General features: G+C 44.7%; 2 protein-coding genes across 10 annotated transcripts; one reads left to right on the forward strand and one right to left on the reverse strand.

The window, feature by feature from the left end:
* Positions 1–3,153: 3,153 nt before the first annotated feature.
* P4HA2 (prolyl 4-hydroxylase subunit alpha 2) lies at positions 3,154–82,279 on the forward strand. Of its 8 annotated transcripts, none has more exons than XM_010338919.3 (16): positions 3,154–3,289; positions 4,981–5,147; positions 56,789–56,887; positions 57,584–57,680; positions 58,063–58,214; positions 61,022–61,159; positions 64,555–64,794; positions 65,759–65,952; positions 67,105–67,281; positions 70,792–70,862; positions 71,117–71,216; positions 75,998–76,051; positions 76,656–76,721; positions 79,422–79,490; positions 79,888–79,984; positions 81,803–82,279. In XM_010338919.3, the coding sequence occupies exons 2-16, from the start codon at positions 5,126–5,128 to the stop codon at positions 81,871–81,873; spliced, it is 1,647 nt and encodes a 548-aa protein (XP_010337221.1). In that variant the 5' UTR covers positions 3,154–3,289; positions 4,981–5,125; the 3' UTR covers positions 81,874–82,279. The 8 variants fall into 8 exon arrangements, with proteins under 8 accessions (XP_010337221.1, XP_074237722.1, XP_010337233.1 ...); XM_074381633.1 differs by lacking the exons at positions 3,154–3,289; positions 4,981–5,147 and adding exons at positions 48,061–48,084; positions 54,186–54,292; XM_010338931.3 differs by lacking the exons at positions 3,154–3,289; positions 76,656–76,721 and adding an exon at positions 76,547–76,606 and having other exon boundaries at positions 4,983–5,147.
* PDLIM4 (PDZ and LIM domain 4) lies at positions 5,579–20,761 on the reverse strand. Of its 2 annotated transcripts, XM_010338966.3 has the most exons (7): positions 20,552–20,761; positions 15,250–15,401; positions 11,349–11,430; positions 6,814–6,992; positions 6,441–6,604; positions 6,010–6,127; positions 5,579–5,886 (listed from the first exon to the last, which is right to left on the reverse strand). In XM_010338966.3, exons 1-7 carry the CDS (start codon positions 20,642–20,644, stop codon positions 5,682–5,684), a joined length of 993 nt encoding a protein of 330 aa, XP_010337268.2. In that variant the 5' UTR covers positions 20,645–20,761; the 3' UTR covers positions 5,579–5,681. The 2 variants fall into 2 exon arrangements, with proteins under 2 accessions (XP_010337268.2, XP_039328932.1); XM_039472998.2 differs by lacking the exon at positions 6,010–6,127 and having other exon boundaries at positions 5,730–5,886.
* Positions 82,280–143,561: the final 61,282 nt, after the last annotated feature.

Below are 143,561 nucleotides of genomic sequence, written 5' to 3' on the forward strand. Positions count from 1 at the left end.
GAAAATGATAAACCAGAAAGTTACATGAAGAGCAAGTCAGGGGTCTGCCTAGGGTGCAAGACAAGAAGTTGGGTAGGAATGAGTTGTCCAGGATAGCACTGGGGTGGACATAGCTGGGCAGGGGCACCCAGAGGTAGAGGGGAGGTGGGGCACTCCCCAGCTGGGCCAAAGAGACTCACGCCCACAGGCCAGGCTTCTGGGCATCATGGTGCCATGCAGGTCACAACACTCCTCCCACCCATCCAACTCAGCTGTTCAAGGGCTGTGAGCCCAGGGCCAGGCTAGCATACTCCCTAGAGGGGCTGGGTCCTTGGCCATGAAGGGAGGGCTGGCTTGAATCTGCATCCAGGCCCTGCCTACTCTCACTTCTTTCTTTGATTCTCTGGGGGAAGGTAGCAAATAACAAAGCTTGTCACTCAAGAGATTCAGAAAGGACTCTATTTGTGTTTCAACTTCCTTGGAGGGTCAAGGAAGCCCGCAAGAATCTTGAGGAGAGCTTGATGAGTTTAGACTTACAGATCAGCACCATGAGAGTTACAGGGCATGAGTTTGGTTTGTGTACCTCGTGCAGCCCTGTGAGCTGGGATTTGGAATTTAGACTCTGTCTTAAGGGCAGTGAGGAGCCATAAAAACTATGATAAACAAATTGACAGGGAATTGCACTTGAAAAATCTCCTTTAGGGCCGGGCGCGGTGGCTCAAGCCTGTAATTCCAGCACTTTGGGAGGCCGAGGTGGGTGGGTCACGAGGTCAAGAGATTGAGACCATCCTTGTCAACATGGTGAAACCCCATCTCTACTAAAAATACAAAAAATCAGCTGGGCATGGTGGTGCGTGCCTGTAATCCCAGCTACTCAGGAGGCTGAGGCAGGAGAATTGCCTGAACCCAGGAGGCAGAGGTTGCGGTGAGCCGAGATCGTGCCATTGCACTCCAGCCTGGGTAACAAGAGTGAAACTCCGTCTCAAAAAAAGAAAAACCTCCTTTAGTTGTTATGTGGAGAAAGGATTGAGGGAGGGGCCAAGCAGGAGACAGGGAAGCCAGGCAGAGGCCATTACACTGTTCAGCATGAGATGGTGGTGACTGGACTGAGGAGAGTGGGCTAGTTAGGAATTAATTAGGGATGAATGCAGTCATGCTTGCTAACTGGTCTCACTGTGTCAACCTTTGCCCCATAGGGTCTATTCTCCATACAGCAGACAATGTGATCCTAGTTAAAGCATAATTCCAGGTCATCCCAATCCTTTGGCTTCTCATCTCAGGGTAAAAGTCAAAGTCCTTACCATGGCTGTAGGAGAACAGCTTGTTGCATGCCAAGAATTATGCTTTTTTTTTTTTTTTTTGAGACAGGGTCTCACTCTGTTGCCTAGGCTCAAGTGCAGTGGTAAGACCATAGCTTGCTGCAGCCTTGAACTCCTGGGCTCAAGAGATCCTCCCACCTCAACCTTCTGAGTAGTTTGGACTGTAGGTCCATGCCACCACATCTGGCTTATTTTTTTTATTTTTTGTAGAGAGGGGTCTTGCTATGCTGTCCAGGCTAGTCTCAAACTCCTGGTCTCAAAAGATCCTCCTGCTTTGGCCTCCCAATGTGCTAGGATTACAGGTGTGGGCCACTGTTCCAGGCCATGACACCATGTTGAAGAAATCACCCTGATGAACCCGTACATGCCAAGATATTCATCAGCGAGGTCTTTAAACAATGCCTATAGCATAGAAAGCTTCATAAAATGCTTATGTAGCCTCCCCAGCGGTCATGAGTCTTGGCAAGAAAGTGTGAAGACGTGACCAGCTGCACATGTTTTACCTAAAAGCTTGCTATATAAAGGATACTTTCTGGATGGCTGGTGTGAAGAGGATCAAGTCTTACAGCCACCTGAGACAGCCCTTCTGTTTGTAAGTCCCTATCATATATTTCTCTCTGAGAAACTGGATTTGTCAACTTCTTTGGCTTCTCAGCTCCCTCGGCCTTTGGATTTGTATAGCCCTGCTAGCCATGGAACAATGGCTTACAGGGGCCAACACAGGTAGCCTTCTCCCTCTCACATCTCTCTGATGACCTCATCCTCTACTACCAGCCACCTCGCTTACACCACCTCAGTCACTGCTGGCCCAGGGCCTTTGCATTTCCTGAGCTCTCTGCCAGATACCTGCACAGATGCCATCTTACCACCTCATTCTCTGCCCCAATGCTACCATATCTGTGAGGCCTTTCCAGATTCCCTACATAAAGAGACTCCCTTATGCTCTACTGTAATACCTTCTTTCTTTCTTTAATAGCGCTGCTGATAGTCTGTGCTTATTTTACATGTTAGTTCAAAATGTTTTCCTAGTGTGCAACACAATGCCTGGCACACAGGAGGTTAATAGATATTTCTATTTTTTGAGACAGAGTCTTGCTCTGTCACCCCAGGCTGGAGTGCAGTGGTGTAATCTTGGCTCACTGCAACCTTCACTTTCCAGGTTCAAGCAATTCTCCTGCCTCAGCCTCCTAAGCAGGTGGGACTCCAGGTGAGTACCATCACACCAGGATAAGTTTTGTATTTTTAGCAGCAATGGGCTTTTTTCATGATGGCAAGGCTGGTCTTGAACTCCTGGCCTGAAGTGATCCTCCCATCTTGGCCTCCCAAAGTGCTGGGATTATAGGTGTGAGCCACTGTGAGTGACCTTTTAATAAACATTTAGTTGACTGAGTGAGTTGAGGTTAAGGATGCAGGAGGGAGCAGTTGCCCTCCAAGAGAGCAGTCCCCAACCTTTTTGGCACCAGGGACTGGTTTTGTAGAAAATTTTTCCATGGATGGGGGGCGGGGATGGTTTCAGGATGATTCAAGTGCTTTATTCCTATTATTATTATTACATTGTAACATATAATGAAATAATTACACACTAACCATAATGTAGAATCAGTGGAAGCCCTGAGCTTGTTTTCCTGCAACTAGATGGTCCCATCTGGGGGTGATGGGAGACAGTGACAGATCATCAGACATTAGATTCATAAGGAATGTACAGCCTAGATTCCTTGCTTACACAGCTCATAATAGGGTTTGTGCTCCTAGGAGAAGCTAATGCCGCTGCTGATCTGACAGGAGGTGGAGCTTAGGCAGTAATGCAAGCACTGGTGAGTGGCTATAAATACAGATGAAGCTTTGCTGGCTTGCCCGCCACTCACCTCCCACTGTGCAACCTGATTCCTAACAGGCCATGGTCCATGGGCCCGGGAATGAGGACCTCTGCTCCAGGACTTACTTCCCCCTGACAGCTTAGGCAGAATGCTTGCAGAATCCTGATGTGGAAGGTGAAGTGAAAGGTGGTGGGAGGAAGGGAAGCCCGGTGTATATGTGAGTGTGTGTGTGTGCTCATGTGCCTCAGTCTGGGTGCTTCTCCAGGACCCCTGTAACTCCCAGTTCCTGGCCTAGATGGAGCCTGGGCAGGACAAAGGTAAGTCTGAGTCAGGGTCTAACCAAAAAGGTAAGAAGTTGTGCCAGAGGCACCAGGCAAAACTGGAAGGGATGGGACAGAGGGCATGTGAATGGGAACTATTAACTCTGCCTGGGAGTTAATAGTTATAATCCCAGCACTTTGGGAGGCCAAGATGGGAGGATCACTTCAGGCCAGGAGTTCAAGACCAGCTTCACCATTATGGCACCCTATTTGGGTGTGGTTGCAGGGAATGTGAGTGAGAGCATGTGTATGTACTGTGTGTGCACGCACCTGTGCAGTGCCACAGCGGGGCGCCCTTGGGGCCTTGCCGTGCACACTGCCTGACCCCCTGGGGAGCAAAAGGAGACAAGGGCCAGACAGGGTCTGGGGTTACCTGCAGGACCAGGACCCTGCCTTGCCTCACTGCTCTATGAGCACCTGCCCACTGTGCTGAACTGTGCTCCCTCAGGGAAGGGAGAAGGAGGCAAAAGAAGTCTTTAGAAGGAATCTCTAGCACAAATTTAACCGTGAACAGAAGATCTATGAGAAGAAAGGAAAATAAAAACTTAAGCGAAGGCAGACACAACATCTGAATAAATGCACAGTAAGTGCATATCACAGTCTGCCCTGGAGGAAAAGACTAATGCCAGTTCTTCCCAAGCAAGTCTCTAGATTCAGGGTAACCCTGTCACAGTTCAGAAAGGTTTGCTTTTCCAGAGCCCGAAGCATGCAGTCTCAACTTCTGACAACTGGAAATGTATAAGAATACTTCAATGTGTTTGTAAATGACCAACAAGGAGGAGAGATTGGCTATTAAACTCAATAGTAACTATACAGAAACAGGAAAATTGATCGGATAACTAGAATCCAGTAACAAAGATTAGTACAAAATTAGGAAAAGTTCCTACCAATCATTAAAAAGAAGTTAAGCCTCAGAAAAAATGAGTGAAAGGTGGGTAACTTACACAAGAACCACTCTTTTGAGAGTAAGGACCACTCTGTTCCCTTAGTGCTAGGCACCCAGCAAACACACCATAAATGCTCAATGACTGAATGCTCATCACTGGTAATCAGAGAAATGCAAATTAAAATAACTGCATAGGATATTTTACTTAACAGACTGGCAAAAAATGAAAAAAGAAACATCGTGAGTTGGGAGGAGCACGAGGAAATGGGTACTATCTCATGATGATGATGAATGTGAATTGTAACAGTTTTTTGTGGTGTGCCATAGCACAAAATTGAAAGCAGCACAAATGTGCATTACTCTGGGCTCACTAAATATGCACTAAATAAAACAAGTCAGTTTCTTGTCCTAAGCAAGTAAACTAGAGGGTAGATCCACGCGACCTGGAGTCTAGGACACTCCTCCAGTGTCAACAGCCACAATTCACCGACGATGTGTGCAGCCGGGGCGTGCAAGGCCGAAGGCAAGCCACCACGCGGTAAATGCGGGACTCTGAGAAGAGGTGGAATTTATTTAGAGGAGAGAGCCTTTTGGAGGGAAAAGCAACCCCTGGGCAAGTGTTCTTTTCTATCTAAACCTTCCTTCTCATCTCTGTCTAGAAAATTAAGGTCGCCCCCTGGTGGGGTAGAGAGGAAGGCGAAGAAAAGGGGGTCTTGGAGGAGAATAAAGTGTACGTGGGTGGAAGAAACCCGAAGAGAGAATGCCAGGAAATGTGGACGCCCCGCGGTGGCCCGGCTGATCTCCATGCTCAAGTCACGCTTTCCAGGTGAGTGACCGCTCCTGAGGCTGCCAGGGGCCGCCTCAGCTAGTGCCAATGATAGCCACAGAGGTCTTTCTCGAGCTCCCCCCACCACCTTTGCACACACAGCCCCCCCCCCCACCCCCACCGTGTAGAGTTCCTGCCTTCCGCATCTATTAGTTCTCAGCTAACACCTTTCCTGGCCCCACCCTGGTCAGACCTCCTGTTGCCGCGCCACACGCAGCACCCCAGACCTCGCCTTTGTCTTCATATTACTAGAGCTGCCCCATTGTGATTCAGGTCTGCCTTCCACCCAGGCTGTGGCCCTCTTCAGGGAAGTACGGTGCCTGTCCTGCTCACCACTGCACCCAGAGCCCAGGACAGGCCTGGCATCTGAGCAGATGCTACTGCACTCGGAGCCATGGCCCGCGCAGGAGGGTGGCAGGCTCGGTGGCAGGTTCAAGGCCGAGCAGAGGAACTTTATTAGAGGGACAGGGCGAAACATATTTACACGGGCCGAGCAGGGACCTTAAGAAGCAGGGGCGGGAGCGGAGTCCCAGCTCAGACGAGTTCCACCTTGGCGTTGGGGTACACCGCCACCACATCGTAGCCCTCGGGCGGCTTCACGCGCGCCTTGGCGTGACTCTCACAGTAGAGCCGCTCGTCCAGAAAGAAGTAACCACGCTGCTTGAGGTTCAGGCCGCAGTCGCTGCACATAAAGCACTCGGGATGGTAGAGCTTGTCCCGCGCCTTGACGATGGTGCCCCTGATGAGGGGAAGGAGAGAGGACAGCGTCGAGTGACTGCCGGGTTCGCGACGGCGCCCGGCGCCCGCATCCAGGGCCCTGGAGGGCTGGGGTCCGGGAGGGGCAGCGGGGACGGGTACTCACACGATGCCGTGGCCGCAGCGCGTGCACTCGGGCAGCCCCTGCAGGCCGCTCAGCGGAGCGCCCAGCTTGCCGGCCGTGGGCTTGAGGTTCCGGGGGCCGCCAGGCCCGTGCCGCTCTCCTGAAACCCGGAGCGTAGATGGCATGAACGGGGTGAGGAGGTCAGAACTCCATGTCTGCGGGGTGTTTTGTTGGGCCCCGTTTCCGGGGCCATCAGCACTGAGACTGGGGAACCGGTTTGGCGGTCGTGGGGTGAGGGGCAGCGACAGGGAGTGGAGTGGGAATCAGGAAGCGACGCGTAGCAAGGGTGTGGGACCGGGCCGCAGAGACCGAGGAGGGCGGGTGCTGGGAGGCGGGATGTGGCGTCGCCAGGGGGCAACCAGGGCACCGCAGGGAGGGGGAAGGCAGGTGGGGACACGTGGCAGGAGTCTTACCGCCCTCGCCGGCCTCCAGCATGCCCTGCAAGTAGCGGAAGGAGCCTGACTGCTTGGGCTCCGCGGCCACGGGCTCTGCTGGCTCCCGTAGCATCCTGTACACCTCGGAGCCCAGGTCGACTCTGCAGTCCCGGCTCCGCGGGAGGCCCCTGGCTGGGTCAGCGCTGGGAGGGAGAAAGAGATAGAAGAGGGACAGGCATGCAGTTCCAGCTTTCACTATGCACTCAGGGTCTGGTGAGGCTTGTGAGTCAGAATGCAACCAGCTGAGACCCAAGGATCAAGTGTCAGGGGTCAGGATGGGACAGAGTGAGATTTGAGGGATCAGGGGTTAAGATGGGTTCTGGGCATGGCACCGAAGGCATCTCTGTGTTACCTGGGGGGTGGAGACACATGCAGGGTGCTCATCTGGGCTGGCAGGGTGGCCTCGCTGCTGCCATTGTGAGGGACTGGAAAGTGAGGGGGTTGTCTGTATGGAGATCCCAGGCTTGGTCTGCTATCTTCTGGCCCAGTCCCGGTGCCTGAGGGCCGCCTGCTGGTTGTTGGACTGCCGTCCTATGAGACAAGAGGCCTAAGGCACTGGGAGATCCTCTGACCTCTGGCCATTCCTTGTCCACCCCACCTCTACCCTGCTTTGCTGTGCCAGGTGGTGGATGTCAGCTGGCTACCTCTGCTCTGGCACCTCTGGCCTGTGGTGCTCAGCCAGGGAAGGGATTTCCAGGGAAGGGCAGGGCCTGGGGACTGGTTCTGCCCTTGCAGAAATGAGAAATGTCCTTAGAAAGTCAGACACAAAAACCTGAGCAGCTCAGACTCAGCCTGGACTTGTGAGCCCTGAAGTGGTTCTGCCCACCACCACTCATGAAGGGATAGTACTAGGGCAGGCCTATCCCAAGAAGCCTTTTAAGGCCAGGGTATGTGGCCTCCTGGCAGAGGTAGTCCTGGTGCCAAGCCTTCTCACCTATCTGAACTGTGGTGGATACTGGGTGGGCCCATGGCTGGAAACTCGAAAAAGGTAACTCCTGTCCTGCAGTCAGGAAGGGCCCTTGATTGTTGTGTGTTCAAGACCCTTTGGGCAGGCTGAGGCTCAAGAATGCCATTGTGAGGTCAGCCCCTTCTGGGCCTGCACCTGTTCCCCATTTCCTGCTTTCCAGGCCACAATGAGAAGCCTTCTGCAGGCACAGCAGATGAGCGGCAGAGATCAGGCTAGGGCTCAAGTCTCTCTACCTCACTACCCACAGCCAGCCTGGTGCTCATGGCTGAAACACTTTGGGGAGGAGTGCTCTGAACCTGCCCCCTCAGACATGAGGAGAGGGCAGTATCTCTGTGCGTATGGGTCTGAGTGGGGACTGGGGATCTCTGTCCCTGTAGAGTCCAGAGCTGTGCTGTTCCCAGCTTGCAAGTGCACACAAGCACACCCACAGCAATGTAAACAGAGGCATGCATATTCTCACAAGCATGTTTTGAAGACACACACACACATGCATAAGGACAACACATATGCACCTGCAGGTCTATTTAGACACTGCTAACCACACATACATGCTTACATAGACTTGGAGCCAGCACTGGTCACCCTGGGGATGGCCATGGTGGCCTCCATGGCTGAGACTGGGCTGGCAGGCAGAGCAGCCTGATTTTAGGGTGATGCCTGAGTCCAGGCCATGGGGTTGGTCTTAGCCTCAGCCTGGGAAGGGACATGTAAACCTCCTCTCTGCTCTACAGTGTGGACAGGGAGCCCAGTGTGGACAGGAAAGGATGCCTATCATAGCAGGAAGAGCCCTGGTTTGGACTTAGGCAGCTCTGAGGCTTAGTTGAGCCTGTGGGGTTCTGCCCTGACTGTCTCCTGCTTTTTGCAGGGTGGGAACTTGGGGAATGGGCAGACCAGCAGTTGGGTGGGACCCCTCCGTTTCTCCTACCCCAACAGACAAAGAGCAGGGTCTTTCTGCCCAGGTGGCCCCCATCAATGCAGCAGCAACAGGAAGACTCCTATCCGCATCAGACCCATCAAAAGCCCCTGAGAAACCTGAGCGCTCTCACACATGTGACTGTGGAGCAGGCAGGCAGGCAGGGCTTGCCTCTAATGGGTACCAGATGGGCTGTGGCCAGTGGGGGTGGGGCTGGGCCTCCAGGCAGAAGCTTCGGTGGGAGGGAGGAGTCGGAGGGACTGGGACTGGGAGGAAGGAGGCCCTCACTTACTCCTACCCAGCAGGGTGCGGGGGTCCATTGCAGGGCCATCAGAGCCATTGCCCCTCCCATGGCCACCCATGCAGCTGCCTCTTTAGGCCTGAACTCAGTGGCTAGGACACATATGGTTACCTCAGTTTTAGTTTGAGTCCCAGAGTTATCCCCTAACTGGGCAAGTCACTTCACCTCTCTGAACCTGTTTCTTTATCTATGAGCTGGAGAATGTACTGGTCTCCATGTCAGGTTCTTTGTAGAGATGAAATAAGACAATTGCACAGTGCCTGGCACAAAGCACATACTTGTTGGATGAATGGCTTTCAGGGGAATTCCTGAGCCCACAGTCCTGGATTTTCCCCCTCTGTGGGTGGTGCGCCTCATACCACATGCTCCTCCACTCTGAGTACCAGTCTGCTGCCTACTTGGTTGTTGAAGCCTTGGTGGATTTTTCAGCAGAATGGAGGTACCTACCTGCTTTGGGACACTCAACTTGGATGGAGGCAGGCACTGAGTTCAGATGAGCAGGTGCCATCTCCTAGAGGCTCAGTTCCAGCTCTCTACTGGTCTGGGGAGGACAGGCTGAATGTGCAAGGACTACCTGCTCCACCTGGCTTGCTTCTCCCCATCACCTGGTTCTGAGCATAATTGCCACTCCCTCCAGAAAACCCTGCCTTATTACTATCCTTCCTCCACCCTGGGCTGTGCCAAGTGCCTCCTGTGTTCCCACAACAGGCCTGGGAGAAGGAGCTTCTCCTATGGCCCCATGGGGAAGGTGGTCCTGAAGCTCCAGCTAGCCCTGTCCCATCCCACTCAGGGATGTGTGCCAGGGTACCTTATGCTGGTCCTAGGGCCAACTGTGCTTTCCTCCTCCTCCAATGGCTCCAGCTCGCTCCACCCCCTCCCCAACACCCCGACTCAGGCAGAGGGTGGGAGCAGCATGGGGACAATGGGCCCTGTGTCTGTGTTAGCAAGGACTCAGCCCTGCAGGGGCGGGGTGGGGTGTTTTTGTCACCACCCATGGAGCCCATGACCTTTTAAGTACAAAAGTGGGGCAGCAGCTGAGGGGCTGCCCTGGTGCTTGGGGAAACTCCCTCCTTCTCCAGTCTGAGCCTCTGGAAGCCTGGTCTTCAAGGGAATCGGTGAGAATAAAGTGCGGGGGCAGGGGGAGTTGCTCTACAGTCACCAGCACCCCAGGCCCACCGGCCCTGAGCCTCTCCTGGAAAACTAAACCCCCTCCCACCCTGTCCTGTCCATCCTGGCACTGCTGCTTCTGAGGGAGGCTGGGCCTTACACATGAGCTTGGGGCCCACACCATGCTGCTCCCCTCTGCCTGGCCCATGGCAAGCCTGGCTTATTTGTCTGTGCCAACATCTACCCCTGCCCCTAAGGTCTGGGGTCCGTGGGGCCACAAGAGCAAGTTTCTGAGACACAGATATGGCCATGAATCCCTGAGGTCCAGGATAGAGAAGCCCAAGAACCTCTCTGCAGCCCTGCCCCACCACCTCATCTCTTGCCTCTGTCCTGTCATTCCTCCCATCTTGCCCTCCCTTCCCCTGGACCTTTCTTTTCTTTGAACCTGAGGTACAAGACCTCACCTCTGGGCCACACTTCCTCTTCCTGTACCCATTTGCCTGCCTTGCCCTTCCTAGGCCTTCAGGTCTTGGCTTCAATATCCCTTCCTCCAGGAAGCCCTCTTTGACTCCTTGTCTGAGTCATGTGACTACTCTGGGATTCTTTGGTCCCTGGCTTCCCCTAGCCCAGAACTTCTAAGTACCTTTCCCCTGCCAGAATGGGGACTGCCTGGCAGGTGGTAAGCCTCTGGCTTCAGGGATGCCAGCCAGGCAGGGTAGGGGATAGGGCAAGATGGGATTGTGGTAGAAGGTGAGGGAGAAGCCAGGGCACATCCTTCCCTCTGGTTCAGTGAAGCCTCTCCCTGTCTTGGCCCCTTTTCTTCCAGGTTGAGAGAGTGGACAAAAGTATGCCTGGAGGCCATGGTCTTACATGCTGGGACCAACGGTTCTGGCTCTATCACAGACATCCCAGTCTCCTTACCCAAACTCTGTGGCCCAGAGATGGCTCTGGATACCTCAGTCGTTCCCCACTTGGCTACTCCTCATGCCGTGGCAAAACAAGGCCCTAGACCAGCCTGGCCCCCTCACTCTTCTTGAGGACAGGGCCAGAGATATGACTTCTGTTAACACACAGAAAGGTGACTGGGCAGACAGGCCTGCATCCTGAGTTCTGCTAGAAGCACCACAGGATGGCCAGCAGAGAACTTCAGGCTTGGATAGGGCACCCAGAGGAGTGTCCCATAGCCTGAGGTCACTCCATGGCCTGAGACTGCCACTAACTTCTCCCCCTAACTTCCCCCCCACCTGCTGCAAGCACAGTGACTTCTTCCTGGTCTGGCATCACTGGGCACCAGAGTAAAGTCCAGCTGGGTGTGTGATAACCCCAACCAAGGCCTAGCCCAGCTCCTGGCCATCATAAGCACCTTGGTCCAGAATCCAGGATTGCCTGGAGTAGAGACAGAGCCCACGACAGGTGCTCATCTGAGGAACAGGGAATGGGGTATGGGCATGTTGCAGAGAAACCTTCTGCATCAGTCTCTGTCTTGTGTATCTGAGAGCCCCAGTGAGGAGACTCATTGTAGGTGAACCTGCATGCTGTCCTCTCTGCCCTGGGCTCACTCAGCCAGGCCAGGCCAGGCTAGGCAGTGTTTGTACATACCTGGGCCTCAGGGTCGATGTGGATCCTGTGTGCCTGAGCCTTGCTGTCATCAGGGGCACTGGGCCAGCTCCTGCCCTCAGGCCTGCAGCAGAAATTGTGATGGTCAGATATGTTTCCTACCATGCCCACCATGCTCGGGAGCCAGGATCAAGATGGGCTGAGCTCTGGGCTAGTGCTCTACAGGTAGAAAGACACCACTCCAGTGCTTTCCACTGTACCACAATGGTGACTGTTGTGGCAATGAACCACAACACTAGATCTGCCATCCTCCTGGAGCAGGGCTGTATGCTTCCATCCCCAACAGCTCTGCCCATTCCCTCTCTGGTCTTGTTCCTGGAGATGTTGCAACAGAGGCTCTGCAGCTTCCCCACACTTCCACCCTCTTCGTGGCCTAAAGAAGCTCAGCTCAAAGACCCCCAGCTCACAGCACGGCAAGCCAGGCCTCACACATTGACCAGCTAGGAGCCTATCCACTCATCCCCTGGGTATCTACAGCCTCTGGTGGGCTGTGGGGTCAGGCTTCCATCAGCCCTGGGAGAGGTGGAATGGAGGCTGTGAGGGGTGTGTCTTTCCTTCTGCTGCTGCCTCCGGCAGAGTCATCAACGAGTCTGCCCAGCCCAGATGGGAAACAGGCCATTAGGAAATTCCTGCTTCGCCATAGAAACCAAAAGCCAAACACCACTCAGGAGGGAGAAAAACATCGTAAACCTGCCATAAGCAGGGCAGGCAGGCCAAGAGGCTACATGCCTGGACCCCAGCCCTGTCACTCAGTAGCCCTGTGAGAAGGCAGGCCGGGAAGGGGCATGGACCCTGGACTGGCAGGTGGGTGTGAAGACAGGCTGGTTAGACCAAAGGGGAATAATGTTCTCCAACTCACCCCAAGAGGCCTCCTGAGGCTTCTCGAGGTATCACTACTGATCTGGCAGCTTACCCCTGCCTCTCTGCCCCTTCAGTAGAGGGTTTTAATAATCTGTCTATGCCTATGGTCCATACTCACTCTGTACTTCCTCGCCTTTGCCCATTCTGTAGTTCCTTGCAGGCTACCTCTCTACTCTACAGCCTTCCAGGCCCTGGCTGATAGAGCTCTGCTGCCCTAGGGCAACATCAGCCCCATGGTCTCTGTCTCTAGTCCCCTCAACCAGGCTCCCAAGTAGCTATTCTAACTCACAGCTCTAACTGTGGCCTCTACCTACTTGGAGCTCCTCTGGGATAAAGCTGAGACATCTTGTGTGGCTATTTGGCCTTATACTTCCTTGAAGTTCTTCTCAGAAGAGCAGTACAAGCCTGAGGTTTAAGGGTCAGAGGGCACAAAGTACCCAGAGCCATTAAGGTGGCTCAGTGCATCAGATCAGAATGAAAGGCTTAATCATGTGTCAACCCTCATCCCAGGCCGGGCGCTTAAAACAAAATGACAGCCAAAGGGTAGGCCGTGCAAAGGTACGTTGGACCACATGTGATGGACAACAGGGACTCTATTGGTGGCCTCACTGTTGGAGTTGATGTCAGGAAGGTCCTGGACCAATAGAACACGCCTAGGAAGTATGGTTTTGCTTGGATTGTTGGATGCCTGGCTTTGGGCTCAAAGCAAAATAAGTTCAGTGGGAAGCTGGGCCTTTGATACACTTTTCATTCTGTGGGGAAGTCTGTGGGGGATTAGAGCTCTCCGTACACAAGAGGGCACATAGGGAAGCTGGTTTTCAGTAACCCTGGGAGTGAGAGCACAGAGTAGCTCACTCCAGCCAGCTCACCAGGCTGATTCCCTGCAGAGCCCTTGCCGTGAATCTGTGTGTTGCGGGGACGGGGAGGAGTGTCTTTGGGGCCCAGGCATAGGTCCTGGCATAGCAGGCAAGATAGGGAGCAGAGTCGGAAAGCTTACAAGTGGGAAGGTGTCCAGGAGAAGAAATATTGGCTCAGAGGGTCAATGTGGCCCTCATATCTTGATCCCCCAGAGTCTGCATGTGTGAGCGCTGGAGATGGAGGCTGCAGGGCAGAACTCAGATTTTCACTCTGACTGAGCAGGCCTGGCACATCATCGTCACTCAATGTCCAGTTCACAAAATAGTCCCTAATTTTGATTGAGGATATTATGGGCTCAAGAGATTAAATCACTTGCTGGAGCACAGCATAGTTCTCTCTCCCTCTCTCTCCTTTATGGATAATTTTATGTGTCAACACAGCATAATTCTCAAACCAGCTCTGTGATAGTAGAGAATGTGCTCTTATCTGCTCCATGGCCAGTGACATTTTGGGGCTAAATGTCCAGAGTAGAACAGGTCAGTGAACCTCTGGCTCCATCCATGCTTGGTTTGGAACAAAGGACAGGGGAAGGAAGGAAGGAAAGAAAGAGGGGGATCTCCACCCCACAACCCTCCGCTGACATTATATGCTCTGGGAAGCTCCTGACTCAGGCCCCCTCTCAGGCACTCCTCCCCACTACTCCACTACGACTAGGGCTGCCCTTGTTCAGCCACACAGAGTCAAGGCTGGAGGTGAGTCAGGGGCCAGGATCCCAGCCAAGTGGAGAGGCTTCAGAGGCCACTCGTGGGCAGAGTAGTGCTGACATTTCCCCCATCCAGCCTGTATCTCAGTGTGGAGGAGGGTGATGAATGTGATCCATTTATGGGAAAGGAAACCCAGGCTCATAGAGGTCATCTGGGCACCTAAAGCTCCAGAGGCTGGATGAGGACCAGCTTTGCTGAACTCCAAAGCCGGGGCATCCTCACCATGTGCCAGGTAGAACATATAAGGTCGTGAACTTGCAGCTGGGCCCACTCAGTGCCAAGGGCACAGTCAGGGGTCCTGACCCCAACCCAGACCTGGCCATGGGCCAAGCACAAACAGAGGCTCCCTCACAGGCCTTTCCACTATGTTTAATGGCTCCAAGCCAGTGGCTCACCTCCCACCCTGCCAGCTCAGAGGCATGGTTAGCTGTGTTGTGGTTTGGGGAGGCTTTGCCTACACCCTTCCACAGGGGGTTGTGAAAGTCCCTGTCAGCAGTGAACATGGCAGAGCTGATAAGTTATGCCTGATTTCTGTGGATCGAGGTGGGGCTGGGGGGTGAGGAGATCCCACTCAGCCAGGCTTAGGCCAACTGCTTCTCAGAGATGAGTAAAGACCCAGGACTTGAGCAAGGTTAGGTCCCCTTACCTAGTCCCCTGCTGGACCTTCCATCCCAGGACCATTTATGGGACACAGATGGGGCTTGGCAACCTGCTGTCCTCCCCTTTTTGATAGGCTGCACAGCATTACACAGTCCATAGCAGGAACTTTTCCCAAATCCAGATTTAACCAGGGAAGAGGTGTGGGCCATGGTGGGGACAGCTGTGGGGCTGGTAGGAGTGATCAGCAGCTAAGTGAAGGGTCTGTAGACTAAGGAGAAAGCCCTGAGGTCAAATTTTGCTACCCCACTCCCTCTCTGTGTGACTTTAAGCACCTTCTAACCTTTCTGAGCCTCACTTGTCTCATCTGTGAAGTGGAGACTATAGTAGGTTTTACCTTTTTTAAGTTGGTAAATGAGGGTTAAGTGAGGTGTTGCACAAGAAACTACTTTGAAATGGTCATCAAGCTGGTCACTCAGGGGAGGGGAAAGGACTGAAACAAATGCCCCAGAGGCTTTTCAAGGTCTTATTACAGTTGCCTGCAGCACTTGCCATTCAGTGCCCCAACACACTTCTAGCCTAAATTAAAAGGGTATTTCTTCCCTTCTTAAGCCACCTGCAGCTTTAAACAGTGTCTGCCAGGGCCTCATGAAAGTGCTATTCCTTAGGACTGTGTCTGGATGGAGCACCCCGAAGCGAAGGCAGAGGGGCTGTGTGAAGCTGGGGCTCACCCAACATGCTGGCTGCCCATAACTGCCCACCTGGTCCCTCAATCCTCCCAGCCCAGCCCACCCTGCACATACCTGCTCACAGAGAGTGTGAGGTGATCGTGGCAGCCCTTGATGCGGTTCTGTGCCTCCAGGTGTGTCATGAGCTCGGTGCTCTCACCATTGATGGCCTGGATCAGGTCTCCTGGGCACAGGGCAGCCAATGCAGCCTTGCTGCCAGCATGGACCTGCGGGCAGACAGGCCAGATGGCTGGGCACAGTCATGATGTAGCCTTACTGTGGTCTCTGCTCTAGACCTCCTCCAACCTCAGAACCTAGCCAGGGTGGCCTGCCAGCAGCATGGCCTATGGATGGGCAAGCTGAGAGGCTGGCTGAGGTCTCCATGTAGCCTGGCTGCAGCTTTGCTGGAAATACCTCCAACTCCAGCACCTGGAGGCCTCACAGGGCATGGAGGTATATGAGAAGGGCTTCCTCTGGGCTCTTGCAGCCTAGATATGTGCCCAAGGACATGCAGGAGACACAGAGACACATGGAGACATATGTGCTCACAGATACATACAGAGCATGGACATGTCACAGATACCCTACACAGACAAGGCCCCACCCAGACAGACTATACCCCTTGACCTAACATTCAAACCCTTAGTGACCTTGCCTTCCTACTTACTTGATCTCGTCTCTCATCCCCACCTCCACACCCACATTTTGTCCAGACCATCTAAATGTCTTTGGGAGGCTTACAGGTACCATATGTCGCTCACCTCCACACTTCTGCAAAAGCTGATCTCTCTACCTGGAATACTCTTCCTTTGACTCCCACACCCTCATCCTTCAGGTCTCAGCATAGACGCCACTTCCTCTGGGAGCCTCTCTGGGATCTCACTACCCTGTGTGCTCCCACCTTTCCCCCTTAAATTGCTCATGTTAATACTTCATTATAATTAAAATGGGAAGGTCTGCTGGGTGCAGTGGCTCATGCCTGTAATCCCAGCACTTTGGGAGGCCGAGGTGGGCAGATCACGAGGTCAGGAGATCAAGACTATCCTGGCCAATATGGTGAAACCCCATCTCTACTAAAAATAGAAAAATTAGCTGGGCATGGTGGCAGACGCCTGTAGTCACAGCTATTCAGTAGGCTGAGGCAGAAGAATTGCTTGAACCAGGGAGTCAGAGGTTGCAGTGAGCCAAGATCGTGCCACTGCGCTCCCGCCTGGCGACAGAGCAAGACTCCATTTCTAAATAAATCAAGGGAAGGTCTGAACATCACCTTCCTGGGCAAGTCCAGGGCTATCCAGTTCCAGTTGCCAGCCTGGACTTGGGGGTCAGAGTTGTACCTCTACTTCTCCTGTAGGACAGGAACTCAGGCTACCTCAGTGCCACTACTGACCCCTCAGGGTCAAGCAGTGTTCACATTTGGAAGCTCTTACAATGCTGGTCAACTAAAGAAGGGTAGGACGGGGGTGGAGTTAGACTCACAGAGAGACCTACATAAGCAAACCAGGGGAATCTAGGCAATAGAGCACCCCTCATCCTGCCCTGGTCCCAACATAACCTTTAGACATAGATTTCCTACCCAGCCTCTCCAGCTAGTGCCCAGCTGGTTCAAGAGCTGCCAGTGACCCCGTTCTTTTGGATGGGAGCTCCTACTGGTGGGAACTCCTGGAAGCCCACGCAGGCTTAGTTCAGCCAGGTCTCAGTAGTGAGTAGACAAACCTGACGTGCTGGCAGCTCCTTGGCTGGAGGCCTGGTGTTGGCACTGCCCAAGGTGACCTGCCCTGAAGTAGGCTGCCTCAAGGAAACGTTCTGAAGCATGACACCTTTAGCCAACCATCTCATCATTAATGTTTACTTGTAGGGCCTGGGTACCTGTGCAAGCCTGTCATCCTGGGGGAGATACCCACTTCGTACCATCCCACCCTCCCCTCAAGGCCCTCCTCCGGCCTCCTCCCCTTCATGGATACTTGCCTTGTGCCAGGGCCTGGGCTCCATGCTTTACCCATAACTAGCTCACAGCAACCCCTCAACCACCTGGTATGGCAGAGGCTGTTCTTGTCTCTATTTTACAGGTGAAGAAAGAGAAGCTTGGGGGAGGGGTGCCCTGCCCTAGTCCCCACACCAGAGAGAAGTCTTTCTTTAGGGGGCGGCTAATGGCGGCAGGATGACTCAGCCAGCACAAGGGGTACATTCAGGCTTCTGTGGGTGGAGGAAGTTTCTTGAAAGCAGGGGTGGCTGGGATGCTGCCAGTACTACTGAGCTAGGGGAGTTCCGGTCAGAGAGGGCATGAGGCCAGGAAATTGTGACTGTCTCAGCCACCTTTACATGCATTATCTCATTAATCCTGAAAGCAAGCCTATTTCCTAGATGAGGAAACCGAGGTCCCGAGAAGCACAGAAGGACAGTTAATTGATAAAAGACTGAATCAAGATATTAATCCAGGCCACCTGGTTCCAAATTTAAAACTGTGCTCTTAACACCTGTACTTTTCTTCCAAAAGGGGTGAGGGAAGAGAGAGTGTCCCAGGGAGAGACTGTTCCAGGCAGAAGGACCAGCATGTATAATGGCATATCTGGAGAGAAAGTAGAAGGAGGGTTGTATGGCCCAAGCATCATTAGTGAGGGGAGAATGAAAGAGATGAAGTCAGAAAAGAGGCAGGGACCAGATCTTGCAGAGTCTTGTACACCTGGGTGGGAAGCTGGCATTTCTCCTGGGTGGCTGGAAACCATGGAGGGCTCTAAGTAGGGAAGTCACAGGACAGAGTGGAGTTCAGGCTGATCCCTCTAGCACCTAAGTACAAGATAAACAGAAAGAAGGAACAGAGAGAGGAACAGTGAAGTAAGGTGGGCGGCAAGGGCATGAATCAGCCCCTCACCGGTAGTGGCTGCATTCCCAGACCCTGCTCCACCCAGCCTAGATGTTGTGGGCTGGGAGTCCAAGTCAGAACCAGGTGCCACATTGTTCCGTACAGTCACAGCAAACTCCAGACTGCCTGGATTCCTCCTGTCTCCACTCTGCTTCTCTGGGTCTATTACATTAGCCTCTCTGTGCCTGTGTCTCCATCCGTGTAAGGCCAGAGGGAGTCCTTACTTCTAAAGGCTGCTGTAAGGACTACTTGAGAAAATCAGGGCATGTAAAGCCCCCACAGGAGGCTGGGCATAAGGTGGTGCTCATTCCAGGGACTGGTTCCCGGGAGGGAGCTTTTACCAACACCCATTAGGGTGGGGCCTGGCACACCCTGGATGCTTGGCCGAGGCCAGCCATCATTACAGCCCTCATTGCCAGGTCCTTGGGGCCGAGTGAGGTGGGGCTTGAACACATCTTGGAGCCTTTCATCTCCCACTGAGGGGAAGGAGCCCCGGATGATGTTCTTGGGGCTCCCCAAGGCTTCACGGGCTGAGACTGCAAGCCCCCAGTTCTGCTGGGCCTATAGCCTCCTCCCTGTCTGTGTGAGGCTGGCCTTCCCTACCAGGTCCGGGATAGGAGAGGCCCTGGAAACAAGGGAGGGGCTGGATCTTGAGCCCCCTTGGTGAAGACACTCCCACATATCTTCAGTCCCTGTAGACCTGCGCTGGAGGTACCTGCTAGGCAAGCTGCAGCCTGTGCCTCTCCAGTGCTGTAAATCTCTCCAGATCCCACCCAAACCCAATCTCAGCCATCCTGGCTCCTTGGGCCTGAGCTGCTGCTGCATGACTTTGGGGGACAAGGGAGGCTCTTCTTGGCAAACCCTCTCTCAGACTGCCTGCCTGCCTGAGGCCTGCATCCCCAGTCAGCTCCAAACAAGGCCGTTGCTGCTGCTGCTGCCGCCGTAGCTAGGGCTGTGACGTGTGGAGGCCTATCCTCCGCGGGCAGGCAGCCGCGTGGGCAACAGATGTCTCAGCTCCCTGCCGCCTGCAGCCGTCAGCCGCCGCCACTGAGCCTGTCAGCGGCCTCACACCCAGGGTGCCTGGCCAGCCGGCCTAGTGTCCCCACCAGCCCCCTCAGTGGACACACAGCATGACACACACAAGCAGACACAGAGGCTTGCGCATGCGTATACACACACACACACACACACACACACACACACACAGCAGGAATCCCCGTAAGTGGGAGATGAAAGGCTCTGGGATGTGTTGAAGGCCCACCTCACTCCACCCCAGAGACCTGGCAGTGAGGGCAAATGTGGGAAGCCTCCTAGGACAGCTGGGCCTGCCTGTCACCCTGGCTCCCAGAAATGGGATTCCATGATTCTACGCTCCACCCGGTGCCCACCCCCTCCCAAGAACTGGAGAGAAGTCTCTGAAAGCCCAGCCAGCTCAGCCCAGCCCCCATTGCAAGAGGTAGCAGTAGGGTGGAGTAAGGTGCTTCTCTGTGACTCTAACATAGCCCCCAAAGACAAGATCAGCCTGTGTGGGAGCAAGGGATGGCCCTCAGATCGTCCCAGGTCATCTCCTCTGCTCCTTCCAGACTGAGAGCCGCCAAGGGCAAGGCCTGGGTTCTCTCCTCTTCTGTCCCTTAGGCTGGGACTCCCAAGGACAAGGTCTGAGTCTTCTCTTCTGCCCCTCCAGATGGGCCAGGATCCTGTCTCCCCTAGACAGGGACCCCCTCAAGCAGGGCCTGAGTCACCTCTTTCACTCTTCTGTCCTCAGAGCAGCCACCCTCCAGGGCTGTGCCTACTCCTTTTCCTCCTCTGTCCCAAGCTTGGGGCAAGGCAGGGCCCTGGGAAACTTGAAGAACTGGCCTGAGGCTATCCCAGCCCCTGGCTTTGTGTTGTCTTGCGGGGAGGGGTCTCACAACCTCACAATTAAGGCTCCCTTTCCCCTGGAAGCCGAAAATTCCTCCTGGTCACTTCTCCTTAGGGTGACTGAGGTCATGAATGAGAGACTGACTCACATCAAAGTGGGAAGTGGATGGACCTTTCACTTCTCAGATTCAGCGAGGATCCCAGACCTCCCAGGGTCACCCAGCTCTGCAGGCAGCGACCCTTGATAGGGGAGGGGGTGGGGGCTCTAAATCATTTTGCCCCAGATCTTCAGGCAGGGATGAGTCTGAAAAGTTTCTGGGCCTCTGTAGGGCTGCCTAGCCCCCGGCCCAACTCCGCCGGTCTTTCCCGGGTCCACAGCGGCTCCCCGCAGATGAGGCCAGCGCAGAGGCCGGTGCGTGAACTCTTGGGGAGACTCTCCGCGGGATCTGGCAGGCAGGCCCAGCGCGGGAGGAGGGCGGCTGGGGCTGCCTGCCCTGCCTGGAAGCCGCCTCTACAGCGTGCGGGACACCCAGGCCAACCCTCCGCCTTCCAGCCTCGGATACCTAGGATACCTAGGGGATCTGGGTCCCGGGCGGACCGCGAGGACCCGGTCTCAGACCCGGGACCGCTCTGCCGCCCCGCAGCCGCCGGACTCACCCGCGAGATGGTGAGGGGCGCGCTGAAGTCCCGGCCGCCCACCAGGCGGAAGCCCCAGGGCGAAGGCCCGCGCAGGGTCACGGAATGGGGCATCGCGCGCCGGAGCCGCAGCCGGAGCCTGAGCCGGACTCTGAGGAGCCGCCGCCGCCGCCGCCGCCGCCGCCGCCGCCGCCGCCGCCGCCTGGACGCCGCGCCCCGCCCCCGGCCCGCCCGGTCCCGTTCCCCTCGGCCCGGCCCCCGCCCCCGCTCCCGGCGCGCCCGGATTGGCCCCGCGGCCGGCCCGACCCTCCCACTTTGGGGGCTCTGAGGACCCGCCCTCAGTCCCGGCTGCCTGCAACCCGGCACCCCCAGCCAGCTCTCAAAAGACCCCAGGGTTTGGACGGCCCCGACGGCCTGGATCCTGCTTCAGGCCTCAGATCTGCAGGCGGCGGACGCAAACCCGGCTGCGGACACCGGCCCTTTGAAGTCCCTTCTAGGGGCGGTGCTCCAGCCCTAGGAGGGATTGGGGGGCCCACTTAGGGATGGGGCTGCGCCCAGCTCCGGTTCTCGTCAGGGGTGCTACTTGCAAACCTGCGGCCCATCCTGTCGTGTGAGGAGCCCTCTGAACCAAGGGCCTGCACAGCACTGGGTCAGAGACGTAGATCCAAGACGACAGCAGGTGGCGCAGAGCATGGGAGTGGACGCAGAAGGGTCCTCAGGGTAGTTTGTGGAGGCCAGTAAGGCTTCCTGGAAGAGAGGGCCCCTGACTTGTATCTGGAAGCAAGGTGTCCCTGCTTCCCCAGGACACTCAGGCCTTCTCTTGCTGCTCACAGGCTCCTTGCAGGCCACCTCCCTGTCTGCACAGCCCTCTCCCCTCGTCCTTTGCCAGGAGCTTTGTTTCCCCAGGTCTCCGGAGAAAGGAGCAGCTGGAGCACCTGGGGTAGTGGCTGTGCAGTGTGAAGGGAAGAAATATGTGCAGCTCTTCAGTTTGGGCTCTTCTCTCTCCAAGGTCTTCTCTCCATTCCCAGCCATTATCCTCCTGGATGTCCTTGAACAGGCACTGCAGGCACCATGGCACCACCACCCACCCTCTGGCTCTCCCGGCACTTCTGTCTGGCTACATCAGGGAGACACCATTTGCTTCTCCAGACCCTGTGGGGGCCTTTAATTTAGCCCAAATCCCTAGAACCTCTGCTGCCTTTTAGCCAAACTGTGATAAGGGCCCTGTTCTTGGGCTCCTCACAGGTGGTGGAGTGAGATGTGTCCACTGGGTCTCTGCAACCCCCAAAGAGGCAGACTACTTGAGAGGCACAAACCTAGGGCAGTCCAAGGAAGGGAGGGGCCCTTCAGGATAGAATGTGGGTGCCTCTGTGGGAGGCAAAATGCTGCTATCTGTTCAGCTGGGAGAGAAACGTGGTGTGTGGTAGTGGTGTGTAAATGGGAGTGTGGTGATTTTGGGGTGTCTGAATCCATTAGTGCACCAGCCATTGGGCTGTTCTCCATCACTCTGTGGTGTAGGAGGTTTCTGCTCAGTCCTATGCAGACTTGGACTCTACGTAGACAAAGGTGGAAGGGCCAGCAGGAGAACTGGTCCCTGCATGGTCTCTCTAAAGTCTGTAGGCCAGAAGCTCCCCAGCACTTAGACCCTACTAAATGGGGTAGAAAGTGGGAGGCAGCCATCCCTTTCACTGGCTGTCCTGAGAACTGGGTGTACAACATGGCCTGTGATCAGAGGTCCCTTAGCTGGACTCCAAGAGTCCTAGTGAATGTAAACAGTGCAGAGCTTTGCTGAGGGGAGGGGATCCTCAAGGGTCGGCATAAGATTCCACCCAATGCATTCCACAGTAGATTCCTGAAACTCCTCTTTCGACATTGCTTGCTTCCCCCAGTTTTATACCCTCAAAACTGCCCACACTGCTTGCTTCCATCCCGAAATTCCCTCATTACCTATTTACTTCTGTCGGGGGAAATGTGAAGTGGTCCTCCTGAATATGACCTTCCTGGCCCCTCAGTCTCTGGGTAGTGTAATCCATCTCCAAAGGTTCTGTTACAGGGTTGGGGGTGAAGGCAGGGTGGGGACTCTGGAGGACGTTTTTTAGAATCTGGTCCATTGACTTCCCCATTTCATTGTGCAGTGTCTGGACAGACCTGGAATGATCCAGGTCCAGGCCAGTCATCCCTCACATGGGTTCGTGATGACATCCTTGACTTAAGAGAACATCAGGTTTACTTCTGACTGTGCCTTCACACAGGGAAGATACCAGGGCCAGGTTGTGTACCTGGAGTTTGGGGGTGGCCCTTGTTAGGGGCCATAGTATGAACCTACTCCTAAGGTACCCTGAATTCTAGGCAGCAAGTCAGACAAGCTGCAGATTCTGTGGCTTCTCCAACTCTCCCAAAACTTCTTTATGGAAGCCCTCAGATTTCCTTTTCCCCTGTAATGGCCTTAGTCTTGGGAGATTGCTGTATTGCTGAGACCCTATTATGCTGGAGTACCAAGTCCTAGGGCAGCCACAGGGTCTGGAAGCCTTCTTCAAGGTGGGGATGTGTTGTGGCCAGGTCACACCTTACCTCTGACCTGGTGGCCTTCATGTATTTACTGTATTCCCATCAGGCACCTGTGCTGCTGGGAATAACCAGACTGCTTATTTCATGCATTCTTCTTCTGTGCATAAACACGTATTGGGTGCTTTCCATATGCCAAGTCCTGCTCAGGGCTGGGTCAAGGCATCCATAAGGGCAGGGGCTGTGTTTCTCTTATTTATTTATGTCGCTCCAGCACCCCGCAGAGAACTTGGCACACAGAAGGCATTAGAAAACATTTGCTATTAACAACACCACTGTTAATAAGAATTATTATCTTAGCTTACCTCTGGGACATGACCCAAGGGAAGGAAGGGCGGACATGAGGGGGCTTAGGAAGGTGAAGAATTCTGCTCCTGCTGCTTCGAGGCCACACCCAGTGGTTCGGCATGATGCCCAGGTGTTCTGTGTGTGGCCAGGTCTGTCCAAGGCCAGGGGAAGTCACAGTGCTTTTTCCTCAATGAGTAGGCAGGGCTGGCAGGCTCCAGCAGAAGCAGACACCCTTGGGAATACTGCTGGGCCTGAGCCTAGAATGAGAGGGAAGGATTGGGATAGGAACAAGGGCAAGGTCAACCTGGAGGACAGTCTAGGAGAGTGCCCAGAGTTGATGTAGCCCTGAGTGGGGAGGTGGGGTGGAGCTAACGCGGCAGCCCATATTTGAGGATACCTTCCCGTGGGGCCATTGGGGCTAGCCAGAGAGTTCAGCTGCTGACCTAGCTCAGACCTGGCCTAGTGGCCTCAGGTCTCTAGGTAGAGTCTGCTCCATTCAGACTCAGCTCCTTGAGGCCAAGACGTCGATTCTTCAAGGCTCAGAGCCCTTTCCCCAACCAAGAGCCTGGATTCCAAGGGACTCTAAAGCCTTGCTTGAGAGTCCCTTCTTCCTGGAATGCCCAGTCCACTATACTGAGCACTCCAGGGCCTTAGAAAGCAGCCAGAGAGAACTTAGATGCCCCTGTTTCAGTGTGACTTGTTTGGCCAGCTCTACCCAGGGGTCTGCTCTCCTAGAAGCCTAATGGTCAAGGCCAGGAGTCCTAGTGGTGGAGAGGAAGCAGTCGATAGTAGGGCAGAGCTGGATAGAGGGGGCTGTGTGGGCCCCCTGCAGGGCTAGAACTGGGCCTTAGAGTGATAGGGAGTTAAGACAGGACCACCCTAAGCAGGGGTCAGGACTCTGGAAGGGGTAGAGGCAGCCAGGGGCATGGGCACTAGGCAACATCCAAAAGGAAGGTCTGAGACAGTACAGCCTGTAAGGTGGACTGGGGTCTGATGCCTAGCATATCTTGGAAGGACAGGACTCAGTCAAACAGGCAACAAAACTGGTCTTGGAACTGTGGTTGGTGCAGCAGAACACACAGGAGGACATACCTGTGGCAAAGGGCGTTTCCCAGCTCTAGTTTTGTGCCATTTAATCCCTCAACAAATACTTATTGAGTGCCTGCTATGTGTCCAGCCCAGACCTCATCAACTAACCTGGGGGCATGGTGGGGATTCTCCAAGCTGCCACACCTCTCTGGGGGCTGAGATGCTAGAGGCTCCGGAGGGGGCCAGTCTCCAAGGATCCAAACAGGGACAAAGCTGACTCTGCCAACTGGCCAGTAACTCTGCCTGGTTACTGGCCCTGAACCAGATTCCAGGGCAGACACAAAAGCAGAACCAACTCTTAAGAAAACTGAGCCTGGGGGAGGGTGTGTGACCACCACACACTCACAGTTTCAAGTGGTAGGTCTGGTGTTTTAGACCCTGTGTTGGTGCCTTTGTGCCGTGCCCCTTGCCTCAGGGTCAGATGTGTCTCAGCTGGACCTGCAGTCCCCGTCAGCACCCCTGTCAGACCTGCTCTGTATCTGTTTTCACAGAGAAAACCAGTCTGTTCTGGGACCCAACAAAGGGGCTGCCCAGATTTACCTATCTGGGCCCAGAGAGGCCTCAACCCTGAGGCCTGGGAGTAGAAGGGTGTTGGGAGGAGTGGCAGCTCACACAGGGGGATGACAGGTGGGAGAGCTGGAGGAGGCTCAGCCCAGCCCCAGCTAGGAAGTGACAGAACAGGCTGCCCATGGTGGCAGTGAGGCCCATGTGATGAAGCCTTTCACAACTGGGCCTCAGGAAGGCAGCTTGGAAAAACACCACAGCCTCGCTCCTGCCTCAAGGAGACCCTCATCCTTTCACCCCTCCCACTTCTCATTCAAGCCAGGGGGTGCAGGCAGCCTGCCTGCCATCCCCCAGTCTCCCCCCAGCATCAGATGTCCCAAGTCTACCTGTAGTTCATAAATAGAGGCCCAGCCCGGGTATCTTCAGGTTTCCAGTTTCTCCTGACAGCTGGAGGCTTCCCTTCCCTTGCCTCCTGGTGTCTGTGAGAAGAAGGTGCCTCCATTTACAAATCAGCTCCTCCAGGCAGAGCAGCAGAGGGATCCGGGAAGAACTGCACTGCGCACTCATTCTACCCCTGGATATAGAATGTCTTGGCGATGGCCTGACCATCACTGTGTCTGGACGAAAACAGGGGTATAAAACGCTTTGCTTCTCAGCCCGGTAGAGCGAGAGAGAGAGAGATAGAGAGATAGAGAGAGAGAGAGAAAGAGAGAGAGAGAGAGAGAGAGAGAGAGAGAGACGCCGCTGTCAGGTGCAAGTATGGCTCAAGCAAAAGTGCAGGGATGACAAGGAGACAGGCATGGATGCAGCCCAGAAATCCAGTTAACTGGGGCTTCCCAGACATACGCTATCACTCATCTGTCAGCTGGGCCCTGGACTCATGGCCCAGCTTTAGCACATCCACAACCCACACATCCACAGAAACTCAAACTTAACAGTGGCCTGGCCAGGACAGTCCAGTCTTAGACCTGAGGCCTTTCCTTCTGGGACTGACATCCAGGGCTACTCAGAGGGCAGGAAGGGCCCAGGCTGCTTCCATATTGCTTCTTCCCTTTCTCCTTTCCTTTCTTCTTCTTCTTCTTTTTTTTTTTTTTCCAAATACCAGCTAGAATGAGCTTGTAGCACTTTCATATTTCTAGGTTCCCAGTAAAATAAAAACGGAAGAAATGTGAAAATAGTGTTTCCAGAATTATGGCATTTGCTACTTATGCTTTGTTCATTTATTCATCAGACATTTTTAAGAGCCTCCTATGTGTCAGGCACTGTTTTAGGCCTGAGTGCTGAACTATTAAGTCTTAAGTATTTTTTTATTTATTGTTACTGTCTTTTAAAAAGAGATAGGGTCTTACTATGTTGCCCAGGCTGGTCTTAAACTCCTGGGCAAAAGCAATCCGGCTACTTCGGCCTCCCAGAATGCTGGGATTACAGGTGTGAACCACTGTGCCAGGCCTTAAGTCTTTATAATACACATTTAAAATGGATAGCCTCATTTGGAAATAACTTCGAAGATTTAAATTGCAGTCTTGCTGGTTCTTCTTCTCAGGAGGGACCCACATAGCCCCTGATGCCCATGATTTTCTCACTGGTATAGATTAGGCCTCTGTCTCTTGATCCTGAGGGGTCATGGGGGCTGTGATTCAGATTGGCAGAGGTGGTAAAGCTCTCCTTAGGAGTCCAGCTAGCATAGGCCTGTCGCTAGTCTATCCTCCTCACCCCATCCTTTCTATCTCTTACAATTGGCCCTCTCCCCTGCAGTGCCAACTCCTTTAGTCACTGATTGGTCTTGGTGAAGCGCACTGCCCAGTGGTGACTGAGTCACAGGTTGGCAGGGGCTGTTCAGGCTGACCTCACCTCTGGGCCTGGCCATAGGACACCAGCTGTGGCCACCTGGTATGAGCCTGGCTGCCTGTGTTGCTGGGAGAGTCGGGCAGAGCCATGTCACTGAGTCCAGTAGCTGCCAGCTGGCCCAGAGGTCTGGGAATCCAGGTGCAGGGGGCCATAGGGATTAAAGTCGGAAAAACCAGATCCGGGACTGTAAGGGTGAAGCTGGGCTGAGGTTGCTGGAGGCTCTTGAGAGAATGGATTGGAGCAGGGCCCATGAGTCAGCCTCATGTCCTGGTTGGCTATTTTCTTGGCTTCTAAAAAAATCAAAATTCTTTCTCACTTCCCCTTCCAAGGCTAGGTCCATAGCTGTGTAGATCCAGGACCTGCAGTAGGGGGTTGGAGGCAGAGCTTTCAGTGGGAATGGAGCCGAAATCCTCACACCTTGCATCTCTCATACCCACCCACAATGGTAAGAGCCTTTACAGGACTTGAGCTTCCACCAAGAGGATGCCTGATCACGTGCAGCCTGTGAGATCACCATATTAATGGGAAGGTAGGCTTGCTTAGGAACAGTGGAGGCTGTGCCTCTCCTCCGGGAGAAACCAGGAACTCTAACAGAATGTATAAGAGAACTTCTATGCATGGAGAGTTAAACAAGAAGCTGTCTCATCCCAGGAAAGACAAAGAAAAAATGGTGGATCTGGGCTTGAAGCGCACACAGTGTTGGAAAAGTCCCCGCCTAACGCTTTAGGACCAGCAGTCCCTGAGAAGTAGCTGTGTCTAGGATTAAGTCAAGCTGACAACACAAATCTGTGACATTGGGCATTCAAGCATGAAGCATTGTTGGCCCAGAGAAGGTGCACAGGCATTCTCCCTCAGAGAACCATGGTGTTCCAGAGCCAGAGAGAGATGGGGCACTTCCGCAATCTTTGTGAAGATCTGTTAGACTAACACCAGTAATCATAATTTTTGCTTTAAACAGTCAATTGCCTTTTAAGTAATTTAAAAAACAAGAAAACCTATTTTCTATTTACTTGTTAGGTTTACTGGTAGTACTTGTTCTTTTGTTTAGAGATGAATTTCCAACAGGTATCAATGAGCCATCTCAGCAGAGATATGGCTTATTTCCCCTCAGCCTTAAGATTTTACTTTAACGTTTCTGGTAGTACAGACTGACTGGTGATGAATTCTGTCAGCATTTTTAAAAATATCAAAGTATCTTTATTTCTCATTCCCCACCCCCTCCTCTTTTTTTTTTTTTTTTGGAGGCAGAGTCTTGCTCTATCCCCCAGGCTGAAGTGCAGTGGGGCGATCTCAGCTCACTGCAACCTCCAACTACTGGGTTCAAGCGATTTTTATGCCTCAGCCTTGTGAGTAGCTAGGATTACAGGCACCTGCTACCATGCCTGGCTAATTTTTGTATTTTTAGTAGAGACGGAGTTTCACCATGTTGGCCAGGTTGGACTCGAACTCCTGACCTCAAATGATCCACCCACATTGGCCTCCATAAGTGCTGGGATTACAGGTGTGAGCCACCATGCCTGGCTTCTCATTCCCCTTTTAAAGGTATCTTCTGGGGATATAGAATACTAGGTTGCTTTTTTGTCATAGATCATTTAATATTTAATATATAATTCTTATACAGCTAGTGCTCGACCTACGACCATGATTGATTCCGACAGACCGGTCGTAACATGATTTGGTCGTAAGTTGAGTAGGCTATATGTACAGTACTGTGAAATGATGTTATAAAAATCTTTAAGTCATATTTTATTATAATTTTCTTTCATTGTTATATATCATAATTTTCTTTGTTCATTTTATGCCATTTGTATCATCTCTACACCATTTTGTTTCTTATTTTTACATTCGTCAGGTTTAAGTAAAACACTGCATTACCAGTACAACTGGTTTAATATTTGCAAAACATACAAAATTACAAAATACAGGTGCATACAAAAATACAAAATACAGGTGTAAAAAATACCATAGGAAACATTCTCCATTTCGTGGATGGGCCTGCTTCATTGCTTTGTTATACGTGTTGATCACATGGGTGCAGAACCTTTCACAGCTTCACAAATTCTTTCTTTATCTTTCAAAATCGTCAACACAGTCGAGTGTGATAACTTCGTATCACGTGCGATCACATTCACTTTCTTTCCCCCTTCGTACTGCTTAATTACCTTCATTTTAGTGTCGAGATCGATGGCCTTTCTTTCCTTCTTGGCAGGCTGAGGCGTAGACAAAGACAATTTCCTCTTGGTAGACATCTTGGGAGGGGTTTGATGAAAAATATCTAAGACACAAAACACAAATTGCTGTACCGAGTCTGGGATAACAGTTGAAATGGTGCACGCGGAGATGGTAGTGCTGCCGGAAGCTGGTTCGCACTGTCGTAAGCCCAGCTGGGCAATGTTTGCGCTGCCAGACGCGGAGCAGTCATGGCTAGTGATTATGGTCGTAAAGTCGAATGGTCGTAAGTTGCATAGGTCGTAAGTAGATCAATACCTATAATTCTATTGTTTTCTGTCTTGTATTACTCTTGGTAAGAAATAAATGGTGATTCTTATCATTGTTTCCCTTATGTAATGTGTCTACATTTTTTTTTTTTTTTTTTTTTGAGATGGAGTCTCTCTCTGTCACCCAGGCTGGAGTGCAGTGGCACTATTTCGGCTCACTGCAACCTCCTCCTCCCAGGTTCAAGAGATTCTTCTGTCTCAGCCTCCTAAGTAGCTGGGACTACAGGTGCAAGCCACTACTCCCGGCAAAATTTTTTGTATTTTTAGTAGAGATGGGGTTTCACCATGTTAGCCAGGATGGTCTTGATCTCCTGACCGCGATCCACCCGCCTCGACCTCCCAAAATGCTGGGATTACAGGCGTGAGCCACCACACCCAGCCGAGTGTCTGTATTCTTTTATAGCTTCTAAAATGTTCTATTTGGTTTTAAGATTTTGACTGTGATGTTCCTAGATGTAGTTTCCTTGTTTTTTTTAATCTTGTTTAGATTTTAAAACCTCAGCTTCTTGGGATGGTGTATTAATAATTTTTTAGATCAAATATAGAATTTCAGTTACTATTTAAAAGATTTTTTTTTTTTGTTTGCCCCAATCTCTTTCTGCCCTTTCCTTCTGGGCCTCCAAGTTTATGTATATATTAGATTGCACGATACTGTTTCAAGGTCACTTTATTGAGGCTGTGTTTGTATTTTTCAGTCCTTTTTCTTTTAGATAGTTTCCATTGTCTTGAATTTAAGTTCATTGATCTTTTCTTCTGTAGCATCCAGTCTACTCAAAAGTTTATCTAGTAAATTTTTCATTTTGTATATTGTATTTTTCAATTCTAGAATTTTCATTTAGCTATTTTTTATAGTTTTCATTTCCCTGCTGAGATAGACCCTCTGTTCATTTATTATATCCATCTTGTAATTTAAAATTACTTAACATATTTATAATAGCTGTTTAAAGTCCTCATCTGCTAATTCCAATGTCTGTGTTACCTCTGGATCTATTTCTTTTGATTATTTTTTATCCTGGTTATGGATCATATTTTCCTGCTTCTTCATATGTTTGGTAATGTTTGACTGTACATTGGGAATTGTGAATACGTCATTGCTTAGAGTTTGGATCGTGTTTAAAAAGTGTTGAGTTAGTTTTATTATACAGTAAATTCACTGTAGGCTCAATGTGAGCCTGTGAGGCTTGGTTTTAGGCTTTATTAGGGCAGGTCTAAAATAATGCATATTGCAGGCATAGAGTAGCTCTATTCCTAAGATGTGGAATTTCTAGGCTTTTAACTGAGTGCTTAGGGTGTTCAACAAAGTCTTTTCACTCTGGTTGATCAGAACAGATCTCAGAATCATGAGCCCTCTGGAATCCCCACTTAGTTCTTAGACCCAGAGAGGTTTTTATGTGTTTGTTTGTTGTTTTTAATCCACTAGGCCTTATGGAATCTTGCTTTACATGTGAGGCTTAGACAGGCTTCTTTGATAACTTGTTCCACAAATTTCATCCACCTCAGCATCTGCTACCTGTGATCTTTGTTTCCTTCACTTGGTGAGACCACTGCACTCGCTCTCGCTCTCTCTCTCTTTCTCTTTCTCTCTCTCTCTGTCTCTCTCTCTCTTCTTGGAGACAGGATCTCACTCTGTTGCCCAGGCTGGAAGGAATGATTATGGCTCACTGCAACCTCGATCTCCAGGCCTCAAGTGATCCTTCTGCCTAAGCCTCTGGAGTAGCTGGGACTACGAGTATGCACCACAACACCTGGCTAATTTTTTAATTTTTGTGGAGACAGAATCTTGCTATGTTGCCCAAGTTGGTCTCAAACTCCTGGCCTTAAGGGATCCTCCTACCTCAGCCTCCCAAAATGCTGGGATTACAGACATGAGCCACTGTGCCTGGTGCTATTGTTTCTTGGGCACCACTTCCCTGTGCCATGGTTTGGAAAGTATCCCAGGCAAAGCACTTTGGTGAATATGAAGTTCACTTTGTGTGTTTCCCTTCCCTCAAGGACAAAAGCTATTTGATGTTCAATGCGTGTAATCACTGGCTATAAATATTTCATCAAGTTTTATGGTTGTTTACAGTAGGGAGGGAAATCTATTACCAATTTATCAGTCATAGTTGGAACCTAAGGAAAGTTTGAAAAATAAAAGAAGAAAGAAATGGAAAAGAAAATAGGGAGCCCTAATTCAAGTTGTGGATCTGATGTCATAAGTGTCTACGAGTCTGAGCTTCATCTCTAAGCAGCTGGGCCAGTTGGGCCTACCCTTCTGTAGTTCTTTCTAACCTGGCATCAGAATTGGACTGAATAAAACTTACACCTCTGGCCACTATAGCAGATTGTGTCACACTAATCTTTCTGCCAAAAACAACTATCAAAGTTGGACAAAATGTATTAAACAACTATTTGAAGGCATTTGAGGACAACTAATACAGCTTAGAATTGAAGAGGTATGATCCTGGAGAAAAGGGAATAATGTATAGTGAGTTCCACATTTACCTTTGCTTTTTCCCTAGGGGCATTTCACACATTGTTACTTGAGGGAATAGGAATCAAGCAGAAAGTATCAGTCTTACCAGACTGAGTATACAAAGGTCAGCTGGAAATTAAGAAGGAAAATTCCAGAAGGTAGGAAACAAGACAGAAGGAGCTTAACAATTGCGTATAAATTACTCTGACTTTATTGACTTTTTTTTTTTTTTTTTTTTTTTTGAGACAGTGTCTTGCTTGTTGCCCAGGCTGGAGTACAGTGGTGTGATCTTGGTTCACTGCAGCCTCCCTCAACCTCCCGGATTCAAGCCATCCTTCCACATCATCCTCCCAAGTAGCTGGGACTATGGTCACATGCCACCATGCCTGGCTAACATTGCTTATTGTTTGTAGAGATGAGGTCTCACTATGTTTTCCTGACTGGGCTCGAACTCCTGGGCTCAAGCAATCCTCCAGCCTTGGCCTCCTAAAGTGTTGGGATTACAGGTATGAGTCACCTCGCCCAGCCTATGGCCTACTTTTAGCCTATCAGGCTAAAGAACTGAGCGAATTTTAGTAGACTTAAAGTGTTGGGAAGATAAATTAGAATTCATGTTCTATCAAGGTAGAGAGGCCTTGGTAAATGCGTAGGTGTTCTGCTGAGTCCCAGAAGGGTCATACTCTAGGAGACAGGGTCGTATCCTAGGAATAAGAGATATGTCCTAGGATAAAAATGAACCACACCAGCCAAAACATGGCATAAACCCAAACCTTGACAGGAGTAAGGTTTGGTACCCTGCCTTCCAAAAGACAACTTAATCCTCTCTTTCTGGATGAATACAACATCACCCAGAGACTTTCCAAGTTTTCATCCAAAATGTGTGTCAAATAGAGAAGTATGAGACATGCTAAAAACAAAACAAAACACAAACAGAAAAACGGGCCAAATGACTAAAAATCAAGAGAAAAGGCAGACAATGGAAATAGAGTCACAGGTGTTTCAGAAATGAGACTTCCAATAATTATAATGAAAATGTCCAAGAAAATAGAGGAAAGGTAAAAAAAAAATAGATAAAAAGCTACAGAATTTAAAAATAGAATTGCAAGAATACTGAGATAAAGATGGCAGATAGGAGGCAGGACTAGCTTGCAGCTCCTGCTCAGATTAACAGAGCAGTGTGCGGAGACTCACATCCTCAACTTTTGCTCCAAGAGCTACTGCCGGAACATACCAGAAAATCCGAGAGAATCCACAGACCCTTTGAAGGAACTGAATCACTCCTGCAGGCTCCTTGAGATGCAAAATAACTGTGAGTCTGCTTGTTTTCTCAGCAGGGAGGCTCATGGTCTGGGGCAAGTTCTCAGCCCTGGGCACTGGCCTGGAAATAGACTCAGTACTGTTGTGGGGGCACAATGGGAGTGAGACCGGCCTTTAGAACCGCAGGCTGCATGGGAGCAGGGTGAGGCCTGTGACTGCTAGCTTTCCCCCACTTCCATGGCAACCTGTATGACTTAGCAGAGGCAGCCATAATTCCCCTGGGAGTATAACTTCATTGGACTAGAAAGCACACTCCCACCCCTCACAGCAGCTGCAGCAAGCGCTGCTCAAGGACAGGCTGAGCTCAGCAATGCATATTCCTCCTGTCCCCCCATTAACCTTGTGGTCTTTCTTTGGTCATAATCTCTTGGGAGCTCTCTGGCTCTGTCCACCATCTTAACCAGGTGTCCCTAAGGTAAATTTGCATTCTCTTTATAGGACTGAAGCTGATGTGCTCTTGAAAGCACCACCTCCTGACAGGAAAGCACCACTTCCTGGCTGGAGGCCAACCAACACAAAACCAAGGACCTTCGCAGAGTCACTTCATTCCCTTGCTACCTTCATACGAGCAGGTGCTGGTATCCATGGCTGCAATACCTGAAGATGGCTCACATCACAGGACTCTGCAGACACTCTCTAGTACCAGCCCATAGCCTGGTATTTCCGCTGGGTGGCTAGACCCAGAAGAGCAGAAACAATCACTACAGTTCAGCTCTCAGGAAGCCCCATTCCTAGGGGAAGGGGGAGAATACCACATCAAGGGAGCACCCCATGGGAAAAAAGAATCTGAACAGCAGCCCTTGAATTCCAGAGCTTCCCTCTGACATAGTCTACCTAAATGACAAAGAACCAGAAAAACAATTTTGGTAATATGACAAAACAAGGTTCTGTAACACCCCCAAAAGATCATACCAGCTTACCAGCAAAGGATCCAAACCAAGATGAAATCTCTGAATTGCCAGAAAAAGAATTCAGAAGGTTGATTATTAAACTAATCAAGGAGGCATCAGAGAAAAGTGAAGTCCTACTTAAAGAAATCAAAAACATGATACAGATTTTGAAAGGAATAGTGTCAATAGGGTTGCTACCAGTTCTTCTTTGAATATCTGATAGAATTCAACTGTGAATCCATCTGGTCCTGGACTTTTTTTTGTTGGCAATTTAAAAAAAATTATCATTTCAATCTTGCTGCTTGTTGTTGGTCTGTTGAGAGATTCTATACCTTCCTAGTTTAATCTGGGAGTGTTGTATATTTCCAGGAACTTAACCATCTCCTCTAGGTTTTCTAGTTTATGGGTGTAAGGTGTTTATAGCAGCCTTGAATAATCTTTTGTATTTCTGTGGTATTGCAGTGGCTTCGTTGCCTGGTGAAATACCCTAGGTTCATCTCTCACTGTGAAGATTAACAATACAGACACTCACACATAGAGTAGATTAAGGAGCAGAAAGTTTAATAGACAAAAAAAGGAAGAGAGAGAGTGCCCAAGAGGGTTTCTGGGTTGGGGATGGGATTCGATCCATTTTATAGAGAGGCTTGAGGAGGTGGTGTTTGATTTACATAGGGTGCAAGGGATTAGTTTGACCAGGTGTGCCATTTACATAGCCAGAGAAGAAACTGACCATCCCACCTTAATCTTTTGTTATGTAAATATGACCTCTACCTGGCCGATGCCATTTGAACCTTGATTCTTTGTTGTGCCATGCATAAAACGAATTTAAGATGGATCTTAGACTTAACTGTGAAACAATCAAGCTTCTAAAAGAAACCACGGAAGCACAATTTCACAACCTCTGGGTAGGGAAACATTTTCTTAAATGGGACGTAGAAAGCACTAACCTAAATATAAAAGATTAATATGCTGGATTTGTAAGAATTAAGAACTTTTATTTATCAAAAGAGCCTATTAAGAGAATGAAAAGTCAAATCACAGATTGAGAGGGAATATTTGCAATACATATATCCAACACCAAACTCATATGCAGAAAATATATAGACTTCTACAATTCAGTGAGGAAAATACAGAAACACCAATAGAAAAACAGACAAGGACTTGAACAATCATGTCTAATAACTAATAAACACAGAAAAAGGTGCTCAATAACACCAGGGAAATGTTCTTTTAAATTACGATGAGATATTACTACACCCCCTCCAGAATGACTGAAATTGGAAAAGTTAACAATAGTAAATGTTGGCAAAGATATGAAGCAACTGGAACTCTCATTCATTGCCCTTGGGAATGTAATTTTGTTCATACATTTAGAAAAATGGTAATATCTACTATAGCTCAATATATGCATGTCTTTTGACCTAGCAATTTCACTCCTGGATTTTTATTATATTTAAATGAGTGCTTGTGCCCACCAAAAGACATGTGCAAACATATACAAAACAGTTTCATTTAAAATGACTAAAAACTAAAAGCAGCCCAATGTTCATCAACAAAAATGGACAAACTGTGGTATATTCAAACAATGGAATACCACATAACAATGACAAAAATAAGAAACTATTACAAACAAGATAAATGGATATCACAACCATGATGTGGAGTATAAGAAGCAGACATGAAAGAATATATATTGTATAACTTCACTTTTACACAGTTCAAAAGCTGACAAAACTAATCAAAAGTGAAAGAAGAAAGAATAGTGGTTAACTTTGGGAGAGTGTATTGACTATGAAAGGACACATGGAAGCGCTCTGGTATTCTGAAAATAGTCTATATTTTGATGTGGGAGGTAATTATGTGAATTTATATGTAAGCAAAACACATTGAGGTGAGTATTCAGACATGTTTAGTTTACTGTATGTTAACTATATCTTAATGAGTAAGTTTTTAAACAAAAGCACAGTGGCTGCCCATGCCCCTCTATCCCAGCTAGTGGAGAGTTGTGAAGCCTGAAGAGGCAGATACTATTAATAGCTTTCCAGTGTATGGGAGATGGGCTCATATTCGCACCCCTTGTTTATGGAGCAGGGCACACCAATTACAGGTCACACGTGGAACCCATTCATGCATACGTTCTTGCTCTCTCTGCTGTTCCTCAAATCAAAGAGGGCTACCAGGGTGACCTGTGTATTTGACCTTTGAGGCTTGTGACAATAAATTGGGGAGATGTATGCTAAGGCTGCCATAACAAAATACCACAGCCTGGGTTTCTTAAACGATAGAAATTCATTTTCTCATAGTTCGGGAGACCAAAAGTCTAAGATTAAGGTGTCATCAGGGCTGGTTCCTGGTGAGGCCTCTCTTCCTGGCTGTAGATGGCCACCTTCTTGCTGTGTCCCTACATGGCCTCATCTTTGTGCAAATGTGGAGAGACACAACTCTCTTGTCTCTTCTTCTTCTTCTTCTTCTTCTTTTTTTTTTTTTTTTTGAGATGGAGTCTTGCTCTGTTGCCCAGGCTGTAGTGCAGTGGCATGGTCTCAGCTCACAGCATCCTCTGCTGTCCAGGTTCAAGCTATTCTCCTGCCTCAGCCTCCTGAGTAGCTGGGACTGCAGGCATATGTCACCATGCCTGGCTAATTTTTTTGTATTTTAGTAGAGATGGGGTTTCACCATCTTGGCCAGGATGGTCTCGATCTCCTGACCTTGTGATCTGCCTGCCTCAGCCTCCCAAAGTGCTGGGATTACAGGCGTGAGTCACCACGCCTGGCCTCTTCTTCTTCTTATAAGGACACCAGTCCTATTCAAATAAATCTTCACCCCATCACCTCGCTTAGTCTTTATTAGCTTTATTAACCTCCTTATAGGTCTTATCTCCAAATGCAGTCACACTGCTGGTAAGGGCTTCAACATATGAATTTTGAGGGTATGCAATTAAATCCACAAAAGGAGGTGATTTATTTTTTCACCCATGTTAATATGGCCCCCTTCACTCCACTGATCTCAGAGCATTTTCTGGGGGTCACCTCGGTGTGTTCTGCAACAATCCCCTGCCTCTGAACCAGACTGACAGCTCTGCCCTGCCACCCATAGCTACTTCTACTGTCCGTGGCTCTGGGAGGCCTCTGCTCCGCTGGAAGTATCATCTGCGCTGGTCACCACTGGGGAGAGATGCTATTTACTGCATTGTCCAATCACAGAAGCATGCCAGAGCCTTACAGAAACCCAGATGAGGACTACCTATCCTGCTCCTCTAGCTCTTCTTCTTCAGGAGCTCCTCTCAACAGACCCAGGATATTCTGAATATGTCCAGAGTTCTCCCAAGGCCTCCCCATCTCCTTTCCTAACTTGACTGTATTACTAGTCCTTAGTGTTTTGTTAGGGTTACTGGCTCCTACAGCCTGAGGCTTCCACAGCCTGACGCTTCCCAAGGCTGCAAGTCAACTTAGCTGACCATGAAGAGCCCTGATCACTATGGACTAAGGAAAGGATTTCGGGTCTTCCCAATATCCTCCCTGCCTCCCCAACCAGTGGCGGTTACAGCATTGGAGTCACTTCCCCAGGGCCTGGAAAACATCTCTCTCTTCTCAGATGCTCATGCTTATGCAGCCCTAGGCACAGGTCTCAGCTAAACCTTGGCAGGTTGGAGGGGTGGGGCACCAAGTAGAGCACCAACTCGGGCCTGGAGGGGCTGTTTGAGCAAGGCTGGGGCTGCTCCTTTGAGAGTCCCCTGTGGGCTCCATGCACCCTCTGGTGGCCAACGTCATTTTTGCAGCTACAGCTCTGGACAAGAAGGAAGTAGCTTCCTCAAAGGATTCTCCCAGAAGGCCTCATACACCTTTGCCCTGGGACAAAAATAGCTGTTGGTGCCCTGGGAAAGAGTGCAGATTAAATCCCAGATCTTGAAGAGGGCAAGGTGTTAGCCTGGCTTATAGCTGTTGGATGACCACTGGGATGAGAGGGCAGTACTTGCCCCCAAAACTGCAGCTACCAATGACAGCGTCTAATGGCCCAGCCAGTTTGAGAAAGCCATCTTTCCACCTTTACCACCTTGACCATTCATTCTTCAGCCAGGAAGATGTACTATCCAAGCCATCCTTTCTCCCTTGGGCTCTGATTTCTACAGATGGTAGAGGCAGACAGCTTCCTGATTCTAAGCCTGCAACTTAGCTGGTTCAGGGTGTGGAATAAGGCCAGAGTCTGGTTCAAAGTCAATATCAGGTTCTGGTTCAGAGTCAAGGTTAAGGGCAGAGCCAGAAGACAAAAGACAGAACCTCCTCCTTCTCATGTGATAGGCCAGCTCCACATGCTTGTATATTCATGTGAATCCCTCTGTGAGAGAGCATACGTGTGTGTGTGTGTGTGTGTGTGTGTGTGTGTACCCTCTTACTGTAGGCTATGGCCAAGTTGTTTTGTTTTTCATGCACTAGAGGGTCAGGGATTATCAAGCTTCTCACACGTTTATGCAAATGTTTGAAATAAGAATAAAATACAGAAAACATTAAAAAATATAAATACTAAATGTAGCAAATGTTAACAGTATGTCATAGTCATAGCCAACTGAAGCTCAGCCATGTTCTTGCATGATTAAGTTCAAAATGTATTTATGTGGGATGTGGGTGTATGGAATAGGTTTGATGTGGTATGAGGTAGTCAGGGCCTTTGGAGGAACGAGTGCCCCGCCCTCCTTGTGGTGGGTCAGAGCCGCAGGGCAGTGTCCTGCAGGGGCACAAGGCAGGGCTGACTAGCAAGTTCAAATGGTGGTGTCTACTGAAGGGAAGAGGAGATCAGAGATGCAACTGGAGCTGATACTAGCAGGGCAGATGAGGGCAGGAAGAGGCCACAAGAGGGTTTAGAGTCCTTGAGGCAGGGATGAGCAAGCCTCAGCCACACCAGTGACTCAGGCTTTTGTGATTATGCGGTGGCAGATTGGGATTAGGGCTAGCCAATGATAGTTCATGTGGTGATTTGCTTCTTTTAATTAGCAAAAGATACCCCCCTTTCAATTCTTTATTTCCTTCTCTTCCTTTCCTTTCTCTCCCTCCTTCCCCTTCCTTCCTTTCTTCCTTCTTTCCTTCTTTCCCTCCCTCCCTCCCTCCCTCCTTCCTTCCTTTCTTACTTTCTTCCTTTCTTGACAGAGTCTTGCTCTGTCGCCCAGGCTGGAGTGCAGTGGTGCGATCTTGGCTCACTGCAACCTCTGCCTCCCGGGTTCAAGCAATTCTCCTGTCCTAGTCTCCTGAGTAGCTAAGATTTCAGGCATGTGCCACCACACCCAGCTAATTTTTTTTTTTTTTTTTTTAGTAGAGACAGGGTTTCACCATGTTGTTCAGGCTGGTCTTGAACTCTTGACCTTGCGATCCACCCACCTCAGCCTCCCAAAGTGCTGGGATTACAGATTTGAGCCCAGCCACTTTATTTCCATGTGCTGAAAACTTGTTTTAATGGCCATGTACATCTATATAATGTCTGCGATGTAAATGGACCTCTAGGCTTCATTGTGCAGTGCACAATTTGAGCAATGTTTGATTGGGTTAGGATCACTCTTGGATAAATTCGCGGACACCAGTCTCACTCCTGAAAGGAAATAAGGTGCCTTACTAACATGTTTCATTATAGGAAGGTGAAGTACATTCATTTAAAACTAGAGAATTTTGTTGCCTGGGCAACAACAACAAAAAATTTTGCAGGCAGCCAGTCTCTACAAAAAAAAAAAAAAATTGGCCTTGTGTGGTAGCATGCACCTGTGGTCCCACCAGAGAGGTTGAGGTAGAAAGATCACTAGAGCCCGTGAGATTGAGGCTGCAGTGAGCCTCTGAACTCCAGCCTGTGTTCGTGCACTGCACTTCAGCCTGGGCCAGAGTGAGACCCTGTCTCAATTAAATTTAAAAAAGAAGAGGAAGGGTGGCACCAGGAGAGTTTGTTCTAAAACAGTCATTAAATGGGTGGTTACCTTGCAATGAAAGGAGTCTTGAATTTGAGGAAGCCAGACACTGTGATTAAGATTCCATGGCAGCCTGAAACTCAGAAAAGTGCTGGCGTGTTCTCTGAAGGCAGCCAATTTTCACTCTCTGTTCTTGTACTGTCTGTGGGTTGCCACTAATTTCCTTTAGCAAGGGCTACTCTAGGGTAACAGGGCTGAGGGGGCCTGGATGACAAGTAGGACCTTGTCCCTAAAAGGGAGCTCAGAATGGGGGCCAGAGTGTTCAACAAATATTTCTTGAATAAATGAATGAGTGAAGGAACATAGCACTTCTTACTTTACTTCATCAGTTCTAAACTCTATCCACTTCTCTCTCTATTCATTGCCAGTTCCTAGTTCAGGTCACTATCAGCTGTCACCTAGATGGCACCAGACCCTGCCTCAGCCAAGCTCTGCTCCTCCTCCCCCTCAGCCACAGTAGAAAAGGTGTTCTTCCTAAATCCCAAATCTGATCCTGCTTCTCCCCTGCCACCGCTCTGAGGTGTCTGCTCCTTGTCTTCAGCCTCACATCCAAATCCTTTTTTGTGACCCATGAGGCCTCAGATAATCTGTCCCTGGGATCTCTGCAGCTTTACCTCTTATTACTCCCCTACTGTCTGCATACCACTGTCTGCACACCACTATTTGTTCCCCAAATCAGAGAGGGCTTTCCAGGGTGACCTGTGTGTTTGGCCTTTGAGGCTTGCGACAATAAATTGGAGAGATGTCTTAGTGTGCCAAGGCTGCCATAACAAAATACCACAGCCTGGGTGTCTTAAACAATAGAAATTCATTTTCTCATAGTTCTGGAGGCCGGAAGTCCAAGATTAAGCTGTTATCAGGGCTGGTTGTTGCTGTGTCCTCACAGGGGCTCATCTTTGTACAAATGTGGAGAGATACAACTCTCATGTCTCTTCCTCTTCATATAGGAAACCAGACCTATTCAAGTAAGGCTTCGCCCCTACGACCTCACTTAGTCTTTATTAGCTTTAGTAAGCTCTTTATACAACTTATCTCTACTGGCTTTCTGACATTTTAACAAGGCCTAAAAAAAAATTAAAACACTGAACTTTCAGCCTTTTAGATAATAGCTACATCTGATGCCCAACAGCTGTCCTCAATCCTTACCTCATCTTCACCTATCCCTAATTCCAACCCAGCCCCAATATAGGCTCAGGGTTGAGGGAGGAAGGATGGGCGGCTGCTGGACTGTAATAATAATTTTTAAAAGTATACTTTACAGTATGTGCATCAAAATATCAGATTTCAAGCACCACACCTAGCTAACTCCTGCCCTCTGGGCATTTATGCTAGTCCAGAGCCTTTTCCCTAGGATAGAGGTGTAGTGAGGAGGAATGTTGTAGTGTAAGCTTACTCTTTACACCATGGGGAGCCTGCCCTGGACTTGCCGAGTGATTGCCGTTCCAGAAGGCCTTGGTGCCTGTAACGACAGCTCAGCCTGGGGCTGGCTCTGCTTATCTTGGGTTGTAGGGGTCCACGGGGGAGGCAACTAGTAGGACAGTTGTAGCCTGCTTTGGTTTTTGCACCTACCAAATAGGCTCAGGGATTGGGGGGCACTCTCTAGGGACCCGCTTGATCTTGCCCAGCCTGTTCCCACAGGCTTCTGGGGATTCTGTCAGATTCTCTTTCCCCTTTCCAGGGTTCCCCACCAGGCTATAAGGCCAGATTACTGGATAGGCTCTATTTCAGAAGCAGTAGGGCCACCACTAGGTAGCCCCACTCAAGCCACCCCTCTTGCTCTCTGTGTTTGGCCTTGAGTCAAAGTGCTAGCCAACTGAAACACACCCGGTCTTTCCTCAGTCTCTAAGGGGAGAAACCTAGGGTGGGTTAAGGATTGTTTCCAGGCTCCAGTGGACAAATGCATGCCAAATGTGCCGAAGAATACAGATGTGTATCCACATATACAATGCCTTCCATGAGGCATTGGTTGATCCTGAGGGCCTTGTTCTGGGAAATTCCATGGAAGGCCAGATAGTCATAAACCCTGACCAGACCTCCAGCTGCTGCAGTGGTTCCAGGATCTGTAAGAGTCATCAGCATTCAGGGAGGCTTCAGTGCCAAGCAATGGAGCTTGCCCCACTCCCCTTCCCCAAAAGAGGGATTACAGGTGAGCGGGAGGAGGCTGGGACAGGGCAGGCTGAGGAGGCCCCTGTTTAGAGTTAAGGGCTGTGCTCCACCCACCCTCCTATTCATCCAATTTCCTGTCCGCCCTGCACAGATGTTTTTACTATCCCTTCTGGGGAAACACCAGGTTCTTCCTCTGGGGTGGGGATGCCAGGCAAGCAAGTCCTAACTGCTAAAAGGAGCCATTGGCCAGAGATATTGCCTAGGGACGGCATGGAGGTAGAGCCTCATTTGGCAATGCCCTGGCCACGCTGACATCAAAGGTCATAGGCCATGCCTGATCTTGAGCTTGAGGAGGGTCTCTAAGACTGGGTCTAGGTAGGCACTACCTCCTGCTAGTGGTCTTTCCCAGCTGGAAAGGCTTGTGCTTTTCCCTCCCTAGACAAAGTTGCTGGGTGAGCCTCTCCTTACCTATACTAGACAGAGCCCCTTTGACATGTGTGGTCCCCGAATCCCCAGCCTCGATCTCAACTGGTGATCAACAAATGTTTGTTGAGTGAATGCATAAATGAACACCACAGAACTGTTCCAGAAGGGAGGTATGGCTTTGTTCATACAATGGATTTGGGGAGAAGGGATGTGAATCTCTATAACATGCTGTGATGTGTGGCTGTTCAAGATGGTTGTGGATTCACTAAGTGACACACACTGCGTGTGCTCAGTGAGGTCTGCTAGAGACCACAGTAGTGGGAATGTCCACTCATTCATTCATGTATTTTTGTTCACCACTTCCTGTCTAGGCTCTGGGTGCCAGACCCTATGCTAGAGTTGGAGACACAGTGATGAATAAGATAGAGGCAGTCCCAGGAGGGCCAAATGGTAAATGAAGTAGACATTGAATGAGGTCAGGTAGCATGTATGAAACTCGTCCATGAGAAGCTTTGGAGCCTATGGCAGGATCTGGCTCAGGCTAGGCCCAGAAAGGCTTTTGAAAGAAACAATCTTTGGGGAAGAGAGTGTTCTAGGCAGGAGGAATAACACATTCAAAGGCCAGGGAACTGAAAAGTGCCTGCAGTGGCTGCAGCATCAAGTTTGAGGCTGCACATAAGAAGAGAGACCATCAGGCTGGATAAAAGGGGATTGGCAGCCTTGGTGAGATTTGTATCTATCCTTGGGTCCATGGAATACCTTTGAGATGTTCTAAATGGAAATAATGTGGTGGTAATCACATGGTTACAATGTCATTCTGCCTGTGGAATGGAGTAAGGATAGAGGGAGCCGAGTAGAAGAGTGGGCTAGGATGCATTATCCAGGTGAGAGAGATGGTGGTGTCCTGAATTTGGTCTGCAACAGCAGGGTTGAGGAGAAGTAAGTGAACTGAGAGATGTCCACTGGGTAAGATCTCCAGGGGGGCTTGCAGTGGGAAAGAAAAGGGAAGTGACTGGGAGATGTTGACATTTGCTGAGATCTGGGAAATGCTGGAGCAGAAGCAGTTCGGGAGGTGTGGGGTATGGTATGGGGTGAGATGTTTTATCCTGGCTGAACCTGCAGCTGGAGATGCCCTGAAAGCAGTGTCAGGGGAGTCCCCACACAGGACTACCCCAAACCATCCTGACATGGTTGGGATTCCAAAGAAAGTGGCACCAAATGCCAGGGTGGTAAGTCCAAAGCATTTATTAGGGAAATCTCTCCGTCTCTGAGGAGGCTGCAGTACATCGTCCAGGCAGACAGTGAGACAGGGATGTTCTATCTAGGTATGTCTGCTGCAAGGGTTCTGGGTATGGAATTTATATGAGGTTTTAAGGAATATGGCTCAGGGTCAGAGCTAGTTTCTTTCAATGTTTTGGGCAACAATCTAAACACCTTTATCAGTGCCTGGGAATGTTTAAGGCCCCAGCTGGGGCTCAAGCCTGCAAGAAAAAACCTTGAGCCATCTGGGTCATAGAGTGGTCAAGGCATTTGGTATTTGTCAGGAGACAGAAAAAAGTTGGGGAACTTGGGGGATCCTACAGGAGATAATGAGTTAACTTATCAAGTGGCCACAAAGAAAAGGCTGTGATGATGTGGGCTTGGAGTGGACCCAGGCTAGAAATTCAAAACTGAGTGATAGATTTACATGGGTCCAGAGCCTTTGAGGGCATAGGCAAATGTCAAGTGTAATGGATTAAATGGTGCCTCCCCATCCCCCACCACCAAATTACATTCATGTCCTACTACCTGGATCTTGTGAATGTGACCTTATTTGGAAAAAGGGATCTTACAGATATTAAGTTACAGGTTATGAGGGGAGCTGCTGCGGTGATTTTCAGGGCCTGCAAGAGTCATCAGCATTCATGGAGGCTTCAGTGCCAAGCCTTCCTGGATTACCTGGTTAGACCTCCCAGGCTATCCTGGATTACCTGGGTAGACCCTACAGCCAATGACAGGTATTTTTATAAGAAACAGAAGGGGAGAAGATGCAGACACTGAGGCAAAGGGCAGGTGAAGACAGAGGCAGAGATTCATGTGATGTTGCCACAAGCCAAGGAACTCCTGAGTCACAAGGAGCAGGAAAAGGCAAGGAAGGGTTGGCCCCTAGAGCCTTCAGAGGGAGCATGCCCTGGTAACATTTTGATTTTGGACTTCTGGCCTCCAGAACTGTGAGAGAATAAACTTCTGTTTACTTAAGCTACCCAGTTTGTGGTAATTTGTTGTGGCAGCCCCAGGCAATGAATAGATCAGGAGCCCACATGGAGTCTGAGGGCCCTATGCTAAGGGCTGCATGGAGGAAGTGAAGCCACAAAGGCAGAGGTATCCTCTGGGTGGAGGCAGGTAGAGGAAAAGGAATATAAAAACAAATGAATGGCCACTTCCTGCAAGGCAGGAAGACCAAAGAGATATGATACTCAGAAGTTCTACCCCTTCTCAAGCCCTCAGAGTTTTAGGAAGATATCTAACCAATGCTGTGGTCTAGAGCTGCCAAGACTCCAAGACCCTGTGGAGGTATTACTCATGCCTTTGGAGACTAACTCCTACAGTGTGGAGCAAGGTATTGAGGAAATATCTGTCCATTCAAGTAGTTAGCAAATATTTATCGAGCCCAATTCTGTGGTGGGTGCTGAGAACATGGTGATGGACAAAGGGAGACGTAGTTTATGTACTCCTAGACCTCCCAGGTCAGTGGGGGAAGACATTACCCAAGCGATCATTCAATTTTATCAACTGTGGCAAGTGTTATGAAGCACATAGGGACATGAGAAGCTGTTATGGGAGGTTTTTGTTTTTTTTTTTTTGAAACAGAGTCTCACTGTTGTCACCCAGGCTGGAGTGCAATGGCGCAATCTTGGCTTACTGCAACCTCTGCCTCCCTGGTTCAAGCGATTCTCCCACCTCAGCCTCCCAAGTAGCTGGGATTACAGACACTCGCCATCATGCCCGGATAATTTTTGTATTGTTGTAGAGACGGGGTTTCACCATGTCAGCCAACACTTCACCTCAGGTAATCCGTCTGCCTCGAAGTGCTGGGATTAGTCATGAGTCACTGTGGTCTGTTATGAGAGGTTTTGACCTACTCAGGAAAGTGAGGAAAATCTCTGCCTCTGAGGGGATCTGAAGCTTTTAATCAGGGAGGGAGAATTTTTTTTTTCTAGACAGAAAGAACAGCATGTATAAAGGTCTGAGGTGGGGAGGAGGAATGGCCAGTTCCTCCAGAGGAGGAACTGGAGGGAGTTCGATGTGGCTACAGAAGTGAGCAGAGGCAAAACCACATGGAGACTTATAAACCACTTTTCGATGTTTCAAGAGCAGTGCAATTTCCTAGCTTCAAGTAATGGGCTCAAATCTGCATTTTGAGATCATCATGGTTGTAGCGGAGAGATGAAAGGGAACAAAAATGGAGGGGCAGCCAGTCAGGAAAGTGTTGCCATCACTCATGTGAAAAAGGATGGAGAGAAATGGGTGGATTAGAGGAGATTTAGGGGTAAAATTGAACAGACTTGGGATATAGATGAGTAGGGTCTGGGGGTGAGGGAGAAGGAGCTGCCAAATATGACTCCCAGGCTTCTGGTTAGGTAACTCATGGGAAGTATCTCCTTCAGTATAGCAGGGAAGACAGCATGTGTGGAGTGGAGAGAAGTGGGGAAGAACAATAACTCTGGTTTGGACATGTTGTCATTGAGGTGCCTGTGGACACTCAAGTGGGGATGTAGACTGAACAGTGAGTTATATGTATCTGGAGTTCAGCAGTAAGGATAAGGGTAAAGACAGAAATTTGTGTCACCTGTGTGTATTGGAAAACAATAAAGAGAAAAGGGAAATGGAAAGCCTAGACCTGAGCCTTGAGTAACCCCCAACCTTTACTAACGGGGAGAGGAGGATGCTAACGAAGCTTGAGCAGAGGTGGTCAGAGAGAATGAGGGGAAACCAAGGGAAATGAGTGACCCGGGGGGCAGTGGTCATCACTGGGTATCAAACACTCCTCAGGGACCTGGCAGATGAGGTCTGAAGAACAGTCATTGAATTTGGAGATTAGAGGCTATAGTTTATTGAGACCTGGTTTGTTGCTGTTAGGGGACTAGAAGGCTGACTGCAGGGCCTGAAGAGTGGGAGAGACTTGAGGACGAGGAGACAGCTCTTTCAAGGAATTTTGCCGTGCTTGAGGACAGAGACACTCAGTGGTGTCGAATGAGGGTTTGTTTCCATAGTAGATGCTTGAACACATTTATAGGCCAATGGGAAAGAGCCAGTTGAGAGCAGGTGGTTGAGCCTTCAGGAGAGAAAAGGCAAGCTCCTGAAACGGGGGAGATGGAAGGAAGCTTCTGTGGATGTAGCAGATGCAGGAGGGTTTCTGTGTGGTTTTAGCCCAGCTTGGGCCAGTGGTTGACACAGGCCGGAATGGAGGCTTATCCGTGTTTTATGTGTATTTCCGAGTGCGTGCTCCTTTCCCCAGGTCTGGGCCGCCTGCCTGGCCCGTGTGCCACAGGGAATATCCACACTGGGCCCGGGCGGAGGCTGGACATCGCACGCTCTGGGCTTGCTCCCTGATGAGATTCTCAGACCTTGTTTCCCCTCATTCAAGAGAGGAAGGTTCACAGAGCAGGCGTGGGAACCTGCCTGGCCGCCAGGGCCTCTTCCGGCTCAGGCTGAGGTTTGCTGCATCTCTGTTCTTATTCCCTTCCAGATTGGACGGGCTGAACCAGGTGTCCACTCTTTTTGATCCATGGCATTAAGAAAGGTTTGGGCAACCCAGCACCCCCCAGATTGTTACCGCCCGCCTCCACCCCTACCCAGCCTTTGATGGGCCCCCTTATCAATCCATCATCCCTGCATATTATACCAGGACTGCCTGAACCGGATCCCGGGACTCTGAACCCTTCTGGGAGCACCCAGTCTTGGTCTCCAGGGTATGGGCCCCAGGTCCCTAGTCTTCCTCAGAGTCTTCTCCACTGGTCCGCCTCCTCCCCTAATACCCAGTTCCTAGCCGGGATGACCCCAGTCTCCTGCAACAGCCTCCCTGTGGTGGTGCTGGGAAGAAGGGGCCCATGTTCCCGGCAGGGCACCCCAAGCAATGGGCATGAGCTGAGGCAGGGAAATCCGTCAGCCTCCAGGGGACGCTCTCCTCACAGCCCCGGCGTGGGGATCGGGTCTTGGCGACCTCACCAGGCGCCCGGGGGCTGGGAAGAAGGGCGGGCCAAGGCCCGCAGGTGGGGGCGCGCCATAAGCCAGGCTGGCACAGACTACGTGCGGTGGGCGGCAGGCGGCATGAAGGGTGCAGGAGGCCAGCTCCGGCTCCGGCTTCCGCGCTGGTTCCCGCTCCCGCTTCGGCTCCCGCTCCTACGCGGTCGGGTAGCCTGGGCGTACCCAAAGGTCGCAGAGGACAGCGACCCCAGCCGGGGCCCTCGGAGCTCGGAGCCAGGACGCAGGCAGGCGTGAGGAGCGTGAGGTAGGGACGTGGCTGCGGCTCAAGTGGGCGGAGCCCCGGCCGCGGCGGGAGGCGGAGCCGCCGAGGGAGGAGGTGCCTAGGGGACTGGGCGACGCCGCGGGAGGTTCTGGAAACGCCGGGAGCTGCGAGTGTTCAGGTGAGCGCCCCGCCGGCTCAGCCGCCAGATCAGCCCCGGGGCTGGGGCGTGGGCAGGGGTCGCTGGACCGTGCGTTCTGCCCGCGCGGGCCTGAAAGTTAGGGACCGGGGCCGGGGTCGCGCCGCTAGCCGCCCGCAGCGCAGTCCGGGCCGCAGCCCCGCGCCCTCCGCCCTGTTTCTGCAGTCGTCTGGGTTCCTGACCCGCTGCCCGCACGCCTTCCCGAGCTCAGGGTGGTGAGGTCAGCGGCGCCCTTCGTGCCGTCCGCTCGGCTGTCGGGCGGGGCTGGGAACTTGGCTGTCCTTCCTTGTCGGGCTCCCGGGAATCGGCGGCCTGACCCCCGGCTGCCCGCTGTTGAGAGCAGGGGCACGGCGTTCGCCTGGCCCTGAGGGGCCGGTTCTTGTTGGCGAGGCCCGCTCTGCTCCCTCCCGAGGGCTGGGAGTCCGAGGTCTTGTCTGGGCAGGGTCCAGCTTGGATCAGAAAGACTTTTCTCATCCAGACATCCCTGTGGAACCTGCGTTGTTTTACCTTGGCAGCCGCAGAGATGCGTGAAAATTCGTTAAGTAGTTCAACAAACGGGATCCTTCTGTGTGCCAGAAACCGCAAGCAGTTGCTAACTGTGGGACAGGCGGACTGGAAGAGCTAGCGGGAAGGTCCGGGCCCAGAGCAGTGTGGTGAGAGCTGTGCTAGAAGGGAATAAGGGCTGTGGTTATTTGGTAGAGGACTGGATGCGTCCGACCAGAGGACTTCCTGGAGGAGGTGACCCATGAGCTCAGAAGAAGGCTGGCAAAAGGGCAGCGTGGAGGGGAGCAGAGACCTTGGCCAATGTCATGCCTTATGGCATTGTAGTGGAAGCAAGGTGATGGGGAAGGGACACTGTAGGGGATAGCTGTCCATGGATGCTGTCCACAAGACCCTGGAGTGAGAAAACAGTTGTGCCTGGTACTGTGCCCTGCATGTGTAAGATGCCCAGTTGACCCTTGCATCATGAGCCTGGATCAGGGCATTTCCTTCCTCTGGTATTGCTGGGCAGCCCAGGTGGGTCCCTGGCCTTTGTATTCTATTTGACCCTTTAAGATGGTGTAGGAGAGCAATGGAATCCCTCCCAAGACTGAGATTGTTGTCTTTTACTGTAGAGTGACACCTGAGATTTGTGCTTCTTGATATAGATCATCTGGGGCCTCACAGCCCCAGCCCTCTTGTAGGAGATCCTGGTCCTAAGAGCAAGGGTTGGAGGACGTTACTGTGTAGCTTGGGGCATTATTAAATGTCCCAGACTTTGCAGAGATCCATTGTTCACCTAAGAATTTATGGGATGTTTTCAGGATCTGCTGCTTGTTCTCAGCCTATATCTCATCTGACACAACAGGTTCCATAATTTAGTCTCTGTTAAATGAACCAGGATTTCCTTTGGCTTATACTTAAACTGCCCCTGAAGTGTCCAAGGTGCAGCCTCTCACTGTGGTTCAGGGCCTCAGGGCTCAGTCTGTCTGCTTCTTCCCACTCACAGAATATTTGGTCTTTGAATTCTTTTTTTTTAAAGGCCTCTTTGCTCTTACACAGCCAAGAGTGTCCACTATGTGGCCCAGCCAAGTGAAGCCACGTAGCAAGGATGGAGTAAGTTGGCTGGGGGCCTCATCCCAAAGATGCTGTCATAGTGGATCAACCTAGTTCTCTGAGAGCTCAGTAGGCAGACTCAGTGACAATTAAGCTGAGGTATTGTCTGTGGCATGTGATATACCCTTGTATCCTGTAGAAAGCTCTGCATTGGGGTACTCTAGACAGTATTTACTTAGTCACCTATTTAGACTTGCCCCAGCCGATCAGTTCATCCCTTGAGTGCCTTCTGCCTGTTTGACTTCTGACTAGAGTGTGTCTGGGGCTGGAATGAGGGAGGAGAGACAGGAGGTGGCTGAGGCACTATTCTTGCCTGTGGGTAGCTCATACTCTGAGATTGCTGCTTCATACTGACAGCTGGTCATGTGCCAGGGGAGGAGCCTGGCTGTGCTGATCAAAGGAAGAGACTGTGTGGGTGCAGCTCTGAGGAATGAGTCAGGTGAGGGAATCTAGGGTCTCCTCATTTCCTAAGAAGGCCTCCCTTTTTCACTCCGCCTTCCCACATCCTTGGGTGGGTCTGAGGCTAGAGGCAAGGCCTTGGCTGATTTGTGGCCACGCTGGCTGATAGTGTGCAGAGGGCTGGGGGGTGTGTCCCTGGCTCCTGGTATCTGTCAAGAGTTTACTATTATGCAGATGGAAGTTGGCAGGGAAAGCTGTGAGGCAAGCACGTGCAAGCCCAGCGGAGTGCTGGAGTGAGAGTTAAACTTCGGAAAAGTTGCTCACATCTAGCAGTTTGGACATTTGACGTTCCCTAGGGTAAGACATCCTAGAGCAAAGAGGGCTGGAAGGTCCTGTGGTCTGTAGGCTTTGTGCTAGGGACATGGAATGAGGGATAGAAAGACTGTGTGTGTGTGTTTCCTCAGAGCAGAGGTGAATGAAAAGTCTGGACAATATACTGGAGTCCTGGAATAGAGGTCTTGTTCTGTGGTGTCATTGAAGGGCAGAGGATTAAGTGTTTGGGTAGAGTGCTCTCTAGCTCAGATGGAATATGAGTCTGGTAACAGGCCAGCATCTGCTTTGGGCCTTTCAGGAAGTGCTTGCTTAGACTGTGTACCTGGAACTCTGAGGGCCAGGGTGTAGTGAAGATTCTCAAGCCTGGGTACTTGGAGGAGCCTGGAATGAGCAGGTCAGAGGCATATAAGTGCATGAGATCCTAGAGTATTGATCTAATCCCCTGCCTTTTGCTAGAGAATGTTACTTGATGAGCTTTAGAGCCAGTGATTGACCAGTTCCAGGGTTATCCCCTGATGATCAGTGTACTTACGTTATACCTGACTCCAGTCTCTCCTGAATTAAATGTTTCATCTCTTGCGGCGCTTCTGGGATGTGGAGATTGCCCAATTTCTGTCTTTTTGCATCTATGCTGTCCCCTAGTCTGGATCTTCTTTCTCACCCAGGATCCAGCTAATTTGGGCTAGGCAGCTGGCTGCCTTAGGTCCACTGATGTTTCTCTGATGCCCTTGGTACTAATGATTAACATAAATTATGCCTGGTGCTGGGCTACCTGCCAACATCTGTCATCACATTCAGTCCTCACAACAGCCCTATAAGATATAGGTCCTAGTATTGTCTAGGACCTATATATGTATATATGATATATATGGGGAAACTGAGGAATCCTATAATTTGTCCAAGGTCACAAAGCCAGGAAGTGGCTTAGAACTGGGGTTTAACTCTTGGTCTCTTTGACCCTGGGGCAGGTGTGCCTATCCATTTAACTATACTGCTTTGCCCGGAGCTGGACTGGTTGGTTATTTGTGAGTGCTGTGATGTCTAGGGTAGAAGTGACTGCCCATATGATCTTGTTGGACCATGTTGCTGTTTTCTGGGTTCATGTCTCATTCTTCCTCCCTTTGGTGAGATCCAGCCAGAGATGTCATGGACCTACTGTATGAGTCTTTGATGTAACCCATGATTATGTCCTTAACCTGGGCAGGCATGCTCTTCCCTGGCAAAGTGTAGCTCCCATATTTGGGAGTTTATTGCACTGTAGGGTAACAGATATATTACTGAATAGGACTGGATGGCTGCAATATCTAGCAGAGTGTGTTTTGGGTTTGAGTCTTGGTTCTGTCATTGATTTGCTGTCAGATGTCAGATATGTAGGAAACTCTCAACCTCAGCTGTTTGTCTTTTATATCTCTCTTATATCTGAAATAGTTATCTAGCTTACAAGGTTTTGGTGAGGATTAGATGGCAGAAATGAAAGATTTTTGGAGACAAATAGTGGTTATCTCAGACTAGGTTCCCAGGAAACAGCCTGAGGCAGAGCTTAAGTACTTAATGCTTTATTGGAAGGTGTAATTGCAGGGCAGCCAGGGTGAGGGAAAAGAAATGTGAGGTGCAGGCGAGGTGTGGTGGCTCATGTCTGTAATTCCAGCACTTTGGGAGGCTGAGGTGGGTGGATTGCCTGAGGTCAGGAGTTCAAGACCAGCCTGGCCAATATGGTGAAACCCTGTCTCTAGTAAAAATACAAGAATTAGCCTGGCATGGTGGCAGATGCCTGTAGTCCTAGCTACCCAGGAGGTTGAGGCAGGAGAATCCCTTGAACCTGGGAGGTGGAGGTTGCAGAGAGCCAGATCTCACCACTGCACTCCAGCCTGGGCAACAGAGTGAGACTCTGTCTCAAAAAAAAAATAAAAGGAAAAAAAAGGGAGGTATAGGGGAGGATGGGAGGTGGTGTTTTAGCAAACTGGCTACTCTACACAGAGACATACTCAGTTACACTATGAGGGCCCTTTGGTAGCCACTGGGGAGGCCAGTCTGGTAATTCATCAGAGTCAGGAGATAGTGAGAAGAACCAGAGATTCTGGCATGGGCCTGCATGGTCTCTTCTACTGGGCTGAGGCAAAGCAAATGGCCTGGGACCTGAGAGATGGGTAAGACCAAGAGGGTGCAAGGTGGGACTTAAGATGCATCCTAAATATAGTGGTATATGGATTTTATCCCTTTTATGAATTAGTCTAATCCAGACTGCCAGGTCTCTGCCAAGACTGTGACTGAAAACCCAACATGGCTTTTGCATGTCATTTTTAATAGCCTTCTCTGCTATTTCATTGTCTAGTTACTGAAACAAGACTTTGTGATGTTGATGGTATCCAGGTGGGGAAGTGGAAGTCAACCACTGTTCATGTACCAGATAGAGAAAGTATGTAGATAGATAAGAGATAAACATCTTGGCCTTATTACGTTCTTGGTGAAGGAGAATATTTTTCACATAAAGTAGTTGTCGAAGATACGAAACCTGGCATGGTGAAATGAGGCTGTAGAGGGCAGCAGGGCCAGGTGACACAGTCAAAAGGACCCTTTGGGCTAAAGAGTTTGGACTTTATCCTAATGGCAGTAGAGAGCCAAAGGAGAGCTTCGATAAACCATGCTGGCTACTTTGTAGAGCAGAGGTGGGAGGAAGGCCAGACTAGATGTGGAGAGGCCAGTGTAATGGGGGCCAGGATGGCTGTAGGGGAGATTAGGGGTGGCTCAGATCAGGGCGAAGACTGAGGCTAAGGAGAGTAGGTTGCCCTCCATATTGAGGGTGGTGGGGGGCCATGTCCAGTTAGATTTTCCCTCTTCACAGAAGGCAGGCAGCTTCTTGTTCAGTGCCAAGCAAGACCAGTTTGTTCTCAGCAAACTCATGTTCTGTCTCTAGGCTGTTAAATACATTGTTAAAACTCAAGCTGTTGCATTTGGGTTGCAGCTGGGAGCTTGGCAGAGGGTCTGCCTGATGAGGTAAGGAGAGAAGCTAAGGACGTTGCTGGTTTGCAGCTGGAAACATCTTTCCATGTCCATTTGGCCAGGTTGTAAATGTCTTTTCCAAAGAGCAGGCTTGTTGGGACCTCTGGTTGTATGTCTTGGAATTGCCCTGTTTTTAGAAACAGTGCCAGTCGCCTGATGGGTGAATCACTGTTGCTGGGGTATTGGCAGGTTTTGCAGGACTTCCCTGTGGGGGTCCAAACACTGGGGCTGGCAAAGCCTCTTTGGAGTTTATTTGAGAAGGGCCTGCTTTGGTTTTTTTACATTTTAAGCATATTATAAAATAATTTTTAAAATTGCTGTAAAATTTCTTGTAGAAAGATTAGAGAAATAAATAAGCATAAAAAGAAAAAGAAATTACTTCACTAAGATTTAGCCAGATATATGACCCTTTTCTTGCATCTCTCTATATGTACACATACATTAATTCTTCCTTACAAAAATGGAATTATAGACTGCATATTATTTGGGGTCCACTTTTCTCACTTAACAGTATGCTTTGATCTCTCCATGTTGATATACAGTATTCATTGTTAATATACTCCATAAAAACTCATTGTATAGAAGAAATGTAAAATCTTCTATTGTTGTAGTTTCCTAATTTGAGCAAGTCTGTGGTGAAGTATTTTTTGTTGTGTTTCAGTGTGGACAGACATTGTTCTACACTCTGGGGATGCACCACAGATAAAACTCAGTATTGGTTTTCTGCTCAAGGTTGGTGTTACTTTGTTTTTCAGAAAAGAGGATTTGACATTGCTCACCTCCAGATTTATTCAGCTTGGATTTCGAGGGTTTCTGAGAAGGCTTTTGGCAGCACTAGACACTTTGCAGGGGAACTGGGCAGGTACACATACTTTCACCTACTCTGTCTTAAGCTGTGGGCGTAGTTATGAGATGGGATGGGATTTGGCCTTTCCCACATTGTGGGGCACAGTCCCTCTTGGATTCTGCCCCTTTCCATTCTGACCCTAATTAGAGGACCTTTTATACAAAGCCTTTTGAGTTAAGGGGCCCAGGATTGGGAGAAATGGGATAGTGCTCCAGAGTAACCCTGCCTGAGATGGCAGTGTTGATGTGGCAGTCTGGGAGCTGCTGCTTGGAGGTGCCCAGCTCTCCAGGCTAGCAGAGTTAGTTATCCCCTTCTCCCACCAGAGCAAGACTTTGCAGGCTCTTGGTAGGTAAGTCGTCTTTGATTACCTGTGATTCTTTGAGGCTCTGCCCAAGCCCCATCTGTGATCCTTTGAGTCTCTGCCTCCAGGCTGAGATTCAAGAATGGGCTCAGTCTAAGCCAGACATCACATTCCAGAGAAATGACAGCTTATATTCATGTAATGAAGAAACCTGGCTTTTCCCTGAGTGCTGTAAAGTATGAACCATAGATGATAGGAGCAGAATGATTTGAAAGGAATGGACAGACTTCTTCCTCCCCAGAATTTATCTGGCCTCTAAAAAGGTATGCAACTGGAACTGGAGACACACCTGGGGAGAGGTGCTAGGTTCCCTACTTCCAACCATGTCTAGTTTGGAATTCTGCCTGAGCCCTGCTCTCCCACCACCCCAGCTCTGAGGAGCAGTCAGCTGGGCCCTTTCTGTCCACAGATACATCCTCCCAGCTTTATGTTTTTACTGTCCTCTCCCTATACACATACAGAGGTGCTGAGCCTGAGCCAGTCAAGCCTTTTGAGGAACAAGGAACAGACACCCAATCCCTTAGATGTAAGGGGCTTGTGTAAGCAAGGAGAGAGGCCTTCTGAAATCCTGGGATAGAAAAGACAGTATAATAAGGCCTTGGAGTAGACCTGTGGCTAGAACCTGGAGGGTCTGGACGACTCTGCCTTGGGGCCAGCCCAGACCTATTCATCTTCTCTTGATGACTTGCTTTATTCTGATGCTCTAACTCCCTAATGGACCCCTTAGCACAATATTCCCTACCCTGCAGCAGGATGCAGGTTGAAAGATAATTGTCCTGTGTATCTTAGGACCCCCCACACCTAGACTGTGACAGGAAGGCTTCAGCTCTGCAGACATTTGGCATAGGCGTGAACACATGGGGCTATTCACTTATTCTTTCCTTCTGAATAGAGGCTCCCATTTGGGGATGGGAGTTGTGGTTGGCCTTCTCTGAGCCTAACCTGGAATCTCAATGGATTAGGATTTCTTCTGAAAGGGTAAGATGAGGAATGGTGGGTGTGCCGTGTGTCTACTCAAGTGTGGCAGGCAAAAATTGATGAACTGGCATTAGCTTGGTCTTAGAATTCTGTCAGATAAGGCTTATGTTTTTTGGAGAAGCATTTGTATTTCCTTTGTTTTGCCTGTTTTTCTCTTAGTACATTTCCATTTGAGCACTCCAGTGGGATTTGGCTAAGTAGGGCAGGAGGAAGACCAGCAGAGCTAGGATACAGATGAGTGCTCATCCTCCAGCACAGTCTAGGCTGCATGGCTGAGCTGGGAGACCATAGCTGAAGCTTCTGTTGTGGACTGAGGTTTACTGCTCGTGGGGCTTGTCTCAGGTTGTGCCCAACTATTTCTGGGCTGATGAGAAGACAGTAGCTGGCCTCTTGCCCAGCCTGCGTTTTTGGCCATGTGTGGCATATTCATTTTTGCATACTGAGTGCCTAGATCAGTGCCTGGCATCTGCAGGTCTCCAGTAAATATTTGTGAATGAATGGTGACTGGCCAGTGAGGACAGTGTCTACCAAGGAGCCTTACTACAGGAAGAACACTGTCTGCCCAGGAGACTGTCTCCCCTGACTGCTGTCTCTCTGGCAGGTACAGACTGGCAGGCGTTAGTTTTATTCCTCTTCTGGCTGGCCACCTATTGTACACCTTAGTTTGGATGTTGGTACCCTGGAGGATATTGTGTCAAATTATCTTTCCATTAGTGTCTTTCCTGTATTGTCACCTCCTTGGGGCAGGGACTGGTTCCCCAGAACCTGGCACTGTCCTAGCATATGTGTTGGAAGGTAAGATAGAAACAAATAGCAGTCTGTGAAATAAGGAGTGGGCCAGAATCTTGGACTGACAGACCCTTGGAACCAGACTTAACTGTGATTCTGCCTTCTCATGGTACAGGTGGTTGCTGAGAGTTGAAAGGATGGACTTTCTCCATAGGGCACATGGCCTCCCAGAGCAGGGACCAGAATTGAGCACACATCACTGGTTGCATGCCCTTTGTTCTTTCTGCTGGTGATCCTGAATATCCTTTTTAGCTTCTATGTGCTAGGCCAGGATCTTGGTATGTTTGAATGTATGCATATGTGTGCACATGCCTATGTGTCTCCTCACCTAAATTATTCTTTTTCACTTTGTTGATTCAGTGATTGTCTCGAATGCCTTTCAGACACTTCCTCTGTGACCATGAAACTCTGGGTGTCTACATTGCTGATGGCCTGGTCTGGTGTCCTGAGCTGTGTGCAGGCTGAATTCTTCACCTCTATTGGTATGTGCCAACAGGACTATTGTCTGCCTGACACCTTGGCTCACATGCCACGGATGTCACTGGCTGCAGCCTGTTCTCATTCAGAGTGGGATGGCCTTAACTACTGTTTTTGACCAATTCTGAGGAGAGTGGAACTTGAAGAATTGCGGTTTTTCCTAATAAGATACCAATGATCTGGATGTTTGGGGAGCCAGCTGTCTGAATTGGGTCTTTCTTCTTGGGAAGTGCAGGTGGCACTTGGACTCTCTGGTCTTTTTGACCACTTTGCCCATGGACCAGAGAGTGGTTCTGAGCAGCAAATCCTTTGTGTCCTGAGGATCAAGCTTTTCCTATCCTTCTGAACTTAAGTTCAGAGCTTTTTATTATGTAATGAGCTCCCAGGATATACATGCCCCAGTATCACGACCAGCTGGGTAACAGTGGGAGAATGAGATTTAGGGCTGCTTCTTGAGTGGTGTCCAGTGCATTTATCTCAAACATCTCATTGGTGCCTCTGCCTCTTTATTCCTGAAGTTGAGAGATACGACGCCATGAGTGCCTAGGCCCCCTTTAACTTCAAGCCCTCATGATCCCCAGAGAGCTGACACGTTCTTATCCCAGGGCACTTGCTTCTGTACTGGTGTTCTGTGTCCCAAGGAAGGAGGCTGCACATCCTTCATCCGATTCTCACTGGTCCCTTTCTTCTCTTCCTTGCAGGGCACATGACTGACCTGATTTATGCAGAGAAAGAGCTGGTGCAATCTCTGAAGGAGTACATCCTTGTGGAGGAAGCCAAGCTTTCCAAGATTAAGAGGTGTCCTAAGTCTAGTTAGCCCTTCTTCCCCTCTGCCCGTCAAGGAACAAGGAAGCCATCCAGGATACCTATAAGAGGAAGCCCTTGAGAGGGTGATGTAGGGCTGGCCTGGTTACTTCATACCAGTCCTTGAGAGTAGCTAAGTACATGGGCTAAAAAGTCATTGTTTATTTTCTTTCTATTTAAGACTTTTCCCTTACATTGTGAGTCCCAGCTTTTATCTAGATTAAGGGGCTAGAAATATCTGTGGGGAGTTACTGTATTCATTTTTCATTGCTTCTTGATGAAAAGGGCCCCAGAACGTGGCACCAGGGAATTCTCACCAGGGAAATTATCACAGGTCAAAACCTATGTTAGCCTTCCTTTTCCTCTGGTTCCATAGCTGGGCCAACAAAATGGAAGCCTTGACTAGCAAGTCAGCTGCTGATGCTGAGGGCTACCTGGCCCACCCTGTGAATGCCTACAAACTGGTGAAGCGGCTAAACACAGACTGGCCTGCGCTGGAGGACCTTGTCCTGCAGGACTCAGCTGCAGGTGAGGGACAGTGAGCAGATGCCTGAGTGAGCCCATATGATTGTGTGTTCATGCTTGGGCAGTTGTGTCTGAGCCTGTCTTGGATCTGGGTGTTGGTGGGCAAGTGCATTGTGTAAACAGGACCCTGCTGGTTTCATGGCTCTCTTCCTTCTCTATGGGAACCTGGACGTTGGCTGTCCTTGGCGTTTAACATGTAATGATGGTCAGTCCTTTTTTTAGTGTGTGTCTTTTCTTTTCTTTTTTTTGCTAATGACATTTTCCCAATTGTACTTTAGTGATATATGTTTATAGAAAAGTCAGAAAACACAAAAACAAGAGAATTATAATTCTTAATCCAATTTCCCAGTAGCAAGCACTATTGAAATTATAGTTTTTCTACATATGCATATACATTTTAGAAAATGGAACTATACACATACACCAGGGCATGCAAACTCAATTGCTTTGAGGGACAAATGAATTAACAAGTGTCAGGTGGGCTGGATGGTAGGACCAAGGCATGTTGGGGAGCATAGGTCTCATCTAAATTCATTCCTATTCACATCTTTTACAAACAAAGCATATCTGTTGGTAGATTTGTGACATAAGGAAAGACTGTTTCCCTTAATTTCCCAGCTTCTTTATATGCCATTTAATGTTATTCTGCAATGTGATTTTAATGGCTGGAAGGTGATTACCTGTCAGATGGTGATAATCTGTCATACTGATAACACTGTCAAATGGGTTAAGTCATTGGATATGGGATTTTTTTCTGAATTATCAGCACCTTTTTACACATCTCTTGGTGTAGTCTTCTGAATTTTTTTAGGGTAAATTCCTAGAAGTGATATTTACAGATCAGAGTGTGAACTTTTTAAAAGCTTTAAACTGTACTTGGTGCTTTTATTGTGATAATACTTTTTATGACTTTCCTGTCAAGAAGAAGAGATGGTAGGGTGGGCTTGGAGGTGGAGTAGTCTCCTAACTCCTAGCCCTGGGCTTACCTGCTGGACTCACTGGCTTTTTTTTTTTTTTTTTTTTTTTTTTTAAGTGACAGGGTCTCACTGTATTGCCCAGGCTGGAGTGCAGTGGCTATTTATTTACAGGTGCAGTTGAGGATACTACAACCTCAAACTCCTGGCCTCATGTGATCCTCCTGCCTCAGCCTCCTGAGTAGCTGGGACTATAGGCACAGAGCCACTGTACCCAGCTCTTCATTGCCTCTTTTCCCTGAGCTGTGAATGCTGATTAACTTCAGAATAGCTGTCTCTCTGGCTGAGACATTTTAGCCCGTGTAGCCAGACTGGGTTGGGCTTGGGGGCAGGGTGGCCTCTGGAGAGGGATTGGTGAGCTCAGCCAGGTTGGAGCTGTGCCCATTGAGCTCACTGCCTGCAGAAACCACGGCTGCCTTTCCCAGACTCCCGCCCCTCTGCCTGGGCCTGCAGCTCAGGACGGGCTGTTCTGCCTGCATGGAAGGAGACTAAGCCTACCCAGATGACCTCCCCTCTCCAGTCTTGTTCTCCACACCCTATACTCCCACCATCTTCTGGTTCCTTTGGAAAACCTTATAATTACCTGGAAAGAGATAGGACAGGCCCAGAGAATAACTGGTTGTTTTCATCTCTGACTTTGAGTTCTTGCCCTTGAAATGAGTAGGGCATGCTAACAGTGTGGCTTTTCCTGGCAGCATGTTGCCCTACTCCCACCTCACCAGATCCTGAACTCTTTAGAGTTCCTTACCATGTAGGCATAAGAACAAGGAAGGCAGGGTTACAGCTTCTTGGTCCCTAGTCCTGGTTATGGCTGGAAGTGGATGTTTAGGTCTGACGTCATAGGTGGCAGTGGATATAGCTACTCTTGAGAAGAGGTTGGGGAAGGAATGGACTTTTTGTTCCTCTCATTTCTCAGAGGCAGAATTGAAGGCCCTAAGTCAGCCTGGAAAGGCCTGGCTCCCACCTGGAGCCCTGAGATTGTAGGAGGTACACATCTTACTTTATAGCTAGGGCTTGGAGTCCCAGAAAAGCCTCCTTGGAGTACTTCTGTGGTCAGAGACTCTCCCAGGCTTCAGGCTCTGGTCTTGAGCACCATAACTGGGAAGCCCATGACCTGAACTCGTTGCAGGTCTGAGTGGTGGGAGTACAGAAGAGAATAGGCCCACTGTGGTCTCTTAGGGACCAACTTGCTGGGCTGATGCAGCCCTACCTTGGTGCTTGGCCAGTCCAGGTGGTCCCTCAGCTGTCAACCTGGAGGGTGGGGGATGACCTCCAGGACTTTTCATCCTCACCTTTCTGGATGATAAGTGCCAGTGGTCAGTAATGAGTGGCCAGCTCAGCTCCATTCCCCTGGACTCCTCAACTTGAAATGTGGGCTGGAAGTCTGTGTTCACCTGACTAGCCCAATTATTCTGGATCAATGTTTTCCATGGGATTCATTTTCTACTGAGTAGTTGACAGTTCCTCTCTGAGTCCTTTCCTGTGCTAGTCTCAGTTATCCTCTCTATCCTTTGTTTCTTTTGTCTCCACCAGCTCTGACTGAATGCTTTGGAGCCAAGACTTCTAGACTCCTAAATATTAACCAATATGCGGGGCTGCTTTTACTTAGTTCCAAAGAGTAGCACAGGCAGTAGATACGGTGAGGAGTAAGAAAGGAAACGTTTCCATAGACTGGAGTCATCAGAGAGAACTTCCTGGTGGAAGGGGCAATAGCCTTTAAGGGAAGGGAGAGGGAAATTCCAGTAGCCAAACCGTCTTTTTGGCTGCTTCTCTGGTCTCAAGTGGAAGTCTGCCCTGGGTCAAGGGTAATCTCCTGTTCTGACTCTCATTTGGAAGGTTTTATCGCCAACCTCTCTGTGCAGCGGCAGTTCTTCCCCACTGATGAGGACGAGATAGGAGCTGCCAAAGCCCTGATGAGGCTTCAGGACACATACAGGCTGGACCCAGACACAATTTCCAGAGGAGAACTTCCAGGTAACTCACCCTCACCTGGAGGGTGTTGCTTGTCCTGCATGTGTCTCTTCAATGGCGGGACAAGTTGGAGTCACCACCAACTTGTGGCCTCTATCCTCAGGTGCACCTCTGGTGGTGATCCTCTCTTGGCTCACCAGTTGGTTCTGGTCTCCCACTCCCATGACAGGTGTCTCCCTCAGCCCCTGCCCTGCCACTTCCCTTCATGTATTAGCCAAGGCCCTCTCCTTTTGTGTCTCAGAGAAAGCCAAAGTTGATGCTCAGGAACCCCCTTCGCCTCTGTCCCCAGAGCACCACTCAGATGTGCATTCAGACCCGCTTTTGTCTCCCACCATCCAATGTCTTTTCATCTAAGGATGATCTGGGCTTATCGTCCCTCTGTTCTGAGTCCTCTTAGTTACTGTCTCTGTTCCTATGCATTGTGTCTCCACCTCTCTGAGTTCTCCCCTTGAGCTCACATATAGGCTCTATTCTTGCTCATCTTACACTTGCCTTCCTCAATATCTGAGACTCTTTTGAGTCTTCGCTGCTGATTCATCTCTTTTCCCCTGCTGGTTAGGCTACTGGATAGAGTAATCTACACTCTATCCACTTTCCTGGTTCCCATATGCTCCTGAACTCATGGTATCTGGCCTTTTCCCCCACTGTTCACTGATCTGTTCTTGCAAGGTCATCAGTGACCACTTGACTGGTAAACACAGTGGACAGGGTTCACACATTATGTTCTTTAACTTCACAGCAGCATTTGATGGATGGATTGCCCCATTCTTTGTGATGTTCTCTCTTCCTTTGAATTCTGGGATACTGATAATCAGCTGCTCTTTTAGCCTGTGGTCATTTTTTCTCTCTCAACTGGCCCCTCTTCCACTGACTTCCCAGTGTTAGTGTTTATAAGAAGATGTTTTGAGAGCCACTAGAGACCAGTAAACACAGTGATTCCCTGTATGAGGCCCATACAGACCCAGGTTAGTCCAGCTCCAGAGTCCCAGCTCCTCCCTTTAGACTCCATTAGAGAGGGGGCAGTTCAGGGCATCTGCAAGATCTGTTTACCCTGTAGCTTTCAGATTGGTTGCTTGGAGGAGGGAACCGTACTGTGGCATTGACCTTTCACATTCAGTTAGCAGACTGAATGAGTGTCTGGAGTGGGGATATGGGGCAGAAGGGAATTATTCCCTAGGACTCCATCCTTACCTTATCTTCTCCCTGAGCACCTTCCTCAGGTGAGCCCAGCCATTTCCATTACCTGAGGTGGATGACATCCAAATCTGTGTCTCCTGCCAAGGCTTGTCTCTTGAGCTTCTAACCAGTGTAGGCAGATGCCTGTGGGACATCTCTACTTGGATGTTCCATGGACTTCTCGAACTTCATGTGTCCTGAACTGAAATCCTCGTCTCTTTATGAACACTTTACCTTCCCACTCACCCCTTTATCTCAGCAAAAAGGACCTCCATCCTCGGGCTGCCTAAGCTAGAATCCTAAGGCCCATGGATTCTACCTCTTTATCTCATGTCTTCTGTACTTACCCCCTCACTCCAGCCTCACACCCATTTTTTCTCCATTTGGTGATCAAAATACCATTCCAACTTGTCTCCTACTTCCAGCTCACTGCCTAAGACCATCTTCCATATGGTCTTAAGCACACATTTGTTCACATGAGTTCCTGATTACTGTGCTTAATTTCCAAGGCTAAACCCAACTCCTCCTGTGTGGTCTTTGGGGTCCTGCATGACCCCATTTTCTTGGCTTCCTTGCTCATTGTACGCAGCTTTCCCAATCACTTAGCTCTTTTGTCTCACTCCCTCTGTAGAAATACCTTTACCCATGTCAGCTAGGCTGCTCCATGTCTGATTGCCTGTCAGCACTCAGTTCAGCTGTCGCTCTCCCAAGTGCTCTCCAGGGAGCAGACATTCGAGTTGGCTTCTGGGGAGGATGCTGAGTGCTGGGGAGCCATTCTTAGCATTCTTGGCATCTGGGAGACATGTTGATAATAGCTACTGGTCATTAGCCTCCTGGGGAATCATAGGAGACATCTTCATATGTCATCTCATTGAATTCTTGGCATAAACTCTTTAAAATTGATGATGTTATATTTATTTAGAGAGATGAAGACTGAGACTTAGAGAAGTGTGGTAACTTGTCCATGGTCACACAGCTGGTGGGCGCCCTAGTGAGGCCAACACAGATCTAGCTTAGTCTAGCTCCAGAGCCCCAGCTCAGTCAGCTGTTCTACACTGGCCTATCAGTGCAGGTTCCTGGGCCTGCAGAGCCAGAGGAGAACTGTGGAGAGGGACGGGGGCTCCAGGAACCCCCTAATCCCTGGCCTACCTATGGACTCCATCTTGTGTTTACTCTCCCCAACTTCCTATTCCACGTTACTGGTTCCTGAGCCACCAGGGTGAGCAGACCCTGATCTTTGAAGCCTTAAGCCTACTGTGTAGGGGTTTTATTCCAGGCAGAAAGAGCCTTCTCTGATTTCTTTTGTGTCAGTTTTGCCCAGTTTGCTGTTAATGGGGCAATGGGGAGTCTTCCTTGCTTTCCAGGGAGAGTCACATCCCCTACTTCCCATCTATGGGATCTGCTGTCTCGTTATTCTCCGAGGAATCATACACATTGTCTTTCCCATCTTGACCCCACCCGAAATCCTGCATCTTCCTATAGCCACTTCTTCATATTGGCTTGAAACTATCTTCATGGTCACTTTCCAGCATTCCCTCTACGGCAGATGACCTTTGGGTCACAAGACCCACTAAGCTGATACTCAGCAAGGTCCTTGCCACTTAACAGCCAAAGCTGGCACTGCAACCTTGGCTCTTGGCCTCCCTTGGTGTCTCTCACACTGCTCCCGCTCCCTCTGTTTCTCCCATCTTTAGTTATTCTCAGGGTTATTCGGTGTTCTTTCTGGGTAGATGCTCCCTGGAGCTCTGGTCTCAGCTGTCTTCTCCATTCTTTCCACAGAGTTCCCACAAGTGATTTTCTTCACCCATGGCTTGGTTGCCACCTGAATTTATGTTTTATATATTTGACTAATTTTTCCATCCTTCAGAGTCATATGGCAAGCTGCCTACCAGACATCTTCTTTGTGGTCCACAGGACCTTCCTACTGTCCTCAGCAATGCTTCCTTGTGGGTTTCTGGGGCTCCCCCTTAAAAAGGTCCCTTCCTACTTGGGAGATGGGGAGTCTGAGGCTAGGAGGTTGGCTGTGAACCCCAGTCTGGGGCAGAGCCATCTGTCTGTGCTCACTGTGTCAGTGGCCCTTTAGGGTGTGCGGTCTAAATGTCTGATGGAGTTCTGCTTGGTAATGACCCCCATCTAGTGGCCCAGGTTTTCCTTGAAGCAGGAATCTCCTTCCCTAACCCAGAGGCTCTTCGGAGCCTGACTATTTACCTCTCCTGCTGTAGGAACCAAGTACCAGGCCATGCTGAGTGTAGATGACTGCTTTGGGATGGGCCGCTCAGCCTATAATGAAGGGGACTATTATCATACGGTGATGTGGATGGAGCAGGTGCTAAAGCAGCTTGATGCTGGGGAGGAGGCCACCACAACCAAATCTCAGGTGCTGGACTACCTCAGCTATGCTGTCTTCCAGTTGGGTGACCTGCACCGTGCCCTGGAACTCACCCGTCGCCTCGTCTCCCTTGGTAAGGAGATTCTAAGGTAAGGTAAGATGGGAATGGAGAGTGGCAGAGGGACTGCACTGTGCTGGCCACTACCTGGCCCCTCTCCTGGGACTGAGTCAGTTTACCCTGTCACTTGGCCAGTGACTAATGTCTTAGTGACTTTAGGACCAGTCCAGCATCTTACTAGCTCCTCACCAACCTCAATCCTGGCCTTAGCTTTGCCCAGTCACTGACAGATATGGTCAGGCCTGTGGCACTTGTGTTCCTTTTTGATAAGGACTCCATGTCATGCAGGACTATGCAGGGTGGGACCTTTACTGCATCAGGAGCAGCTCAAAAGTCAAGTTGTATTTCAGGATTGCAACAGCGCCAAACAGTGGCAGTGCTATTAGAGGCCTGAGGTCTAATAAAGGACTTACATGGCATTGATACTTCGTGTGTCTTGTGCTGTTGAACTGAAGAAGGCCAAAAGCGCAGTGCCTTTAAAACTCACCTGCCTCTTTATTTTTTTTTGAGGGGGGTCTCACTCTGTCATACAGGCTGGAGTGGGGCATCTTGGCTTGCTGGCACCTCTGCTTCCTGGGTTCACAAGATTCTCCTGCCTCAGCCTCCCGAGTAGCTGGGATTACAGAGGCGCATGCCACTATGCCTGGCTAATTTTTTTTTTTTTTTTTTTTTTTTTTTTTTTTTTTTTTAGTAGAGATGGAGTTTCACCATGTTGGTTAGGCTGGTCTCGAACTCCTCACCTCAAGTGGTCCACCTGCCTTGGCTCCCCGAAGTTCTGGGATTACAGGTGTGAGCCACTGCACCCGGCCTCTGTTGGTTTTTCAGCTATGACAAGCATACTCTGGTCAGATGCTGTGGAAGGTAGAATGAACCATGCAAGTGAGCTACTGGGAGAGAAACTGCTTACAGAATAATTTCTCTAAATGACCTAACAGATGTTTGTGGTTTCCTTTTCTTTCTTGTTCCTTGCTTTTTCTAGACCCAAGCCATGAACGAGCTGGAGGGAATCTGCGGTACTTTGAGCAGTTATTGGAGGAAGAAAGAGAAAAAATGTTATCAAATCAAACAGAAGCTGAGCTAGCAACCCCAGAAGGCATCTATGAGAGGCCTGTGGACTACCTGCCTGAGAGGGATGTTTACGAGAGCCTGTGTCGTGGGGAGGGTGTCAAACTGGTGAGATATGTGTGTGTGGGAGGGTTCAGGGTGCCAAAGCTGTGTACCTGGACTCTGGCTCTGGGCATACAGGTTTAGGGAAAGTGTTCTTCATTTTGTAAGTACTTTTCTTAGTAACTCCCCAAGTTTTTCACGGCATATCCTGAGGCTGACATGGGTATTCTCTGAGGTGTAGGAAAGGAGATTATCTCCTCTCATGCCCCAGGTAGAGCGTTGCTCCTCCAAGTTACCACTGAGCTTGCCTCCTTACTCCAACATGTCCCACCTTTGCATGACTCACTGTTGTGAAGAAAATGGTGAGTGGCTGTACCTCAGGCCCCAAAGGTAGTCATAAGTGGAGAGTAAGTCTCTGTGGTAAAGATGCCAGCATGTACTTGAGCTTGGTATTGAGCCTTCGAGGGCCCTCGGATTCTAGTGCTTCCTAAGGAGGCCCAGGTGTGACAGGCTCTTGGCCTTTTCCATGTCCTGTCTGCATGGCTTCCACTGGCTCCACCACCAGGAAAGGTATTTCCCCTGTCCCAGCCCTTCAGACCTACTCAAGTCTTCATGAAAAGGGGCAGGAATGACTCTCTGCCATGGGACTTGTGGATGTGAGGTGATCTTGAGAGAGAAGAAAAATTGCATGATTTGTGGGATATCATTTCATGCCAGTCAAGCTGAAGGGGCTTTTGTTTTCTTTCCTTTTTTCTTTCTTCCTGTCTTCCTTCCCTTTTTCCTGTTTTCTCTCTTTTCTTTCATTTCTTTCTTTTTCTCACCCTGTTGCCCAGGCTGGAGTGTAGTGGTGTAATCATAGCTCACTGCAGCTTTGACATCCCAGGCTCCAGTAATCCTCCTGCCTCAGCCTCCTGAGTAGCTAGGACTACAGGTGTGCACCATCATGCCTAGCTAATTTTCTGTAGGGATGGGGGTCTGTGTCCTCTAGGCTGTTCTCAAACTCAAGGTCTCAAGCTATCCTTTCGCCTCCCAGAGTTCTGGGATTATAGGCATGAGCCACTGTGCATGCCCACCTGCTGGGAGTTTTGTTTTCTTCTGTGGTGGGGTGGGCTGGAGCAGTTGCTGGCCATGAGGTGAGACCAGTGTCTACAGACAGCCAGACTGGGACTGAGGATTAGGACTCACTCAGCTCAGGGCCTGTTACTCTGTGCTCTCCAGACACCCCGGAGGCAGAAGAGGCTTTTCTGTAGGTACCACCATGGCAACAGGGCTCCACAGCTGCTCATCGCCCCCTTCAAAGAGGAGGACGAGTGGGACAGCCCGCACATCGTGAGGTACTATGATGTCATGTCTGATGAGGAAATCGAGAGGATCAAGGAGATCGCAAAACCTAAAGTAGGTGTCACTACAGGTCCTTCTTGGGGCACTGAAGGGGGCAGGTCATTTTTCTTATCCCTAGCACTCTGGATGGTTTGTTTGCTCACCTAGGCACCCTTTATCGATATCTAGCATGGGCTATCTTGGGGATACAGAGATGCTTCAGACTCAGCCTGACCTTGTGAGTTCATGGTCCAGTGGTGAAGAAGAACAGGGTAACCAATGTGGACAGCCAAGTACTATAATAGACAGTCACACTCGGAACAGGGCAGGTCCACACTGGTGTGTCAGTTCACCTGGTTGGGAGACTGGTGTGTAGGTGAGTTTTGAGAAAATATTCCATAGGGTGCTATGAAGCTGGGTCCTGTGGAGCTCCTAATTAGGACTGTAAATGAGGTGAATGACTTGGAGGAGAGCATACATCTTTATGATATTGAGACTCTCATCCAAGACCATGACAGTGTCTCCATTTGTTTATGTCTTTTAAAGTTTTCTTCACATCCTTGCACATTTCTTAAGTTTATTCCTAGGTAGTTTCTTTGTTACTGTTAATTTACTTTATTTATTCATCATTATTTTTAAACTGGATACATTATTATATTAGTTTATTATATGCCAAACTGTTGATTTTAGAGATACATTTCATAGTAAGAGCTAATGTTTACTGAGTTCTTAACTGTGACAGGAACTTCTGAGTGCTTAACATATATATTAACTGTTATGTCACAGTTATGAACAGCTGCTTATAACGATGTCACTGTCTGTTTTACCTATAAAGAAACAGGCTCATACAGGTTGCGGCTCGTGGTTGAGTTTACTTATTCCTTCTATGGTTTTTAGCTGATTCTCTTGGGTTGCCTGGATAGTATTAACTCTGGGAAACAAGGAACATTTTGTTTTCTCCTAATACTTTTTCTTTTGTTTTTAAAGTCTTATTTAATTGCCTAGAACTTGTAGAGCTTAATTATATACAGTAGGCATCCTTGTCTCTTTCCTGAATTTCCTGGAAATTGCTATGGTATTTTACTGCTAAGTATGCAGTTGGCTGTTGGTTTTGTATATATGTCCTGTTTTAAAATTATTATTCCGCTTCTAGTTCATAAAAGATTTGTTCCCATTTGACATCTTTCAGAGAGACATACTTGCTGCTGTATCTATCCCATCACTGATGATTGGGAGGGAGGATTTAGCTGGTTTCTCTTTTGCTCTGCTCGTAATAGAATTGTAGTGGCCAAGGTGGCGAGGAGGCCTGATGCTCATGGAGAGACCTGAAATAGGTTCCTATCCTGGCCCCTGGACCTCATCTTGGAACAACCTTGGCTTGAGGTACTAGGACATCTAGGGCTTAGAGTCAGTGGTTGGCATCATCGATGTGGCTGAGGGAAGGGGCTAGCCAGATATATGGAGAATGGGTACTAGGACTCCCCTTTCTACTCCCTGAGTCAGCTCCAGAGTCCTCCAGAAAAGAAAACTACTTTCCTGGTTGTGCCAGGGTTTCCTGAGAGATTGCTTACCTGTTCTTCAGTTTCAGACCTGAGAACATTTCTGTGTGCATGTGTGTGCATATGTATACACATGTGTGGCTGGGCAAAGGGTAATGTTAGGAAAACTTATATTTGAATAGAAACCATGTGAAGAGCCAAACAAGGTTGGCAAACATATTTGCTCTTCTCATAGCTTGTATTCAAAGATAAGCTGACCCCTCCTTTCCGGAGACTGTGAGGGACAGATGCTAGTCTGGCTTTGAAGTAGAGCCAATGAGCTTAACTTGGCCTGTGGGAAATGCCTGGCAGCTGTCTGTGGGGCCTCTGGCCTGCTTTCAAAATAGCGCTTTATTTCCCCAGGGGCTCAGATCCTCTTTGTGGGTGTCAGGCTAATGCTGAGGCACAGATGTTTAGATGGGGTCTAGCTGTGGCTGCAGTTTTCAGAGAGGGACTTGCATGAGTTGGAGCTCAGTAAGGGCCTTGAGTAGGAGCTTGGGAGCTGTCTGTCATGCTTGTGCTGGCCATCTTACCAGATCATGCTGCAGCAGCACAGTGTCTAGGTTGGTCTGTCTCACCCCCTTACTAGACTTCTGGTCCATCTACTCCTCTCTATCCCTTCTGCCACCCCCTGGCCCAGGCTACCATCATCTCTTGCCCTGACCTCTGCTATGGTCTTCTAGCCTCCCAGTCCCCACTCTGGCCCCTGCTTAGTCAACTCTCCATGAGGTATTCACAGTGATCCATTTTGCATTCAAATTTTGAGTGTCCCTCCCCTGCATAAAGCCTTCCCCATTTCTCGTCGGCCACAAGGTTGCATCTAGTCCCTAGCCCCTGCTTGTCTCTTCAGCCTATTCTGTCTTACTACTTCCTGGAACCTTTAATCCACACTTACTGCCACACCCGTTTTCATTCCCAGGCCTCTGCATTGCTGCTCCCCTGTTCCTGCAGTTTACCTCTACTTGGATAACTCGTGTTAACCCTTCAGGCCTCGGCTAGGTGGTATCCTCCCCTAGGAAGCTTTTCTTGACACTATAGTCTGAGCTTCCATAGGACATTAAGTTCACCCATGCTGTGCTGCAGTTACCTGGCTGGTTTTCTGCTTTCCCAACTTGACTGAGTTGTAAGAGTACAGGGGCCATGTCTCAGTTACCCAGTACAGTGCTAGGCATAAAGCAGGCTGTTATCAATATTTATTAAAATCAAGAGGAAGTGTGTTGGGGTGGGAGTACCTGGGCTTGTGAGGTCATTAGGACAGTCTACAGCTGAAGCACATGGGCCTTTGCCATGTTGGCTGGCTCTGGGCAGGGAATCCTTCTTGGAGTTTTACTAAGCCTGTCTGTGGAGGCTGGGGGAGATGATGTAGGTGAGGGGAGTGTGTGTGTAGTGTGTATATGTGTGAGTGGGTGGCTTCCAGGCAGTGGTTCACTTATTTTAACTTATAGAATCTTTTCCTGGTTTTATCATCTGACTGGTAAGGATCCCAAGGGAGTGAAAACTGTGCCATCTGTCTTTACTTCTTGAGGCTGTGGGAGCCCAGTGTGAGGTAGTACAGCAGGAGAGTACTTCTTGGCAGACGAGGGCACTGAGCTTCAGAAAGATAGTGGAATTTGACCAAGTTGAGACAAGTACACAAGGCGGAGGCTCAGGGATAGTGGCACAGTCTGAATATGGTGGGAGTAGCTAAGCTCAGGCTGTGCTCAGGCAGGGGTAGTTCATGGGCCTGGCAAGGAAAGGGGCTAGTCAGGCAGATGCATGGATGGACAAGGCAGGCATAATTCTGCAGTCAGTGCAGATCTGGAGAGGAAAAGGGATGCGCAGTGTGATGGAGCAGGGCAGTAGCCAGGATCTGATTGCAGATTGGGAATGTGGAGGCCTCAGACTCTTGCCCTCACCTGGCCTGGAGGATCTTGGGGCCTTGGCTAGAGCCATTGCCTGCAAAGCTTCCTCCACTAGCGTGGCAGCAAATCTGTTCCCAGTGCTCTCTGGGAAAATATTCAAGGCAACAACAAAAAAATCAAATCTTCCCTCTCTTCCTGCCTTCTAGCTTGCACGAGCCACTGTTCGTGATCCCAAGACAGGAGTCCTCACTGTCGCCAGCTACCGGGTTTCCAAAAGGTAAGCAAAGTTTCCAAAAGGTAAGCAAAGAATGGGGGTGGGTAGTTGCTCAAGCCCCAACTTCAAGACTTCTCAGTGCCTCTCCTAGGGATGGGTGGCTTGCCTTTTTCTGCCTGTTGGCACCTCCTCATCCTCTTGCAGGAGGCACCCTGTACTGCCTGTTAGTGCTGGCCCTGGCACTGGGCACAGAGTGCAGGACCTCATGTAAGCCTGCCCTTCCATTTTCTTTTCTCTGCTCTTTTCTTTTGGCCAAGCTCCTGGCTAGAGGAAGATGATGACCCTGTTGTGGCTCGAGTAAATCGTCGGATGCAGCACATCACAGGGTTGACAGTAAAGACTGCAGAATTGTTACAGGTATAGTCAGCCCCTGGGACTGTAAGTGTTGGGAAGTGGTGGTATTTCTGGCTAGATGGTCTCACAAGGTGTCTAGAACTGGGCTAAAAGAGGCCCAGCTGTATGACTACTGCCTGATGCTGTGAATATGGAATGATCTCATTTTAGGAAACCAGAATTAATCATGCCTGCTGGCTTTCAACAATTAAGTGTTCAACAAATATCAGTTGAGCATCTGCTGTGTGTCCAAGTGTGCTGGAAGCTAGGGTTCAGTGGTGGTTATGGCAGGCTCATTTACGTCTTCTTGACAGCAGAAGCTCAAATGCAGAATGGTCTCAAGGACATCTCTAAGAGAGCTAAAAATGCCTTCAAAGGTCCTGGTTCTGTGTCATAATCAAATACATTTGAAGGTCAGAGTGTTCTGTGTGTTTTCTCCTGCTGCACCATAGCTGAAGTCACTCCAAAAGCAGTGGCAGGGGAGTTCCCATGAGGGACTGCCCAAGATGGGGTCGGTTAAGAATCCCAATAAAGAGGCCCTAAACCCCTGGGTCTTCAGTCCACAGCATTTATTAGGGAACTTGCAGAGTGGGCTACAGCAGTCCTCAAAATGGGCAGCAAGAGACAAGGGTTGTTTTACCTATGTATTTGCACAGTGTGGGGCGTCAGAGTATGGAGCTTTTATGAGGGTTTAGGGAATTTGGCTCAGGGCTGGGGCTAGTTTCTTTCAGTATTTTGGGCAATACCCTAAATACCTTCATCAGTGCCTGGGAATGTTCAAAACTCCAGCTTGGGTTCCAGCCTACAGGGAAAAACCTGCAGCTGGCTGAGTCACAGAGCTGTCAAGGCACTCTGAGTTTTAGTCATGACCAAGAAAGAAAGGCAGGGGTAGGTCTGGGGGACCTTACACTGTGATATGTAGGTAGAAGTGAGAGGCCTGGGCTGGTTAAGCTGGTAGAGGTGGAGTGTTCTTGTCCAAGTACTCCCACTGGGACCCTGGATTCCTGCCTTTATTCAAAGGTAATTACGAAGAAACATGGCAGCACCCTGCTGAAAGGTTTGGGTAAAGCTCCTTAATAAAGTATCCTCTTGGGTATTGAGTTGAAATCAGCACTGGCTGTGTTCCACTTATGAACTTTGGGACTTCAGTGTTCGGTTGTAAAATTGATGACCTGAGACATTGTCAGAGAAGTTTGACGGGCATTTCTAAAGGCCCCTGGGTCTCGCTGGCCAAAGTTTCTGTATACTTAAAGATAGCAGCCTTTGCCTTTAGGATTGGCATTACGGTCCGATCTACCATAGATCTCATGAGAATATTGACTGAAGATCATTTGGAAAAGATTTTCTAAACTTTTGCCTGGACACACCCAAGCAAATCAGCCTTTTTGTTGTTGTTTCTGTGTAACTGCATCAGCAATTGGAAAAAATCAATTTTGAAGGTCATCTTTATGGATTTGTGTGAAGTCTACCAGAGTTTTAAAAAACATAGTGATTATCTTGCAAATTGTATTGTGAAAACTTAATATTTTTTTTCAGTTCAGTTCAACTTAGCGTTTTGTAATTTTTAAATAAGTTCTGCAGATAAGCACATCTATGGAGGACTTCTGCCACTTCTCTCACTTGCCACGTATGTATATGAGCACCACCATTTCAAGAGGGATAGGAGTTCTTGATGCACTTGATGAGTCCCTGTTGGCATTGTCTTGATTCATATCTTCTTGGAGCAGGTTTTTTTTTGTTTTTTGTTTTTTGTTTTTAAACATTTGCCACTGCTTTCTCTATGTCAGAGCCGGTCTTCAGGACTTTCATGGCTCTGATCAAAGACAACAGCCTGCTTGACTGATTTCATACCCTGGACCAAGAGCTGAGTAGACAAGAACCTGTGGCTCTGTTGTTTTCTGGCTAGCTGTGCAGCTACACTCACTGTATCACTGTCTTACACTCACCTGTGGAAGATAGCAGTTTCTTAGCTATGGACTGACTTCTCTGCTACAATTCTGACTTTATCTTACCTGGCTTCTCATTGTGTTGTAGCTCAATTGACTGGGGCCTGAATGCCAGACCTCTTGGTAGAGCGGGTCTTATGATTAAGGTTCTTCTGGAAGATTCAGAACACAGCTGCCAAGTGGCTGACATGCCATTTTTGTTTGCACTCTTCTAGAAACTGTCTTGTTATTTCCTTTGCTAGTCAGTGGTATTGATCCTTCATGGTCTGGGGAACAGGAACCTGGATTTCAGCATCTATTCCTAAGTGCTTACTCCACATCAAATGCTTATGGTATGATAAATGCCTAGGCACCAGCAACAGCCTGCACACCAGGTCCTTTAGGGAATGCTGCAGGCCTCTGGAAAGGAGCTGCTTCTTCTATCTGTTGGCATTCTTTCAGCTCTAGCTGACATGTTTCCTGTAGATCATTTGAAGGAAAAAGGTAATTGAGACTTTCTGGTGAATTGGATGAGGGTTTATCTGATAGAAATGAAGAGATGCTGTACCTCTGGGATTCTCTAAGATTGAAGACTTCAACTGTATGATGTCTCAGCCTCACCAGAAAAGTGATTTCTGACCTTTTTAACATTGCCTTCACTCTGGCCTCAGCATCATAAATACCTATGTCTTTCAAATAACTGACTCCACTCTTAGAATAGTAAGTCTAAAGATTTAAATGAGTACCTCCTCACATGAATCAGTCTTGATGTACAGTTGCTTGTTGTTAAAGGTGTGAGCCTGGTGACTTGAGTATGCCTGGATAGGGAATCTTATCGCTGCAAATCTAGATGGTCCCATGCATTTTGTACTTATTTGGGAACTGTATTAAAGAGTATAGGTATAGTGGCTTCAGAACCATGATCAAATATAATCCTCCAAACCTAAAAGATGCAACTTTTTTCACTGCCTGGGATCTGAAAGTTTAAGCAATCCATTTAACAAGTGGAAATATTGGAAAATGCAGTCATACTCTGCAGTGCCAGCAACAAGCAGTAATTGAATTTTCCTGAGTGCACCGAGACAGCAGTCACAGTCATGTTGAAAATTTTCTTCAAGGCCAGGTGTGCTGGCTTACATCTATAACTCAGTACTTTGGAAGGCCAAGGGAGGAGGATTGCTCAAAGCCAGGAGTTTGAGACCAGTCTGGGCAAAATAGTGAGACTCCGTTTGTACTTCAACGGCTCCCCACAAAAAGGAGAGAGAAAAAAATTTTCTTGAAGTTCTTGACTACAGAAGAAGTTACGCTTTCTCAGCTGCTCTGGCACTTCCCTCCTTAGATACGTCTCCCGCTTAGGGCCACCTGCTGAACCAGGCTTCCTTGCACTGTTGACAGGATTTCCAGGTATTTTTGGTGCAGGAATCTTGAAGGCTAAAGCAGTGGATGACAGCATGTTTTTATCCATGCTTTGTATCAAAAATTTTTATTTTTGCAGACACTGAAAATGATACTGTCAAAATTTTGCACTCCAACAAGAGAATTTCCTCTCTTATAAAGTCCACGGTCCCTTTCTTTCCTGCATTTCTTTTTTTTTGTATATGTGAGGCAGGGTCTCACTCTGTTACCCAAGCTGGAGTGCAGTGGTACAACCATAGCTCAATGCAACCTTGAACTCCGGGGCTCAACCAATCCTCCTGCCTTAGCTTCCTGAGTAGCTAGGACTACAGGTGCATGCCACTCTGCCCAGGTAATTTTTTCATTAGTAGAGACAGAGTCCTGCTATGTTGCCCAGGCTGGTCTCAAACTTCTGGGCTCAAGCAGTCCTCCCACTTCAGCCTCCCAAATTACTGGGATTACAGGTGTGAGCCACCACACCTGGCTTCTGTTCCACATTTCTATAGGTCTCTGTTATTGCTAGTTTTGTAGCATTTCTCACGGACTGTTGGGATTGCAGAAAAGGATATACAAAAAATACCAACTTTCTGAGAATTTATGTCTAGCCCCAGAGGTTTTAAAGTTTTCGTGAGACACACTAGTCAACTGTTCCCAAATGGACATTGGTGGTGCTGCTTGATCCATCAGCTTCCGTATTAAATTCTGTGCTTCATCTTTAATCTTGTCTTTCATTCTGTCTATTGAAGCTCAGACAATAATTGTGATTTAGGACTTCCCGTTGTGCTGATAAGCTGTCCACAAAGGCATTTACAATTTCTAATCCAATTAATGTCACCTGGTAGTTGCTCAGGTGTTACTTCAGGTCAGGGTCACACTGGGGGTGCTGATGTAGTACAGTAATTCTTGACCGCCCAGCAGCTGGCCACCCGTGTTGGGCTGTTTCACTTGGGTGCAGAAGTACTCCATGCAGTAGACCACTGTGGGAGTCTGCCCCACTCGGTCTGACTAGGAATAGCAGAGGTGGCAGGAACAGTGTCATTTGCTGAGTACCTCCAAAACTAGTGTTTTAAAAAAGAAAATCCTTGTCTTAAATTTGTTACTGACTTTCTTCTGGATTACTTTCTTAATATATCCCAAAGAAACCAGGCCCAAGCCAGGGCCTGCCCCAAGAAGTGCTCCCTTTGCTGTAGTCTGAGCATCCATGAAGGGGCTGGAGCTTCTCCACAGTGATTATATGCAGTTTATCCATCTTGTTTTGTTTGGGAAGCCACATTTGTGCTGTAGCCTTACTCTTAGAACTGTAGACTTGTTTGCGATGTTTGCTCTGCTTGTACTGGCCGGGCCTGGTTGTCTTCCACCTTAGAGAAGCTGCTCTTGGTAGTTCTGGTTGTTTTCAGGCCTGGAAAGATGGTATCCCTGGAGTGATGGGCTGCTACAGAGCTGTTCATGCTGCTTACAAGGTCTAATGCTGTTATTTCCTACCAGGTTGCAAATTATGGAGTGGGAGGACAATATGAGCCACACTTCGACTTCTCTAGGGTAAGGCCTAAATCACGGTTGCTTTCAAAGGGCCCTGGCTCTAGCTGATTTGAGAAGGGTGGAGCTTCTAGGAGCATTTCAGCCTCCACATCAGTACCTCCAGCCCTTGTCCTCCCTTCACCTCTGCATCACCAGGGGAAACTCTGTTACTGGGGAATCCCAAGTCTGGAACCAAGGGTCCTGCAGAACCCAGTGGAGCCTGGCTGTCTCCCCTATAGATGTGTGGACAGTTTGTCCCCTGCCCTGTCACCCTTTGCCCTGATTCTAAAGCAAAGAGCCTCACTAGGTCTTTGTGAAAACCGTTCTTGCCCCTTTTCCTCTTCCCTGCCAACCCCATGCCCTAGCCAGTGTTTCCTTTGCAGCCTTGGCAAATGTTCCCGGCTGATTTATGGAACATACACACTTATGACCTTCCCCTGACCCTTTTGGCCCTAGTCTTGTGGGTGGTGGATGAAGCCTGTTGTAAACTTGGGTGAAAGTTGTTGTCTGTTGCAGCGACCTTTTGACAGCGGCCTCAAAACAGAGGGGAATAGGTTAGCGACGTTTCTTAACTACGTAAGTATTGGGTCCAGGCCCACCTGTTCATTCTCACTTAATTTTATAGAATGATGAGCGAGATGCTTTCAAGCATTTAGGGACGGGGAATCGTGTGGCCACTTTCTTAAACTACGTGAGTATGATGTGTGCTGATGGGCCCTAAGGGACCCTGAGTCCAGAGGGCTGCCTTATATCCCACCCCCATCAAGGCTGATATCATCTGCTATTAAGTAATGGCCAGATCCTTCTGGCTATCAGCACCCTTCTTGACTGGAGTAGGGAGAGTTGGCTTCTGTTTCTATTCATTTTCCCTACTGCCCTTACCAGGACTTTAGCATTCCTGGCTCCTATTTTGTTTCCCCAATGTTGAAAATTGTGATAAAATAGACATAACATAAAGCTTACCATCTTAACCATTTTTAAATGTATGGTTCAGTGGTATTAGATACATTCATAGTGTGCAAGCATCACCACCCTTCATTTCCATCTATTTTTGTTTTCTAAAACTGAAACTCTACCCATTAAGCAATAATTCCAGATTCTCCTCCGCTAGCTCCTGGCAGCCACCATTCTGCTTTCCGTCTCTATTATTTTGATTGCTTAAATAAGTGGAATCAACATATTAATACTTGTCTTTTTGTGTGGCTCATGCATAATGTCCTCAAGGTTTATACATGCTGTAGCATATTCTGGCTGCTGCTGCTTTTTTTTTTTTTTGAGATGGAGTCTCCCACTGTCACCCTGGCTGGAGTGCAGTGGTAGGATCTCAGCTCACTGCAACCTTGGCTTCTCAGGTTCAAGCGATTCTCTTACCTCAGCCTCCCAGGCAGCTGGGATTACAGGCGCTAGCCACCAAGCCTGGCTAATTTTTATATTTTTAGTAGAGATATGGTTTCACCATGTTGGCCAGGCTGGTCTCAAACTCCAGACCTCAGGTGATCCACCCGCCTCAGACTCCCAAAGTGCTGGGATTACAGGTGTGAGCCACTGCTCTGGGATATTCTGGCTCTTTATTTGATGGGCTCAGTGCTAGTTTGGGCTTTTGGGTTGCATGCCTTGAAGGGTTCCCTCCTTGGCAGCAGAGTGAAGAGATAGCCTTAGCTGTCCCTAGATGAGAGCTGCCTTTGTTTTCTCTAAGGCTTAGTGGCCTAATTCCTACCTCTTGCCTCTGTTCCATCCATTGGTTGTAGGGTTTACCTTTCACATGAGAGCCAGCTCTAAAGAGGCATAGAGGCAGTAAAGTAAGAGAGACAGAAGCCTGTGTCCATTTTTTTCTTTTATGTTTTTACTGTATGGTTATTACATGCTGGGGATTGTGCTGTGTACATGCTGGTGAGCAGGATGTATGTGGTCTCTCTTGTGTTGCTTGAAGTCCAACATGACAGACTTATTTTAAACATCGGAGGGATTCTTCATCTTTTTTCTTTCTTTTTCTTTTTTTTTTTTTTTTTTGAGACAGTTTTCCTCTATTGCCCAGGCTGGGGTACAGTGGTGTGATCTCAGCTCACTGCATCCTCAGCCTCCCAGGTTCAAGCATTTCTCCTGCCTTAGCCTCCCATATAACTGGGATTACAGGGGTGCACCACCATGCCTAGCTAATTTTTGTATTTTTAGTAGAGATGAGGTTTCATCACATTGGCCAGACTGGTCTTAAACTCCTGACCTCAAGTGATCCATCTGCCTTCACCTCCCAAAGTGCTGGGATTACAGGCATGAGCCACCTTGCTCAGCCTAAACATCAGAGAGATTATTATGTAGTTATGGAGATAGGTGCTGTGAACCCCAGGCTTCAGGTTCAGTGGAGACCTCCCTTGGAAAGTAACACATCAGTTGAGACTTAAAAGTTGAGTGGAAATTAGCTGCTAGAAGATGGTTTCTGGCAGAAGAGAGAGTGTATGTAGTCCTATGAGAGAAAAGGAGCTTGGGATGCTGGAAATAGAGAAAAAGGCTGGGGTGTCTGGAGAGAGGCTAGTTAGACTGACAGGGCCTTGGGGTTTTAGAAAAAAATCTGGGTTTGATCCCTAGGGCTGTGAGAAGCCATCAGAGCTTTTTGTCTTATTCATTTACCATATGTCTGTCAAATGCCCTTCAGTGAGTCTGGTATGTATCCTGTGGAAATATTTTTTAGCTCCAATTTTTATTGCATTACGGACAAAAAACTTAAAGTGAGAGAGCCAGAAGGGAAAGAAGTAGTGCTTTGGGCATGAGTCAAGGCATGCTCTGTGGGCATGAGTGCAGCTTTGCTAGTGTGGAACTTGTGTTCAATGTAGATTAAGGCCTTACCATGGGAGAAAGCAGGGCCTCTAGAGACATAGTGCCCCACCTTCCCACTCAGGTGGCCCTGGGGAGGGCGGCTACTCTGAGAAGATGCAGGTCTGACTGGAGCAGCAAACTACTAGATCCAAAGAAAAAGAGCTGCAGTGGGGGCTGCACATGGTGTTGGAAATAGTAGCAAGCTCCTGGTCAGGGCACTTTGCTGAGTACAGTGGCTTAGGCAAGGCCAAGGCTTGATGGAGATTCAAGGGATAGGGGTCAGAACAGGCATTTTCTGAGTGCAGACTCAGATTATTTTCATCCAAGGACAGCCTGGATGTGAATCTCCTGTGGGCCTCAACTCTTGAGCACTCATGACATGGAGACTGTTTTAATGAATCTCACTGATTAGCCACAGGAAGAGCCTTTCTTAGCTGAAGGGCTGGCCATAGAGCAGACTCTGAGCAGTGTCACTCATGCTCAGAGGAGGGTGATCTGTACACTTCATCATGTCCTTTATGGCTTAGTTGCCCTGAGAGCCTTGGGTAGGAGGGCCAAGCTCTATGTCTTATATTTCCAGATGAGTGATGTAGAAGCTGGTGGTGCCACTGTCTTCCCTGATCTGGGGGCTGCAATTTGGCCTAAGAAGGTAAGTTCTGATTCTTGTGGATCAGAGGTTGAAGCAAGGCTCAGACTTTACTTTGTCCGTGTCCCCCAGAACCATTGCCTGGCCTGCCTGATGGCTACTGTGATGTGCCCTAGCCCACCTGGACTCTGACCTTGTAGCCCCAGCTTCTTCCTGGGGAGAAGGAACAGGGAGGGAAGCCCTTTCAGGGGCAGGTGAGTTCCCAGACTTCTACCCCAGAAAGGTAGAAGGTTGGAGAAACCACCAGTTCTATGTCTATTGCTGGAGTCCCAGAACCCTGTCCCCCAACCATGGGAAAATGAGGGTGTTTCTGCTCCAGGTGGGGCTTCTGTGATGCTTGCAGTCAGGTCCCTGAGCACAGTCTCTAAGGATGTGTTCTGATAGGCCCTCTGTTTCTCAGGGTACAGCTGTATTCTGGTACAACCTCTTGCGGAGTGGGGAAGGTGACTACCGAACAAGACATGCTGCCTGCCCTGTGCTTGTGGGCTGCAAGTGGGGTGAGTGTCTTATGGGGTGGTGTTGGTGTTGGTGGCCTCAGCTTGGGCTTTGCTTATTTCCTTAGATGCTGATCTGTGAGACAACCGTTGCCAAATGTGCCAAGACTGTTTCCTTCTTAGGTTTTTTATTTTTATTTTTATTTTTTTGCTAACCATTACTACCATCCAGCTATGTAATGTCCATGCAGTGGTAAATGCCAAGGCAGCTGGTTGGGAACATTCAGAGATACACAGAGAGCTGAAGTCCTGAGGAAGAATAGCTGCATAAGCACCATAGGCCCAGGACCCTCTGACAAGGCTTCTGAGGGAACAGAGTGGAGAGCTGAAAGTGGTGAGGGGAAAGAGTATCTCAGGCAAGCCAAAGATGGAGGCGCAGGCTAAAACCAGCATGTGGGTGTGGGGGCTGGCTCCCTTGTCACTTGAAGAAGGAGAGGCCTGTGGCACAGGGACCAGGAGATGAGGCCAGAGGCTGGGACCAGACTGCAGAGGCTCAAGCTTGAGCCTTACCCTGGGAGCAGTTGTAGTGAGCCTCAGAGAGGCTCGAACCAGGATGTGACAGGAAGTGTTTGTAAGGAGATGAGTGTGTAGCCTCCTTGGAGAATTTTGAAGATAGTGATAGGTTTGCAGAAAATTAAGCAAATCAAAAAGAAAACAAGGCAGTTGCTGAATTCAGGGGAAAAAAGTTGTACAAGAAAGGAAATGTAAGTATAATCTACTGGATGGCTCAGGTGTAACACTTACATAATATAATTATGTACACACTGAGTATTACTTTAACTAAAACTTTTGATTTACCTGTACTGGAAAGATGGGAGGGGTAAGTACGTGTTTTAGGGGTAGAATAAAATAATTCAAAAGTTGAAAGTCAAGGAATAGAACTGTAAGCATATTACCTAGAAAAATGAGGCTAAATATCAGAAGAAACAGCTAGAGGAGTTTAATGTTTCCTGGGAGTGGGGATTAGGGATGGGAAGGAGAGGCTTAGGAGATTGCTTGTAAACAATTTTATTTTTTTCAATGAAGTACATGTATTACTTCATATTTTAAAAGCTCTGTGACTTCAGTAGTGCATTGAAACAAAATTTTTATTCATTATGAGAGAGTCTATAAGGAATGGAATCATGGTTCCTGGGTGTTTGAAGATATGGTATGAGGTGACTGGCAGCAACTCTGCTGCTCTTGTGCACATGGCATACAGACTGGATCTGCTGGCCCATAGCTCCTGAGGCTAACATCCAAGCCCTCTGCAATGCTGACAGGCTCCCTCGTCCTCACACCCTACCTCAGTTTCCACCTGCCACCTCCCAGTAATATCAGGCTTCTTGAGTCCTCAACACACGTCAGGTGGCTCCTGCCTTGATTACTTTCTCATCCTGTTGTCACTCCTGGGACCTTCTTGATGAGAGAACCATCTGGGTATGTCCATCTTCCCAGGATAACTTCTATTTAGCTTTATATTCTAGTCTAGGATTTCCTCTTCCCTCTAAGAGCAAGAAACATGTGTGCAGGTTGCCATGGGAATAGAACCAAAGGGCATTGAAGGGCATGGGTATCAAAGGTCATGGTTATATGCCTTTAGGCACTATTCCCGTGGCAACCTGCACACATGTATCTTGTCTCACTGGCAGAATTTCATGCAATTACCTGTTTACATGTGTCTTCCTCGCCAATTCATCAGCAAATTGAGGCCTGAGACCATGTCTTGTCTTATTTGTGTCTGATTCCAGGGCACAGTGCAGGGGTCATCATGAAGGAGTCATTCATTCAGTCTACTAAACTGACCAATAGGATTATAACATACTTGCTTTCTGTCCACAGTCTCCAATAAGTGGTTCCATGAACGAGGACAGGAGTTCTTGAGGCCTTGTGGATCAACAGAAGTTGACTGACATCCTTTTCTGTCCTTCACCTTCCTGGTCCTGCAGCCCATGTCATCTTCAAGTTCAACGTGACAGATACCTTTATATGTTCCAGTTTCTATAGGCTGGTTTTCGGAGAAATGAATGTTTGTCTGGAGCAGAGGGAGACCATACTAGGGCGAATCCTATGTGACTGAAGTCCCAGCCCTTCTGTGCAGTCTGTGCCATCCCTGGCCCCAAGGCTAGGATCAAAGTGGCTGCAGCAGAGTTAGCTGTCTAGCGCCTAGCAAGGTGCCTTTGTACCTCAGGTGTTTTAGGTGTGAGATGTTTCAATGAACCAAAGTTCTGATACCTTGTTTACATGTTTGTTTTTATGGCATTTCTATCTATTGTGGCTTTAACCAAAAAATAAAATGTCCCTGCCAGAAGCCTTAAAGAGACTTATTTGGAGTATTTTTAATACTGGAAGCTTTTTACCAGGTTCATCGTTTACTATGCATCACCCCCATGCAGGAATAGTCTGGATAATGAATGATTTAATATCAGAAAAGCATCTTGGGTCTTGGGTTTCAGACCTTGTGTCTGAAACACTTGTGTCTCCTCTAAGCACCAGTGCCCTTTTCTGGAAAGTAGGGTAAGTAGTTTCTCTTTGTCTTCCAGAGAACATAGCACATGTGTTCATGATTGTGATGCAGTTGTATAATTTATTTTTAAATTTTGAGATAAGAATTGTTTATGATACATAGATGTATACTTTAAAAAATATGAAGGTGAGCAGGAGCACCTGTGTCAACACCAACCAAGTGAGAGAAGAGAACGTTTTCAAGTCAGTACCTCAGGAGCCCCTTGGTGAACCCCTTCTAAATCACATCTCTTTCACTGCCCCCAGCACTTTAGAGATAACCATTGTCTAGCGATGTGTGGTAGTCATTCCTTTGCTTGCCTTTATAGTTTTACCACTTATGATTAGATCCCTAAATCAGTAGTTCTTTTTTCCCTGATTTTGAAATTTTACTAATAGAGTATGTATTTTTGAGTATGTGACTTCTTTTGTTCAACATTGTTTTTAAGATTCATCTATGTTTCTGTGTAGCTGTAGTTTGTTTTAATTTTTATAGTGCATTCAGTTTTCTTGAGGCTTATTGTAGGACTGTACCATAATACAGCCAGTATACTGCTGATAAACATTGGAATTAGTTTTGGTCTTTGTATGTTATAAATGATGCTGTGATAAACATTTTTATACATGGTTCCTGCTGCACATATAAACACATATTCCTGTAGGATATATATCTAGGAGTGGAAATGTGAAGTCTTAATGAGTGTTCAACTGTACCAGATAATGTATTCCAAGGTGGTTATACACATTCTCACCAGGAGTAAATGAGAGCTCTTATTACCCCAACCTTTTCCAACATCTAGTATTTTCATACTTTTGCATTTTAGCTAGTTTTGTACATGCTGTGGACTAAATGTTTGTGTCTCCCCCACTCCAAATTCATATGTTGAAATCTTATTTTTATTTATTTATTTTTTAAAGATGGGCTTTCACCATGTTGGTCAGGCTGGTCTTGAACTCCCGACCTTAGGTGATCCGCCCGCCTTGGCCTCCAAAGTGCTTGGATTACAGGTGTGAGCTACCATGCCCGGCCCTGAAATCTTAACCCCTAATGTGATGGTATTAAGATGTGGAGCCTTTGGGAGGTAATTAGGTCATGAGCATGGAGCCCACCCACATGAGTGGGATTAGTGCCCTTATGAAGAGATCCCAGAGAACTCTATCTCTCTTTCTGCCATGCGAACACACAGGGAGAAGTTGCCTGTCTAGCAACGAGGGGGCTCTTACCAGAAACAAACCTACAAGCACCTTGATCTTGGACTTTCCGGTTTCCATAACCATGAGAAATAAATGTCTTAAATTCAATGTATTTTATTATAGCAGCTCTAAGATAGTATATGTATAATGTCTACTTTAACATTATTGATAATGTTGAGCACATTTTCATGTTTATTAGTTATTAGGTTTCTTCAAGTCTTCTTACTGATTTATAGAAATTTTAAAATATGTACACAAGCTCTTTGTTATATATTTTGCAAATATCTTCTGTGGTTTGTCTTTTTACTATTTTAGTTCTATTTTTTGATAAACAGAAACTTTTAATTTTTATGTCAAATCTATCAAGCCTTTTCTTTTTGATTTATGCTTTTTGTGTCTTAAGAAATCCTTCTATACCCCAAGATCATGAGGACACTTCCTGTGTTCTCTTCTGAAAGCTATATGGTCTTTGCCATTTAGTTTTATCTTTATACATTGTATGAAGTGTAAAGGCCTACTTTTAATTTTTTGCATATTTTATTATTGTTAGGATAGGATGGAGTTTTGCTATAGTAATAAATAATCGCTAAATCTCAGGAGCTTAAAATATAAAATTGTCTTGTGAAAAACCACTGGGTCTAGGGTAATTGCTGTCTACTGCCATCTAATCTTCCTCTAGTGGCTTCCATTGGTAGAACCTAACAGGAAGCCAGCTGATAAGGCAATCTGGGAAATGTAGTTTACAGAGTGGCAGCTATAGAAGAACAGTAGAGACTACAAGGATGAGCTTGCAGCTGAGAACAGAAACATGACTGGCATACTAGGTGGTTTGTGGGTTTTTTCTTCTCCTATTTGAGATTTTTTTTTGGCTTCTTGAATTTGTACAATGGTGTCTTTAATCAATTTGGGAAAATTAAATGATTTTCAGCATTGTCTGTTTTTTTCTGTAACTGATTAAATGTAAGTTAGACATATAATGGTATTTTATTTCAATATTTTATATTTTTATATCTATACTATATTTTGGGAGGATTTTATAGTTGTTTTGTATAAAGTTTACTAAGTCTATCTTCTATCAAGTGCATCTAGGAGTCTTTAAAGAACTTTAAGGACTTTAAAGATGTAATTTTTTTCCTGGCTTGCACCATTTCAGTTGAAAAGTCCACTGTCTGATCCTTTGTTGTTCTTTTAAAGGTAATTTTGCCCCCACCTGGCTGCTTTAAAGATTTTTTTTCTTTTTGGTTTTCAGTAGTTTTACTGTAGTGTACTTAGTGTGGATTTCTTTTTGTTTTCCTGCTTGACTTTTAGCTTCCAGAATTTCTGGGTTGGTGTCTGATCAGTTTTGGAAATTTCTCAGATACTACATCTTCAAATACTGTTTCTATCCCAGTTTCTCTCTATCTGCTTTGAAATTTCAATAATCTGAATGTTAGAACTGGTCAGGGTTCTATATGTCTCCTGTTCTTGTGTCTCTCATGCTTTTTTCCTTGTGTTTCAGACTAGATATTTTCTATTGATCTGTCTTGCAATGTATTTATTATTTTGCTGCTAAACCCATCTATTGAGTTCTTAATTCACTTTTCTTGTATTTCTCAGTTCTAAAATATCCATTCATGTCTTTTTTTTTTTTTTCTTTTCTTTTCTTTTCTTGAGATATTCTTGTTCTATCGCCCAGGCTGGAGTGCAGTGGCGCGATCTCAGTTGTGGAGAATCTATCTTCTGTTTTCTTTGTGTTTTTCTTGGACTGATAAATTGGTTATGTGAATTTTTTTTTGTCTGATAACGCCATGGTTTAGATTTTTTGTGGCTCTCTTTCTATTGTCTTTTCCTTTCTTTAGTTTCTGGTCATTTGGTGCACTCTGTTGGTATGCCTGGTGATTTTTGATTGAATGTGTATGACAAATTGTGGAGGCTCTGATGGATAACCTCCTGCACAAAGGGCTCACCCTTTCCTCTGGCATGCAGAGTGGGGATTGATCACCTTAATCCAGTAAGGACCTGAGCTGACTTAATTAAGACTGGGTAGTAGTTTTCTTAAGACGTGCTACCTCTGGTTTACCCTTATTTCCCTCCTTATAGGATGTAGTCCTCCAGAGTTTTCTAGTGTGTTCACTAGAAAACCTAGTGGGTTCACTGGATCTATTCTCACGGGCAGGTCCTCAACTCTAATTCTTGTCTTCTCCGTACCAGACTCTGCCCAAAAATTTATTCTCTTTTTCAAACAATTTGAATTTTTGAATGTAAGCAGGTATGTTTTGCTTACCTTCTTAGCTTTCCATTCTGCACAGCATCAGAATTCAGAAAATGCCTCAGTGGGTAAACAGGCTGAGTGTCTGGCCAAGTTCTCCACTCCTCCCTCTTAACCAATATTCTGAGAAACTACTGGCTAATTTTGGTTTTTCAATGCCTTTTGACAACTGGCAAAAATTCTGTTGGTGTCTCTGACTCTTAGTAGTTGCCCATTGCTCTGGAATGCATCCTCATTCTCACCTCATGGCTACAATCAGTAAATTATTTATGGACTGCAAACTTTTTTTTTTTTTTTTGAGACGGAGTTTTGCTCTTGTTACCCAGGCTGGGGTGCAATGGCGTCATCTCGGCTCACCGCAACCTCCCCTTCCTGGGTTCAGGCAATTCTCCTGCCTCAGCCTCCTGAGTAGCTGGGATTACAGGCATGCGCCACCACGCCCAGCTAATTTTTTGTATTTTTAGTAGAGACGGGGTTTCACCGTGTTGACCAGGATGGTCTCGATCTTTTGACCTCGTGATCCACCCGCCTCGGCCTTCCAAAGTGCTGGGATTACAGGCTTGAGCCATCGCGCCCGGCGCTGCAGACTTTTGGCTCACAAGATCTACCCTTCTTCAGGATCCTGATGCTCAAAACACGTTTTGCTCAGCAATTCATTGATGCCTTCTAACAATTTTCAGAGATTTTATTCAGCTTTCATTTAGGAACGAAAATTGATCTACCATAAGCTTCTCCGTCTTGGAAGTAGAAGTCACCTATTCTTTTCTTAAAAAATTCTTTTTCTTATACTGAAACAGAAAACCTTATCTTTGATATCTTCCTTTGTTATCTAGTATAACAAGATGCTCCACACTCATCTTGAGCATTTCTCACATTAAGCATGAAATCAGCCATTAAAGAATCTTCTTATATGTTGATGTCTGCCTATTAATCCCAGCATGGTGTTGGGAACAAATGTGGTATAACTGCTACCTTAGAGACAGGGCATTGCTTTCAGCAATCCTTAATAACTTAGATTGGCACTAATATGTTCACTATGGCAGAAAAGATTTATTGAGCATTTCATTATGCATTTGGTACTGTGCTAGGGATGTTACAGTCTGTTGTTGCATTCAGCAACTCTTCAGAATGAATAAAGAAGCAGCTGAATGTCAGAAGGGTTAGGTAATACACCTGAGGTCACGTGATATCCTATTGCTGGTAAGTGGAGGACCTGGGAATGAAACTCTGGCAACTGCCAAAAGCCTTTGCTTTAAAACAAAATTTATATTTTCATGAATGTAACAGTTTTAAAGATTTGATGGGAAACAAAGACAGTCTTTACCTCTAAAGAATTCTGAGCAATGGAAAGGACTCACAAATAATGTGTGAAATGTGAGAAGTCTGATAACAGAATGTGCTTGAGGGGCACAGTAGAGTGAGGGTCTACTTTAACCAAGAAGTTAGCACTACAATGGGCCTCATAAGAGCTGGGTCTTGAATTATAAGCAAGAATTTGTTTACTGTGTTATCCTAGTTTAAAACACATGGATGTAGTTTAAAAAAATACAGGACAAAGGAAATTACCCTGAATAGTTTCTGTCTCACCTTACTGCCCACTCCCTAGTCCCCGCTTCCTAGAGGAATCTTTTCAAATTATCTTTAATTTGTTCTGGCCATAAAATGCTTATAAAGTTCTGTTTCTTGATTTTTACATTTTAGAAATTTGAGAGATGATCGTTTAGTTTATATTCACTATCTCCCATAGTACCACCCCCTGCCTTTGCCATTTTTTGATAGTTATATTTTGTATAGTCTTCTCTTGTTTGCCTGGCAACGTAAATTTTTTTGTTTGGGTAAAACTAAGATGGTATCACTATAATGTTGATGTAGCTAATCATAAAAAGGAATTTGTGTCTTATTTGTCTAATAGAATTCAAAATGAATTTATAATGTGTATAATTTGCTAGGGCTACTATAACAAAATACCATAGGCTGGGTGGGTAAAACAACAGAAATATGTTTTCTTACAGTTCTAGAGGCTAAAAGTCTAGGATCAAGGTATCAACAGTTGTGTTTCTTCAGAGGCCTCCCTACCTGGCTTGCAGATGGTCACCCCTTGGTCTGTGTGTTGTCTATGTCATATCGGATTAAAGTCTGCATATATGAACTCACTTTACTTTAATTATGTCTTTAGTGCCCTGTCTCCAAATACAGTCACATACTGGGTTAGGACTTTAGCATGAATTTTGGGAGAACACATAAAGCTACTAGGAAATCATTAGATCTGATATAATACTGAGACCAAAAGAAGCAAAATACTTTTTGTACATCAGATATAGTCCATCATGAATAAATGTACCTGATTATTAAGTATGTTTGCATAAGAATAGTGTCAAAGCACTAGAAGTTTTTATTTTGAGAAAAAGGGATATAGGCTCTCTTATGAAACTATTAATAAATTGAAAAAAGTTGATATTGAACATGAAATATGTTTGAGGCCATGGATATATTTGAACAAATATGGCAGGAATGTATATAAGTGTGTAAAAGCCATTTCCCCCAAAATGGTTATGCCAAATAAGTTCATAATCTTACTGTGCAAAAATGCTGCTTCTATGAAGTCAAATATAACCTTTTTAGTGTGTACAAATGATATATAATCTTTTATGAATTCATTGAACAGTGGAATGTTATGCTTCTAAAAACCACATTGAAAACAAATCCTGAGAGGCATCAAAGTCAAATATGATCAAGGTACTTCACACAAAAATGTCTGTCAAATATTAAAAGAACATAAAATGACACAATACAATATCCTGAAATCGGAACCATCTTGGTGTAAACAGATTAAAAATTTTCATGCAACTTATCTATGTGGGATGGTATTTTGAACTAAGTATAATAGAAAAAGGTTTACGAAAAAAAGACTATATACAAAGTTGTATGCTTAAAAAAAGTCCTATTGCTTTGCTTATAACAAATGAGAGTAACTCAAAGTTATGTTTGGTTAATGTAAAATTTTTAAAATATACTTGAAAAATATTGAAAATGTACAAATCACTGGATATATACTTGAAAAATATTGAAAATATACAAATCACTGGATGAGCATATCAATTATTGTGAGAAGTGTTTGTCAAATACAAATTAAAGAGATTATAGATGTCCTAGAGATGGAGATATGAAAAATCAAATGACGTCTTTTTGTATTTTTACTTGGAGAAATTTTCTATGAATACATCTGATTTACAAAAAGCAGCCATTGGCTTGACTTACCTCTTTTTTTTTTATGTTATTCTTTTTTTTTTTATTGCATTTTAGGTTTTGGGGTACATGTGATGAACATGCAAGATTGTTGCATAGGTACACACATGACAGTGTGGTTTGCTGCCTTCCGTCCCCTCACCTGTATCTGTCATTTCTCCCCATGCTATCTCTTCCCACCTCCCCACCCCCCCGCCCCTCCCCCATTTCCCCCCAACGGACCCCAGTGTGTAGTGCTCCCCTCCCTGTGTCCATGTGTTCTCATTGTTCAACACCCGCCTATGAGTGAGAATATATGGTGTTTGATTTTCTGCTCTTGTGTCAGTTTGCTGAGAATGATGGTTTCCAGGTTCATCCATGTCCCTACAAAGGACGTGAACTCATCGTTTTTGATGGCTGCATAATATTCCATGGTGTATATGTACCACATTTTCCCTATCCAGTCTATCATCGTTGGGCATTTGGGTTGGTTCCAGGTCTTTGCTATTGTAAACAGTGCTGCAATGAACATTCGTGTGCACATGTCCTTGTAGTAGAATGATTTATAATCCTTTGGATATATACCCAGTAATGGGATTGCTGGATCAAATGGAATTTCTATTTTTAGGTCCTTGAGGAATCGCCACACTGTCTTCCACAATGGTTGAATTAATTTACATTCCCACCAACAGTGTAAAAGTGTTCCTATTTCTCCACATCCTCTCCAGCATCTGTTGCTTCCCGATTTTTTAATGATCGCCATTCTTACTGGTGTGAGATGGTATCTCAATGTGGTTTTGATTTGCATTTCTCTGATGACCAGTGATGATGAGCATTTTTTCATATGTTTGTTGGCCTCCTGTATGTCTTCTTTTGTAAAGTATCTGTTCATATCCTTCGCCCATTTTTAAATGGGCTTGTTTGTTTTTTTCTTCTAGATCTGCTTTAGTTCTTTGTAAATTCTGGGTATCAGCCCCTTGTCAGATGGGTAGGCTGCAAAAATTTTTTCCCATTCTGTTGGTTGCCGATTCACTCTACTGACTGTTTCTTTTGCCGTGCAGAAGCTGTGGAGTTTGATTAGGTCCCATTTGTCTATTTTGGCTTTTGTTGCCCTTGCTTTTGGTGTTTTGGTCATGAAGTCCTTGCCTACACCTATGTCCTGAATGGTTTTGCCTAGATGTTCTTCTAAGGTTTTTATGGTATTAGGTCTGATGTTTAAGTCTTTAATCCATCTGGAGTTAATTTTGGTGTGAGGTGTCAGGAAGGGGTCCTGTTTCTGCTTTCTGCACATGGCTAGCCAGTTTTCCCAACACCATTTATTAAACAGGGAGTCCTTTCCCCATTGCTTGTTTTTGTCAGGTTTGTCGAAGATCAGATGGTTGTGGGTATGTTGTATTTCCTCTGAGGCCTCTGTTCTGTTCCATTGGTCTATATCTCTGTTTTGGTACCAGTACCATGCTGTTTTGATTACTGTAGCCTTGTAGTATAGTTTGAAGTCTGGTAGTGTGATGCCTCCTGCTTTGTTCTTTTTGCTTAGAATTGACTTGGCTATGCGAGCTCTCTTTTGGTTCCATATGAAGTTTAAGGTGTTTTTTTCCAGTTCTGTGAAGAAGGTCATTGGTAGCTTGATGGGAATAGCGTTGAATCTGTAAATTACTTTGGGCAGTATGGCCATTTTCACGATGTTGATTCTTCCTAACCATGAACATGGAATGTTTCTCCATCTGTTTGTATCCTCTCTTATTTCATTGAGCAATGGCTTGTAGTTCTCCTTGAAGAGGTCCTTTACGTTTCTTGTTAGTTGTATTCCTAGGTACTTTATTCTCTTTGTAGCAATTGTGAATGGCAGTTCGTTCTTGATTTGGCTCTCTTGAAGTCTATTACTGGTGTATAGGAATGCTTGTGATTTTTGCACGTTGATTTTGTATCCTGAGACTTTGCTGAAGTTGTTTATCAGTTTCAGGAGACTTTGGGCTGAGATGATGGGGTCTTCCAGATATACAATCATGTCATCTGCAAATAGAGACAATTTGATTTCCTCCTTTCCAATTTGGATACCCTTTATTTCTTTTTCTTGCCTGATTGCTCTGGCTAGAACTTCCAGTACTATATTGAATAGGAGTGGTGAGAGAGGGCATCCTTGTCTAGTGCCAGATTTCAAAGGAAATGCTTCCAGTTTTTGCCCATTCAGTATGATATTGGCTGTTGGTTTGTTGTAAATAGCTTTTATTGTTTTGAGATACGTTCCGTCAATACCTAGTTTATTGAGGGTTTTTAGCATAAAGGTTGTTGAATTTTGTCAAAAGCCTTCTCTGCATCAATTGAGATAATCATGTGGTTTTTGTCTTTGGTTCTGTTTATGTGGTGAATTACGTTTATGGACTTGTGTATGTTGAACCAGCCTTGCATCCCCGGGATGAATCCTACTTGATCATGGTGGATGAGCTTTTTGATATGCTGTTGCATTCGGTTTGCCAGTATTTTATTGAAGATTTTTGCATCTATGTTCATCATGGATATTGGCCTGAAATTTTCTTTTCTTGTTGAGTCTCTGCCGGGTTTTGGTATCAGGATGATGTTTGTCTCGTAAAATGATTTGGGAAGGATTCCCTCTTTTTGGATTGTCTGTAATAGTTTCAGAAGGAATGGTATCTGCTCCTCTTTGTATGTCTGGTAGAATTCAGCTGTGAACCCATCTGGACCTGGGCTTTTTTTGGGTGGTAGGCTCTTTATTGCTGCCTCGACTTCAGACCATGTTATTGGTCTATTCAGGGTTTCGGCTTCTTCCAGGTTTAGGCTTGGGAGGATGCAGGTGTCCAGGAATTTATCCATTTCTTCCAGGTTTACTAGTTTATGTGCATAGAGTTGTTTGTAATAATCTCTGATGATGGTTTGGATTTCTGTGGAATCTGTGGTGATATCCCCTTTATCGTTTTTTATTGCATCAATTTGGTTATTCTCTCTTTTCTTTTTTATTAATCTGGCTACTGGTCTGTCTATTTTGTTGATCTTTTCAAAAAACCAGCTCCTGGATTTATTGATTTTTTGAAGAGTTTTTTGTGTCTCTATTTCCTTCAGTTCTGCTCTGATCTTAGTTATTTCCTGTCTTCTGCTAGGTTTTGAGTTTTTTTGATCTTGCTCCTCTAGCTCTTTCAATTTTGATGATAGGGTGTCAATTTTAGATCTCTCCTTTCTTCTCATGTGGGCACTCATTGCTATATATTTTCCTCTAGAGACTGCTTTAAATGTGTCCCAGAGATTCTGGTATGTTGTGTCTTCGTTCTCATTGGTTTCGAAGAACATCTTTATTTCTGCCTTCATTTCATTGTTTATCCAGTCAACATTCAAGAGCAAGTTGTTCAGTTTCCATGAAGCTGTGCAGTTCTGAGTTAGTTTCTGCATTCTGAGTTCTAACTCGATTGCACTGTGGTCTGAGAGACTGTTTGTTATGATTTCTGTTCTTTTGCATTTGCTGAGGAGTGATTTATTGCCAGTTATGTGGTCAATTTTAGAGTAGGTGTGATGTGGTGCTGAAAAGAATGTATATTCTGTGGATTTGGGGTGGAGAGTTCTGTCAATGTCTATTAGGTTTGCTTGTTCCAGGTCTGTATTCAGGTCCTGGATATCCTTGTTGATTTTCTGTCTGGTTGATCTGTCTAATATTGACAATGGGGTGTTAAAGTCTCCCACTATTATTGTGTGGGAGTCTAAGTCTCTTTGTAAGTCATTAAGAACTTGCCTTACGTATCTGGGTGCTCCTGTATTGGGTGCGTATATATTTAGGATCGTTAGCTCTTCTTGTTGCAGTGATCCTTTTACCATTATGTAATGTCCTTCTTTGTCTCTTTTGATCTTTGTTGCTTTAAAGTCTATTTTATCAGAGATGAGAATTGCAACTCCTGCCTTTTTTTGCTCTCCATTTGCTTGGTAGATCTTCCTCCATCCCTTTATTTTGAGTCTTTGTGTATCCTTGCATGTAAGATGGGTTTCCTGGATACTGCACACTGATGGGTTTTGGCTTTTTATCCAATTTGCCAGTCTGTGTCTTTTGATTGGGGCATTTAGTCCATTGACATTTAGGGATAGTATTGTTATGTGTGAATTTGATGCTGTCATTTTGATGCTACCTGGCTGTTTTGTTTGTTAGTTGATGCAGATTCTTGATTGTGTTGATGCTCTTTTACCATTTGGTGTGTTTTTGGAGTGGCTGGTACTGGTTGTTCCTTTATATGTGTAGAGCCTCTTTCAGGAGTTCTTGTAGAGCAGGTTTGGTGGTGATGAAATCTCTGAGTGCTTGCTTGTTCACAAAGGATTTTATTTTTCCTTCACTTATGAAGCTTAGTTTGGCTGGATAGGAGATTCTGGGTTGAAAGTTCTTTTCTTTAAGGATGTTGAATATTGGCCCCCAATCTCTTCTGGCTTGTAGGGTTTCTGCTGAGAGATCTGCTGTGAGTCTAATGGGCTTCCCTTTGTGGGTAACCCGACCTTTCTCTCTGGCTGCCCTTAGCATTTTCTCTTTCATTTCAACCCTGGTGAATCTGATGATTATGTGCCTTGGGGTTGCTCTTCTTGAGGAATATCTTTGTGGTGTTCTCTGTATTTCCTGGATTTGAATATTGGTCTGCCTTGCTAGGTTGGGAAAGTTTTCCTGGATAATATCCTGCAGAGTATTTTCCAGCTTGGATGCATTCTCTTCATCACATTCAGGTACACCTATCAGACGTAGATTAGGTCTTTTCACATAGTCCCACATTTCTTGAAGATTTTGTTCATTCCTTTTTGCGCTTTTTTCTCTGTTCTTGCCTTCTCTTTTTATTTCATTGAGTTGATCTTCGACCTCTGATATCCTTTCTTCTGCTTGGTCAATTCGGCTGTTGAAGCTTGTGCATGCTTCACGAAGTTCTCCTGTTGTGTTTTTCAGCTCCATCAATTCACTTATACTCCTCTCTATGCTGTCCATTCTCGTCAGCAGTTCGTCCAATCTTTTTTCAAGGTTCCTATTTTCTTTGCGTTCGGTTACAACACGTTCTTTTAGCTCACTGTAGTTTCTTACTACCCACCTTCTGAAGTCTGATTCTGTCATTTCTTCATCCTCCTTCTCCATCCGGTCTGGTTCCCTTGCTGGTGAGGAGTTGTGATCCCTTTTAGGAGGAGAGGTGTTCTGGTTTCGGGAGTTTTCATCCTTTTTGCGCTGGTTTCTTCCCATTTTTGTGGGTTTATCCACCTGTTGTCTGTCTCTGTCCCAGGGAGTTGGAGCTTTATAAGTTTCCGTTGCACTACTGCCTTTTTTGATTTTTCTTTCAGGTCTGACCCGCCCAGCTAGCAGCACGCCTAGCCACTGCCTGCCCGCAGGGGCTTTGCTGAGCTGCTGTGGGCTCCGCCCAGCTGCCCTGAGCTCTTCCCTCTAGTCCTTTTTATATGGGCGTAGTTAGAACTGTCTGGGCAATGGTGGCCCCGCCTCTGTTATGGCGGACTCTCTCTGTTGTGGCAGGTTGCCTCGGCAACGGCAGGTTGCCTCGGCAACAGCAGCCTGCCTCCGTAGCGGTGGAGAGTCTCAGTAATGGCGGAAGCCCCTCCCCCACCGAGCCTGCCCGTCGGGGTTCAGCTGTGCTTGGTTTGAAGGGCTCAACCCAGAGGGTTTCCAATTACTGTTTTTGTTTTCGTTGTTGTTGGGGGTGGAGGAGTGGGACCAACTGAGCCTGATCACCTGGCTCCCTGACTCAGAGTCTTTTTTTTTTTTTTTTTTTGAGACGGAGTTTCGCTCTTGTTACCCAGGCTGGAGTGCAATGGCGCGATGGCTCACCGCAACCTCTGCCTCCTGGGCTCAGGCAATTCTCCTGCCTCAGCCTCCTAAGTAGCTGGGATTACAGGCATGCACCACCACGCCCAGCTAGTTTTTTGTATTTTTAGTAGAGACGGGGTTTCACCATGTTGACCAGGATGGTCTCAATCTCTCGACCTCGTGATCCACCCGCCTCGGCCTCCCAAAGTGCTGGGATTACAGGCTTGAGCCACCGCGCCCGGCCCGTCTTTTCTTTTAAGTTGAACGACCCCTCGTTCCAGTTGCTTGTTGACAAGGCGCCGGGATCTCCTGTGCTGCGACTCACGGAGTCGGCTCGAACTGCGGCGCCGGCTCCTGTCGGATTTTTTGCCTAGGAATCTCCTGGCCTGGCTTGCTATTTCAGACGAATGGGCAACTCTGCCGTCTCAGGGCTCTGCTCGCCAGCTAAGAGGGCTCCCAGACCAGTGGCTTTTGTTCGGAGAACCGCAGCAACAGGGAGTGGTCACAGCAGCTGCGCGGGCGGAATCAGCCCCGCGGGGGCCAAAACAGCCGCACCGGCTGGGACTGCGACGCTGGCGACCCCTCTGCCTGGGTATCTCCTGGTCTGTGGGCAATAAGAGTTCGTCTGGAAATGCGGCGTCCACTCACCCTCTGCACTTCCACTGGGAGCTGAAGTCCTGAGCTGTACTTAGGCGGCCATCTTCCCAGCATTCGATCGACTTACCTCTTAAATAGTGTAATGATTTAAATCCTATAGCAATTCATCTGAAATAGTCATAAATAGCATGCAGTATCAATAGTTTACATGAACAAATGTGACCCTGAAAGAGCCATTCCTTCATGGATCTCAAGTGGCTGACTGGGCCTAAATTTAAAGTAGAGCCAAGTTGCTGACTAGAGGCCACATACCTATTCTGAGTTTCCTGAAAACCCACGCTTTGGAACATCCAGAGGCACCTGAATCAACCAATCAGAGCCCACCTCCCTTGCTCTCAGCTGTATCAACCAATCAGAATTGTGTTTTTGTCCTTCATTTGCAGAAGTGGACCGGATTTGGAACCAGGGCAAGAACTTTTGCTATAAAGCTGGAACCCTTCCTTTGTTCTTTGGACCACACTTCCTTTTACACTGAAGACTGTGTTGTACTCCCTAGTTTGCAAAATATTCACTGGAATAAAGTCTCTTTCTTCCAGAGAACTTACGTTCACATTTGTTATATAAAATGATGTTTGTGTCTTTTTTTTTTTTTTTTTTTTTGAGACGGAGTTTCACTCTTGTTACCCAGGCTGGAGTGCAATGGCGCGATCTCGGCTCACCGCAACCTCCGCTTCCTGGGTTCAGGCAATTCTCCTGCCTCAGCCTCCTGAGTAGCTGGGATTACAGGCACGCGCCACCACGCCCAGCTAATTTTTGGTATTTTTAGTAGAGACGAGGTTTCACCATGTTGACCAGGATGGTCTCGATCTCTCGACCTCGTGATCCACCTGCCTCAGCCTCCCAAAGTGCTGGGATTACAGGCTTGAGCCACTGTGCCCGGCCGCTGATGTTTGTGTCTTCTCAAACTGATTTGCAAATTTTTCTTCGTGCAGTCTTGCCCAAATTTTAAAATGGTCCTGAGAATTTTTTTTAAAACATTATCAGTCACAGTGTGATATAGTTTGGATCTGTGTCCCCACCAAATCTCATATCAAATTGTAATCTTCAGTGTTGAGGTGAGGCCTGGTAGTAGATGATTAAATCATATCATGGAGGTGGTCCTTCATGAGTGGTTTAGTACCATCGCCTTGGAGCTGTTCTCTTGAAAGTGAGTTATCATGAGATCTGGTTTAAAAGTGTGTATACACTTTGGGAGGCCGAGGTGGGAGGATTGCTTTGGACTCAGGAGTTCAAGACCAGCCTAGGCAATATAGTGAAACCTCATCTCTACAAAAACTACAAAAATTAACTGGGCAAAGTGGCTTACTCATGTAGTCCCAGCCACTCTGGAGGCTGAGGTTGGAGAATTGCCTGAGCCAGGGAAGTGGAGGTTGCAGTGAGCCAATATTGTGCCACTGTGTATCAGCCTGGGTGACAGAGACTCTGTCTCAAAAAAAAAAAAAACAACAACAAAAAACAAAGTAGCACGTTCTCTCTCTCTGTCTTTCTCTCTTGCTCTCACTCCTGCTACAGCCATATAAGACATGCCTGCTTCCCCTTTGCCTTCAGCCATGATTCAAAGTTTCCTGAGGCCTCCCCAGAAGTGGAAGCTGCTACACTTCCTGTACAGCCTGGAGAACCATGAGCCAGTACACTTCTTTGCTTTATAAATTGCCTAGTTTCAGGTATTTCTTTATGGCGATGCAAGAACAGACTAATACACCATGGTATCCTATAAAATCACGAAGTTAATTAAAAATTATTTAAGATCATGTGACCAGCACATTTCTAGGAGTGAATTAATGGCAATTATGATTGTTGACATTTATGAAAGCTGTGTAACTTAAAAAAAATTAAGATCATCACTTGGTCAAAAGGAGTAGATTTTGACAATTTTATTGATCAGTTTACTTCCATTAAAGTCATTGGTATAAAATATTTAAACTTAATGGGAATTCTAATATACCAACTTTCAATATTGTCAGCGAATTTAATGTTGTAAAAAATTAACAAAAATACATGAAAACATATATAAAAAGCATATGTTTCTTCCTTTTGCCTCAGGCTCCAATACGACTTGGCACAACAAAGCTCTTAAGTTTCCAAACTTGGCACTTTGACTCCCATATTAGGTTTGCCAGATTTAGTAAATGAAAATACAAGTAACACCCAGTTTAACTTTAGGTAAATAACGTATACTTTTTGCATAGAACATATGCATACTAAAAAGTTATTTGTTGCTTATCTGAAATTTAACTGGGCATTTTGTATATTATCTGTTAATTCTAAAAGTAATGATCTTACATGGTTGAAAAGCTGCCTGCTTCTTGATACAATGTTACTGTTGAACCAACACTGTCTTGTCCCTTTGCTGGTTATGCAATGACCGAAGCACACATGCGGGACTCATATGGCTTCTGTGTCACACTGTCCAGCTTGTAGGTATGTCCAGTCCTTACCAGATCTAGCAGAACACAGCAGCCTCACTCCATCCAAGGAGAGAGGAACAAGCATGTTCCCCAGTGCCATGAACCTCTCCCCAGCTGCCTCTGCTTCAGTCACACTGACTGCCCCAGCATATTCGCGCTGTGGTTCCTCTGCCTGGAAGGTACCTATCCCAAGTAGTTTCTACCTTCATTCCTTTCAAGACTGATCAAAGATTACCTTATCCAAAATGGTTCTTGTCTCACTGCTGGGGTGCTCAGGCTGGTCTGGAATTCCTGGCCTCAAGCGATCCTCCCAAGAGGCTTTTTTCTTTTTCTTTTTTTCGTTTTGAGATGGAGTCTTCCTCTGTTGCCTAGGTTGGAGTGCAGGAGCGCAATCTCGGCTCACTGAAACGTTTGCCCCAAGAGTCCAATTACAAAGGATTTGGACTCTCATTTCCTCTCTTCCTCCTTCCCTCCCTCCTTTCCTTCCTGCCTTCCTCCCTTTTTTTTTGATGGAGTCTCGCTCTGTAGCCCAGGCTGGAGTGCAGTGATGCCATCTCAGCTCACTGCAACCTCCGCCCCTTGGGTTCAAGCGATTCTCTTGCTACTGTAATCCCGAGTAGCTGGGATTACAGGCATGCACCATCACGCCGGGCTAATTTTTGTGTTTTTAGTAAAGACTGGGTTTCACCATTTTGGCCAGGCTGGTTTCCAACTCCTGACCTCAAGTGATCCGCCCGCCTCGGCCTCCCAAAGTGCTGGAATTACAGGCGTGAGCCATCGCGCTGGGTCCTGTTTCATTTTTCTTCATAGCACTTATCACTGAGGTAAAAGGCAGGACTTGATTCCAGAGGTAGGCGTCAGACACTGGCCCAGATTGGCTAAAACAGAACCAGGGCCAAAGTAGCTTTCAATCAGACAGCCCACCACGGTGCCACGTCAATTTGCGGCTGTCATGACAACACCCAGGTGTTAGGGCCCCTTTCCAGGTAATGACCCAATGACCCCAAAGCTACTACCCTTTCTCTAGAAATGTCTGCATAAACCTCCCCTTAATCTACACGTAATTAAAGGTAGTTACAAATATGCCTGCAAAACTGCCCTGAGCTGCTGCCCACTGCCTGTGGGGTAGCTCTGCTCTGCCTGTTCAAGAAAGCTGCTTTCTTCTACCTCTGGCTTGCTCTTGAATTCTTTCCTGGGCAAAGAAAGCCAAGAACCCTCGTGAGCTAAGCTCCACTTTGGGGCCCACCTGCTCTGCATCACTGCCACGCATTAAGTGATTTGTGTATGTTTGTGGTCTGTCTCCCCCATGGTATAGAAGCTCCTTGAAGGAAGGAACTTTGTTTTTCCACTTCTCTATCTCCAGTGCCCAGAATGGGCATTTGGAAAGCATCAAGCAGCCTCTCTTGCTCAATGGGCACTGAAATGGCACTAGGAGCTCAGTACCCAGATAAAGGACACCACCCCTTCCCCTTACCAGCGCAGGCCCGGAAGGGGCGGGGCTGTGCGAGGCCAAGGGAAGGGGCGGGGCTTCTGGGAACCTGAGGTGCTGTCTGGCAAGACCAGAGGTTTCTGGAAAGACCTTTGACCTGTGCGAGGTGGTGAGAATGGCGGCGTCAGCGGACAACAGTGGGGCCACAGGATGTGAGTGTCTGTGGCTTCCCTGGCTTAGGGCTTTGGCCGGCCCTCCCTTCGGACCTCGCCAGGCAGAGCAGCCCCGCAGGACTAGCTCGCGAGGCTTCTGGGGTCAGTGGGGCCCTGTCTTCTGAGGCGGACTCTCCCCAAGGACGGAGTCAGAGGCCGGTGAGTCGAGGATGTGCCCTGAGGGAGTGTCTGGGTGCGTCAAATGATGTCTGGAACATAATATCTAAGGCTGACGCTACTTTGAAGAGTTTTTCTTATCTTTTGTGAAGATTCTTTAAACTCGGGGCATACTTTTTTTTTTTTTTTTGTAAAGCATTTGGGGGTTATGAGAAGATAAGTGGTAGGAAAGGCCATGGGTATTTGGCAAGCTCGGAGTTTTGTGTTTTTAAGGCACTTTTCAGTGTCTTTCCGAAAGTGCATTTATAACGCCGTCAGCCCGTTTCCTACACCCACAGCTCAGTCTTCCCTGCTCTTATTCTCTTCTCCGAAAAGTCTGTCTCTTTCTCTTGATGAAATTTGCAGCCAACAAGGCCTCACAAAAGTAATGACCCAAACTGCTTTTGTACCGAGGGCTCACAGCTGTCCTCTTGCCTGCTTCCTTGATTTCAAGAAGCTTAAGGCAAGCTGCTTATGCTATATTTATTGTCCTCAGCTTCCATTCTTAATTTTTTGACAAAGTGAGTTTACCCCAACTAATTCTCTGGAATTGTCTGGGAAAGTGTTCTGGGTCCTCCTAGTGGCCAAACCCAGTAGACGCGTCGGACGGTTTTTTTTTTTTTTTTTTTTTTTTTTCTCCAGCAAAGCGCTTGTGATTTGAGTTCCCCTTTATTCCCAGCCTCCTTGGCTCCTTTTCATCAGACTACATTCTTATATACATGTTCCCTGGTCTAGTTTCTGTTTCCTTTTCACAGTAGTACTGTATACTATAGGAGGAAGGATTTTCCACTGCTTTAACATTTATATGCTCATGATTTATTCTTTTTGCACTAAAATCTTTCTCTTGAGCTCTATTCTAGACCCTTATATCCAGCTCTGTAGTGGCCATACCCACCTGGACCAACATCTAGAATAGGTGTCACAAATTATTCAACAAATGATCACAAATAGAGCCTGACGTAGGAAAAATACAATTACAATGACTGTTAACTTTTGGGGTGACACACCCTCTTGAGACCCATGTGAAATCTGAGGGGCGTTCTCCCTTTAAAAAGTGCACACAGATTTTTGCCTATAGGTTCAAAGCTTCCTAGACCATCTGTAGTTCAAGAATTTGAGTATTGGGTTAGAGCTTCCTAAAATGATAATGATAAAATGAAAAAGTGTGTTTTCATAGATAACTATCAGATTTAGAAACTTACAATAGGAATGCATTGTATTCCAGACTTCATCAAACATTAACCTTAATTAATCACATTAGGCTGATTTATGGAAACATTGTTTTTAGAAGTAGCATCACAATGAAAAATCTGGAGCTGTGGAATTAAAATATACCCCAGCAGACTCCCTGTAGCTAAAACGAGACATACCAAAACCGGAATCTAATGGCCACAGCAAGCTGAGGGCTTGGTCATGTATCCTTGTGTTACTAACTGCCAGGACGTTTTCTTTCCTGTAATTAAGCAGAAACCAGGTCCTGAAAAACTTCACAGAAACAACTACAGCTGGAAGTTTCCCAGTTGACCCTGATAGACTACTACCTGAAACCAGCCGACTGACCCCTGACTGCCCACCATGGTCCTGCCACAACTCTGATGGAACAGAGGATTGGCCTTACATTCTTTTCTGATAAACAGCCACAGACCTCAAGCCAGCCAGTTTCGGCCAGCTTATAGAGACTGCACACAAACTGTTTTTGTGCCATGTAGTTCACCTTTTTGATGCAAAGAGCCAAATTCACCTTACTTTAATGCTAAAACCCCACCCCAAAGTGAACATGGAATGTATGTTACATATATGTTTACCCACTGCACATATTTGACCTCTCTTGTGAATATTTATAGATTCCTTCAAACCTGGTAAATATAATATGTAAGGCTATCCATGTAAGGCATAAATACCAGCCTCCTCTTCCATTTTGGAGTACGTCCTTTCGGCTTTCCTGGGAGGTTGCATTCCCCAAATTGCAGATTGTTTCTCCCTCTGAAAATACAGTCTTTTTCCTTTTCTTCCTCTGTGTATCTCATGGTCTTTTGTTAACATTTCAAAGAGAGTTTCTAATTAACTGTAGGTTGCATGTTTCACAGTTCAAATAGCCTTAGTCTGGTCAGAGACTAGGGCCTGCTTCAAACCATTTAGGAACTTCTTGCTATTGAGAGTGTAACTTGGCTGGGTGTGGTGGCTCACACCTGTAATTCTAGTACTTTGGGAGGCCAAGGCGGGCAGATCACTTGAGGCCAGGAGTTTAAGACCAACCTGGCCAACATGGTGAAACCTCATCTTTACTAAAAATACAAACAAATTAGCTGGGCATAGTGGGACACTTCTGTGATTCCAGTGACTTGGGAGTCTCTGGCAGGAGAATTGCTTGAGCCTGTGAGTCGGAGATTGCAGTGGGCCGAGATCACACCACTGCACTCTAGCCTGGGCGACAGAATGAGACTCACTGGGGAGTGGTGGGGCTGGTGCCTTGTAGGAGCCCTGAGTGATCAGGCAGTCATAGAAGTTCATGAAGTCCCAGGAGTTTCCTTCCAGCAGAACTTTCCTTCCTTATTTGTTGGGCCAGTGACTTCTCAGTTCCAGAGTTATTGCCTTGATGATCCATGAGTGCTGCTTTGAGATTGACCTCCACGCTCTCTTGAATGAAATCTATTTCATTTGTTTTCTTCTTGTATTGATGTGTTACTTAATATTTATTTTTTAATAAAGGTGAGATCCAAAGAAACATTATCCACTTTCTTTAAACCCTTCTCTTGGCTGTCATGATCCAACTGTCTTCTGGTTTTTCTTCTATCTCTGCCTACAACTTCTCAATATTGTAGTCTCCTGTGACCCACCTTTCCCAATCCTCAGTTATGGCTCAGAGTTTCTTTATAGCCATTTTTTTTTTTCTCTGAATGCTCATGACTTCCAAATACTACCTATGTACTGATAACTCTTGAGTCTTTAATTCTAGCTTTTCTCACTTTCCAGCTTGCAGCTCCAGCTCTACTTAGATGGCCCACAAGTTCTTCCATTCCCTTAAATGGTTGCTCTTTCTGTTTCATCTTTGTGAATGGCAAAAATGACTGATCATTCTCCTAGCCTCAGCTAGGAGACGATTCTCTCTTCTTTCTTCACTGCTCTTGATAACTATTCATGTGAACTTCCTTTTTCACTTTGGTTGGTATTTTTTCCTCACCATTCCAGGAAATTGGTGATTTGTTTCCATGTTGCTCTTAATATTTAGAGCAACGTTAGAGTTTAGGTATATAGTTCCCATTTTACTCATGAGAAAACAGACTTACTTTTGAAATTATTAATTACACAAAGAAAATTTATTTGCATGTTACCTGTAAGCAAATTTAGGCAAAACAGAAATAGAATAAAATGTTACAGTGCCCCCTCCCTCCCATACTCCTCTCTTTAACAGTGGTTCTCAGCTGAAGAGATTTTGTCCCCTAGGGCGTTGGTCCCCAACCTTTTTGGTACCAGGGACCAGTTTCATGGAAGACAATTTTTCCACGGATGGAGGGTAGTGGATATGGTTTCAGAATGAAATTGTTCCACCTCAGATCATCAGGCATTACATTCTCATAAGGACCATGCAACCTTCATCCCTCACGTGTGCATGCATAGTTCACAATGGAGTTCTTGCTCCTATGAGAAGTTAATGTTGCTGCTGATCTGACAGGAGGCAGAACTCAGGCAGTAATGCTCACTTGCCTGCTGCTCACCTCCTGCTGTGCAGCCCTGTTGCTAGCAGGCCACTGACCGGTACTGATCCGTGGCCCAGGTGTTGGGGACCCCTGCCCTAGGAGATACTTGGCAAGATCTGGAGACAATTTTGATTGCCTTGACTTTGGGGACACTACTGGAATCTCGAGAGTAGAAACCAGAGATGCTGCTAGATATCTACAGTGCACAGGATAGCCCCAGCACAACAAAGAATTCTCCTGTTCCAAATGTCAGTAGTGCCCAGGTTGAAAAACTGCTGTGGGGATAATCTGTTTATATCATTTTCCATAACTACACTGTCCAGTATTGTAACCACTAGCCGTATGAGGCTGTTTACACTGAAATTAATTAAAATTAAATAAAAATTCAGTTCCTAGGCTATTAACTACATTTTTTTGTTTGTTTTGTTTTGTTTGTTTGTTTTTTTGAGATGGAGTTTCACTCTTGTTACCCAGGCTGGAGTGCAATGGCGCGATCTCGGCTCACCGCAACCTCCGCCTCCCGGGTTCAAGCAATTCTCCTGCCTCAGCCTCCTGAGTAGCTGGGATTACAGGCATGCGCCACCATGCCCAGCTAATTTTTGGTATTTTTAGTAGAGGCGAGGTTTCACCATGTTGACCCTGATGGTTTCTATCTCTTGACCTCGTGATCGACCCGCCTTGGCTTCCCAAAGTGCTGGGATTATAGGCTTGAGCCACCGCGCCTGGCCCCTAAACTACATTTTTAAGTGTTCAGTAGCCACACATGGCTACAGAATTAAACAGTGTAGATTATAGAACATTTAAATTATTGCAGTAAGATTTGTTAGACTGTGCTTTAGGTGTATGTCATGCAAATAGATTTTCTGTTTTACATAAATAGAATTATACATACTGTTCTATAGTTTTGTCTTGAAGACTTTTCCATCTAAGTATATATAATTAAATATTTAATTTTAATGGTGTGTGATATAGTTCAGTTTTATTAAATTCATAAATTTAATTTATAGGAGCAATGTAGTTTAATTTTGCCTTTTTAGAAGTTCATGTGCATGGACTTATGTAATATATATTCTTTTTATCTAGTTTATTTTACTCAATGCTATGTTTTTAAGATATATCCATGTTATTTCTATATATCTATAGTTCATTCCTTTTAAGTGCTTTATAGTATTCCATTGGGTGACCATACCATTTTTTGTTTAGCCATTTGGCTATTGTGGGCATTTGAGTTTCTTCCAGTTTGGGGATATAATGAATAATTCTGGCTTGAATATTCTGTACTTATTTCCTGCACATATATTTTTATGCAGTTTAAACATGGAAATGGAATTATTGGTCCATTGAAATTTACTAGATTTTGCCACTTTCTCAAAATAGTTGCATTATTTTTATTATTATTATTATTATGTTTGAGATGGAGTCTCTATCTGTCCCCAGGGCTGGAGTGCACTGGTGTGACCTTGTCTCACTGCAACCTTCACCTCCTAGGTTCAAGTGATTCTCCTGCCTCAACCTCCCGAGTACCTGGGATTACAGGTGTATACCACCTTGCCTATCAAATTTTTGTATCTTTGATAGAGATCGGATTTCACCATGTTGGCCAGGCTGATCTTGAAATCCTGACCTCAAATGGTCTACCTGCCTTGGCTTCCTAAGGTGCTGGGATTACAGGCATGAGCCACATTGCCCAGCCGCATTTTTATTCTTAATAGCAGTGTGTGAGAGTTCCCGTCTAAACTGCATCCTAAGCAGTATCTTTGTATTTGTCACACTTTTAAAGTTCAAATTTCCTGGTGGCATGTGGTTGTATCCCATAGTTTAATTTTGCACTTCTTTGGTTATGAATGATACAGAACACTTTCAGATATTTATTAGCCTTTTGAATATGTTCTTTTATGAGTTCTTTTTGAGTCTCTAGACCGTTTTTCTATTGAGTTATTTTATTAATTTGTAGGAAGACTTTATATAATCTGGATACAAGCCTTTTATTGGTTGTATATGTTGCAAAGATATTCTCCAACTTTAGTGGCTGCTTGCCTTTTCTCTCTCTCTCTTAATGGTGATTTTTGATTTGTTTGTTTTGAGAAATACCACCCTTTCTTCCTAAGATTATTCAGTAACAGCAGAGTAACAGTGAGGAACTACTGTCAGTTTAAGTGGGTTTAGCTCCTCAGTTCTAAGGTATCTAATCACTTAAATATAATCTGGAAAAAAACCCAAAAATATTTCTCTAAGTCATAGTCTTTGTAATAAAAAAAATGAATTAAACCTTCTCTGCTGTTCTCTCACATTGTATTACAATTTTGGATGTAGCCAGCAGTAAAATAGCAAATGTCTAGATTTGGACACATCACTTAAATGTTTAGAACGTTGGTTTCTTCAGTGGGAAAATTCTTGCCTTACCTACCTTATAGACTTTGTTTAATGCTATATCAATGCTAGTCGATACTAACTTAGAAGATGATTATACATTTTTAAAAAGCTCTTTCTATTCTGGTTGCACAATAAGATACAGACTCCACCATATACTGGATGACCTAGAGCAAGTTAACTGAATGACACCGTGCATTAATTTACTTTGCTATAAAAATGAGATAATATAGCAATTCCATGTTGTTATTTCAGCTATTTTTCAGATAGAACAATTGAGAAAATTTGTAAATAAAAGGACTAAGCAGATGATTTAGTTTTCCTAATTGGCCAGCTCAAGGGAGAGAGTTATAAGGGCTATAGAGTTCTAGATGAAATTATAACATCACCTCAAAGGGAGAGCAACTTACCTTTGGTCAGGCTTTCTTCCTGAAGTATTTCTTGGGAGAGGGTGAGAAGAGTGGTCATCAGCCTGTCTATTTATTTCAAGGGGCTAAGCATAGATGTCTTTGAGAGAAAACTTCTTTGGTCCTTTAGGTAATGTAAGTCCTACAACTTCATTCTTTTTCACAATTGTTCTGACTATTCTGGGTCCCTTTCATTTCCATGTGAATTTTAGGATCAGCTGCAGCAAGCCCACCTAAGATTTTGATAGGGATTACCTTGTTCTTGCTCTTAGGAGCAAAGCAGCCCATCTTTCACCATTAAGTATGATGTTAGTTGTGAGATTTTTGCATCTGTCTTTGTCACATTGAGGATGTTCTCTTCTATTCCTAGTCTGTCGAGAGGGGTTTTTTTTGTTTGTTTGTTTGTTTTTGTTTTTTTTGACAGTCTCACTCTGTCCAGGCTGGAAGGCTGGAGTGCAGTGGCGTGATCTCTTTCTCTGCAACCTCCGCCTTCCGGGCTCAAGCAGTTCTCCTGCCTCAGTCTCCCAAGTAGCTGGGATTACAAGTGTGTGCCACCACACCCAGCTAATTTCTGTATTTTTAATAGAGACAGGGCTTTACCATATTGGCCAGGCTAGTCTTGAATTCCTGACCTCAGGTGATCCTCCCACCTTGGCCTCCCAAAGTGCTGAGATTACAGGTCTGAACCATCATGCCCAGCCTAGATTTTTAAAACAAATCATAAATGGGTGTTGAATTTTGTCAAATGCCTGTCCTGCGTCTATGAAAATAATCATGTATCCTTTATATAGTCTCTTATGTTAATTGAATGTTAAACCAACCTTATATTCTTGGGAGATAACCCACTTGGTCATGGTATATACATTCTTTTTACATATTCCTAGATTAGTTTGTTAATAATTAAGAATTCTCATGATTATGTTCATGAGGGTTTTGTAGTATTGTTTTCACATGATATCTTTATCTAACTTTGCCGTTAGGGTAATAAGCATCTTACAGATTTAGCTGGGGATCTATTCTCTCTGCTGCTGTTTTCTGAAGACTTTGTGAAGAATTACCATTGTTTTTTAGTTCAGTATTTGGTAAAACTCACCAATGAAGTTATCTGGGCCTAGAATTTTCTTTGTGGGAAGATTTTACATTTCTAATTCAATTTCTTTAGTTTTTATAGGTCTAGTCTATTTTGATTTTTTTTATTGTTTTCAGTTCATTTTGGTAATTTTTACCTTTCTATGAACTTCTCCACTTCATATTAGTTGCCTACTTTGTTGGCATAGAGATGTTTATAGCATTTCCTTATAATTTCTATATGATTAGTAGTCTGTTATCTCTTTCATCTCTTTATTGGGTATTTTTTTATCTTCTCTATTTTTTTCTTGTTCAGTTTAAGGGTTTGTCAATTTTGTTGATCTTTTCCAATAATCAGCCTTTAGGTTTCTTTGTTTTTCTCTATTGTTTTTCCGTTTTCTATTTGGTTGATTTCTGCTCTTAACCTTATTATTTCATATTTCATTTATTTTATTTGGTTTGATCGTTTTAACTTGCCCCTCTTTTTTTAGTTTCTTAAGGTGAAAACCTGGGTTGTTGATTGGAGACTTTTAAATATATTTATTATACTTTAAGTTCTGGGGTACATGTGTAGAATGTGCAGGTTTGTTATATAGGTATACATGTGCCATGGTGGTTTGCTGCATCCATCACCCCGTCACCTACATTGGGTATTTCTCCTAATACTAATTGGAGACTTTTGTTTCTGATATAGGCATTTAAAGCTATACATTTTTTTCCTAAGTACCACTTTAAACTGCATTGAATAAATTTTAATATATTGTAGTTTTGTTTTTATTTAGTTCGACATATATTTTAGTTTTCATTGTGAATTCTTCTTTGATCTATGGCTTTTCTAGAAGAATGTTTTTCAGTTTCCAAATATTTGAAGATATTCAAGATTTCTTGCTGTTTTTGATGTTTAATTCCATAGACAGCATATTCTGTGAGAATTGCATCTTTTAAAATTTATCAAGGCTTGGTTTGTGACCTAGCATATGGTCTATCCTGGAGAATGTTCTGTGTGAGCTTGAAAGGAATGTATATTCTGCTGTTTCTTGCTGGAGAATTCTATAGGTGTCAAGTGAAATTGGTTGATAGCATTGTTCAGATCTTCTGTGTCCTTGCTGATTTTCTGTGTCGTTGTTTTTCCAGTTAATAAGAATGAGGCATTCAACTATCCAGCTATTATTGAATTATCTATTTCTTTTTTTTTTGAGATGGAGTTTTGCTCTTGTTACCCAGGCTGGAGTGCAATGGCGCGGTCTTGGCTCACCGCAACCTCCGCCTCCTGGGTTCAGGCCAATTCTCCTGCCTCAGCCTCCCAAGTAGCTGGGATTATAGGCATGCGCCACCATGCCCAGCTAATTTTTGGTATTTTTAGTAGAGATGGGGTTTCACCATGTTGACCAGGATGGTCTCGATCTCTTGACCTCATGATCCACCCACCTCGGCCTCCCAAAGTGCTGGGATTACAGGTGTGAGAATTATCTATTTCTTCTTTCAGCACTGTCAGTTGTTGTTTTATGTCTTTGGGGGCTTTCATTTAGTGTACATCTATAATTGTTACATCTTTTTCATATATTGACTCTTGCTCCATTATAAAATATATCCTTTTGTCTCTAGTAGTATTTCTTGTCCTAAAGTACATTTTGTCAGATATTAATAGAGCCACTCCATCTCTCTTGTGGTTGTTGTTTTCTTGGTATATCTTTTACCCCCTTTTTTTTCAGACAGGATCTCACTCTGTTGCCAGGCTGGAGTGCAATGGTGTGATCTCGGCTCACTGCATCCTCTGCCTCCCGGGTTCAAGGTGTAAGCTACTGTGCCTGGCTTATCTTTTTTTTTCTTTTTAACCTTAAGAGCTTTTTAGATTATTTGAATCTAAAATGTGTCTTTGCATGTAGTATGTATTTGGATCTTGTTTTATTTATTCAATCTGTAAAGCTCTGAGTTTGCTGAGAAAAATTAAGGTGGTTCAGTGATAGAGAATCTCGGAGCAGAAGGGTTTCAGATAGAATGTTTTGGGATGACCTCTTTGTAGAGGTGACATAAAGCTGATACTAAAGATTAGAAGGAACCAAAGTGTGAAGAGGGGAAGGGAAAGGAAAGAGCATTGTAAGTCAGGAGAACAGACCCTGAGTGATAAGAGAGCTTGACATTTTTGAAGAACTGAAAGAGAAAGCTGGTTCATAGTGAGCAGATGAAGGGTAGGGTGACACTGCAAAATCTTGAAGTCTATGATCAAGAGTGTTATTTTATTCAAAATGTAGTGAGAAGTCATTGAAACTTTTGAAGAGTAGAAGAAACTTGATCCAATTCGTGTGTACTAAATCCGAATCTAAACCTTGGTAAGCAAGAAATAGTGTATTGTAAATTTTTTCCTAATTCAAATTAAATTTGACTTAGAGACTCTTCCCTGCTGAGCTTGATGAGGAATTTACCATCAGTCACTTTTAGGACTCTGCCACCTCAGAAGTTCCCACCAAACAAGCTAACAAGGTTGCTAGAAAATAGAAGGAAAACTCCTTTTTCTTTTTTGAGACGGCGTTACCCAGGCTGGAGTGCAATGGCACAATCTCGGCTCACCGCAACCTCCGCCTCCTGGGTTCAGGCAATTCTCCTGCCTCAGCCTCCTGAGTAGCTGGGATTACAGGCACATGCCACCATGCCCAGCTAATTTTTTGGATTTTTTTTTAGTAGAGACGGGGTTTCACCATGTTGATCAGGATGGTCTCGATCTCTTGACCTTGTGATCCACCTGCCTCGGCCTCCCAAAGTGCTGGGATTACAGGTGTGAGCCACTGCGCCCGGCAGAAGAAAACCTTCTAACTTTGAGTTTGTCATAGTCATTGAGATAGTATGTGGATGTTTGTCCATATCCACAGAATTTACTTAAAGGAGAGCAGTTTTCTGCTTCTCTGCCCTTTGGAGTTCATGAAACTGTGCAGATGATAAGTCCTGGTACTCTTTAGAACAGACGTCCCCAAACTACAGCCCTCGGGCCGCATGTGGCCCCCTGAGGCCATTTATCCGGCCCCCTGCTGCACTTCAGGAAGGGGCACCTCTTTCATTGGTGGTCAGTGAGAGGAGCACAGTATGTGGCGGCCCTCCAACGGTCTGAGGGACAGTGAACTGGCCCCCCGTGTAAAATGTTTGGGGACGCCTGCTTCAGAACTATCACTTATTAGGTATAATTTTTTCTTAGGAATGCTGACTGTGAGTGTGATACTCACTTGTCTTAACTATATTTTTTCTTTTTTCCTCCCTCTTCTGACCTTTTCTTTGTTTTGATAAATTACTCTAGAATTCTTCTCTTCTCTTGTTACCATTAAAAACTTAACAGGATCTTACTTTGATTTTTACAAAAGACAGGAAGTATAATTATCTGGATAAACTTCTTCTATGAAGAAAAATAAAGCAGCCTAACAGGGTAGACATTGATAGAGTCTATGATCTTAGAGAGACCAGGAAACCCTCTTAGTAGGGTCATTTGAGTAGAATCCTGAATGCAGTAAAAGAAAATAACATTTCACAAAGAGGGAATAACAAATACAAAGTATCTGGGAATGGAGAGTAGTTGGTGTTTTTGAGGAAAAGTAAAGATCAGGTTACTGTGGCTGGGGTGAATGAACAAGGTTAAGGAGGTTCAGTAGATGAAGTAGCCAGATGACAGAGCATGCAGAACCTTGAAGGTCAGGGCAAGGACTTTGAGGTTTTACTATGAGTGAGATCATAGAAGATCACTTCTGATTACTTTGTAAAGATTAGACTATAGAGGGAACAAGGGCATGCAAGAGAAAAACAGACTAGACACCTAGATATTGAACTTACTAAGTAAAGACATTAAGCCAACTGTTATAAATATTTTCAAAGAACTAACGACAACTGTGTCTAAAGAATTAAAGTTTGATAATGATGTCTTAATAGAAGATATCAACTAAAAGATATAAATTATTTTACAAACCAAATGGATAGTCTGATTGAAAAATACAATAACTGAAATATAAAATTCACTAAAATAAAAGAAAATTTAAAGAAATTCATTACAAGGACTCATCATCCTTTTTGAACTTGCAAATAAAGAATCGGTGCACTTAAGATCACTCAGTCTGAGGAACAGAAAGAAAAAAGAATATAGAAAAATGAACAGAGCCATACAGACTTGTGAGAAACCATCAAGTATATCAATATATGCATAAGGAGAATCCCAAAAGATAAGAAGAAAAAGAAAGGGGCAGACAGAATATTTGAAGATATGATGGCAAGAAACTACAAATTTGATCAAAAACACTAATCTTCACATCTAAGAAACTCAGTGACCTCCGAGTAGGATAAACCAAAAGAGACACATCATAATCAAACAATTGATAGCCAAATATCAAGAGAGAATCTTGGCTGGGCACATTGGCTCATGCCTGTAATCCCAGCACTTTGGGAGGCTGGGATTACTTGAGCAGATTACTTGAGCTTGCAAGTTTGAGACCAGCCTGGGCAACATGGAGAAACCCCATCTCTACAAAAAATACAAAAACCAGCCAGGTGTGGTGGTGCATGCCTGTAGTTCCAGCTATTCAGGAGGCTGAGGTGGCAGGATGGCTCGAGCACAGGAGATGGAGGTTGTGGTGAGCCAAGATTGTGCCACTGTACTCCAGGGTGGGCAGTAGAGCCAGACCTTGTCTCAATAAAGAAAGAAAGAAAGAAAGAAAAAAGAAAGAGAGAATCTTGAAAACAGAGAAGGCAGTAAGGCATGTTCAATAAAATTAACAGCTTACTTTTCATTTCAAACTGTGGATACCACAGAAGGCAGTGGGATGATATATTCAAACTGCTAAAACAAAACGACTGTCAACTAGGAGTTGTATATTCAGCAAAACTAGTCTTCAAAAATTAAGGTGAATTTAAAACATTCTCATGTAGACAAAAACAGAGAATCTTCACTAGCAGACATGCCCTACAAGAAATATTAAAGAGGATTCTTTAGGTTGAAATGACAGGACACTAAATAGTGACTTGAATCCACACAGATAAAGAGTACTGGTAAAGATAACTCTACAGGTAAATGTAAAAGTCAGTATAAATATATTTTTGTTTGTAACCTTTTTCTTCTATCTGATTCAGAAGACAACTACATAAAGCAATAGTTATATATTTTATAATGTATAAAGATATGCTTTGAATGCCAATAATAATAAAAGGAGAAGAGAAGGAATGGAGCTGTACTGGAACAGGGTTTTTATGTATTACTGAAATTAAGTCAATATTACTCTGAGCTAGACTGATTTAAGCTAAGATGTTAATTGCATTCCCCAGGGCAAATACTAATAAAAGAACTAAAATATAGTGGTAAAATAACTAACAAGGGGATTAAAATGGTGTATTAGAAAACTGTTTAACACAAGAGAAGGCAGTAGTGAAAGGACAGAGGAACATAAAAGCATATACAGAAAACAGCAAAATGGCAAATGTAAATCTCATCAGTAATTCCAATAAATAAAATGGGCACTACAGTCAAATTAACAGAATGAATAAAATAACATAATCCAACTGTATGCTATCTATGAGACAAATTTATATTCAGAGAAACAAAAAGATTGAAAGTGAAAAGATGGAAGAAGATTTAGAATACAACAATTCTCCAAAGTAGAACTGGAGAGGCTATACTAGTATTAGACAAAATAGGCTTAGAGACAAAAACTGTTATTAGAGACCAAGAATTACATTTTATATTAAAAGGGTAAGTCCATCAAAAAGATGTAACTATTATAAACATATGCACCTAAGAGCAGAGCCTCAAAATAAATGAGGCAAAACGCAGCAGAATTAAAGGGAAATAAGACAATTCAACAATACTTGGAGATGGCAATACCTAACTTTGAAAAATGGATACAACGTGTAGGTAGATGATCAGTGAGGAACTAGAAGACTTCAATAACACTATAAACCAACTAGGCTAATAGACATCTATAAAACACTGTACCCAACAGTATAGTGCACATTCTTCTCAAATATACATTTGAAATTCTTTTCTCCCTTTCTTTCTTTTCTTTTTCTTTTTTTCCTGGACAGGATATTGCTTTGTGGTCTTGGCTGGAATACAGTGGCATGATCACAGCTCACTACAGCTTCAATGTCCTGACCTCAAGCAGTCCTCCTGCTCTAGCCTCCCAAATATCTGGGACTACAGGTGTGCACCACCATGGTTGGCCAATTTTTTTATTTTTGTAGAGACCAGGTCTCACTATGTTGCCCAGACTGGTCTTGGACTCTTCCCCTCAATCCTCCCACTTGGCTTCCCAGATATGGAATTATAGGCATGAGCCACTGCAACCAATCTGGAACATTCTTTAGTCAGTCCAGACCATATGTCAGGCCATAAAATAAGTCTCGATAAATTTAAAAAGTTGAAATTATATAAAGAATGTTTTAACTACAACAGTATAAATTAGAAATCAATAACAGAAGAAAATTTGGGAGATTCACTAATATGTGGAAATTTATTAACATACTCCTACATAACCAGTGGCTCAAAGAAGGAATAACAAGAGAAATTAGAAAGTATGTTGAGATGAGTGTAAATGAAAATACAATATACCAAAACTTAGAGGATCTAGCTAAAACAGCACTTAGAGGAAAATTTGTGGATGTAAACACTTATATTTAAAAAGGAGAAAAATATCAAATTAAAACATAATCTTTTACCCTAGGAAATTGGAAAAGAAGAGCTAACTTGAGCCAAAGCGAGCAGAGAGAAGGAAATAAAAACTAGAGCAGAAGTAAATTAACTAGAGAATAGAAACACAGTTAAAAAAAAAAATCAGTAAAACCAAAAGTTGATCTTTTAAAAAATCAACAAAATATACAAACCTTTGGCTAGATTGGCCAATAAAAAAATAAAGAAGACTCAAATTATGCTAAACTAGTAGACGGAAATATTGGACTAAATCTTACTGACCTTGGGCAGGTAATAATCTCTCATATATGACATGAAAAACATACAGAATCAAAGACAGATTTGATATATTGGTTTCAAATATATATCGGACTTCATCAAAATTGTAAAATTCTGTGTTTTACAGGACACTGTTGAGAAGGTGCAGACAGACTCCAGAATAGGTAGGTGGGGGTAGGGAGCAGGCAGCAGATATTTGCAAATCACATATCTGATCTTGTATCAAGAATATATAGAGAACTGTTACAACTCAACAATAAAAAAACCCAATTTAAAAGTGGACAAATAATTTGAATAGAAATTTTCTCAAAAAAGATATGCAAATGGCCAATAAACACATGAAAAGATGCTCAACATCACTAATTAGGGAAATGCAAATCAAAACCACAGTGAGATACCACTTCATATCCACTAGGATGGCTAAAATAAAAAAAGACAGAAAATTACTGGTGTTGATGAGGATGTGGAGAGATTGGAAACCTCATTCATTGCTGGTGGGTTTGTAAAATGATGCAGCCACTTTGGAAAACAGTTAGCAGCTCCTCATACAGTTAAACATACAGTTACCATGTGACCCAACAATTTCATTCCTGGATGCATACCCAAGAGAAATGAAAATATACGTCCACACAAAAACTTGTAAATGAATGTTCATAGCAGAAGTATTCAGAATTAATCAGAGAGTTGAAACAACCCAGATACCCATAAACTGACCAATAAACAAAAGTTGATATATTCATATTATGGAATATTATTCAGCAAAATGAAAAGTACTGATACATGCTGTAATATGGATGAAATTTAGAAAAATTATGCTAAATGAAAGCAGCCAGACACAAAAGGCCACATATATAATTCCTTTTATATGTAATATCTAGAATAGTCAAATCCATAGAAATAGATATTAGACTAGTGGTTGCCAAGGGCTGGAAAAGGGGGATTAGGGAGTGATTGCTGATGGATACGGGCTTTCTCTTTGATATGACAGAAATGCTCTGAAATTAGAGGTGATGGCTATGTAATTTAAAACTACACTATACTTTAAATGAATTTAATGGTATGTAAATTATCAGTAAAGCTGCTAAGAAAAGTAAGTTCGTTCAATTTTACATTTAGGACAAAAGATCCTCAATTGTGATGGATTGAAGAACATACTCACTCTTCATCAAGCCAATATATTAACCAAAGAACATTTGATGAAGGAGTCCATCAATTCTTGAATTTTCTGATGAAGAAATAACTGGTTGGCCAGCAAAGAAAAGCTGCCCTTTAGAAATTTATCTTTTTGTTTCTTAGAGTTCTATTATAATATGCTTCAAAAATAGGATTGTGGAAATCTGAATATAATAGTAATTTCAATAAATATAAATACATTGAATTTAGCAATTAGAAGAGGCATACTAATGTTCAATACATACTCAGTGCATACTGTATGCCAGGCTCTGTTGTAAATACATGGGGCATCAGCAAGCAAAATAGACAAGAATTCCCAGCCTCATGGAACTAATGTTCTCATTAAGGGAAAAAGACCAGTAAAATATACTGGATAAGTATGTTATACAGTATGTTAAAATATATTAAGTGTTATGAATAAAATAGATTAGGGTAAGCAAGACTGGAGGTACTGGCAAGTTACAATTTAATGTTATATTCTCAGATTCAATAAAAAATTTAACTTTATTATGTTTACAACAGACATAAATCTCAAGAAAACAGAAAGGTTGAGTGTAAATGAATTATATATATACTAGGCAATTAGAAAAAAGTATGCTGATATGCCAATATTAATATCAGACAAAATGATTTTTAAGGCAAATAATGATGTTAGGGATTCTAAACTTGTTCGGGCATTATAATGTAGCACTTATATATTAAAACAAATAAATTACAGGGAAGAACTGATAAAGCTGTAATTATTGTGGGATATTTTAGCGTACCTATCACAGTCAGTGATAGATAAAGCAAATCAAAGCACAACAAGGTTATAGATACATTGAATAACACATTTCACAATCTTGATACAGTAAACACATAGAGAACCCTGTGTGTTCATTTCCAGTGCTTGTAGAATATATATTTTTTAATTCCCCACATACTAGGTCATAAAACAAGTCTCAGCTCCCCCAGATAAGGAATGAACAGACCATGTTCTCTGATCATCGTTCCTTGAAATCAGAAAGTAACAAAAATGACTTTTAAAAGCTCATGTTTTAAAAATTTAAATATACAGTTAAATAGCTAATGAAAAAGTTATGATGTCAATATAGAAATTAGAAAATATTAGAATGGAATGAATATAATAAAAATACATATCAGATCTTGAGGGGTGAATTTAGATTGTTTTAGAGGGATATTTACATCCTTAGAGATGACTAAATTTCAAGGGAAGAAAGGCTGGAACTAAAGAGCTAAGCTTTGTTAAGGTAAGTGAAAATTCTGTATTGTATTATATTGTAAAGTTCAAGTGCTGAAATCACTTTTTTTTAATTGCAAATTTGAGTTTTTCTTCAATTTCATCTCTTGAACCCAAATCTCCCTTTTTGACCTTCTTGAGTCTCTTCTACCCCTTGAATTGTTAATGAACAGTGACATATACAGTGGCAAACAGGAAGTATGCTGAAATCTGAGTCGATAAAATAGGTTCACAACCTAGTGTAATCCTAAAGGAAATTAATAGTGGTCTGGCATTTAGAATGAGAAAGAGGGGGCTGTTTCTTAGTTGGATCAGCCTTCCAGATATATATTAATAGCTGCATGTTATCATTTAATTCAGAAGAAAGTAGCCTGGATGTTAAAGGGTTATGTGAACATGATATGAAAAACAGCATGTGGAATAGAGACATATAGAATGAAAAAGAAAAAAACTTCATTGGATCATAAAGCAACAAGGCTCACACTGAGGCATTCTCGCGTCTGAGAAATCTGCTCTGACATCCGTCTCCTCTCCTCAACCTTCCAATAGGTGTATCTTCCATTTGTTCCATAGTAGCCTGTGATTCCCTCCACTACAGAAGTTTATTATATTTTATTTTAATTGTCTATTTACATCTATATTCCTTTTATTAAACTTTTCCTCACTAAGCAAAGACTGATTTTAAAAAATTATTATTATACTTTAAGCTCTGGGGTACATGTACAGATTGTGCAGGATTGTTACATAGGTATACACATGCCATGGTGGTTTGCTGCATTGATCCCCCCGTCATCTACATTAGATATTTCTCCTAATGTTATCCCTCCCCAATCCCCCCATCCCCTGCTATACCTCCCCTAGCTCTCCCACCCTCCAACAGGCCCCGGTGTGTGATGTTCCCCTCCGTGTCCATGTGTTCTCGTTGTTCAACTTCCACTTATGAGTGAGAACATGCGGCGTTTGGTTTTCTGTTCTTGTGTCAGTTTGCTGAAAATGATGGTTTCCAGCTTCATCCATGTCTTTGCAAAGAACATGAACTCATCCTTTTTTAAGACTGATTTTAAAATTTTTTTTTGCATTTTCAAGCCCAACTGTGGTGCTGAGTACTTAATTTGATCTGTATTGAATGCATAATTGAAATTGAAGGAAGAAAGGAGGAACTAATGAATTAAAGCAATTGATTATATTTTTTCTCCTTGGCCCTGAGGATTAGCCCCAGAGCACAAATGTAGAATATGCAGACAGATATACTTGGGTTCTGTATGAAGATAAATCTTAACTGCCATGGGCTAGCAAGATGGCTAAATAGGAACAGCTCTACTCTGTAGCTCCCAGTGAGATCAATGCAGAAGATGGGTGATTTCTGTATTTCCAATGGGTCATCTCATTGGGACTGGTTAGACAGTGGGTGCAGCCCACAGAGGGCCAGCTGAAGCAGGGTGGGGCATTGTCTCACCTGGGAAGTGCAAGGGCTCAGGGAACTCCCTCCCCTAGCCAAGGGAAGTGGTGAGGGACTGTGCCATGAGGAACGATGCACTCTGGCTCAGATGCTATGCTTTTCCCATGTTTTTCACAACCCACAGACCAGGAATTTCCCTCAGGTGTCTATAGCACCGAGGCCCTGGGTTTCAAGCACAAAACTGGGTGGCCATTTGGGCAGACACTGAGCTAGCCTTAGGAGCTTTTTTTCATACTCCAGTGGCACCTGGAACTCCAGTGAGACAGAACAGTTCACTCCCCTAGAAAGGGGGCTGAAATCAGGAAGGCAAGTGGTCTAGCTCAGTGGATCCCACCCACACAGCCCGGTAAGCTAAGATCCACTTGCTTGAAATTCTCACTGCCAGCCCAGCAGTCTGAGGTTGACCTGGGATGCTCAAGTTTGGTGGGGGGAGGAGTGTCCACCATTACTAAGGTTTGAGTAGGCAGTTTTCCCCTCACAGTATAAACAAGGCCACAGGGAAGTTCAAACTCGGTGGAGTCCACTGCAGCTCTACATGGTTACTATAGCCAGACTGCCTCTCTAGATTCCTCTCTCTGAGCAGGGCATCTCTGAAAGAAAGGCAGTAGTCAAGTCAAAGGCTTATAGATAAAACTTCCATTTCCCTGGGACAGAGCACCTGGGGGGAAGGGATGGCTATAGGCGCAGCTTCAGCTAACTTAAATGTTCTTGCCTGCCTGCTCTGAAGAGAGCAGCAGATCTCCTAGCATAGTGTTCAAGCTCTGCTAAGGGACAAATTGCCTCCTCACATGGGTCCATGACCCCCATGCCTCCTGACTGGGAGATACCTCCCAGCAGGGGTCGACAGACACCTCATGCAGTACAACTCTGGCTCACATCTGGCATGTGCCTGTCTGAGGCAAAAGTTCCAAAGGAAGGAATAAGCAGTAATCTTTGCAGTTCTGCACCCTCCATAGACGATACCCAGGCAAACAGGGTCTGGAGTAGACCTCCAGCAAACTCCAGCAGACCTGCAGTAGAGGGGCCTGTTAGAAGGAAAACTAACAAACCAAAAGGAATAGTGTCAGAGTCAACAAAAAGGACATCCACACAGAAACCTCATCTGAAGGTTACTAACATCAAAGACCAAAGGTAGAAAAATCCATGAAGATGAAGAAAAACCAGTGCAAAAATACTGAAAATTCCAAAAACCAGAACACCTCTTCTCTTCCAAAGGATCACAAGTCATCACCAGCAAGAGAACAAAACTGAATGGAGAATGAGTTTGAGGAACTGACAGAAGTAGGGTTCAAAAGGTGGGTAATACCAAACTCCTTCAAGCTAAAGGAGCATGTTCTAACCCAATGCAAGAAAGCTAAGTGCCCTGAAAAAAGCTTAGAGAAATTGCTAATTAGAATAACCAATTTAGAAAAGAACACAAATAACCTGCTGGAGCTGAAAAACATAGCACAAGAACTTTGTGAAGCATACACAAGTATCAATAGCTGAATTGATCAGGTGAAAGAAAGGATATCAGAGATTGAAGATCGACTTAATGAAATAAAGCATAAAGACAAGATTGGAGAAGAAAGAATGAAAAGGAATGAACAAGTCTCCAAAAAATATGGCACTATGTGAAAACACCAAACCTATGTTTGATTGGTATACCTGAAAGTGAAAGGGAGAATGGAACCAAGTTGGGAAACACTTTTCAGGATATTATCCAGGAGAACTTCCCCAACCTAGCAAGACAGGCCAACATTAAAATTCAGGAAATGTAGAGAACACCACAAAGATAGTCCTCGAGAAGAGCAACTCCAAGACACAATTGTCAGATTCATCAAGGTTAAAATGAAGGAAAAAATGTTAAGGGAAGCAAGAGAGAAAGGTCGGGTTACCCACAAAGTGAAGCCCATCAGACTAACAGCGGATCACTCTGCAGAAAGCCTACAAGCCAGAAGAGATTTGGGGCCAATATTCAACATTCTTAAAGGAAATAACTTTTTAGCCCAGAATTTTATATCCAGTAAAACTAAGCTTTATAAGTGAAGGAGAAATAAAATCCTTTCCAGACAAGCAAATGCTGAGGGATTTGTTTAAAAGAGCTGCCTGTCTTGCAAGAGGTCCAGAAGGCAGCACTAATATGGAAAGGAAAAACCAGTACCAGCCACTGCAAAAACACCAAATGACAGATCATCGACAGTATGAAGAAACTGCATCAACTAATGGGCAAAATAACTAGCTAGCATCACAATGACAGGATAAGATTCACACATTACAATATTAACCTTAAATGTAAACAGGCTAAATGCCCCAGTTAAAAGATACAGACTGGCAAATTTGATAAAGAGTCAAGACCCATTGGTGTGCAGTATTCAGGAGACCTGTCTCATGTGCAGAAACACATATAGGGTTAAAATAAAGGGATGGAAGAATATTTACCAAGCAAATGGAAAGAAAAAAAAAAAGCAGGGGTTGCAGTCCTAGTCTCTAATAAAACAGACTTTAAGCCAACAAAGATAAAGGCAAAGAAGGGTATTACATAATGGCAAAGGGATCAATGCAACAAGAAGAGCTAACTATCCTAAATATATATGCACCCAATACAGGAGCATCCAGATTCATAAAGCAGCTTCTCAGAGATGTACAATGAGACTTAGACTCCCACACAACAGTAGTGGGAGATTTTTAACACCTTGCTGTCAATATTCTATCAACAAGAAAGAAAATTAAGAATATTCAGGACTTGAACTCAGCTCTGGACCAAGCAGACCTAATAGACATCTACAGAACTCTCCACCCCAAATCAACAGAATATACATTCTTCCCAGCACCATGTCACACTTACTCTAAAATTGACCATATAATTGGGAGTAAAATTCACTCCTCAGTGAATGCAAAAGAACAGAAATCATAAACGGTTTCTCAGACCACAGTGCAATCAAATGAGAACTCAGGATTAAGAGACTCACTCAAAACTGTACAACTACATGGAAACTGAACAACCTGCTCCTAAATGACTACTGGATAAATCATGAAATTAAGACAGAAATAAATAAGTTCTTTGAAACCAGTGAGAACAAAGACACAATGTACTAGAATCTCTGTGGCACAGATAAAGCAGTGTTTTAGAGGGAAATACCCACTAAATGCCCACAAGAGAAAGCAGGAATTATCTCAAATCAACACCCTAACATCACAATTAAAAGAACTAAAGCAGCAAGAGCAAACAAATTCAAAGCTAGCAAAAGTCAGGAAAAGAACTAAAGCAGCAAAAGCAAACAAATTCAAAAGCTAGCAGAAGACAAGCAATAACAAAGACCAGAGCAGAACTGAAGGAGATAAAGACACAAAAAACCCTTCAAAAAAATCAATGAATCCAGGAGCTGTTTTTTTTTTAATCAAAAATTAACAAAATAGATCAACTTTAGCTAGACTAATAGAGAAAAAAAGAGAGAAGAATCAAATAGACACAATAAAAAATGATAAAGGGGATATCACCACTGATCCCACAGAAATACAAACTACCATCAGAGAATATGGTAAACACCTTTACACAAATAAACTAGAGAATCTAGAAGAAATGTGTAAATTCCTGGGCACGTATACCTTACCAAGACTAAATCAGGAAGAAGTCAAATCCCTGAATAGACCAATAACAAGTTCTGAAGTTGAGGCAGTAATTAATAGCCTGCCAACCAAAAAGAGCCCAGGACCAGACAGATTCACAGTTGAATTCTACCAGAGATACAGAGGAGCTGATGCCATTCCTTCTGAAACTATTCCAAACAATAGAAAAAAGAGGGACTCCTCCCTAACTCATTTTATGAGGCCAGCATCATCCTGATACCAAAACCTGGAAGACACAACAGAAAAAGAAAACTTCAGATTATTATCCCTGATGAACATCAGTGCAAAAATCCTCAATAAAATACTGGCAAACTGAATCCAGCAGCACACCAAAAAGCTTATCCACCATGATCAAATTGGCTTCATTTCTTGGATGCAAGCCTCGTTCAACATATGCAAATCAATCAATGTAATCCATGACATAAACAGAACTAGTGACAAAAACCACATGATTATCTCAATAGATGCAGAAAAGGCCTTCCATGAAATTCAGCACCCCTTGATGCTAAAAAAAACTCTCAATTAGCTAGGTATTGATGGAACATACCTCAAAATAATAAGAGCTATTTATGACAAACTCACAGCCAATATCATACTGAATGGCCACAACCTGGAAGCATTCCCTTTGAAAATCAGCAGAAGACAAGGTTGCCCTCTCTTACCACTCCTATCCAACATGGTATTGGAAGTTCTGGCCAGAACAATCAGGCAAGAGAAAGAAAGTAAGTGTATTCAAATAGGAAGAGAGGAAGTAAAATTGTCTCTGTTTGGAGATGACATGATTGTATATTTAGAAAACCCCATCTTCTCAGCACAAAAACTCCTTAAGCTGATAAACAACTTCAGCAAAGTCTTAGGATACAAAATCAATGTGTAAAAATCACAAGCATTTGTATACACCAATAATAGACAAACAGAGAGCCGAATCATGAGTGAACTCCCGTTCACAATTACTACAAAGAAACCTAGGAATACAACTTACAAGGGATGTGAGGAAATCTCTTCAAGGAGAACCACAAATTACTCACTGCTCAAGGAAATAAGAGAGGACACAAAGAATGGAAAAATATTCGATGATCACGGATAGGAAGAGTCAATATCATGAAAATGGCCATGCTGCCCAAAGTAACTTATAGGTTCAATGCTATCCCCTTTAAGCTACCATTGACTTTCTTCACAAAATTAAAAAAAGTTACTTTAAATGTCATATGGAACCAAAACACAGCTAGTATAGCCAAAAAAATCATAAGCAAAATGGGCAAAAATCTAGGCATCATGCTACCTGACTTCAAACTACACTAACTAAAACAGCATGATACTGGTACCAGAACAGGTATATAGACTAATGGAACAGAATGGAGGCCTCAGAAAAAAATGCCACATTATCTACAACCATCTGATCCTTGACAAACCTGACAAAAACAAGCAATGGGGAAAGTAGTCCTTATTTAATAAATGGTGTTGGGGAAACTGGCTAGCCATATGCAGAAAACTGAAACTGGTCCCTTCCTTATACCTTATGCAAAAATTAACTCAAGATGAATTAAAGACTTAAACCTAAGTCTATCCATCTGGCTCATGCCTGTAATCCCAGCATTTTGGGAGGCCGAGGTGGGTGGATAACGAAGTCAAGAGATTGAGACCATTTTGACCAACATGGTGAAACCCCATGTCTACTAAAGATACAAAAATTAGCCAGGTGTGGTGGCAGGTACCTGTAGTCCCAGCTACTCGGGAGGCTGAGACAGGAGAATCACTTGAACCCGGGAGGCAGAGGTTGCAGTGAGCTGAGATTGTGTTATTGCACTCCAGCCTGGGCGACAAAGCAAGATTCCATCTAAAAAAAAAAAGGAATTGCCAATATTTAAATATATAAATCTATTATTTTTTATGTTAGGTACTTTTTTTTTTTTTTTTAATCAGTACTCATTTTGCCCTTACTAGATCATTTCTCAAGAGCAGTGCCTTCTTTGAAAATAGTCAAGGGATGGAAGAAGAGGCAAACTTATTTTAAGAAATGAAAATTTATATCACTTCTACTGTCATTCTTTATAAAACATTTTTATTCAGAACATCTCAACAGGGGCCAAAATGCATTTCTAACTGCCATACTTTATTTACACAGAAATATAAACATACCTCAGATATTGTAGGTTCAGTTCTGGACCACCACAATAAAGTGAATATCACGATAATAAGAGAGTCAGCCTGCCCTTTGAAGGTTTGAAGCCAGGCATTGATGACTCCTCTCTAGCTATGAAAGTCTTAGATGGCACCTTCTTCCAGTAGAAGGCCGTTTCATCTACCTTGAAAATCTCTTTTTAGTGTAGCCACCTTCATCAGGGATCTTATCTAGGTCCTCTGGATCACTGTAGTTTCTACCTTGCCTTCTTGGGATTAAAAACTCTGTTCAATCATGATATCTTATCTATCTGATATATTGATGGATTCAACTTACTAATGTTTTTCTTGCAGATTCATAAATCTGTGTACATGGGGTATATTGCTCTTTAATTTTCTTTTTCTTTTCTTGTTTTTTTTTTCTTTTTATTGCATTTTAGGTTTTGGGGTACATGTGATGAACATGCAAGATTATTGCATAGGTACACACATAGCAGTGTGGTTTGCTGCCTTCCGTTCCCTCACCTGTATCTGTCATTTCTCCCCATGCTATCTCTTCCCACCTCCCCGCCCCACCGCCCCTCCCCCATTTCCCCCCAACAGACCCCAGTGTGTAGTGCTCCCCTCCCTGTGTCCATGTGTTCTCATTGTTCAACACCCGCCTATGAGTGAGAATATACGGTGTTTGATTTTCTGCTCTTGTGTCAGTTTGCTGAGAATGATGGTTTCCAGGTTCATCCATGTCCCTACAAAGGACGTGAACTCATCGTTTTTGATGGCTGCGTAATATTCCATGGTGTATATGTACCACATTTTCCCTATCCAGTCTATCATCGTTGGGCATTTGGGTTGGTTCCAGGTCTTTGCTATTGTAAACAGTGCTGCAATGAACATTCGTGTGCACATGTCCTTGTAGTAGAATGATTTATAATCCTTTGGATATATACCCAGTAATGGGATTGCTGGGTCAAATGGGATTTCTATTTTTAGGTCCTTGAGGAATCGCCACACTGTCTTCCACAATGGTTGAATTAATTTACATTCCCACCAACAGTGTAAAAGTGTTCCTATTTCTCCACATCCTCTCCAGCATCTGTTGCTTCCCGGTTTTTTAATGATCGCCATTCTAACTGGTGTGAGATGGTATCTCAATGTGGTTTTGATTTGCATTTCTCTGATGACCAGTGATGATGAGCATTTTTTCATATGTTTGTTGGACAAGGGGCTGATATCCAGAATTTACAAAGAACTAAAGCAGATCTACAAGAAAAAAATAAACAAGCCCATTCAAAAATGGGCAAAGGATATGAACAGATACTTTACTAATTTTCTTTTTCTATATTGTCTTTCTCTAGTTTTGTTATCAGAGTAATGCTCACCTCATGAGTTGGGAAGTTCTCTTCTATTTTCCAGAATAGTTTGTATAGAATTGCTAGTATTTCTTAAGTATTTGGTAGAATTCATTAAATGAGCCCATTTGTGCTTGAGTTTTCTTTGTTGGAATATACTTTAATAAGTATGGGATCATTCACATTATCTATTTCTTCTTGAGTGAGCTTTTGGTAGTTTGTGTCTTTCAAGGAATGTGTTTGCTTCACCCAAGTTGTTAAATATATTAATGTCAGAGCAATCTGTAGTGATGGCCCTTCTTTCATTCCTGATATAAGCAATTTGTTTCTTCTTTTTTTAAATATCAGTTTGACTACAAGTTTGTTTAATTGATCTTTTCAAGAAGTTAACTTAAAAAAAATTCCAGTAGGTTTTTGGGGAACAGGTGGTATTTGGTTACATGAATAAATTCTTTAGTGGTTATTTTTGAAATTTTGGTGCACTTTACCCAAGTAGTATACACTGTATCCAATGTATAGTCTTTTATCCCTCACCCCCTGCCCCTTTGCTCCCAGGTCCCCAAAGTTCATTGTATTATATTGTTCTTATGCCTTTGCATTCTCATAGCTTAGCTCCCACTTAAGAGTTAGAACATACGATGCTTGGTATTCCATTCCTGAGTTACTTCACTTAGAAGAATGGTTTCCCATAGGCATAGGCAAGGACTTCATAACTAAAACACCAAAAGGAATGGCAACAAAAGCCAAAATAGAAAATGGGATCTAATTAAACTTAAGAGCTTCTGCACAGCAAAAGAAGCTATCATTAGAGTGAACTGGCAACCAACAGAATGGGAAAAAATTTTTGCAATCTACCCATCTGACAAAGGGCTAATAACCAGAATCTACAAAGAACTTAAACAAATTTACAAGGAAAAAACCAAATAACCCCATCAAAAAGTGGGGGAAGAATGTGAACAGACACTTCTCAACAGAGGACATTTATTCAGCCAATGCACATATGAAAAAAAGCTCATCATCACTGGTCATAGAGAAATGCAAATCAAATCCACCTCGAGATACCATCTCACACCAGTTAGAATGGCAATCATTAAAAAATCAGAAGACAACAGATGCTGCAGAGTATGTGGAGAAATAGCAACGCTTTTACACCATTGGTGGTAATGTAAATTAGTTCAACCATTGTGGAAGACTGTGGCAATTCCTCAAGGATCTAGAAATAGAAATACCATTTGACCCAGCAATCCCAGTACTAGGTATATACCCAAAGGATTATAAAACATTCAATTATAAAGACACATGCACATGTATATTTAATGCAGCACTGTTTACAATAGTAAAGACTTGGAACCAACCCAAATGCCTATCAGTGATAGACTGGATAAAGAAAATATGGCACACATACACCATGGAATACTATGTAGTAATAAAAAATGAGGAGTTCATGTCCTTTGCAGGGACATGGATGAAGCTGGAAACCATCATTCTCAGCAAACTGACACAAGAACAGAAAACCAAACACTAATGTATACACTAATATATATATAGTGTATATATCTATGTATATGTATATATATAGTACATCTACCTATCTTATATATATGTGTGTGTGTGTGTATATATATATATATATATATATATATATATATATATATATATATACACTACATTTTTTTATCCTCTTGTTGATTCATGGGCATTTGGGCTGGTTCCATATTTTTGCAATTATGAATTGTGCTACTATAAATATCCATGTGCAAGTATCTTTTTTGTATAATGACTTCTTTTCCTCTGGGTAGATACCCAGGAGTGGGATTTCCAGATCAAACAGTAGATATACTTTTAGTTCTTTGAGGAATCTCCACACTGTTTTCCATAGTGGTTGTACTAGTTTACATCCCACCAACTGTGTAAAAATGTTCCCTTTTCACTGCACCCATGCCAACATCTATTTTTTTTTTTTTTTTATCATGGCCATTCTTGCAGGAGTGAGGTGGTATCACATGGTGGTTTTGATTTGCATTTCCCTGATCATTAGTGATACTGAAAAATTTTTTTCATATGTTTTTGGCCATTTGTGTATCTTCTTTTGAGAATTGTCTATGTCCTTAGCCCACTTTTTGATGGGTCTGTGTGTTTCGTTCTTGCTAATTTGTTTGAGTTCCTTGTAGATTCTGGATATTAGTCCTTTGTCAGATGTATACATTGTGAAGATTTTCTCCCACTCTTTGGGAGAGTCTGTTAACTCTGCTGATTATTTCTTTTGCAGTAAAGAAGCTTTTTAGTTAAGTCCCATCTGTTTATGTTTTTGTTTCTGTGTGTGTTTGTTTGCTTTTGCATTCCTGATCATGAAGTCTTTGCCTTCTAGCCAATGTCTAGAAGGGTTTTTTCAATGTTATCTTCTGGAATCTTTATGGTTTCCAGTCTTAAGTCTTTGATCCATCCTGAATTGATTTTTGTGTAAGGTGAGAGATGAGGATCTAGTTTCATTCTTCTGTACATGGCTTGCCAGTTATCTCAGCATCATTTGTTGGATAGGGTGTCCTTTCCCCACTTCATATTTTTGTTTGCTTTGTCAAAGATCAGTTGGCTGTAATTATTTGGCTTTATTTTTGGGTTCTGCATTCTGTTCCATTGGTCTATGTGCCTGTTTTTATACCAATATCATGCTGTTTTGGTGATTATGGCCTTATAGTATAAAGTTGGATAATGTGATGCTTCCAGATTTGTTCTTTTTGCTTAGTCTTGCTTTGGCTATGCAGGCTCTTTTTTGGTTTCATATGAATTTTAAGATTGTTTTTTCTAGTTCTGTAAAGAATGATGGTGATATGTTAATGGGAATTGTATTGAATTTGTAGATTGCTTTTGGCAGTATGGTCATTTTCACAATATTGATTCTACTCATCCATGAGCATGGGATCTGTTTTCATTTGTTTGTGCCATCTATGATTTATTTCAGCAGTGTTTTATAGTTTTTCTCGTAGAGGTCTTTAACCTCTCAAGGAGTTAACCTTTGGTTTCATAGATTTTCTCTATTGTGTGTCTCTGTCATGTTCATTGATTTCTGCCCTTCCACATAAATTTTTTCCTTCTTTTTGCTTTGCATTTAATTTTTTGTTCTTTTTCTAGGTTCTTAAGAGTAGAAGGTTAGGTTATTGACTGGAAACTTCTATTTTTATGAAAACATTTAATGATCTACATTTTCTTATAAACATTGTTTTGACTCTATCATGCCAAAATTTGAAAAAAAAAACCTTTTTACATTGAGATAAATTTTAGATTTATGTAAGTTTTAAACAGAATATAGAGTTCCCTCATATATGTCACCATTTCCTATCATGTTAATAATTTACATAACCATGGTATATTTTTCAACTCTAAAAAATTAGCATTGATATATTACTATTACTTTAAGATTCAGACTTTATTCAGAATAGATTTAACCAACTTTTCCACTAATGTCCTTTTACTGTTCTAGGATCCAATCCAGGATGCCACAGTGCTTCTAGTCATGTCTCTTTCATTTATTCTTTCCTTGTTTTTAAAGACCTTGATATTTATTAACAGTCATATGTTTTATAGAAGGGCCACCAACTTAGATTTTTCTGATGTTTTCTTATGATGATTATACTAAAGTTATGAATTTGGGGGAAGAATGTACCCTTCATGTTGCATAATTTTAGGGGAACATGACTGGTGAAATAAACTTTGCTAACTTGGCAAGGTCATCACACAAGTATGTTATGTTGTCCTTACATGTAAATTCAACTCAGAATGGTTTCTAATTTCCTTTATGACTTCCACTTTGACTCATGAGTTACTTATAAGCATGTTGCTTATTTAACAAATATTTGGGGATTTTCCAGATACTTCTATTTTTCTAATTTTATTCTGTTGTGGTCAGATAACATACTTTGTGTGTTTTCAGTTATTTTAAATTTGTTGAGGATTGTTTTATGACCAAGAATATGGTTTATCTTGATGAATGTTTTATGTGCACTAGAAAAGAATGTGTATTCTGCTGTTGTTGAGTTGAATGTTCTGTAAATGTCAACTAGGTCAAGTTGGTTGATAACGTTGTTCAGGTTTTCTATATCCTTACTTAGTTTTTCTCTTTTTGTTCTATCATTTACTGAGGACTGTTGAAATGTAACTGTAATTATGAGTTTGTATGTTTCTATTCAGGTCTATCATTTTTCTTTCATGTATTTTGAAACTCTTGGTTAGGTAAGTATATAATTAGGATTGTTATGTATTCTTGGTTAATTTACCACCATTATAGGATGATAATCATATAATGTCTCTGTTTATATATATATAATATTTCTTGTTCTGAAGTCTAATTTTTTGATGCTAATGTAGCTTCTCCTGCTTTCTTTTGATTTATGTTTCAACAATATATCAGTTTCCATCACTTAATTTTTATAAATTAAGGGTCAAGAGATCGAGACCATCCTGGTGAACATGATGAAACCCCGTCTCTACTGAAAATACAAAAAATCAGCTGGGCATGGTGGCGCATGCCTGTAATTGGGATTACTACTCAGGAGGCTGAGGCAGGAGAATTGCCTGAACCCAGGAGGCGGAGGTTGCGATGAGCTGAGATCGCACCATTGCACTCCAGCGTGGGTAACGAGCAAAACTCCGTCTCAAAAAGAAAAAAAAAAAAAAAGAAGTTTTAGGGGTTTACAAAAACATCATAAAGTACAGTGCTTCTATAATCCCCTACCCCAATACAGTTTTTCTTATTAACATCTTGCTTTCATGTGGTATATTTGTTACAATTGATGAGCAAATATTGATACATTATTATTATTATTATTTTGAGATGCAGTCTTGCTTTGTCACCCAGGCTAGAGTGCAGTGGCACTTTCTTGGCTCACTGCAACCTCTGCCTCTCAGGTTCAAGTGATTCTTCTGCCGCAGCCTCCCGAGTAGCTGGGACTATAGGTACACACCACTACGCCTGGCTAAGTTTTGTATTTTTAGTAGAGATGGGGTTTCACCATGTTGGCCAGGCTGGTCTTGAACTCCTGATCTTCAGATCTGCCTGCCTCAGCCTCCCAAAGTACTGAGATTACAGGCATAAGTCACCAAGCCTGGCCAATATTTAGCATCTTTTCATGTGCTTACTTGCCATTTGTATGTCATCTTTGATGTGCTGCGTTTGTTTAGATATTTTTGCCAATTTTTAAAGTTGGGCTATTTATTTTCTTTTTTTTTTTTTTTTTTTTTTGAGACGGAGTTTCGCTCTTGTTACCCAGGCTGGAGTGCAATGGCACGATCTCGGCTCACTGCAACCTCCGCCTCCTGGGTTCAGGCAATTCTCCTGCCTCAGCCTCCTGAGTAGCTGGGATTATAGGCACGCGCCACCATGCCCAGCTAATTTTTTGTATTTTTAGTAGAGACGGGGTTTCACCATGTTGACCAGGTTGGTCTCGATCTCTCGACCTTGTGATCCACCCGCCTCGGCCTCCCAAAGTGCTGGGATTACAGTCTTGAGCCACCGCGCCCAGCCTATTTATTTTCTTATTGTTGAGTTTTGAGAGTTCTTTATACATTCTTAATAACAGTCCTTTATCATATATGTGTTTTGCAAATATTTTTTCCCAGTCTGTGGCTTTTATTTTTATCCTCTTGACAAATTTTACTTTTAACCCATCTATATCTTTACGTTTAGAGTGAGCTCCCTTATAGAAAGCATATAATCATGTCTTACTTTTTTGTTCCATTGGACAATCTCTTTTTTTATATGTTTAGACCATTTATACTTAATATTGTTATTGATATAATTGGACTAAAATCTGTCATTTTTCTGGCTATTTTTTACTTGTTCCATCTGTTTTTTGTTTCTTTTTCCCCCCTTTTCTGCCTGCTTTTGAATTCGCTATTTTTTATACTATTTTGTTTTTTTCCATGATTGGCTTATTTGTAACTTAAGCAAGTTTTAGTGGTTGTCCTTAAGTTTACAATATGCACATTTAGTTAATCACAGTCAACCTTCAAATAGTATGTATAATATGTTTAAGAACCTTATGATACTCCTAATTTTTTCTCCCAATTTTGTGCTATAGTTTTTATACACTTTATTATATGCTGTAATCCAAAACACTGTTCATATTTTTTGCTTTAGACAATTATCTTTTAGATAATTAAAAATAAGAAAAAATATTTTATGTTTATCCTCCTTTATCCATTCCAGACATCTTCATTTCTTTGTGTAGATTCAAGTTCTTGTAGGGCAGGTCTGGTGGTAATGTATTATCTCAGCTTTTAATTGTCTAGAAAGATATTTAGGAATTTGGGTTTTTAATCCAACATGTAAGCAGTTTAGAAGTTGCTACTCCATCCTAACAACAAATAAAAACTGAATAAGCTGAAGAATTAACAACTCTTCTTAGATCTATAAGACAGGTGAGGTCACAAAGTAAACTTCTGCCCCCAGAACTGGGGAGAAAAACAGGCAGATACAGAAAATTACAACTTAACCAGAGCAAAACTCACCTCCATGAGAATAAGTACCAGGATAGAAAAACTTGAACTATAGTTGACAAATTGTGGGGGCTCAGTGTGGACAAGCCTAAGTAATAAAAACCCCAGAGGATCCCAGTCATCAGGTGTCCCTCACACTTCTGTAAGTTTTATGTAAAGATTGGGAAAAAATCTCCTTATGCTTCCAGCAGGGGGAGGAATAAGGAACCATTTTGCAATATGTCAGAGCATTCTGTTTTTGACAAGACTTGAGCCTAACTGCTGAAGTTTTATAAGAGCCTGACTCATCTGGGGCAAGGAAAATAACTCCAGCCCCCTCTGGCTATCCCTTCCCATTTAAAGGGGGATAAAAAGCTGAAAAGAACTGGTGAAGTTCACCGTCTAGCACCACAGGCTCACCAAAAGACTGAAATCTAATCATAGGACTATGGAACACTTCTCTGCCCTCCATATATTATCACTATATTACTAAAAGTCAGGTGCAGTGGCTCATGCCTGTAATCCTAGCACTTTGGGAGATCAAGGTGGAAGAATCACTTGAGGCCAGGAGTTGGGGACCAGCCTGGCCCATATGGTGAAACTCCATCTCTGCTAAAAATACAAAAAAAAATTAGCTGGGCATGGTGGCGCACACCTGTAATCCCAGCTATTCAGGAGGCTGAGGCAGGAGAATCACTTGAACCTGGGAGGCAGAGGTTGCCGTGAGCTGCTATCACACCACTGCACTCCAGCCTGGGCAATGGAGTCCAACTCTGTCTCAAACAACAACAACAAAACCTAAAAGTCTATTTACTACAATTCCTTTTACCCAATACATCATGTCCACCTTTCAGCAGCATATTACAAGGCATATTAAAAGGCAAAAAACACAATTCGAAGAGGCAGGACAACCATCAGAATCAGAATCAGACCCAAATCTGGCAAGGATGTGAGAATTATCAGACTGGGAATTTTAAACAACTTTGGTTAATATACCAAGGGCACTAATAGAAAAAATAGGTAACATGCAAGAACAGATGAGTAATGTAAGCAGAGAAATGCAAACTCTGAGAAAGACTCAAATCAAATGAAGATGCTAGAAATAAAAACATAGTAACTGAAATTAAGAATACCTTTGGTTAAGCTCATCAGTATACTGGACACAGATGAGGAAGGAAACAACTAAAGATATGTCAATAGAAATTTCCCAAAATAAAAAGCAAAGAGAAAAAAAATTTATAAAATAGAATATCCAAGAACCATAAGATAGTTACAAAAACGTAAATACATGTAATGGTAGTATCAGAGAAGAAACTGAGAAAGAAACAGAAGCAATATTTGAAGCAGTAAGGAAATAATTTTCCTCAAATTAATATCAGACATCAAACCACAGATCTGAGAATCAGAGACCACCAAACAGGATAAATTTTTTAAAAGCTCCCAAAACAAAAAACTGTACCTAGGCATATCATAATAAAATTGCAGAAGTTTTCAGATAAAGAAAAAACAATCCTGAAAGAAAGCCAAAGGGGGAAAAATCTTACCTATAAAGGAGCAAAGATAAGAAATACTTCTGCCTTCTGAGAAATCATGCAAGCAAGAAAAAGGTGGAGTGAAGTATTTAAAGCATTGAGAGAGAGAAAAAAAAAAACCCACTAATCTAGAATTCTGTCCCTACAAAATTATCCTTCAAAAGTAAGGATGAGATGAAGACTTTTTCAGATAAACAAAAATCGGATGAATTTGTTGCCAATAGATGTTTCTTGTAAGAAATATTGAAAGAAGTTGTTCAGGGAAAGGGACTGTATAAAGAAAGCATCAGAGAAGGAGTAAGTAAAGGTAAAATAAATGGTTATTTTTCTTATTAAGTGATGTAACTGATAGCAGTTTGTTTAATAATATTAACAGTGTGTTCAATTTGTGTGTGTGTGTGTGTGTGTGTATGTGTATACATACACGTTTATGCGTGCTTATGAATAAGTGAAATGAATGACAGCAATGATATAAGGGATGGGCGGGAGAGTTAGAAATACTTGGTTATTAGGTACTTGCGCTATATGAGAAGTGGTATAGTATTATTTGAAAGTGGGTTGGGGTTAGTTATAAACGTATATTTCAAACTCTAGGGCAACCACTTTAAAAAGTAAGAAAAAGAAGTATAATTGGTATGCTAAGAAAAGAGAGAAAATGGAATCATATAAAATGCTCAATTAAAACCACAGAAGGCAGAAAAAGAGTGAAGACAGAAATAGGAACAAAGAACAAAGGCAACAGATAGAAAACAGTAACAGATATGGTAGCTCAAACTATATCAATAACCACTTCACAGTCACTTTGGAAGGCAGTTTGGCTGTCTCTTACAAAACTAAACATGCTCTTACTATATGATCCAGCAATTGCACTCCTTAGAATTTACCCAAATAAGTTAAAAACTTATGTTCACACAAAACACCTGCATACAGCTGTTTATAGCAGCTTTCTTGCCTTAGAATTTACCCAAATAAGTTGAAAACTATGTTCACACAAAACACTTGGGTACAACTGTTTATAGAACCTTTCTTCATACTTGCCAAAACCTGGAAGCAACCAAGATGTCTTGCAGTAGATGGATGGATAGATAAACTGAGCTTCTTGGATCTGTAGTTTGTATCTTTAATTATTTTCTGAAGATTCTTGGCTAATTTCTCTTTAAATATTTCTTCTTTAAAAAATATCAGGCCAGGCACAGTGGCTCACACTTGTAATCTCAGCGCTTTGAGAGGCCGAGGCGGGTGAATCACGAGGTCAGGAGTTCAAGACCAGCCTGGCCAACATAGTGAAACCCCATCTCTACTAAAAACACAAAAATTAGCCAGGTGTGGTGGCACGTGCTTGTAGTCCCAGCTACTAGGAGGGTGAGATGGGAGAATCGCTTGAACCCAGGAGGTGGAGGTTGCAGTGAGCTGAGACCGCACCATTGCAGTCCAGCATGGGTGACAGACTGAGGTACAGTCTCAGAAAGGAAAAAAAAATCTACTTCAAATATCTAATATAGATGATGGGTTGATGGGTGCAGCAAACCACCGTGGCACATGTATACCTATGTAACAAACCTGCACATTCTGCACATGTATCCCAGAACTTAAAATATAATGAAAACAATTAAAAAGGAAATAAGTCTACTTCCTTCCTCTGGGATTTTAAGGCTTAGGAGAGGAGATGTGTATACTTCCAGAAAAAAAGTGGAGTTGAGTCAGTTTATTAGCATGTGTCGTGGGTTTGGGTTTGTTTTTGTTTTTGTTTTTGTGGTTGCCTTCAGTGTGCCTCCAACTTCAAAACATTGTGCTTAGGGTAGAAGCTGAGTTTCCAGGGTTTTTTTTGTTTTGTTTTGTTTTTAAAAAATGTTCCTGCTTTACCTGCAGCTTTCAAAATTCCCAATGCACCTGTACCTTGGAGGGATGTTTCTTGATGCATGCTTGCCCTTCCTCCAGCAGTGGTTTCCTGTTGCTTGTTACTCATGTCTGCTAGCCTGGTGATGGGGACCAGTGAGGACTCTCTGTTGTCCTGGTCCAGCCTTACTATTAGACAGGCTAAAATTCTGTCAGCCTGTGGGAGAGATGGGAAATGGCCTGGCCCCAGTTCATTAAAGGCGGTTTTGTTGTTATTTTTGTTTTTTGAGACAGAGTCTTGCTCTGTCACCCAAGCTGGAATGCAGTGGCACGATCTCAGCTCACTGCAACCTCTGCCTCCTGGGTTCAAGCAATTCTGCCTCAGCCTCCTGAGTAGTGGGGATTATAAGCATGGGCCACCATACCCAAGTAATTTTGGTATTTTCAGTAGAGAAGGGGTTTCACCATGTTGGCCAGGTTTGTCTCAAACTCCTGACCTCAAGTGATCCACCCAGCACAGCAGTCTGGAGTCAACCTGCGACAATCGAGCTTGGTGGCAGAAGGGATATCCACCAGTACTGAGGCTTTAGTAGGTAATTTTCCACTGACAGTGCTAAGGACACTGGGAGGTTTGGACTGGGCAGAATTCACCACACCATGGCAAAGCGGTGTGGGCAGATTGCTTCTCTAGATTCCTCCTCACTGGGCAGGGAGCATCTCTGAAGGAAATCCAGCAGCTCCAGTCAGGGGCTTACAGATAAAACTCTCAGCTTCCTGGGATAGAGCACCTGGCGGGAGGGGCAGCTGTGGGTACAACTTCACCAGACTTTTATTTTTTCTGCCTGCTGGCTCTGAAGAGAGCAGCTGATCCTGACAGGGGGTTTCTTCCAGCACAGCACATTAACTCTGCTAAGGGACAGACTGCCTCTCAAGTGGGTTGCTGACTCCTCTGCCTTTGACTGGGAGAGACCTCCCAGCAGGGGTCAACAGAAACCTCATCCAGGAGAGCTGTGGCTGATATCAGTCTGGTGACCCTTGGGATGAAGCTTCCAGAGGAAGGAGCAGGCAGCAGTCTTTGATGTTCTGCAGCCTCTACTCTTGATACCCAGGAGAACAGGGTCTGGAGTGGACCTCCAGCAAACTACAGCAGACATGCAGAAGAAAGGCTTGACTGTTAGTAGAAAAATCAAAACAGCAACAACAGCAGCAACATTAACAAAAAAGACCCCCACAAAGGTCATCACCTTAACAATTCAAAGGTAGATACATCCATGAAGATGAGGAGAAACCAGTGCAAAAAAACTGAATATTCCAAAAGCCAGAATGCCTCTTCTCCTCCACATGATTGCAACACCTCTCCAACAAGGGTGCAAAACTGGATAAAGAATGAAATTGATGAATTGATGGAAGTAGGTTTCAGAAGGTGGATAATAAATTTTTCTGAGGAAAAGCATTTTTTTCTGAGACGGAGTTTTGCTCTTTTTGCCCAGGCTGGAATGCAGTGGCACGATCTCCGTTCACTGCAACCTCCACTTACCTGGGTTCAAGCAATTCTCCTACCTCAGATTCCCAAGTAGCTGGGATTACAGGCATGCACCACCATGCCCAGCTAATTTTTTGTATTTTTAGTAGATAGGGGGTTTCACCATATTGGACAGCTGGTCTCAAACTCCAGACCTAGGTGATCCACCTGCCTTGGGCTCCCAAAATGCTGGGATTACAGGCGTGAGCCACTGCACCTGGCCTAAAGGAGCATGTTCTAGCCCAATGCAAGGAAGCTAAGAAACTTGATAAACAGTTACAAGACCTGCTAACTAGATAGCCAGTTTAGAGAGGAATAAAAATGACCTGATGGTGCTGAAAAACACAGCATGAGAATTTAGTGAAGCATAAACAAATATTAATAGTTGAATCATGCAGAAGAAAGAACATCAGAAATTGACCACCTTGCTGAAATAAAGCATGAAGGCATGATTAGAGAAAAAATAATGAAAAGGAACAGACACAGCCTCCACAAAATATGGGACTTTGTAGAAGGACCAAACCTGTAATTGATTGGTGTTCCTGAAAGTGAAAGGGAGAATGGAACCAAGTTGGAAAACACAATTCAGGTTATTATCCAGGAGAACTTCCCCAACCTTGGATGACAGGCCAACATTCAAATTCAGGAAATACAGAGAACACCACTACAAGAAGATCAACCCCAAGACACATACTTGTCAGATTCTCCAAGGTTGAAATGAAGGAAAAAAATGTTAAGGGCAGCCAGAGAGAAAGATCAGGTTACCTACAAAGGGAAAGCCATCAGACTAACAGCAGATCTATCTGTAGAAACCCCACAAGCCAGAAGAGATGGGGGGCCAATATTCAACATTCTTAAAGAAAAGAATTTTCAACCCAGAATTTTATATCCAGCCCAACTAAGCTTTATAAGCAAAGAAGAAATAAAATCCTTTCCAGACAAGCAAATGCTGAGGGATTTGCTTGCAAGAGCTGACTGCCTTGCAAGAGCTCCCAAAGGAAGCACTAAATATAGAAAGGAAAAACTGGTACCAGCCACTGCAAAAACACACCAAAATGTAAAGACCAATGACACTATGAAGAAACTGCATCAACTAATGTGCAAAATAATCAGCTAGCATCATGATAACAGGATCAAATTCATATATAATAATGTTAACCTTAAATGTAAATGAGGGTAAATGCCCCAATTAAAAGACACAGACTGGCAAATTAGATAAAGAGTCAAGACCCATTGGTATGCTGTATTCAGGAGATCCATCCTTACATGCAAAGACACACATAGGCTCAAAATAAAGGGATTGAGGAATATTTACCAAGCAAATGGAAAGGAAAAAAAAAAAAGCAGAGGTTGCAGTCCTAGTCTCTAATAAAACAGACTTTTTTTTTTTTTTTTTTTTTTTGAGACGGAGTTTCGCCCTTGTTACCCAGGCTGGAGTGCAATGGCACGATCTCGGCTCACCGCAACCTCCGCCTCCTGGGTTCAAGCAATTCTCCTGCCTCAGCCTCCTGAGTAGCTGGGATTACAGGCACGTGCCACCATGCCCAGCTAATTTTTTGTATCTTTAGTAGAGACGGGGTTTCACCATGTTGACCAGGATGGTCTCGATCTCTCGACCTTGTGATCCACCCGCCTCGGCCTCCCAAAGTGCTGGGATTACAGGCTTGAGCCACTGTGCCCGCCTAAAACAGACTTTAAACCAATAAAGATAAAAGACAAAGAGCATTACATAATGGTAAATGGATCAATGCAACGAGAAGAGCTACCTATCTTAAATGTATATGCGCCCAATACAGGAGCACCCAGATTCATAAAACAAGTTCTTGGAGTCCTACAAAGAGACTTAGACTCCCACACAATAATAATGGGGGACTTTAACACCCCACTGTCAATATTAAATGGATCAATAGAACACAAAATTAACAAGGATATTCAGGACTTGACCTCAGCTCTGGATGAAGTGGACGTAATAGACATCTACAAAACTCTCCACCCCAAACCAATGGAATATACATTCTTCTCGGTGCCACATGGCACTTATTCTAAAATTGACCACATAACTGGAAATAAAACACTCCTCAACAAATGCAAAAGAATGGAAATCATAACAGTCTGTCAGACCACAGTGCAATTAGGATTAAGAATCTCACTCAAAACCACACAACTACATGGAAACTGAACAGCATGCTCCTGCATGACTCCTGGGTAAATAACAAAATTAAAGCAGAAATCAAGAAGTTATTTGAAACCAATGAGAACAAAGAGACAATATAGCAGAATCTCTGGGGCACAGTAGTGTTAAGAGGGAAATGTATAGCACTAAACGCCCACATCAGAAAGCTAGAAAGATCTCCAACTGATACCCTAACATCATAGTTAAAAGAACTAGAGAAGCAAGGGCAAACAAATTCAAAAGCTAGCAGAAGACAAGAAAGATTAAGACCAGAGCAGAACTGAAGGAGACAGAGACATGAAAAACCCTTTGAAAAGTCTATGAATCCATGAGCTGTTGTTTTTAAATTAACAAAATAGATAGACTTCTAGCTAGACTAATAAGAAAAGACAGAAGAATCGAATAGACACAATAAAAAATGATAAAAAGTATATTACTACTGATCTCACAGAAATACAAACTACCATCAGAGAATACTATAAACACCTTTACACAAATAAACTAGAAAATCTAAAAGAAATGGATAAATTCCTGGACACATGCACCCTCCCAAGACTAAACCAGGAAGAAGTTGAATCCCTGGAATAAACCAATAACAAGTTCTGAAATTGAGGCAGTAATTAATAGCCTGCCAACAAAAAAAAAAAAAAAAAAAAAAAAAAAGGAAAAAAAGTCCAGGACCAGACAGATTCACAGCTGAATTCTATCAGAGGTACAGCGAGGAGCTGGTACCATTCTTCTGAAACCATTCTAAACAATAGAAAAAGAGGCACTCTTCCCTAACTCATTTTATGAGGCCAGCGTCATCCTGATACCAAAACCTGGCAGATACAAAACAAAAAAAGGAAACTTCAGGCCAATATCCCTGATGAACATTGATGAGAAAATCTTCAATAAAATACTGGCAAACCGAATCCAGCAGCACATCAAAAAGATTATCCACCATGATCAAGCCAGTTTCCTCCCTGGGATGGAAGACTGGTTCAACATACACAAATCAATAAGCATAATCCATCACATAAACAGAACCAATGACAAAAACCACATGATTCACTCAGTAGATGCAGAAAAGGCCTTTGATAAAATTCAGCACCCCTTCATGCTGAAAACTCTGAATAAGCTAGGTACTGATGAAATATATCTGAAAAATAATCAGAGCTGTTTATGACAAACCCATAGCCAGTATCATACTGAATGAGCAAAAGCTGGAAGGCCTTTGAAAACCAGCACAGGACAAGGATGCCCTCTCTCAGCATTCCTCTTCAACATAGTATTGGAAGTTCTGGTCAGGGCAATCAGGCAAGAGAAAGAAATAAAGGATATTCAAATAAAAAGAGAGGAAGTCAGATTGTCTCTGTTTGGAGATGACATGATTGTATATTATGAAAACCTCATTGTCTTAGCCCTAAAACTCCTTAAACTGATAAACAACTTCAGCAAAGTCTCAGGATACAACATCGATGTGCAAAAATTACAGGCATTCCTATATACCAACAATAAACAAGCAGACAGCCAAATCATGAATGAACTCCCATTCACAAGTGCTACAAAGAGGATAAAATACCTAGGAATACAACTTACAAGGGATGTGAAAGACCTCTTTATGGAGAACCACAAACCACTGCTCAAGGAAATACAGTAAGAGAGGACACAAAGAAATGAAAAAACATTCCATGCTCATTGATAGGAAGAATCAATATCGTGAAAATGGCGATACTGCCCAAAGTAATTTATAGATTCAATGCTGTTCCCATCAAGCTGTCATTGACTTTCTTTGCAGAATTACAAAAAAACTACATTAAATTTCATATGGAACCAAAAAAGAACCCAGATAGCCAAGACAATCCTAAGCAAAAAAAATGAAGCTGGAGGCATCATGCTACCTGACTTCAAACTGTACTACAAGGCTACAGTAACCAAAACAGCATGGTACTATTACCAAAACAGATATATAGACCAATGGAACAGAACACAGACCCCAGATATAACACCACACATCTACAACCATCTGATCTTTGGCAAACCTGACAAAAACAAGCAATGAGGAAAGGATTCCGTATTTAATAAATGGTGCTGGGAAAACTGGCTAGCTATATGCAGAACACAGAAACTGGACCCCTTCCTTACATCTTCTACAAAAATTAACTCAAGATGGATTAAAAACTTAAATGTAAAACCCAAAATCATAAAAACCCTAGAAGAAAACCTAGGCAATACCATTCAGGACATAGGCATGGGCAAAGACTTCATTGCTAAAACACCAAAAGCAATGGCAACAAAAGCCAAAATAGACAAATGGGATCTAATTAAAGAGCTTCTGCACAGCTAAAGAAACTATCATCAGAGTGAACAGGCAACCTACAGAATGGGAGAAAATTTTTGCAATCTACCCATCTGACAAAGGTCTAATATCCAGAATCTACAAGGAACTTGAACAAATTTACAAGAAAAAAACAACCCCATCAAAAAGTAGGCAAAGGATATGAACAGACACTTCCCAAAAGAAGACATTTATGTGGCCAACAAACATATGGAAAAAAAGCTCATCATCACTTGTCATTAGAGATATGCAAGTCAAAACCACAATGAGATACCAACTCATGGCAGTCAGAATGGCAATTATTAAAAAGTCAGGAAACAATAGATGCTGACGAGGCTGTGGAGAAATAGGAATGCTTTTTGTGTTGGTGGAATTGTAAATTAGTTCAACCACTGTGGAAGACAGTGTGGCAATTCCTCAAGGATCTAGTACCAGAAATACCATTTGACCCGGCAATCCCATTACTGGGTATATACCCAAAGGATTATAAGTCATTCTACTATAAACACGCACACGCACATACACACACGTATGTTTATTGCAGCACTATTTACAATAGCAAAGACTTGGGACCAACCCAAATGCCCATCAATGATAGATTGGATATACATCATGGAATACTATGCACCCTTAAAAAAGAATGAGATCATGTCCTTTGTAGGGACATGGATGAAGCTGGAAGCCATAATTCTCAGCAAACTACCACAGGAAGAGAAAATGAAACACCACGTGTTCTCACTCATAAGGGGGAGTTGAAAAGTGAGAACACATGAACACTGGGAGGGGAATAACACACATAGAGTCCTGTTGGGGTGGGGACAAGGGGAGGGAGAGCATTAGGACAAATGCCTAATGTATGTGGGGCTTAAAACTTAGATAATGGGTTGATAGGTGCAGCAAACCACCATGGCACATGTATACTTATGTAACAAATCTGCACATTCTGCACATGTATCCCAGAGATTAAAGTAAGATTTAAAAATAAATAAATAAAAATAAAAAAGACACAAAAAACAACAAATAAAACAAATTCTTTTTACCTGCTTCTATGGTGCCCAGTGTTTCTTCCTTTTGTGTTCTGCCACAGATAACCCCAGTGTTCCTGTTTCCCCTCTTCCCCGATTTCTCTTTGGTGGCACCTGTCTTTCCTTACATCCTTACATTTTAGACTTTTTTTTTTTTTTGAGACTGAGTCTTACCCTGTTGCCCAGGCTAAAGTACAGTGGCACGATCTCAGCTCACTGTAACATCACCTCCCAGGTTCAAGTGATTCTCTTGCCTCAGCCTCTCAAGTAGATGGTATTACAGGCACACACCACCATGCCTCACTGATTTTTTTGTATTTTTAGTAAAGACAGGGTTTCACCATGTTGTCCAGTCTAGTCTTGACCTCCTGACCTTAGGTGATCTGCCCACCATGGCCTCCCAAAGTGCTGGGATTACAGGCACGAACCACCGCGCCTGGCCCATTTTAGACTTTTTTGATTGCCTTATGATCTCAGTTCTCTAATGAGTTTAGGAAAAGTTACGATTCTGTAGTTTATCTGGCTGTTGTTGCTGTTAGAGTGTAATACTCATCCCAGCTTTCCATATCCTTGACTTCTTTGTGTTTTTTGCTATAATCTATTTCATATGTTTTACTGTATACAATGCCAATTGATGTTAGCTTTTATTTATTTGCATGTTTGATTTCTTCTTTGACCCAAAGTTATTTAGTCAAAGAAATTTTTAAAGTGATTTTAAGGTGATTGATATTTTTGTAAAAGAAAATATTTATGTTGTTATATAGCATTGTGCTTAAAGAATGTGGGCAATAAAATTTCTGCTTTGAGAAATTTGTTGAGGTTGTTTTTATGACTTTCTGAGCAGAATGTATATCCAATATTTATGTGCTATAGTGTTTAATGTCTCTATTGAGCCAAATTTATCCATTATTAATAATAGTCACTTTTCTATATCCTTATTTGTCTTCTTGATGTGTTAAAATTGAAAGAAATATGTTAATGATGTTCATTATTATTATGGTTTTATCAATTTTTTCTTGAAATTTATTGTTTTAGTTATTTCATAAACTGCTATTCAGTCCAGAAATATTTATGAATGTTTGTCTTCATTCTATATTATCATAGCAAAATAGCCCTCTGATTTCATTTAGTCATTTTTGTCCATTACTGCTTCTGATTTCTTATTTTATGTATTTTTGCCCTTGTAGTTTAATTCATTTGCTTGTGTCTATATCCATTGCTAAAACCTAAGTCCACATTTACTGTCATCCATTTTTTACACTAGGTTTCTACTTGGTGTTCTTGCCTTGTCTTTTACCCTACAACAATTTATTGTTCATCCAGCAGCCAAAGGGAACATTTTCCAGCCAAAAGCTCTCCCATGACTTCTTTCACACTTATGCTTCTTATCACGACTTACATATATATGTATAAGCAGCCCCCAGCATACTTCTCCAATCTCATCTCCTACTGCTCTCCTCTTTGCTCACTGTGCTCTAGAC

This window comes from Saimiri boliviensis, chromosome 1 (genome assembly GCF_048565385.1).
Source record: "Saimiri boliviensis isolate mSaiBol1 chromosome 1, mSaiBol1.pri, whole genome shotgun sequence".
NCBI lineage: Eukaryota > Metazoa > Chordata > Mammalia > Primates > Cebidae > Saimiri > Saimiri boliviensis.

Coding starts and splice junctions, on each gene's coding strand:
- PDLIM4 (XM_010338966.3), bottom strand. CDS start 20,644: ATGCCCCATTCCGTGACCCTGCGCGGGCCTTCGCCCTGGGGCTTCCGC. Junction 6,993..11,348: donor ACATCGACCCTGAGGCCCAG/GTATGTACAAAC, acceptor CTTGTCTCATAG/GACGGCAGTCCAACAACCAG. Junction 6,128..6,440: donor GCTGGAGGCCGGCGAGGGCG/GTAAGACTCCTG, acceptor TCCGGGTTTCAG/GAGAGCGGCACGGGCCTGGC.
- P4HA2 (XM_010338919.3), top strand. CDS start 5,126: ATGCTCAAGTCACGCTTTCCAG. Junction 64,795..65,758: donor CCGTCGCCTCGTCTCCCTTG/GTAAGGAGATTC, acceptor TGCTTTTTCTAG/ACCCAAGCCATGAACGAGCT. Junction 79,491..79,887: donor CTGCAATTTGGCCTAAGAAG/GTAAGTTCTGAT, acceptor TCTGTTTCTCAG/GGTACAGCTGTATTCTGGTA.